The 129,010-nt window shown below is 25.6% G+C and overlaps 3 protein-coding genes and 1 long non-coding RNA gene across 5 annotated transcripts; 2 read left to right on the top strand and 2 right to left on the bottom strand.

Annotated features, from left to right (window-relative positions):
• Positions 1–13,934: 13,934 nt before the first annotated feature.
• LOC145837740 (peptide methionine sulfoxide reductase MsrA 1-like) lies at positions 13,935–22,298 on the bottom strand. Of its 2 annotated transcripts, none has more exons than XM_082945176.1 (6): positions 22,159–22,298; positions 19,042–19,138; positions 18,844–18,913; positions 17,797–17,920; positions 16,945–17,082; positions 13,935–14,401 (listed from the first exon to the last, which is right to left on the bottom strand). In XM_082945176.1, exons 1-6 carry the CDS (start codon positions 22,273–22,275, stop codon positions 14,231–14,233), a joined length of 717 nt encoding a protein of 238 aa, XP_082801302.1. In that variant the 5' UTR covers positions 22,276–22,298; the 3' UTR covers positions 13,935–14,230. The 2 variants fall into 2 exon arrangements, with proteins under 2 accessions (XP_082801302.1, XP_082801303.1); XM_082945177.1 differs by lacking the exon at positions 22,159–22,298 and adding an exon at positions 19,434–19,546.
• Positions 22,299–68,542: 46,244 nt separating this feature from the next.
• Positions 68,543–69,452, top strand: LOC145837714 (uncharacterized). The gene is made up of 3 exons (XR_014370012.1): positions 68,543–68,673; positions 68,847–68,984; positions 69,341–69,452. It is a non-coding gene; the product is annotated as an uncharacterized LOC145837714 (long non-coding RNA).
• A 167-nt stretch (positions 69,453–69,619) lies between these two features.
• Positions 69,620–71,483, top strand: LOC145838668 (fibrinogen-like protein 1). The gene is made up of 5 exons (XM_082946293.1): positions 69,620–69,698; positions 69,852–69,948; positions 70,058–70,154; positions 70,245–70,309; positions 71,096–71,483. Exons 1-5 carry the CDS (start codon positions 69,678–69,680, stop codon positions 71,350–71,352), a joined length of 537 nt encoding a protein of 178 aa, XP_082802419.1. The 5' UTR covers positions 69,620–69,677; the 3' UTR covers positions 71,353–71,483.
• Positions 71,484–77,022: 5,539 nt separating this feature from the next.
• Positions 77,023–104,498, bottom strand: LOC145838269 (double-stranded RNA-specific adenosine deaminase-like). Its single transcript, XM_082945833.1, has 15 exons — positions 104,407–104,498; positions 101,119–101,302; positions 98,046–98,161; positions 97,074–97,336; positions 95,043–95,272; positions 94,627–94,804; positions 94,219–94,330; positions 91,529–91,609; positions 88,291–88,396; positions 88,011–88,073; positions 84,952–85,136; positions 80,113–80,240; positions 79,576–79,740; positions 79,006–79,206; positions 77,023–77,518 (listed from the first exon to the last, which is right to left on the bottom strand). The coding sequence occupies exons 1-15, from the start codon at positions 104,474–104,476 to the stop codon at positions 77,357–77,359; spliced, it is 2,244 nt and encodes a 747-aa protein (XP_082801959.1). The 5' UTR covers positions 104,477–104,498; the 3' UTR covers positions 77,023–77,356.
• Between the last annotated feature and the right edge of the window lie 24,512 nt (positions 104,499–129,010).

The following is a 129,010-nucleotide window of genomic DNA, read 5'->3' as shown; positions in this document are numbered from 1 at the left end:
TTAGTGTTTTAAAAGTTTTTTTAAATGTTTGTCAAATTAAACTTGACTTTTGTGAAAATTGCTAAACAAGTATTAATACGTATTTTATTTCTACTTTATTTGTGTTTTTTATTACAAATAATTAATAACTAAAAAATAAAACTTTATACTCTTAATAAAAAATGATGAGTGGTTATGCTGTTTATAATCTTGGAATAAATTTAAAGTTATATCTGGTTTTAATTAGAATATCAAAACTGTAATTAAACAAATATTTTACTAGTAGTAATTATATACCCAATAATACAAAAAACAGTTACAAACACAAAGTTGCATCAAACAAAAAAACAAACAAATAAAAACATAATAAAATTCAGTTGACTTTCATTTCTTTATCTGTTGCGGTTTTTAAAATTGTTATTTGTTCTTTTTCTTCCAATTATTAATATCCAAAAGGTCACCATTTGTCATCAGCATGCTCCTCCCACTAATCAGTACTAATTCAAACTCTGTAGGTCGCAATTTCAGACGGCTTAAAAGGTAGTATTGGACGACTGCGATTGCTTTTGCCAATGACTTACTTGCTTTGCACTTTAGACTTTCGGATTCGCTTTTCGACCATCGTTGAAACACGACAAAGCCTGCGCTGGCTAAGGTACATGTTGTGGTAAAAATTTGAATTTAGTAAGTGAGTTATAATATATAAACGATGTTAAAATAGTTTTTGTTGGTAATGTTGACCAATTGTTAAAATTGAAATGATAAATAGTGATCTACAGTATTCGGCCTTATTTTAGTACGATCTTTTTAAAACTGATTAAATTAACTTATAAAACAAGTTATTGTTCTACAAGAAAAAGCTCAGCTGGAAAGGAGAATATAAATAATAAAAATGAGACAAAAAACTAAAAGTTTTTTACTTAACATCACTTAATTAAATCAAAAAATTCCAGAATAAAACAGAAAAAGCTTGCAACTGTAGAATAAAACCTTCGTCTTCAGTTAAAGTCCAGTGTCATACACAAAACAGCTGTCGAACATTATGATATATAAATGGATTATGTTAGATCTACTGCAAGAAATTTCGAAACCAGATATAATGAACATTTGCATTGTTTCAGAAACAAAAACGTGAAGAAATCTACGAGTTTAAGCTCTTTTATTCATACTGGTGATTTTAACGAGCATAAGATTAATAATACAATTAAATGGGAAATAGTACATAAAATAAAGTAAAACAGGTAAGATTTGCACCCTCTGTTATATAAAAAGGTTAGAAGTTGTGTTCGCTGTCAATTAATTATCCCAAAAATTAAGAACCGAACTAATAAGTTGATGAAGAATTTTGCTAAAAATTACTTAGAATCATAATATTTACTATGATGTCCATTTTTTATTTCATAACTTATATCCTTTCATTTTAATTTTTTTTTATGTATATAATTTATTGTTTTTGTTGTATTTTAACAGAAATATTTTTATATTTAGAATACTAATCTATTTTTAATGATAATACTTTTACATAATTGTTAGGAACTTATTTTGCATACTTAATCTTGTGATCAAGTTATGTTCATACTATCCTGTTATAACTTTAGTATAATTAATACTTAGAATTAGTTACTGGTAGTATGTATATACTTAAACAAAAGCTATGAATTTAAACTGGCTGTGTTGATAGCGTTGTTTAAAATATTCCATTTATTCTATTACTACGTAATGTCTAATTTGTACTGTACTTACATGTTTGCTTTTATTGATTAAAACACTTGGCTTAAGAAGCGTATAGATGCTGAAACACTAAACCCAAGCAGAACTTATTTTTAGTATCTTAACTTTTATATACATACTTCTACCTCATATAATCCTCAGTAATAAGTACAATTTTTTTCATCTTACTTTATAGAATTTGTTAAATGTGATCATTGCCTAATCGCATGAAACACTGTGTTAGGTAATAAACTGTAAGTTTAAAATTGTCTCTTAATTAACATTTTTTTGATTGCTCCAAGTTTTGAAATAAATTAAATTATTATTTTCGGATGAGTAGGTTACGATTTTGGCTCAGGTTATCCTTAAATAGATAGATCTGGATCCAATTATTTGAAATGAGCAGTAGTCTTTTTAGTTTTACACTAAAAAGTAGAAACTTTTAGTTTTACACTGAGTTTATAATAAAACTTTTAATAAGGCTATTTAAAAAGACTTTGTTCATAACATTTTTTATTCACTTTTGAACAAAAATAATCTTAATCAACAACATTTTTAAACAATAGTTTGCTAGTTTAGAAGATTTTTCAGTTACTAAATATACCAAAGACACAAACTCAAAATAAACTACTAAAACACTTGTCGATGTAATTGTTTCACCTATTTTTAAGCTGTATTTAAAACAGGGTTTCCCAAAGTGGGCCAAGGGGCCCCCTAGGGGGCCATGACAGATACTCAGGGGGCCATGAGCAGCAAAGGGGGAAAAGGGGGGGCCACGAGCAGTAAAGGAGCAACAGGGGGGCCATGAGGCCACAACTTGAAACTTACACTAGATATTCTTGAGTTGCAGATGAAGAGCAAAAAAAAAAAAAAAAAAGGTCTTATGTGTATTTTATCGTATTTTATGAGTAATCTATATGTTAAAGGGGGCCATTACTTTTTCAAACTCTTTAAAGGGGGCCATTAGCAAAAAAGTTTGGGAAACCCTGATTTAAAACAAAGTTATCATTTTAAAGCTTGCTCGTTTTTTCTTTAATAAGGTTATAGTCATACAGTTATTTTTTGAAGTCTTAATTTTAGTTTATTATACTAACTTTATATAAACTTTTAATCAAAATTGAGTTGTTGTTATTTTACTTTTTTTAAGTGTTTATTACTGCTGTTTTTTTAATAAAAATGTTTCCTACTTTTTTTATAAATTTTAATGAAGTATAAAATCGGTCGTTGGTTGTCTTGTATGCAGTTGTAATTAGTGTGATGTGTATAACTATTTTTTTATGTATATACATATGTTAAATATAAGAGTTATCAATAATAGTCATAACTTATGACTTAAAAGTATTTAATACTAAAGTTTGTTTAATTTTAATAAAATAACAAGAAACAAAAACAGCTTCTTCTAAACAAAATAAACTTTAAGGAATGTTTCTATAAATATAAAATCCTAAATTTCTAAGTAATAATATAAATAATACTTACATGTATGATTCATAAAAGTTTTTTGGAATAAAACAGAACAAATTAAATTTAGAACTTGCAAAGTAAGAATTAATAATGTTTTAAGTAGCAGTAGATAAAGTACTTAAAACTTTTATTTAAAATAAGAGCTTGAAATGTTTATGGTTAAATTATTAAATAAAATTAAGTTAAATTTTTCCAACATTCAAATTTGTAGTTTTGTTAAGCTAGTTTTAGTTTAACGGTACAATATAAAGAGCTATATCAAAGAAAAAAAAATTAAGATGTTTCAAATAAATAAAAAAAATTTTATTAAAGAATTAAAAACGTGTAGAGTTGTTAAATATATATTAATAAAAGACTTTAAATTAACTTACTTTATTGACAAATATTAAAAGTCATAACTTCATCTGAAACAATTTATTATTTATTTTACAGTCGTAAATATTTTAGAAATTAGTTATAAAAATAGACGTTTCTCTAGTCATTTTTCTCATAAATCAGTTTCCTTTATGAAATGCACAAAATTTAATCTGACAAAATAAATTAATAAATTATTAAAATAAAAAATTATGGCTTTTTACAAAAGATGCTTTTTTTAATACATACGAAACCTCAAAAAGCACAAAGTACCGTTTCAACGATGAATCAAAGTGTTTAGTTATACAAAATAACTATCACATTAAATTATGGCTATATAAAAAGATTTAGACTTAAAAAAATAGTTTTAATAAAATATTTTTCAACATAACACGTTCTAAAAGTAAAACAAAACTTGTAAATTATTATTGTACATCAAAAAATTGTTGATCATCAAGCAAAAAACTAGATTATCAATGACTAGATAATTTTTTTTTTGTTGTATTTGGCTTGTAAAACAAAGACTTCTGTTCTTTTACAATATTGATTAAGTCTTGTTTAACAACAGGAATTTAATTTTACAAAACACTCAAAAAATTTAGGAGATATTTAGTTTTTGTTAATATAAAATCTGAATAATTTTTGGAAAAAAATAAGTTATAATTGCACATTATTTCAAATACTACAGAATATTCTTTTAGAAAAAATAAAAGCTTTTAATCGTTGTTTATAAAATAAAATCCCACAGTGTTTACTATAGATAATAAATAATTGTATTTAAAAATTTCAAAAATAAAATATATGAAAATAGCTTTTCTAAGTGTTACAAAAAATAAAAAATAAAAAAATTCACTTTAAAAACAAATAACAAACATTGCCTCTTCAAAATAACATAAATGGCAACAGTGGCTCTACTTGCGGACAACTATGGGTGGAGGTGCGGGAATCCCCGGGGGGAGTTTTCTTGACGGTTTTCTTGTCCTTCTCTTCTTCACCTTCCTTCTCGGACGACAGCAGCAGCTGCACAGGATGAAGATCATCGACAAGAAAAATATGAGCGTTGAGACGAAAGTGCACCCAAGCAGGATCAACGTTTCAAGCGATTGTGACGTAATAAGATCGTCCATGTACGTGATCCACGTATGCGGCGGTTGCATGGTGATCGTCTCGCCTTTGATGACGTACACCATGTGTGTCGTGGTTGTTAGGGAGTTTTCAATTGCTGCCACGGGGGTTGTTAATGAGATGTTTGTGTTTGGTTGGGTTGTGTAACTTTGATTTGAAGCAAACATGCCGTCTTCTATATTTATTAAAACTGGCATATTTTAGAGTTTTTAGAAAATTTTTGTTGAATTTAGTTGTTTAACTTGCTGTAAAATCAATTCTTAAGGTCGAAAAACACGATTTTTATCTAATGGCTTCCTTGATTTCTTGTATAAGTATTATTAGCTTTCTGGTAAGCAAAAGCAGTTTTAATGTCTGTATGACTAATTAAGCATTCTAATTTTTTTCTTTGTTCTATTTGTACAAAATACATGTCTTAATTTAAGTAACAATACAAGTCTTACTACTACAAAATGTAAAAAAAAAATTTTGAAAATATAGCTATAAGTAGAATAAGTTTTAAGTGCAAAACTTCAAGACGCCTTTTGTTAATTTTGTAACCATAGCCCAATTTTGTATAACTGTTTTTTTTTTTGATAATAAAGTTATGAATAGATATAAATTAACATTTCATAAATGTTTCAAAATATAAAAAAAGAGCTTACAGTAGGGTGTGAAGTTTTATAGTCGGCGCGCCAGATTTAACAATAAAGTCTTTCGAGGACCGCATAATTTAAGCAGTATATAAGCTATAAAAGTTTTAAAAACTATTAAATGCAAAATTGTATTTAAGTAATCGGTTTGTAAGGTTTACTGTGTACTGAAAATCAAGTTAAGATCATATTTTAAAATAATTGTATTAAAAAGGTTTAAATTTATTTGATAAAAAAAAATTAGGTTAAGAATACGTCGCAGAACTTTTTTGTTGATCTAAGTCCTTTGCCCACCCTTAGCTTACATACTTTTATTTAAAATTTTCAAATATATACGTTTTATTTTCACTAACTAAAAAGTTTTTTTTGCGTAAACAGTTTTATTATCATTGATAATAAACTAAAGTAAGTCTTAATTAGGTAGTAGGTAAATAAAGTGTATCAAATATTATTTAAGACATAAGATATGATAAGTTGGAAATCGTAATTTTAAATGACTAACAAATCTAGAAACAGTTCTAAAATTAGCCTATGCTTAAAAAACACAGTCTTTGTTAGTGTAATTTTTGAATTAAATTGTACTAACCAGTAATATTTTCCAAATGCTTTATATTTAAAGTCAACAACTTTTAGTTGGCTAATCAATGGACTCTTAGCTTCATTTTAGATATTATTATTTTTATAAAAATTAAATTCATTGCTAATTTTATTGACCAAATAGTTTAACTCTCCTAGTTCAGTAAAATTTAACTCAAAAATTACACAAACAATGACTGTGTTTTTAAAGCATTGGCAAATTTTAGAACAGTTTCTAGATTTGTTAGTCATTTAAAGTTACGTTTTCCAACTTATCATATCTTATGTCTTAAATACTTAAAAACGTAATGCTTTGTAATTTTACAAAATAATAATAAATTAATTCTTTACATAAAAATAGTTCAAAACAAAAGCTAGTAGTTTTCGAATAAAAGTAAAGTAAAAATCAGCTTTATTGGTTTTTTAACAAAAACTTTAAAACTTGTAGAAATACTTTTGATTTCAATATCTAAAACATATGCCAATATGAAAAGTAACTTAAGCACTTCTTTAGTTGCATTTAACGAATTAACGATTAACAACTTCTTAAAGCTCGACTATAACTTTGAGCTTTTTTATAGAAAAAAATATAAAGTAATACCATAATGCAATTTTTACAACAAAACAATTTTTTAAATGTTAATCGAACGTGCAAATAGTTTAAAAACACTAGCTAAATTTTTCGAGGGTCCTTGAAACTTTTTTCACAATTAATATTTAACTTTTTAGGAGTTAATTTCTCGCTAAATATTTCCCATTTTTCAAACATACAAAATTGTACTCAATGTGATAAAATTCTGCTTATTGAAACACAATTGTAAATGTACTAATTAAAACTGAAAACTGTTTTTATTTCGAACAAAAAAGATAAACTTTAGCTACTTACAAATAAAAGACGGTTATTAAGAAACGTTACTATTGTTAGGTAAGTGAAAATAGTAATATAAATTTTGCTTAAAGTGTTAAACTTTTCAAGCTTTAACAGTTAATACATGTTATGTTATGCGCTTTAGAGTAATAATATGCTTTATATAGTTTGTGATAGAAGTCTTTATCACCTTCAAAAAAGCTATCCTTTTCTAATAAAAACCATTTAAAATAGTTTTCTTACTTATTATAATCTTAATACAGTTAAAAGAATTACTTTTCAATCTAGACTAAAATAATTATCAAGTCTTCAGAACGTAACATACAATGATTGCATGACTCAAACTGTAAATGAAAATTACTAATTAGCTAAGTATACACTTCAAGTTTGCAAACATATTTATGACTTAACTAGTTAAGAGCTCTTTGCAGGGGAAATAATAATTAAGTGGACAACATTTTACTTCAATATTTAAAAAACAATAAAAAGGAACCACATCAAGTGGCACTCATACTAAGTTGAGCATCAGTCGTACTTCTATTTTTTAATGACTGTTTTATTTAAAAGTTTCCATTTATTTATGTTTCAAGTTGACTTATCTTTTTCTGTTTTATCTTACGAAACATGTCTATTTAGTTTTCAGTAATTTATTCTTTTAAAGTTATACTTGTTATACATATACATAATAAGTAAACACCTCTACAATAAAAGCTAATTACTGATAATCTTGAATCTAAATATTTTTTTCTAGTATTTATTGGTGTTTATTTTAAATTACAAATCTTCTTTATTTCTTTACTGTCTTTTTGTGCAAACTATTTCTTTAACTATCTGTGGTCCAATCGCGTTTTTTCATAATCTAAAAGAAGTGGATTGGTTTTAAATTTATTCAAACTTATTATATTTATGTAATGATTTACTACTAACATTTTATACAAAACGTTTTTTTCTACATATAACTTCCTACTATAAAAAAATAAAAACTAAGTTGAATTAGAGCCATACAAAATTAAAGCTTACTTTGTTTTTTTATATCAATAGCCTTAATTAGCTCTGTTTTTTGACGCTTGCATCATTTATGACGACTGTAACATCTTTGATGCTTGATACATCTTTGACGGTTGTATCACTTTCGACGCTTGCATTATTTTTGACGACTGTAACATCTTTGATGCTTGATATATCTTTGACGATTGTACTATTTTCGACGCTTGAATCATTTTTGACTACTGTAACATCTTTGGCGCCTGAAACATGTGAGACGATTGTATCATTTTCGACGTCTGCATCGTTTTTGACAACTGCATCATTTATGGCGCTTGATACATCTTTGACGATTGTATCATTTTCGACGCTTGCATTATTTATGACGCTTTTATCGTTTATGGTGCTTGTAACATCTTTGGCGCTTGTAACATCGTCGTTTTTGGAAGACTCCTGGCTCCCACTACAGCTTTCACTTGTAGGAATGGATTCAGCTAAAAAAATATTTGTTTTTTGTAAAAAATTGACTACTTTATAAAATAAAACAACTATAAGTTACCTGAAGTAGACTTCACAACGCTTGGAATGCTTGAACTATCTCTTTCATTATTTTCTAAAATTATATTTCGTCAAATTTAATTAAAACAACGCATTATAAAACTACTTTTCTACTCTATTTTCTAGTTAGCTGTATCTTAACTTAGCATACTGACGCCTTTAAAGTTAAATGAAAATGACCTTGTGTGTTATCTTTACACTTTTTACTGAGTAATTGTATCATGCATCTTTTGTTAAGAAACTTTATAAAGCTCTCATCATCACCGACAAAATTATTTTCGCCGAGGTCTTCACCCTCGAAAGGCACTTCAACTTCTATGAAGCAAGAAATATCAAGAGCTTCTTTGTATTCTCGAACCGAAATTGTCAACTTTTTAGTCCGTATAAGTCCCTTCAATGTAAACAAAATGAGTTTATTATAGAAACACTTTTGTATTTAGATTTTTTGAAAGTTATTTTGATTGGCTAAAAGTTTTTTAATGTTTAATGGTTTTAACTTACCAAAAAAGAAAATACTCTTCTCGTAACATTTCTCATTCTAGTACATATGGAGTACAATAATTGTTTTATACATATGAGTATATTAATCACAATTTTCACTGGATACAGACTTCCAATGATCACACCAAAGTAAATTAAACTATAGATGAAACTGCTTGTTACTTGCTTAACTGCTCTTTTAAAGAAACTAAACCTAGATGAAGTAAATTATATTTAGATTTTCTATGAACTTTAGGTACAAAACAAAGCTTATCCTTAATTTTTAACCAATAATAATACAAAAATGTTTTTCATTGTATATATTTGTTCAAAACTTTATTAAAAGTAATATGTACTTAAAGATAAGACTTAAACTAATAATTGTATTTTAGAAACTACTATAGCTTATTTATATAATTTAAACGATTTAAAGTAGTATTATTTTTAACTAAACCAAGAACAAAATAACTTTACAAAAAAGTAATTTATTTTTACTAACACTCGACGAAGAATCACGTATATAGCTATGATAAATCCAATAAAAATCAATAAAGCAACTGCAGCAACGCCTTTATTTTCCACTAAGTAAGCGACCGTTTCAATTATTGTTGTTTCGTACTCTTTTAAAAAATCTACAGTTAGTTCGACTAATTGACACCAAACCTCCCCCAAATAAGGTGCTAGTTCGTCAAAATAATCTTTTAAATGTCGGAGATTTTCACTTAAAAGATCTTGAACTTTTCCGATCTGAAGACCGATGAAAACATTTAAGCAGCATACGTAGTATTTTATATTGAGTAGAACTGATTCAGCATAAACCTTAAAGTCAAATTGTCTTAAAGCTTCTATTTCCAGCATGTACATTTTTTCCATCTCTTTCTTTTTTCTTTTTAATGTGCGCGATTTCTGCTTGAATATTTTCGAAAGCTGGCTTCCAATAGTCTTTGTTTGCTTTCTTTCTTTTACGACTGTTGCCAACGACCACTCGTAAATCTCATTCCAACTCATGTCAACAAACTTGTCCTCTTCTATGAACGTATCCAGAAATTCTACGGTTTTATGCTGGAATTTTTGCATCCATCCTTCGTCCTCTAGCAATGGTTTTGGATCATTTTGGTAATAATCGTCTTTAAGTTTTAAAGTCATCGTCAATAATAACGCTAGAACGATATTTTTCTTCATTTTAGTTGCTTCTGCATCAGAAGAAAGTTATATTAGTACTTTTTTAAAATAATTTCTTCTATATTATACCTATTTATTGTTACGTCATCCACGTATCGTATTTTTTATCTTTATATTTCTTAATGTTCTTCATAGAATATACCTTTTATTTTTCTAAAGTTTAATAATCTAATAAACTTTGAATAAAATTCTTTTGTACCTGTATTTTAATATTTAAACTTTATCGCATATCTATCCTAATATTATCTTGTAAACTCTAAATACTTGTTTTATAAACAGATTTAAGCATTCGTTCTTCTATTTTCTTTTTTGTAATAACTAAAAAGTAATTATTAAACTATTTTGTATAATTAAAAGCAGTTAACTATTTTGTCAATTGTTTCTCAAAGAAACCGGTCACAAATAAAGTATCAAGTTGGTACTTATATTATTTAAAAACACTCTTTTCTCAGTAAATGAAGCAATATTTTACACAAATATTAATTTAATTATAGTAAATATTTATGTTTTAGAAGAAGGATCGACAACCTTTTTTAAGAAGCGCGATATATTTAAAAGAAAAATTTCTTTTGCGGGTCGTCGAGTATTTCATAAGTATACTAAAAGACAAACATCTTATAAGCAAAACTGCAGTGTAGCAAACATGTATTGAAGCCTTATAAGCAAATATGTAGTGAAATAATAATAGAACAGCAGTAAATGTTAACTTATAGTCAAATAAAAAAATATTTAATTTTTATTACAAAAAAAAGTGTTTCTAAAATGTTTTCAGCTCAAAAATTAAGTCGCAGTTCGAAAATGACCAGTAGGCCATAGTTTGTTTACCCGTTACTGAGACACAAAACCAAATAAGTATTTATTAACTTTATTTTAGAAAAGGCTGTATATAGAACTTAATAGATGTAATAATTAAAAAAAAAAGTTATAATTTTGTAGATTAGTGAAATAGTCTTTGAAATTAATTTTGCAAAATAGTTTTGAATACACCGCTTTTTGTCTCTTGACTAAAAAATAACTAAAAAGTTACCTTTGAAACGTTTTAAAAATTCTAATCAGTAATTTGCTTTTTTGTTACGGTTGTTTTATATAACTTTTTTATAAACCATATGTTGTTATAAGTACAACGAATAATAACATAAACTGTCAAGCTAAAGATAACTACAAATAGCTTATAGACATTAGCAATGTAGCTTATTATATTTCGATCTTACATAAATATAATTGAAATAAGAAAAATAAGATTATCATAGAGTATTTAAAAATATACAAAAAGGTTTAATATACTTATTTTTTTTTTAATCATAATAAATTTTTTGTTAACTAAAATAATAAAGCAATTTTATGACAACTTTTTACTTTCCTAAAAACTATCTCTCATTTCTTTATTTTTTATTAAATAGAACTTTTATTAAATGATTAAAGAAAAAAAAGATAGATTGTTAAATCTTAAGAAAACTTAAAACAATGTTTAATAGTAAAAAAGCTATATTTTACCCAAACAAAACATACCCTAAATAATAAAAGCACTTAATGAATTATTAAATTCTAAAATTAAAAGTTAGCTAAAAAAATCACTAACCGTTACTTTCCTCCAGTCTCTAGAAACCTACCCTTTTATGGCTCCTAAAGCTACTTAGTACTTGAACTTCTAGTTCGTTTACCATTAAAAGTATAATAAGAAAAATAATTTTTAAAAGTTCGAGGACTAATTCGAACAGTAATCAATGTCATATTATGTAAAACAGATTATTTTGTATATACGTAAATGAAGAACTTTGTAAAATTTTTTATCTTTTTCTACATATATCTTTGTGATAATAAAAAGACAATAATAATAGATAGTGTTCCATAAAGATTTTTTGCCAACGATTTAGATCAGCAAAACTTTTTTACCTGCAGATATTTAATGGCGTTCCAAAGTTGAAGGCTTTTTTATAAGTTTTATTAATGTAACTAAATCAGCTAAGCATTTCAAATATAATAACTAAACGTCTGACAATTTTCCCAAGGTATCAGCATGCTTAAGAATATCAATCAATTTGTTTTTAACTTTACAGTCATTCCTTTTTAAGACAATACAATTAGTGCATTTTAAGTTAAACTTTATAAAACTTAAAATAAACAAACTTTTCGTTCGTAACTGTTCAAAGCGGCAAAACAATTAAAAGAATCTGTAACAATTTAAGATAAACATATAAGCTGTTCAAAGCAGCAGCACAAAAAACCTAATCGGTTGGTTTAGAGTTCTGTCTTTATTTTGAAGAACGCAAAGAACTTTTACTATTTTTTTTTGTTAGCTTCTAACAGTGTTATATTTCAATACTTTGTTTAAAACTTGCATAAATTTTTTTTTGAAGAGACTGATGTGTTATGTACATTAGGGTACATTTGTTGCCCCGACCTTGGAATTTCGCTGAGTAAAATTTTTTGACGTAGGGAAATCACATGAGAAGAAAGCACAAAAAATATAGATTCCTAGCTTTAAGCCTGTTGGAGCATACTACTTTTGAAAATTTTGCTTTATACCGGTATATTTCAAAAGGGGAAAAAAGACTATTTCACTGAAAATTTATTTTCTTCTACTTTTTTTTAGATAATTACCTGAAACGGTTAGGAAATGTTTCTTGCCATATTTAGAAAACTCTGTATAAACAAAGTTTTTAAAAATAAAAGCTTTTTTTTGTTATTTTAGCATAGAATTTTTTCTTAAATATTGTTTATACAGATTTTTCTAAATATGGCATGGAACATTTCCTAACCGTTTCAGGTAATTATCTCAAAAAACGTAGGAGAAGATAAATTTTTAGAGAAATAGTTTTTTTCACCTTTTTAAATATACCTATATGAAGCAAAAACTTTAAAAGTAAATTTCTTCAGCTGGCCTTAAGCTAGGAAGCTATTTTTTTTGTGCTGTCTTTTATATGTGATTTCCCAACGACAAAAAATTTTACTTAGCGAAATTCCAAAATTTTCATTTTTGAGGGGCAACAGATGCACCCTAAAGTACATCAATATTATGTTCTTACAATTAGTCGAGTAAAGGTTATAGGTGGCCAAAACCAAGAAAGTTCGTGATATTATTTATGACTCGCAATTTAAAAATAATAATAATCTTATGTTGTTGTAAACACTGGTCTACTGACTTAACTTACGTAGTACAAAATTGTTAGTTACAGTTTTTACAATTCTTAGATGTTGAACACCTGAATATGAAATGAAAGTCGAGTTAACTCATGAATTATACTTGTGGAATAGTCGTGTGTATAGGTTTTAAAACTTTTATTAATATTACTCTTAAAATTTATTTAATTTTTATATTTGACCTTTATTCCAATATTTTTTTTATTTAACAGGGATTATTCAATTAACAAGATTAAAATGTTTGAATTCAAAGCTTAATAACCGTTTTGAAATTTCTACCACATAACATTATGACTAGTGAACGGAGGTGTAAAACTTTTATAAAATACTTTTATAAAATAAAAAGTGCAAGTTTTGTTTTAATACTATTTTTGACACAAAAAATGTTTAATTAAAATCTAAATCATCCTTTGTATAGTTTTTCAAATGATATTGTAATAAACTACATAGTTAAATATAAAAATAAGTTCATTTTATCACAATTTTAGATACTGAAGAACATATCAAATGCGCAAAAGCAAAACATATATATGCTTTTTGTATATTTTAAGCTTATTTAAACTTGCAGTTTATTAACTTTTAAGCTTAATTTCATTTAAAGCGTACAAAATTTTTTATCAAACTGAAACTTTTAAAACGAGTATATATACCTTACTACCTTTTATTCATAGACTAAGTAAAATAAATCTGCAGTTTAAGTTATGTAAAAAAGTATTATTTAGAAAAAAAAACTTATAAACTGTTGGACTAACAAGCGGAAGAAGTTATTTTTAGAAAATATTTTTAAAAAGTTTAAGTATAAACCAACAAGTAAAATATAGTTTGTTAAAGCTACTCGTAAAACAACAAAAAAATAGCTGTATATTTTGTAATTTTGAAGATAAAGTTAGGCAAATTTATTATTTAAAAAGCTGTTAATAAAATCATCAACTACTAAATATCATAATTACTATTCATATATTTAAAAGAATCACTTTTATAACTCTCGAATATTTTACGTAAAATTTTAATATGAAAGGAAGTTGACTTGATACAAACTAAAAAAAATTAGTATTAGTTTGTTCGTTTTTTAGTTTTAAGTTTAAATAAAAAATTCTACAACAAAAACTTTTTAAAAACATATAATTGATTGAAATTATTGCATACGTAAACATTTTTGTGAAACTCTTCTCACAAACTACTTCTCAACACCTGTGCCAATGGGACAGGAGACGCCAGTGCCCCCCATGCCGCAATAACCACCCGGGTTCTTGGCGAGGTACTGCTGGTGGTAGTCTTCCGCGTAGTAATACTCACCCGCTGGTCTGATCTCAGTTGTTATCTTCGAGTATCCCTTCTTCACTAGTTTCTATTTAATATAATTTAAAGTTTATTTATATATAAAAATGAATGAATGACCAAACTTTCAGTAATATAAGGCTTTTAGGGGTGAACATTGTTTTTATTGAAAATTCTTTGTGATAAATTTGTTTATTTAGTTTAAAACAACAAAGAGTTACAAAACTCATCAGTATGTATAACCAAGGCATTAATGTTTACTTAATACAAGCAAAAAAAATATTTTGTATTGTTTTTATAACACTTAGATCTTTTTTTTTTCTGACGTACAGATAGTTTTAAAGAACTGATAAAAAGTTTATTAAATGTGGATCAGAAAAGACTTTTATGTAGTGTTTCTTAAAATTGAGCCAATTGTTTTTTAAATGCTTAAATATTAACCATTTACATCCCGTTAATATCCTCAAAGCAGGGTTGCCACTGGTTTTTGAGAAATTTCTTCTAGGTTTTTGAAAGTAGACGTTTTTGGGCCTATTTTTAGTTTAAAGTTAAGTTTAAGGTTAAAAATTGTGTTAAGTAGTATAAAAACATTGAAAAGATACTGTAAAGCTACTTTAAATGTGTTTGAAAAAAATTTTGATGATGACAAATATTTTTATCTACATGTTAGATTTTTTGTTTCAAATCAAAATTTTACTACTTAGCATGTAAAAATTGTTTAAAATTCCAGGTTTTTTAGTGATTTTTGTATAAAGTTCCAGGATTTTCCAAATACTTTGGCTCAAATTGTCGAATTCCAGGTTTTTTCAGAATTCCAGGTTTAGTGGCAACCCTGTCAAAGTAAAGAGCAATCTATTATTAAAATGATTCTACCCACAGAATTCAGAAACTTAAAGATTTAAGTTCTTTTGAATTGACAAAACAACAACATTGTACACTGTACAGTCACCTCTCGCGAATCTACGCACATTGCGTTCACAGCAAAACTGCGTAATTAAACGAGATGTAGGTAGTATACTATATTGGCTGTTTTCTTATAATGTATTTGACTAAATATAGTTTGTAGACTTTCCCACTTTTTTGTTAATAAAAATAGTTTACATTAAGTTATACAGATATGTAAGAAGTTTTTCTAAAAAAATTGCTTATGTGTATACAAAGTAAAATTTTTCTACTATGTTCCTTGCCCACTTAAGACGAAACTTGTATTGCATAGTATTAGAGAAAGTGGGCAAGGAACAAATTAGTTAAAAATAAGAAATATATTGAGTTGGAATAAAACTTTATGCCATAACTATATTGAGTAAATTTAAAACTGTACTTTGTTAGATATAAAGGTATAAAGGGGCTAAGAGACCTAAAATATAAAGTGAAAAGCCATAGAGTTTAATAGGTTCATCATGAAAGGCACAAACTAAAAACGCAAAACCTCAATTTTGTTGAAAATCTATCTCCTTCCTATATTAACATTTAAAATTATATACAAAACGTCAAATATATTACTAGCTTAATAAACACAAAAAAATAACAACACTAAAAAATATTCATTTTTTTTTTGTATTTTTTGAGAATTCTAAAATGCGTAACCAAACGAGTGCGTAAATTTGCGAGAGGTGACTGAAATTTGAAAATTAGAATTTATAGTGGTTCTTACAGCATTTACGACCTTAAAAACTTTCATATCTAGCATAAAATAAAGTTTAATCCTAAATAGTAAAGCTTGAAAAAAGGCATTGTAATATTAACGAACTTGTTAACGTAAAGACAGTAAAACTAGCATAACTAGAAGAAAGGAAGTACTTTTCGTAAGCAAATAAAATTGTTTAAGTAATGATTGCAATGTTCTAATATTTTTATAATATTACTTCCTTATTTTATTTTAGATCTTAAGAATGCAGTTTGGTTAGATTTTAAATCAATATCAATTTAAGTATTAAAAAATTAATAAGTTATTTAGTTTAAACACAAAAAATTGCTGTACTATTATTAACTTCATTTGTCGACAAAATGTTTTAAGTGCTCATTTATCACTAAATAAAAAATAAAAAAAGTAAACTTGTAGACAAACATAAATTTTTAAAATTTTACGCTAAAGTTCATAAGCAAACAAAAGCGATAAATAACTTGAAAATTGCAAAACGTTTATAGAATTTTTTTATAATTTACATGATAGAATAAATAAAAACTTAAATATTTCAGTAAAAGTTAAACACAAAACTAAACAGTATAAAAAAAGTAAACAAAAAAAAAGTACTTTATTAAACTATTTTTGTATAAGACAAAACTTTGGATCAAGTATAAATACATACAAACTTGCATTTTATTATAAAACAATTTAATACTTTATTTGTAATACATTTAAATCAAGTTATATGTTTCTGGTCGAAAAATAAGTTTAAAACCAATTCTCTAGTAGTCATGTAATTACTCAGCAGTGTGTGACAGTCTACTTTATGTTATAACCTTTATAAAATCATAATAGTTCGTGAAAATTGAACACTCATATAATTGTTAAGTTTTAGTTTTTTTTTCTTTTTAATGTACTCCAAACAAATACAAATTAAATATGTAAGCAAAATTAACTACATAAAATTTTTTTTACAAAAAACAAACTTCTTCATAGGCCTCCTTGCTTTTGTTAGCTTCAGTTTTCTGCTGATCATTGAAATAGTAGATGCCGGATCGATATTGAGTTCCTACATCGTTGCCTTGCCTCATTCCCTGTGTTGGGTTGTGGTTCTCCCAAAACACCTGATAAACAAGTACTTAAGTTTGTAAAAAATTTGCAGATTGTTTAGTTCTAAATTGTTTAACTATAGGCTAAAACCTTTTGTATTTGATAAACTAAAATTAGTTTAAGTTACTTTTTATTTGTTCATACCTACAGCTAAATTATAAACTTTTATGTGATCATTGGTAGTTAAGTAAGATATTATGATTTATTGGAAATAAAACTTAGTATTATATTGAACGCAAATGAACCGTTGATCTGCTACCAAAGATGTATTTAATAAGCAATTAATAAACTTACTTGTTATAAACAATATTCTATTTTAACTTTTTTTTTAAACAACTAGGCTATAATATCAACAATAAAATATTTAACAATAAAAGTTATACAGAATAACCAGTTTGGTGCGCTTAAAAAATTCTTTGTACTATATATATTATTCCAGTAAACTTAAAAGTAGTTTTGTTTTTTCGTCTTAAAAATACAGATAAAAGATTATGTTCAAACGTGTCAATATTCCTAGTAAAACAAAATTACTGAACTTAAAGTTAATACTATTTTAGTACTGTAAAACAATCAAATCTTTCCAATTTTTTAGTGATAACTTCTATTAATTATCAAATAAACTCAGACTGACACATATGAACCCTGAATATTTTATAATTAGATATTTTACGAAAAATAACATTACGAAAGTATATTAAAACAAAACTACATACTAAAGCCAGTATTACCTTAAGAACTTGTGAGTATGAAATTTTATCGGGGTGGTAGACAACTTGCACTACTTCATTGTGGTTAGTCTGACCACTGCACACCTCTCTGTATGTTGGGTTCTCTGTGTTTCCACCACTGTATCTGTATAGAGAAAGTAAATAAAATTATTTTTTAATGCTTTATTATTACAGGATTGCCGAAGGTTATTTGTAAATACCTTCCAGGTTTAAAAAATAGTTTGGTTGTCCATTTTTGGTATAAAATCAAAAGTTAAAATAACTGTCTTCAACACTATAACAACATTGAAAAGGTACTGTAAAATTACTTAAAGTGTGTTTTAAAATGAAAATAACTTTAAATAAAGTTTTTATTTTTTTAGGATGGATTTTTCAAATCTAATTAATATTTCATTACTTTAAAAGTAAAAAAAAGTTTAAATATCCAGTGTTTTTTGTGATTTTTCGAAATTCCAGGTTTTTCCAGGTTTTTTAGCAACCCTGTTATTATTAAATTTTAACATATTGAATTGGGAGTTATTACAAAAGTTTTAATTTCACTGAAATCTGACTGCTTTTTATTTTGATATTAGGTGTTTATGAAATACTGGGTGTCTTTTATATGCATAGGAAAGAACAAAGTGAGTAGTTTATTTTTTTACTAGTTTAAAACGATTATTTTATCATCACAAAACTTGAACATTAAGAATCAGTAATTATTAAAAAATAAACAGTACTAATATATATATGATCAGCAAAGTTTTATATAATAGTAGTTTTAGCTTTCTAAAGCTGTTTAAAATGCATATATATAACCAAGTTAAAACATCACTAACCTAGTTCTACTAGTTTCCATAAACTAACAAGTTGTAAATGAAAACTCATTACCTAATGTAGTCATTTAAAATACTTAGTTGGCTTTATTAAAGACAGATATATATGGGTGATTTAATCTTACAAATTTAATAGTACCAAAGAGAAAATTTCTTTAGATTTTATTTATACAAAAAATGACTATAATTTCAAAACTTTTACATTTTACAAACTATACAAAAGCAGTAAACAAACCCAACGCTGGTGGAATAAACTCCATTTGTGTTCCAAAACTTCTTTTCTGCACCCCAGAAGCAACCCATACCTTTGATAGTTTTTTTTTTAATAAATCAATACTTATTTTTTTTAAAAACAAGTTGTTTAAAATTGATACTATTCAGTCAATTTTTCATTTTTACCAGGCAATGGTTATGATATTTTGTGAAAACAAACCAAATATAGCTTTCTCAGTTCCTTCAGGGAAAGGTGGTATCAACTTATTCTTGTTGACGTAATGTTTTGCGTCCTTATTCTTTGTCCAGTCCATAACCTTCAAATTACTTTTTACTTAAAAGCTGTGAAACAAACTGATTGTTTTGAATTTTAAAAGTTATAGATGCAGTAAAACAATAAGCGTAGGTAAACAGAAATTTTTTTTAAATATATGTTAACAAGAAAGTAATATACTATTCAATTCTTATAACAAAAAACACTGTAAACAATTTTAAAATCTAACTTTCATGTACAAAAGTTTACTAAATTACTCATATACTATGCACAATAAAAGTACAATTAAAAATTTTAATTCATAAACTAATGCAATTAAATAATTATTTGTTGCTAACATTTCTACTAATAACAGGATGTAATTGTGGAAACTTTATTAGATCCTTAAATTGTCTTGGAGGTATGAGTAATTTCATAGTGTATGTGTTATGAAACTTAAAAAATCTGTGAAATAACCTAAAATTAAAGTTAACTAAGTTAAATAATAGTACTAAGTAGTATGAATTTATTAAAAACTAGTTCCAAATCTTTAAAAAAAATGTGATCATTAGAAAACTTTTAAGATTTTTTGTACACACTCATTTAAATAACATTAGTTATTATAAATGACTTATATACAGTAATTGAAGGCCATTGGGGGTCGTATTTTACTTAAATAAAAGTTTGTCTTTATGTAAAAGCTAAAACTATATGCCATAACATATTTCCTAAAGAAAAAGAATTAATCAATTTTTGATATATAGTCTTATATATATAATGGTTAATAATACAAACATAAGGAAGAGAAATTTATCATATTCAATTTTCTCAGAACTTTGAAAAGTTTACTATAAATCTATTTCCACCCTCAATTTTTAATCAATTGTACTCAAACTTTTAGAAAATGATCCTTGCATGAATAGAGAAAGTCTGATTGTAAAAATGAAAAAAAATATGACCAAAAAATATTTAATAACATATTTTACTTTTTAATCAAAAAAACTCTACTATAGAAATGTTTATAAGTCAAGATTAAAGCGAGAAAGTTTCAGAACAATTGCTTAAAAATTTAAGGAGATGATACATTTTTAATAAAAGTTTTTTTTTCTTTTTTACTGTTGTCCTACCAAAAAAACCTATTGAACTCTCAAACTTTGTTTCCTCTTATCTAAAAAACCATTTAAAGCTTTTAAAAGGGTAAAAATCAACTGCTAGCTAAGTTAAAGATCTTTTAAATAAGATCAACAGGTAACAAATTCCTCCCTATGGCCTTAATTATCTTTATTACAATTATATAACTAAACTATAACTAAAATTATTTAAAATTGCTTTAAAACTAAAATAAGACAGAACAAGTAACTGTTTTTTGAAACTTACAATTTATCATTAAAACTTAAGTACAGTACACCTGCGTATACACACTGCACACACACATAGCTAAATATTGAGCGTTATTAACACCTGATTAAAAATTTAAAGTTTTAAGTGAAATACATAATTAACTTCCATAACATCAGCAATTAAAAAAAAAAGGTTAAATAGATACAACAAAAAAACAAAAACTAATTAATCTCTAAAGCAACATAACATAAAAGATAAAAATTACAAAACTAAAAATCTCACAACTGTTTTATTTTTTTTTTTAAATACAGTTATAATAAAAAACAAGAAAGCACAATTTAGTAAAGAAATCTAATATATTATAAAAAGTTTTAAGATAAATGGAAATTTATGATTAGTAAGAAATTATAAATTTAAGACTTGGACAGAAAATTATTTTTAAATAACAAAAAAAAATCAAAGTATAAAATAAAATTTTGTTTGTTACAAATAGTATAAAATCAAAGTTATAAATTATAACTACAATACTCTCTGGAAATCCACGACTTGTATCAAATTATAACTTAAAATTTAAGTAAAATACTTGTTAAAACTACTTAAAGTGTAATTAAAGCATTGAAGTATAAACAAAGTGCAGAAGATTAAACAAAAAAAGTTAACAAAAGTTTAATTTGTAATTAGAAGACTTTAGTATAGAAATAAACATTTCAAAACTTTTAGTATTCATAACAAAATGTGTCTGCTGAAAAAGATTGAACTGACAAAAAGTTATGTGCTATGTAGTAAAACAAGGTACATTGAAGTACATAGTGACAATAAAATGAGTATTCAAGTTGTACAATACTACAGTTCACAGATCATTTAGGTGAGAAACTGTAAAATTCAGTCTACTTAGTTTGTTTTCAAAATCACAATTGTGTAAATATAAGTGAAAGTCATACATCAGAGAATATATTAAACAGTTAGAGTACATATGTAATTTGTATAATGGAATAAAGTGTTTTTATCAGGATTGCCACTCTTTGATTTAAAAACCTGAGTGACCTTAAACTGCCCTGTGTCATCCTGAGTTTCTTTTCAAACCCTTGAAAAAATTTTTTGCTTCTGGCCCAAACTACTTACACCTAACGTTCATCTTTCTTCTTAATAATTAAAAGGAAGATTGTATTTGTATGCTCCTACATTAGATGTTAACTAAACTTAGAAATATTGTTTTCAAAGATTTAACGTTAAAATTTTAGATTAGTTGAGGTTAAAAAACTAAAATGTTTGGATAATTTTATGTAACCATATTAGTTAACTTTATATAAATAGATTTTTTTTTTGATGTTTTAGTTGACCAAATTTAATTTTACAACATAAAGCACTCACTTGCATGAATAAACTAATATTCATCAAATCATGATGAATATTAACTTCAGGTTTAAAACAAAAACTACATTGTTATTTTTAAGAAAATAAGAAGAACTAGCAGCACTGCTAAAAAAAACTTTAAGAATTTCAAAATCAACAAAACTATATTCTTAAACAAATTGGTTATATAAAACAACAAAATGTTATAACTAAATCTACTAAATCTCATTATAGATTTTTTAAAAATCTGAGATTTTTATAAGTATTAAAACTACCTTAAGATTTTAAAAAAAAATAAAAATTGTTCTGAGTTTAAAAAAAAAATTCAAAATATTCTGAATTATACTGAGTGTGTGGCAACCCTGTTTTACTAAGCGCAAATATACTTACAGCACTTCTTCCTTTAATAGTTGCTTCAGAATCCAACATTTTTGCAGTATTTGACCCCATTATATAATATAAACAGGCTATTAGTAATACTAAAATAGTAAACTTTGTTAATATCATTTTTTAAATAAAGTATTTTAACAGATTCCTGAAAACAGAACTTGATGATATTTTATGGTGTGTAGAGAATTTTCAAACTTATTTTTATTATATATAAAAGTATTTTATAAAATAAACTGTACACACTTTAAGTATTACTTTATTATTAGTTCAAATTTGATTAGGTAAATCACTTAAAATATTTGAAGGTGGTCTTTTATAATAAAACTTATTTGTGTTATTCTTAGCCTTTAATAATAATCATTTGTTTCTAAAAGTATTTAATTTGCACAATTTTCGAACAATAGTTCCTAAGTAATTTATTTTGTACTTTTTGCTTAAAAGGTTGCAATCAAAGTTCTCGACTTAAAAAGGAGAATGATTCAATGATAAATTTTTAAAGTTTTATTACAATACAATGTTTCACTCGTTTAAAAAAACAAGATCTTCAGTTGTTTAAAATCTTATTCAAATAGAATTAAAATTAGAAAAAAAAAAGATCTTCAGTTGTTTAAAATCTTATTCAAATAGAAATTACAATTCTATTTGAATAAGATTTTAAACAACTGAAGATCTTGTTTTTTTAAACGAGTGAAACATTGTATTGTAATAAAATTTTTAAAATTTATCATTGAAGTAATTTATTTAAGTACTTAGCCAATAGAAAAAAGAAAATTTATCATTTTTCTATGGTAATTAAATTCAATGGACATTTATGACAATTCATAACCCTAAAAATCAAAACTATGAGAAAAAAAATATTATCAATTACTTTACATTTTACAAATATAAACTTTAAAAAAAAATGTATGAAAAACAGACAAATTGTTATGTGACCATTTTTGAAGCTAAAAACATTATTATTTGAGTATTAAAAAGCCTAAAACTATAATTATTTAATTGTATTATGCAAAATAATTTGTTTTGTTTGGGAATAATTTATATAAAATGTTTTTAGTTAGTTGTCTTCACTTTAACTACCAAAAACACTTTGTAACTTTTAATTAGCTGTCATCAAAGATATTTTTGTACACTTTTGCATTAAATAAAGGTTTTTGTTTGTTTATTGTTAAATCAACCAGGTTGTGTTTATCAGATGACAGCAACACAATAGGATTTTTAAATGAACTTGTTTATAGTAAACACATTTAGCTTTTGCTTAAAACAAAAAGCGTATAATTTTTATATTTTTACAATTAATTTCAAATAATTTTTAAATTCAAATAAGCTTTACAAATTTTTAATCGGTTTTAGTTTTAAAAAATTAAAGATTCTTTTAAGTTAGTGTCTATCAATGTATTTACCAGTATTTTTATTATTAACTTAAGATTCATTGTAATATTTTGTTGTATGAAACTAAACTTAAGGTCAAAAACTGTCTTAAACAATTAAAAAAACATTAAAAAGATACTGTAAAGATACTTTAAACATGTTTTTTAATATAAACAAATTATTTTGATACATTTTTTTGTATATGGTAGATTTTATGTACTTAAGCAAAGTCTCATTACTTAAATGTAATATTTTTTTTTAATTCCAGGTTTTTAGTGGTTTTTGTTTAAAATTCTAGGTTTTTTAACTTCTCAAGTTCCAGGTTTTTTTTTTACCTAATGTGTCAAGTTCCAGGATTCCAGGTTTTTTGGTAACCCTGCAAAATTCTTACTTTAGTAATGAAGAGTTATTGTAAACATACTTTTTAACTTTTAACATAACCCAATTCTTAACACTTCAATAACTGAATATCAATTATATCACTGGTATAAATGTAAAATGTTGCTTATAAATGTACTGATAGCCCTTTTATTAAAAAACAAAACAACTTTTTTATTTAGAAACATCAGAATACTGTTTAGACTATATATACTATATATCGAGTCATACACGACATGGATACCTTTTAACATCCTGTCCAGGACTGTAATAGTATAAAAAGCTTTCAAACTAAACCTTAAAAACTATTATGATAAAAATAAGCTGGAAAAAGAAAATTAGTCTCATTACTTAGAAGTTGTTGTTTTTAAACTCACAAAAGGAACTAAAAAAGGAAGTTCCTTTTGTTTCACATTTGTTAGCTTGTGAATTTCCCCATAGTTATGCAACTTCCAATAAATAGTATGGTGATTACCCATAGCTAATAACGTTCACAAAAGTTTTGAAACGTCTAAAAAAATTTTTGCTAGTTAGTTACTGATACATTTTGTTTTAAAATGATAAATTTTTTAATTCGTTCTTTTAAATTAAAAATACTAATTTCAACTAAATAACCATGTACTAATGTTGACTTCCATACCAAACGTTAAAAAACATGACTTGATTTAAAATACCTAATCTTTGGTACTAAAACAAACTTTTCTTAAGACAAAGAATTAAAAAATTCTAAATTTTTAAGTTTTTTAACTAGTCTGGTGTTGCTATCAAATATGTATAATATTTATAATAATTATCTTATATCTTATATCGAACACATTTTCAATATTTTTTGTTAGTTTTTTTTTGAGTAGCCTTTAATATTTTTTTTACATTGTCTTTTTTTAACGTTAACTTTTGGTCATTTTATCTTTATATTTCTATAAAACGGCAATTAGGTTTGAGAAACTCATAAAATTGAGTACATTTTATACAAAGTTAAGTTCATTTATGAAAATTGTAATAAAAAGTAGGTGTTGTATATTAATTATACATTAAAATTTTATTAAATTAGTTTTTCTAGACAAACTATTTTATCACTCGGCAGCTTTTAAAGACTTGAAAATAGTTTATACAACTTAAGGTTATATCTAAACGTTTTGTAAAAACCATTAGACACTTCTAATAAAAAACATTAAGAAGTTTTTATTTTTAATTTTCTAAATTTTGTTTTAAATATTATGTTTAATAAAAATTATTATGCACTTTGTAGGTTTATACATAAGAGACTTAATTTACAAAACAATATTATGTCTTTTGATATTTAAAAAATTGAGTTTATTTTTATTGTTTTCAAATTTTTGATAGTGTGTTTTAATAATCAATTTTTCATATGATATCAATAAATTCATGGTACCTTTAAAAAGTAGTTTCATAAACTTTATATTGAAAAATAACTTAATAAGTTATTGTTAAAATAAGTGCATATTTATATTAGCAAATAAGGAAAATATTTATTTTTGAATATAAAAAATTACGAAATAAAAAACTCGATACGGATGTAAACTATAAAATCACTTTCTACAAATAAACAACAAAAAATATCTAAAACTAGGACGTATTTAGAAACCTTTTTTTAAACATTAAATTAAAACTTTTCTTTGTTTTAACTACAAAATATGTTTTTAAGCTTAATAAGTTCAATGTTGCAAGTTCAATGCATAGTTGTCGTCTAATATACAGAAAAAAACAAATTTAATTTTGCAACTTAAACTTTTAAACAAAAAACTTTACCATTAGTAAAAATTGTTGAAAAAATCTTGTTTTTTGGACTTCATTCAAAAATAAAACAAACATTGTTTAAAACAAGTTTAGGACAAAATAAAAAAAATTACTAAAAAACAAAGTAAGTTTTTCAGTTATGTGTAAATAAAAATTGAACTAAAATACTTTAACAATATAACATATATTTACTAAACCATTTTCAAATTTTAATAACTTTTTTGAAACAATTAAACTTATTTAAACAAAATACAGATTAGATTTAAAAAATTTTAAGCATTTTAATTGTCAAGTATAATGTAAAAATCTACTAGAAAATTTTTAAAAGCTTCTTGAGCATTTCAGCTATTTCTTCTATGTCATCTGTTGGTACCAAGTATTTCTTAGAAGTTTTCACCACTACAGTAACTTTCTGATGAGTATCGAAATATTTATCCGAAAATTTATCACGTGACGAGTCATTTTCTTTAATGAAGTCACAGTATAAACAAATGATATGCTTGTTTTTACGGCAATCACATTTGACGGAATTCATAATTTTGATTAAAGTTTTTATAGAGCTCTGCCTGAATTTAAAAAAATAAAAAAACTACTTGTGAAAGTTAAAACTGTTTTTTTAATGTAAGTTCTATAAAACAATAACATTAATAAAATATTGGATAACATATTTGAACTAAATACCTCTACAAATAACAAAATTTAATATTGTTTATGTAAAAAGAAATTATTTTTTTTAATATGAACCTGAAAAATTTAAAACGTATAAATAAAATAGATATTTTTCTTAATCTACCAACAGCTTAGTTGAATTTTTAAAGTTAATGCTTAAACTCTTAAGAAAACAGTAAGTTTAATGAAACAAAAATAAAATAAATGAAGTTGCTCAGAAATTTTTGGCCTAGAGACCTGGGTGCACGAAAGACCTCTCGGTCACCGGGTCGCAAACATAAAACTAACAGCCTAACATAGCTGTTTTTTTTTGAGGTAAATAAAGATTTGAAAACAAATGAAAACATTTTTTAAGTAACAAAGTATTAAAAAAAAATTAACGCATAATTAAATTTTTAAGCTATAAAAAAATATTCAAACTAGTTATTATTAAATAATAAACTTAACAACACACATTTATAGACTTAAATAGAAGTTAAAAAGTTTTTAAACATATGACTAGGTTTAGTATTATTTAACTAATTACTAAAAAACTCACATATTTACTCTAATTTAACAAATATAAGTCTTAATTATCTAAATTTTGATCAAATTTGACTTGATTTCTACTTAATTTGTGTGTTTATTTGTACAAATTAAGTTATTATGATTTTTTTCAAATTGAAATAATGTAACTTTACTGAAATTAAGTTCTAAAATATACTTACAATTTAATTATTTTTGAGTAAAATAAGTATTAACTTCTTCTAACAATCATAAAAGGAAGGTATCAAAACAAATTTTTATATAACACTTGTTACTAAATATTTAGATAAAAAAGAGAACAAACATTACAATTCATATTAAAAATATACTTAACAAACGGTCAAAGAATAAATAAGTATTCTTATTGTTTGGGAAGTGTTTGTAATGTCCAGCTTTCAACAATCAGATGAAAGCAAGTATGCTGAAAAATAAAAACTTGTATGTTTTACAAACGTAAGTTTAGTAACTATTTTTAATTTAAAAATTTAGCTGTAATTTAAAATAATAAACTAAGACTTTTATTTCAAAAAAAATAATTTACTGAATAATGTACGGTAAGCAGAATAAGTTTCAAAAAACAGCACAATTTTTTTAAATCATAAATACTTAAAGTAGTTGATATACTTTATCATTAAATAGAGTTTTACATATTTGATGCAGAAGTTTTTGTTTAGTAATTAACATATTAATCTATTTTTAGTTTATAATAATAATCTAAGAATTCAAAGTTTTATTATAAAATAGATATGGTAAAATAAGGTTTTACTTTAATTGTATACAAAGCTTAGTTTGTAAAGTCAATATTCATGATTTAAAACAGTTTTGCTGAAAGCTTTTACTTTTAACTCTTATTTTAGTCAAGCTATCAAAAGGTAAAGATAACTATAGATTTTTAAGAAGTGCTGCTATTTAGTACTTGATGTGAAAATAAACTACTAAATAAAGATATTTTACATTGTAATAGTCAGTGAAAACGAAGTAATAATAAAATAAGCTTTCTTTGTTTTAGAAACACAAAAATAAACGGATAAAGAAAATAACAAGCTTGATATTTCATGTATTTGATTAAAGTAGTACAATTGCTTATTAGATTACAATAGTTATTTCTTAAAGTACAATCTTAAAATAGTTATGATCTAAGATATTATTTAACCTTCATCATTGAAAAGACCAATTTCGCTTTTCTTTAATAATTATTAATAATATTGATAACAAAGATATTTACTAACTAGTTGTAAAAATTTATACCAGTTGATTATTGATTGAATTAAAAACAATCTACTTAGTTGGAAAAATCTAAAACTCACCGCAGTAGAATATTTGGATAAAGCGAATTATTATTTCACAATCTATTTCTTTGTTAATGATGGGAGAATTGCATTTAATATGTTTGTTGTTGAATAAGCGTACTTTAATCTGTTTAATCACAAATTGAATTTAATGAAACAAATACTTAGTACAACACAGTATTTTAGCATTGATAACATTACTAGTTAAGATAAAAACAGAGACATTTTATAAAAAATTGCTTAAACTATATGGAAAAAAATAAATGAAATTTATAGTTTTTTTCGTGTAAATTACTTGATCCGAAATTAAAGTGTTAAAAAAATATTTAAATTCTCTTAATAATAAAATTTTTAGACGTAAAACTTTTAGACGCCTTTTATTTATAAGTTTGTATGCCGCAGCCATAAATCTAAATATATATACATATCTATTTGTATCCAAATCATTTTTACTTATCTGTTTTTAATATTTATGTAATACAGAATAGATTTTATACTTTTTTTAAGATTTGAAACAAAAACTTCAAAAATTTTTTTAAGTAAATAAAAACATTTAAGTTATAAACTTAAACTACCTGCTTAATAATAATTTACAAGAATTGCCTTCCTCAGTTCAAAGTAGCAGCAGCTTGGTAAAAAAAAATTAACATCAAAAGCGGAAAACCTTGGTCGTTTTCGTTAAATAGTTTTAAGCTTTTATCTAAATTCTAAAAACCTGTAAAGATTATCAAATATACATAAAGTATTTTGATTAAATTGTAATTGAACTTATACGTAACTGAAAAATATTTATAATAAGAGCTTTTAATAAAAATTTATTGCACTTTAAAAAATGTTACTTAAAAAACTTGTTAAGAAAAAATCGCCACTTAATAAGTATTAAAAGATTTTAACATTAATATAAGGTGCAATTTAGTTTAACTTTGTCTTAAATGAATGTTTTTATATTTTTGAATTATTTTAAAAAAAAGCAAAGCTAAAATCAAAACTATATAAAATTTTCATATCTAACATAAACTTTAAGATATTTGTTGTTTTTATAATAACTATAAGAATAAATAAATATTTAAATTCATCAACTACATGCTGTATTAGATAAACTCGCAGAAGTTTAAATAAAAATCTTATAGGCATAATATCAAAGTGTTTGAAATCACCGAAATAGTTTTTATAACTTAGAACAACTATATATTGCCAAATAAGTTATTATTTTAAAGCAGCATTGACTAGGCAAGTAAAACGGTGGGAAAATTTACAAAATAAGTTAAAAACTTAAGATATATTTAAAAGTTGTTGAGATAGTTTTAAAACTTTTCTTTTATTGTCTTTGCTTTATCATCAAAATCATCATAAAGTTCTTTTGGTTTGCTGAAAACAACAGTATAATCAGCTTCTTCTGCAAACTCCTTTATTTTTTTTTTTGCAGATCTTCTATTTCTTTTCTTGCGGCATCAAAGTTTTCTCTGTTTTTCTCGAACTCTTTCTTCTTCATTACAATATTTTGATCAAAGTTTCTTGCTTCTGCCACCCAAATAGAAACCTCAAATAGTTCTTTTTGAGTTCTGAGGTAGCTATTTGTAGCAGTGCAACTGGAATCTTCTTTTGTTAATACGCAATCCAAAGAGCAGAAAAGAAGTTTCTCTTTGCTACAATTGCATGACGTGGAGTTCATTTTTTCTGTTTAAGCTTTCATGAAAGTCTGTTTAAAGCAGAACTTTTAACAACTACTGATAACTTTCGTATGTTTATAGACGTTTCTATTTTTCAAGTATAAGTAATATTTTTCACGTTTTTAAATTATTTTAACATTATTTTCTTATATACATATAAAGTTTTATTTATGAGCTAGATCAAAGGTCGAAATAAATTGTTTATAAAGTTTATAAACTAGTTTGAGATCCTATATTCTATACAATATATAATTAAACTTTATGTTGTTATAAAATTAAAATAAAAATTTCAAAAAGCAAATAATAGGGAACTTATACAGTATTTTAAGTAACTTCATTAACTTGTTTACACATTAAAAGTATTATATATTTATTTTGAATAAATAATCTTTACACTAATTCTTAGTTTTTAGTTACTAACTTCTATTCTTAAAAATAACACATAAGTGTATGAAATACACTTTAACAAAAACGCATTCTGATAAGTATGGAACATTTTGAAGTACTGATAGTCTTTATAATATGTATTTTAACTTTAGTTTTTGATAAATTTGATTATTAATTATATTTAGATACGACGATATAAGCATGTTCTTCTCTTAAATTAGATGGCGACTTTTTATTTATGAAGTATGACCAAAAATATAAAAGCACTATCAAGTTTGAAATGTTTACTTGACTTTGTAACTTTTTTATACATCATTTTAGAATCTCCAGACTTCTAAAGTTTTTGCAACTTAAGTTTTATAAACAAAAATTACAGTCATTCCGATTTCAGTTGTTGTCCGCATTGAACTTTCTTAGTACAAGACAAGATTTGATTGAAAACACCATTTTATTTGTTACCCATTTAAAAAGAAATTCCAGTACATGCTTTTAGGCTTGTACTTGACCAAAAGATGGCTGTAATCAAGTAATAGGATTCACTATAAATAAAATAAATAGATCTAAAAAATTTGGTGCAATGACCTAGTGTACGACAAAATCTTTCGGTTGTTGATTTGTACACTAATTGGATACAGTTTTATTTATTTTCAAAATTTTTTTTATAAAATAGAGAATTTGTTCGCTAAACACCTTTGAGACTCAATGAAATTATTGTTTATGTTTTGTAGAAATGAGTAAAAATTAAATTCCTATTTTAGTAGTATGAAATAAATGTAAAAATCTCAAACTTTGCTTCCAAGACTAAAATATATATAATGCCAATTTTTCTAACATCATTAAGTTTATTGTTGATAAATGAACCTTAATACAAAGTTTTATTATGAGACAATTTATATAATTAATATTACGTAAATTAAGACTAATTGTATAATAAATATACTTAATAATGTGTTTTTTTATAATTAAATACCTTTTTAAGATTGTTGTTAAGTTCAAGTAAATACAAGTTTATACTGAAATCAATAAATTCTATGTATAGTTTTAACTATTTGCAGTAATAAATAAAACAAATGAAATATTGATATTTTGTAGGTGATAAAATTAGTATTAGTTCCAATAAGAGATAACAAAAGAATCAAGTTATTATTTTCTTTTAAAGAAAAGCGATCAATAAATGGGATGACAACAAAAGATCAAATAAAAAAAAGTCAATAGATATTGATGCTACTAATCAAAAGTTGTAAGCTAGCAACATTCTTGACATCCGTCTACTGCATCATCTATACGGAGAGTTGTCTACAGCAGATATTAAAACTAGTTTTGGTCCAAAAATCCAAACGTGTTGGTAACGGGACACGTTTCAAACCTTGCAAAATCCTCATTCGATTAGATCCGAAAACCGCTTACCGACAAAGAGTAAGGGTTAAAAGTAACCGTGATAAGAAAAAAAAATAAGTAGAAATTGTACAGTGGGAATTGTATGGGTGGGATTTGTGCACGGATGGAAGTAGTGAGTATACCTTTGTTAACCTCAAGAAAACTATTGTCTAATTTTAATAACTTTCAATTTAGTTTGTAAAACTTTCCAACGTCAAAAACCTTTTATTTATTCATCAGTGAGAAACTGATGATAGATTAATGATTTTAAACATTTTATTTTTTATTTTTTTAAAAACAGCTTAGCAGTTATTTAAAGTTGGTTGGTCTTTCAATATTTAAGTGATGGTATAAAAGTTTTTACATCTTTTTGTAAAAAAAGTAGTAATTTTTAGCTAAATGTTTCAATTCTGTCTTAAAGTCTGTACCCAAATAAGGATTTTAAATAAGTTTATGTCATTAAAAAAACAAAATTTCTGTTTATCTGAATTTTTACACAAATATAACGCTTTCCTAATGATTAAATAAAATAGTTTATAGGATTTTAACAAAAACAATTTGACTAATATAAAACTATGACAAATCTATATTACATAAAAGTTTTTTAAGAAAAATTGATTTTGCAATTTACCAATTCTTAAAATTTTAAACAAGTAAAACTCTACATAATAACTACATGATGACTTAATAAGATTAGTACTTTTACTGTTAGCTTTAGTTCACCTGACAAATAATTTAGCTTTTTTTCATAGTAACTTTTTTTCTGTATAAAGAAATTAAATAACAAATATACACTTAGTTTTTTACTGTTTGCACTACATGAACTGAACTTGAATAAATAAATTTTAGCATCTGTGTAACACATTGACAAAAATGTTTTTTTTTTTTTCAAAATTTTTCTAAATCTGAAATCAGCGCTTTGATAAGCTATAACCTCTAAGCTCTAAAGTTGTAATTTAAAATACTTCAGCACTTTTTCAAATGAAAAAAGACGAAAATTCATTGTGTATGCATCTATGAAAGTATAATAAGGATTAATTAAACTGTTTTTTGTAGTTTGTAAGCAGCAGCTATAGAGTTTGTTTCTAAATTGTTTCAATATAAAAATGATAAAAATTACTTTTTTATTGATTTACTATGAGTAAATAATCACATAAAAAAAAGTGTTCTAATATTAGAAAAACAATTTTTTTGAAATACGTAAAAATTAACAAAGTAAAAAGTAATTATTGTTGGTACGACTTTATACTTTGAATGATGTAGCTAATGTTATATATATATGTATATCGATCTCATTATAGTAAAAACAAAAAGTACACGGATAACAAGTAAATGAAAATATTAAAAAAATATATATACTTTACTTTCTTTCTCAATGAAAATCAAACGACTAAAATTTAAATCTTTTTTTTGTAATTTTACTAATGTAACACGAAAAATATAATTATTTTAAAAAGTAGTTTGAAACGAATTAAATCCTAAATATATGCTCATTTCAGACTTAAAAATTGTTTAAAAGAAACGAAAAATATAGTTTTCTTAGTAATAAACCTTATTATATAGAAAAGATCATAAAAATATAATAAACGGAAGAGAAAAACACAAAAAAAAAAGATAGTTGACCGATAATACAAAGTATTTGTGCAAAAGTGAGTTGCAATTTTGAAAAAAACAATTGGTGTTTAATGTTCATTTAGTTTAAAAAACAAACTTGTTATTAACTTATCGTCAAAGTACAAACTTTTTGTTTACAAAACGTTCATGTTTTTTTTTTGTTTTCACAAAATAATGCAAAAATTCTAATAATTTACATTGATTACAACACTAGTTTGCATAAAAATGAAAAAAAAAATACCTGACGAAAAAAAAAAAACCAAAGTTGCACAAAACAGGTTTATATTTTAATCGCAACCAATTGTTACCGAGTAGCTCTCTTTTAATTTTTCTCTATTTCAATTAATACCGCCTTGATTAACTTACCCCTGAAATATTTTTCAAACAATCATTTCCATCGAAGCTGATTCAAGCTTGCTTTAATTTCCACTTAATTCAACTTCAGTCCAATTTTTTTTTGCGACCGGTAAATAAGATTGGTTCTCATTAAAAATTTCGATTGTAAAACTCATACTTTAATTATGTAAAAAGTGTAATAGTTTTTGAAATGTTTTGTAGCAGTGCTAGTAAATCGTTGTAAAATTAACTTAAGTAGGTGACTTTTAATACTATCTCACGATAATTATCGATATACTTTTACTGTGTAACCTTTTTTTTTTGATGTCTTTGCAACTACCTAATTCAAAAGGCGAGGTCTAGGTTATATACGAGGTCTTGGTTTATTAAAGTGTAGCTAAAATAAGTTACGACTGTCTTTCTAAACAATTCCTTCAAGGCTTAAACCAGAATCATTGTGGTTAACTGATGCGTAAGTGGTTGTTACCTTTAAGCTAAGTTATAACAAAATAGACTTAATTATATAATCTAATAAATAAAATTAAGTTTCTTATATAAAAAATACAAAACTTAAAAGAAAGTAAGTTTGATTAAAATTGAAAAAAGGAAAAGTGGAATTGATTTAACTTAATTGAAAGAAAAAACGGTAAAAAGTTTATTTGGAATTCAAAAGATAAGACATAAAGTATTAAAGTTCGAAAAGTTTGATGTAAAGATTTTGGATAACTTCCGAAATGCTAATTTAAATAGGAATTGATCGCAAACAACGCTAGAAAGCTAAAAATTAAAAAAACAATTTACAAAACCAATTCTACTATCAAAAACAAAACCTTCAAAGTATAGATGTCTGAGTTATATTATAAAAAGTTATAACAGTCGAAAACTTTAGGTGTTTAACTAAAATAAGTAAATAAAGTTACTTTATAGTTTAAAAATGTTTTTCATAGTAAGATTTTCTTTTGTAGCAGTAGAAACTTAAAAGTCATGTATTGTTTTTGAGTCGAAGTATGAATAAAAAAACACTAACTGTTTTAGTACTCTAAAAAATTTGGCATTTGCTGCAATTTTATTTACATAAAAAAGACTAGATCTAAATTTTATTGTAGATACTGTAGTTAATTTATTAAAAGATTGCATAGAATTTTGAGAATTAGCTTTGTTTTATACGATTTATTTTTAAACATGTGTTTAAAACCATAGATCTTTTTTCAAACCAATATAAGCTTATTAAAAAAACAACTTTTATATTTAGAGTATGTAAATGTTAATTTCATTTAAATAAAAGAACGAAAAAAAAATCAATACTTAGTCTTATCTTATAAGTTAGTTTTTGGAAATTTTTCTTATTAATGATTTTGCTAAATAAGCTACTTAAATAAAGATACAAATAAAAGTTTTGTATTTGAGTTATGGTTAGTTTCAAAAGTTAAAATATATTTAATAAAGCAGAAAACGACCTTTCTTACAACATTAATTTTTTAAATATTATCTAATTTAAAGGTGGTCACTATTGTATAAGTATGAATTATTTGTAGAAACGGCCAGATTTCTTTTATTTGAATATCGAACAGCTTGACAAACCGAGAGTTAATAAAACCCACTTCAAGTGCTGAACAACTTACACAACACTTTTATTAATAATCTGCTTGTATTCAGCTATTGCAGCAAAGTATATTTGAAATCTTCAGATGTTTTGTTGTTTTAAACCTTAAATTTTAGAACTAGTAGACAAAAATTACTTGTTATATAATTATGGTTAAAAAAGGCACGAGTGCTTGAAATTTCTCGTCAAATAAATTCATTGAAAAATTTTGTATATCTCAAAAAATCATTTAGTTAAAAACGTTTGCTGCAGAATTCTTTTTTAAAAAGATTTTAGAGTTTTTTTAATAATTTTTTATAGTTTTCTATTTTTTAAATATTCTTCTGTAATACTTTAAGTAAATAGAAGAACAACCATTGAATTTAAGAAAAGTAAAATATTTAAGATTTATTAAATTATTTGTGGTCTAGTTTAGTTATTGTACAAACTTAATGTTACAAACGAAATATTTTTTCTTAGTTTTATAGTTTTAAAATCGTATAAGACTATGTATTATTTAAAATGTTTTTGCTTAGTTTACCTTATTATGTATTTCTTGAATTTATATTACACTTTACATATATATTTACTTTCCTTATGACTATTAATAAATGTCGCGAATCTTCCATTTTTGCCAAACATACTTGCTTGTTAAGCATAAAAAAAGGTCTTTTATTACTAAACTTCAACTGCACAATTAGGTATGTTTAAAAGTAGAAGTACGTATAAATATCTTACTTTACTAATTTATAACAGATCCTTCTGCAATTTTTAACACAAAATGATGAAAATCGTCATAATAGTTGGAGCTTTGTTGGCTCACGTGAGCTGCGAAATTAACTTTCAAAACTGCGTGTTGAGACACACCAGAACCAATCAGGACCTTTCAACTGATCACGTGATTTCTTGCGGCTTGTCGCAAAACAACCTGAACAAAAAGACTTCTAATAATCAGAAAGATTACAACAAAGCTTTTACCAGGCTAAACAATAACGAGCAAAACAAACGAAATAAGAGAAATATTGACAGCAAAGAGTTTTCTTACAAAACTGAAAGCTATGAAAACTTGAAGAAAAAGTTGGAATCATGCAGACCGGAGCAAATTATTGAAAGGAGGATAAAATTAAAGAGTTAAAGTTTTAATTTGTTTAATAAAAAGTTTAAAATTTTAAGCTCTTTGCAGCTATATAGAATTTTATAATGTTATTGCTTAATTTATAATAATTTTAAAGTACAATTAGTTTAAAGTTAACAACTTAAAATACACACTGATTTGGTTTTTCTGACCTTTTCATTGCAACAGTAATCAACAAATGCCTCTACAACAACGGCGGATGTGGCCCTGATGCTGTTTGCACAAGTTTCCCACCTGGGGAATTCCCAAATAAGTTCGGTTGTGAATGCAAAACTGGATACAAAGGAAGTCCTCCTTACTGTAAAGGTTTTATCTATTTTATCAAGTTATATGTTTATAACTTTTTTTGTTTCTAAACCATTTCTGCTAGAAACTATTGTCACTTTTATATTAAATTCTATGAACTAATAGTGTAGTTGGTAATCACTAACTAATAATAGATATTAGTAAAAGTTTGTTTTAAAATCAAAATGAAAACAGTTTACCAACTTTTTGCTTAAACCCAAACTACATTAGTTAATCATCAAAAACTTACAAACTAATATTAAATGTCATGTTGTAAGTAGTATTGACCAAAATGTAAACTATAAACACTAAAATAAAAACTGAAAAATGTTCTGTTTAAATACAGAGTAGGTTGAATATCGTAACATGTTATTTCAAAACTTCATAAACAGATGTGAACGAGTGTAAGCTAAATAAAGAAATTTGTGGTAACCATAGCAACTGCATTAACGCACAAGGGAGTTTTGTTTGTGAATGTGAAGAAGGTTATGAGGGAACTTCCCCAGATTGCGAAAGTTAGCTATGTTTGTTTGCTTAAAATTAAAAAGAGTATTTATTAGGAATGCTATTCTACCAACTTTCGTTCTTTTACTTTGGCAATAAGTTGCTTTTTAAAACAGAAAAATTTCTACCTTCTGACTGTTTAGAAATTAAAGAAAATGATGAAAGCTCCAAAGACGGAGTTTATAGTATTTATCTTGACAGCAAAAAAGAAATAAAAGTTTATTGCGCCATGAAACAAGGTGGATGGACGGTTAGTTATTATCAGTACTCTTTTAAATTATACATACACACTTTAGGGTTATGATTAGTATATGTTTTTTATACATCAAGCCAAACAGCCAAAAATCAAAATTTGATTAGAATATCTATTTTTCTGCTGTAAATAAAAGTTTTCAATTTATAGGTAATACAAAGAAGAATAAATGGTTTAGAAAACTTCAATCGCTCTTTTATTGAATACGAAAACGGCTTTGGATCTCTTAATAAAGAGTATTAGCTTGGTTAGTTGATTAAAAAAAAAACGGTCGTTGTGAATAAATGAACTTCGATTAAAATAAAGTTTTATAACTAAACGTAAATGCGCACACATTTCTTACCTTGTAAAACCTGAAGGTTTGTCTGTCATTAGAAATATAACTCAAGAAAAAAGCTCTCAACTTAAAATCGTGCTAGAAGACTTCAACAACGAACAAAGATTAGCTCATTACAGGTAGCCTCACACTTATTTTTTCATTTGGCATTAAAAAATTGTTTAATTTACGTAAAAATTTTCTTTAAATTGTATTTTATGTTCAACAGTTTGTTTTTTGTTGGACCAGAGGTAAAATACGAACTTCATGTAAAAAAATACAGCGGTAATGCAGGTATATAAACTTGTTCTATTCTTTTAAGAGTTATTAAAGTTTTATAAATAGTTTTCCAAAACAAAAACTATTATTTTAGCTGATCTAAAAGAAGTTTTATAAGTCTTTATATAACTTAGAAAGGTATGTTTACGATAAAAACAAAGACTTTAATTAGATCTAAAAGTGCTAGCTTTTTTTTATAACTTTAACTTATTTTACACAATTAATTGTAAACACAGTTTGGGTTGTAAATTTTTTTGTTTTATATTATTTTCAAATTCATTTTCTTTAAAATGTGTCGATTTAATTAAACTTATAACTCATACGGCCTTACGCTTAGTAAATGAAAAATATAGTAATTTTTAATTATTTTTTTTTTAAAGAGCTATTATTTTGATATTTATTATAAAAAATAAGTTTTCCAAATCTGTTATAAAACATTAATATAAACATTAATATCGGTAAACTAAATGTTGCAACAAAGTAAATTATTAAACTTTTAATAACTTAATTGAATATTAAACTGTAAAATATTCCTACCATAAAGTAATTTAATCTTTTTACTTTCAGTTTACAAATTTAATATAACCTAACATATATGTTCAAGGAAATGCACTGCGCATCCACGACAACCGGCCGTTCAGCGCATTCGACCGCGACATGGACACTTTGGCTTCTGACAATTGCGCGCGGGAAAGAGGGGGAGGATGGTGGCATTTCAGCTGCGGCTACTCCAACTTGAACGGGGTTTATTACCAGAACGAGAGCAGGGTTGAGAAGTGGCGGGGTCTGCTGTGGTTTCAGTGGAAAGGAGCCCAGAAGTCGTTACAGAAGACGACTATGATGATTAGAAGAATTGATTGATATTTAAAAACCCTTACTTTTGCTAACAGGTAGAGATTTGTTGTTTAGTTTAAAGTTCTTTTTTAAACAACGTTATTTCTTATAGGCAGCTTTTGATTTAAATTTTAAGTAGTTAAATTTCATACTATTTTATACATTTCTTAAAGTAAATGATTAAGAAAATTTAAATTTAATGAGCTTAAAGATTTTAACACCGTTAATTAAAAACATTCTAAAGTAAGGTTTTTATATTTTTTATGTTGTTTGCATGGTTCTTATATACAATATGTTCATTCATTGTCATGCTTAGTTTTATAAGAGTAGCCTTAATTATTATTTAATATTAGGAAAATATTAGTTAGGTAAATAATCTTATCTATTTTTGATTAATAATATAGGTTTAAGGTATACGATAACCAAACTATTTAGTGAGTAATATAGTCTCCTTTTTATATGGTTACAAGTGGCGTCCTCCAGGTAAAGAATCACTAGTATTTTAGGTAACACTTAAATAAGACAAATTCAGTATTTTACAAAAATAAACTTTACTAGCATATTACCTTTTGTTTTTATGATATTTTTTTTTACATTAAATTACTCAAATTCTTATATTTTGTCAGTTTTATTATTTAGTGCATTTTATTGAACAGTGTATTTAGAGAAATTTTACATAAAGCGTGCATTTAAACTTAAGGAACAGTACTCACATTCACTACCTGATCTTTTAAAAGCTCTTTCACGAAGTCACAAATGAATTGTTCTAATTTTTAGTTTAGTTTAGGGTTAACATTAACCAGAAACACATATGGGCTTGTAAAAATTGTCAGGCAATAAGGGATCATATTCATAAAAATGCCACAGGGAGACTTTAAAGGTAAACCACAAAGGGTATTGACACGACTTAAGTTTTTAAATCACAAAACAAAGGTGACAAAGTTTAAGTCAACTTAGTCAAAAAGGAATTGTCCTAGTTTTAGTCCACAAAGTCACAATAGATCTAACAAACTTAGCCTAACAAAAAGTTAAGATAGAACTGAAAAATTTTAAGTCCATAAATTCAAAGTAGAACTGACAAAATTTAGACGACAAAGTAACAGTAGAACAATAAAAGTATTAGTCTAAATAAGTCACAAAAAGTGCTTACCGATTTTAAATCACCGTTGAGTTATGTTAAATTTCTTGTGTGGCTCTTAATAGCATAAAAAGACAATATTTATTTACAAATAAGATAAAAAAGACCTGTAGAATGATGAATTTTTTTAGTATTTTATACCATAGGGGTTTGTGTACGCATGAAATTTGAGTAATTTCTTTTGATTTTATTATTTATCTGTTTTTAAAATGCTTCAATCTTTATAGTAGGTTGTAATGTTTAATAGCATTCTTAAAATTAAATAGAATCGTGAAAGTTCTAGCAAACGCAATAACAATTTTTTGATTATAAAACTACAAAATTTTCATAATCAAAAGACCTTTTGTCAAAAGTTGTTTAGTTTTTTTTTCTAACTTTGAATAATAATTTTTTTTTTTAAAATAAAAACAATAATAAAATTTAGACCAACTAGTTTTTGAAATGTGTTTTTTTGTTTAAGAAGGAAGGGTAATGTTTGTTTTCCATCAAAAAGGCAGAAGAGGATTAGAGATAAGATTCTCTTTTAAAAGTAAAAGAAGAAAAAGAGTAACACAGGGTTTCCCAATTTTTTTTAAAGAAATTTGAAAAGCTCTGGTCCCCTTGTACGAAAATTACTTAAAAACTACCATAAAAAAACACCTAAGACTCATCACCAACTCCAGAATATCTAGTGTAAGTTTAAAATTATGACCTCATGGTCCCCTGTGGCTCCTTTTACTGATCATGCACCCCCCTTTTAGCCCTTTCGCTCGCTCATGGCCCCCAAGGGGGCCACTTAGCCCACTTTGGGAAACCCTGGTTTAACAGGATATCAAACTACATTTGACAACTGCTTAAATTTAATGGAAAAATTTGAGTTATAGTTCTTGTTCATCCAACCGTTTAAGAGAAAGCTCTCTAAGTCACGTGTTTTACTGATTAAATTTTACAGAGTTTAGATAAAGAGAAAATAAAGAGCACTCACAAGTTAACTGATGCAAGTTTGAATTCCCATTTTACAAACATATATAAACTGTCATCAGTTGGAGCAAAAATTCATTCTAGACCACCTTGCTGCTGCTAACATGTAGGACTATCTATTCTTTGTTGTTTACTGTTAAATTCTATTGTATACAATGTTAGAAGTAATTTTTTGATTTAAATTCTAAAGAGTTAAATGTAATAATATTTCATATATTATTCAGAAAATTTATTCTTGTTAGATTTAATTCTTGTGTGAAAATTTTGACCGCATTTAAAGTATTTTCTTAAATATGGTGTTTTATATGTATTTGATAATATATTTGTTATTGTTTTTTGATATAAAATATATTCATGTCATGCCTAGTTTTATAAAGAGCAGCCCTGTATTATTTAAATTAATTATTAGTTAGGTTAAAATCATTATTTATTTTGATTAATTATTTGGGTCTGTAATCATATTATACCCATAGTGTTTGTTAAATTAAGTAACCCACAATTAGAAGTTGGTCATAAATTATCACTATTACTACCAATCCTTACTTTCGGACGGTTATTTATTTTTTATTGTTTATTTTATTTCTATTAAATGTTTTTTTTAATGTTTTTTTTTAACTATCACTGTTACTCAACTAACCCTTGTCGGTATTTTTTTACACATTTATTTATTCAATTTTTACTATCATTGTAACCCCTTATTATTACCCTAAGTAGTTATTTTAAATTGCATTAGTTTTTATCATATTTTTATTACCATTATATTTTTTGTTATCACTATTACCTCTAAGTTAAGTGGTTACCACACCACAAACTAAGGCTAGCTTGAATTTTTTTAAGTTTTGTGAAAAATTTAGGCTGACTTCGGTCTTCTAATTATTTTTTATAAATCTATGGTTAGTTAGGCTTGTTTTTATCAATATTAAGATAGTGAAAATTGTTAACTTTTGACTTTAAAAAATACGATTTTTTAAAAGTTTTTTTTGTTTTAACAAAGGATCTTAAGATATTTATCCTTGTTTTACTTGTGTATTGTCCTAGTTTTTAAATTTGTCTTATATTATTTTTGAGTTGTTTTATTTAAAAAATTCAGGATTTACTTAAGCTAGTTCACTCTGGCTTGATTTTTTTTTATTCTGACTTAGATTTTTGCTGTAACATGTGGCAACTCTGTTAATATCCAGTTCTAGGTTTTAGTATGGGCAAAGGTTGCTACACACTCAGGATAGTTAAACTTTTCTAAAAAATACAATCTGATTAAGGATGTCTTTTTTTTTGCAAAATTTACTTTTTGATATTTTAGTTTATTATCAAGATGCTTTAATAACTCAGATTTTTTTTGAATTTTATTTTAAATTTTAGATCAAATTTATCTTGTTATAATAATTATTGTCTTAGGTATCCAGGGTTAAATAGCTTTATACTTTTTTAGCTTTTGGATTTATTTATATATTTAAGATGATTCAAGCTAGTTAGGTGTAACTCATGCAGGGTTGCCACTCACTCATGAAAAGTAAGGTTAGTGTGATGGTTAATGTGAGAATGACGCAGTATAACTCAGTCTAATTTGAAAAGTAAATTACTCAGCCTAGTTTGTTTATTCTTTATAAAAAATTTAGCATACTTACAAAATTTTCAAAAATTTCAGTCTAATGCTTTTCTGGATCTTTAATGAGTTTTGTTCATTTTAGTTTCAACATTATGAAACTTTATAGCCATTTTTTCTATCTTTAGCCATATTTTCTTGTATTAAACTATATGTTTAGTTTATTTATTCTTTATTGTAGAAAGAACAGGGTATGAAAAATCAGGCCATTATTTTCTTGGTTGTATTTAAAGAGACTTTTATCAAGATTTTAAAAATTTAATGTTTATTTATGATAACTAAACTATTTGAAAACTTTTTAAAAATTCCTAAATTAACAAAAATAGAATAAAGTTTAGTAAAACTAAGATTTAGTTAAAGTTTTTCAACTAAGAAGTTAAAGATAAATTATATGATCTTGAAACAAACACTTACAACCTTTTATGAAACTTTGTATTATAAATTTAAAAAATTCTCTTATAAAGATTTCTACAAATTTATTTTAATTAAGCTTATTTTTACTTGTAGATATGTTTCATAAAATGCATACATGCAAAATTTAGATCTTCTTTTTATATCCAAATATACAACTAGTTCTTGACAATACATTAAAAGGTATTTGTGGTGTGCCACTCGATAACCGAAAGGTTTTTTCGTGCATTAGGTCTTACGACCGAATATTTTGAGCATTTTTGTTTTGTTGTTTAATAAATTATAGTATGATAATATAAAATTTATAATATTTCAAAGTTTTTTAAATAATTTAAACCAAGATTATAAAATACGTATATATACTTTAAATTTAATATTATTCAAACCTACCTAACCTTACCCTCGGTCAGTAATGTTGTTTTTTTTTCTGTTTTTTTTTACTTTTTTCTTTATTTTTTATCCTCGTGCAAAAATGTAACTCGTGCAAAATTGGCCCTTGGTTAAAAATCGTCTACATGCAATTTTGTGCCCTCGTGCAAATTTGGCTTCGTGCAATTTTGTGCTTTCATTCAATTTTGTTCTCGTGCAACTTAGTCCCTTCGTGCAAATTAGTAAACTTGTGCAATTTTATCTTTCTGCAATTTAGACCCGTTCCCGTATAATAAACAGAGTTTAAAAATTACAGTTAATTTTAAAATTTCAATAAAAAAAAACTTCCAGTTACACGATGCCACAATCAAATAATTACAGCCAATTATTTCTCTCGTTACTTCAAAGTAAAATAATATTAAATAAATTCTAGACAAGCGGTTCTTAACTTTTTTCATGTTTTACCCTCTCTGGAAAGTTATTACCAAATTTACTCTTTTTTAAAACAAATTTACTCCCAATATACAAAATAGTGATAACTTTCAGCTTATTAGTATGAAAAATCGTAAAGTTTAAAGAGTTTATCAAACCTAAAAACATCACAGTTGAAAACTAACTTATAAATTAAAAGTACAATTAATAAATATTTATATACGTATCTGGTAAAAAGAAAGTTTACCCCTTAAACAAGGAAAGTTACCCCTTGGGGTAAACTTACCCCAGATTAAGAATCGCTACTTTAGACCATTTTTAAATCTAATTATATTAAAAAAGTTTTATTTTAAAAAGTATATTGTTTGAAAGTTTTTCAAACCTATAAAAATTTTATTAACGAGCATCTTTTTTTAATCTATTAATTACTAAAATAAAAAATTAAAATCAATTGGTTTTTAGTAAATATATTTATTATTGCATAAACAAGTTTTTAGAAATAAAATATAAAATGGTAAAAGATATATCCAAACACAATCAAGTAGCACAGTCCAGTCCTTCTACTAATAGTGAAGCAAAAACTAAAAAACCTGCAAAAAAGAGTAATGAACAGAAAATTGTACTTGGATCCAAAACTATTTTTGTAAACGTTTGCAAAGAAAACATTGTGCAACAAGTTGAACAAGTGTATAATGCTGGTTAGTACGTTTATATTTTTGATATTTAAGAATAGTATCTTTAAAGCAAATTTTATTGTTTTTAAACTGAAAAAATATCAGTTTTCTTTTAACAAGATTTGTTTAACTAATAGTAAAGTTATTTAATTAGACATTTTGTAAATAAATAGCTTTGCTAGAACGCCTATTTTTTCTTTAATTAGTACTACTTCATATATATTTTCAGAAAAAGTTAGAAATTTCTAAACTACTACGTTGATAAGAATTTAAATAATTTTTTAAGTAACTATTTTGATAAAAAAAATCAATCTTTAATTTAATATTAACATCTCATTAACAGTGTTGTTCTAAACAAAAGTGAATTAAAAATATCTCCTTTTATGAATTGTAAAATATTAACAAGTAAACAACTACTGAATATAGTTTTTACTTAAAACTGAATAAAAAGTGTTATTTTATGTCCTTATAATCTCATTTTATATAAGTCAGAACCACTTTTATTTTGTTTAAAGGTATGAAAAAATATATAAAGAAACAAACTAAACCCTAAAAAGTCTGTAGTACAGTTTAGATTCCAGTTTTTCAAAAGTATCAAAATTTAAAGACAAAGTTTTATAAAATGCAAATATTATTGTAGTAAACTTAATTATCCGTTTATAACAAAACATTTCATAAAGTCAAAGACTAATGTTAAACAATGAATATTTTAATTGCTATAAGTCTTTAAGAAAATAATTATTGTGTTGTACAATTAACCTAAATAAAACATAAATTCTTAATAAAAATGTTTTTCGTAACAACTAACTGTTTTAAAAAGATATAAAAAATGCAAGTCTTTATTTATCAACTAACAAAAATAAATACAATAATTGACAATTCTTATAACATTATAGAAAAAGTTAACATTACCTCTTAAAATCTTTATTTTTTTAAAATATCCACTGAGTAACTAGTTTTTGTTTCAAAGTACTCGTAGAATGGACCAATCGAGATAAGTAGATAGAAAACTGAACTATATATTTTAAGTTAGGTTAAATTAATAATGCAGGTACATATATATAAACGCTTCAGATCTAGTTTTAAGTTTTTATTTTTTTACTTCATAAATCTATTATTAATCTGGTATTGCTCACGAGATATACTTTTGTCACATAAAATTCATCTGGCAGTAGCCAAAGTTTATTCTGAAACTTATACTAGATATTAAAGAGTTTATGACAAATAAATATTAATAACAAAATCATATCTAAAAGATTTTTCATAGTTTACACGAAATATTACGGTAATTTATTTTAAATAGTTGTCAAATTTTCTGTGAGTTTTAAGATTGGGGTGGACAGAGTATTTTATTTTGGTGTAGTATAAACTGCATTCGAGTACCACTGAGCTTATTTATTGCTATATCGAATATAAAAATTTAAGAAATAATACTTTTACTTAATGAATAAAGTAGTGTCTTTTAAATTAAATCTTAATTACTTCGTTTAAGAAAACATAAAATTTGAAGGTGTCAAAATGATGTCTCGAGTAAAAGCAGAAAAACTCTTTTTGGAAGAAGATGAAGAAAATGATATTAATAACTTTATCAGGGAAGCAGTAAACATTAGAAATTCTCTTGCAGTTTATATAAAATCTCTGTTTTTTAAGCCTTCAAGTTTGTACAGACAATCGTTACACTTCATTGAACGTTGGTTCACAACAGTTGCTTATTTTCCACAATTTTTACAGCAAGACTTCAAAATTGTTGCAAAAATACTTTCAAGCAATAATTTAAACGTTCATTCAGAGTTAGAAGTGCTCCAAGTAGCAAAAAAATGGTTAGAACATGACAAAAGTGAACGTGTTAAGTTTACGAAATATCTTTTAAATTGCGTTCGTCTACCACTTTTATCAGTTCCTGCTTTAAAAAGTATTTTAAATGAAAAATCGTGTTTTAGCATGAACAATGAGTGTGCTGCTAAACTTAAAGAAATAGTAGTACTTAAAGAAAACTATAAAAGCCAGTTTAGTTTTTCTAGTAGATACTGCAACCAAAACAACTTCAACATTATTGTTTGTGGAGGTAATTATTATAATTCTCATGAGGGTTATGCCAGAGTTGTTAGTGATACTAAATGTTTTAAATCAAATAATTTAACAAGTTTTAGTGAGCTTTCACAAATGAAGGAAGTACGTATGTCATTCGAGGCAATTTGTATAAAAGATAGTGTTTACGTATTTGGTGGTTACGATGAAAGCTGTTTCACACCCATAATGTCTGTTGAAAGTTACTCAATTGTTAGTAATACTTGGAAGAAAATAAACAATATGTATGATAGTCGTTATGATTTTTGTGCGTGTTCTTTTTTGAACAGTGTTTTTATTATCGGAGGAGAAATAGATTTACACCCGATCAATTCTTGTGTTTCGTTTGATACAACAACTAATCTTTGGAATACAGTTGCAAGCATGAACGAAACAAGAAGTTGTGCATCATGCACAGTGTTTGAAGGAAGAGTTGTAGTTACTGGCGGTTACAAAAAAATAAACTCTGTTGAAGCATATGATCATATAGCAGACAAGTGGACATACATGGCTAACATGGTTGAAAAAAGATGCAAACACAAATCTTTTGCCATAAAAAACAAGTTGTTTGTAGTTGGGGGTACTAAACTGACTTGTGAAGCTTATGATTCAACTTGTGACAGATTTATCTTAATAAAACCGGCAAAAGCTGAACTTCAAAACTATTTATTTTTTGTAACTGAAGCTCTTTCTTTTAAAAATAAATTTTATGTTCTTAGAACAGGGAAAAAAAGTGTTTTAGTTTACGACGTAGAAAAAGATGAATGGTCAGAAGAACTTTGTAGTTTTACACAAAATCTTTTTGATTTTTCTTGTGTTAAAGTTCCCCAGTTTTAAGCAACTGTTAGGGAATAGACAATAAAAACTGACGTGTTTATAAATTTGTTTAATAATGATTTTAGTCTCATAAATTTATTACCATTTATCAAATTAGTTTTTAATACTATTGTTTATTGAACAATAAAAAAAAGCGTTCAAAAAATTTGGTCTATGGACCTGGTGTACAAAGGAACCTTTTGATTATCGATTTGTACACGACATGCTTATAAAGTTTTTTTCGAGCTATTACACATAGTTTTTAATTATCGTTTTATTATTTAAATCTTTAGTAATAAAACAATCAGTTAAACGAAAAGAATAACTAATATCATTCCTATTACTGTTTAAACGCATTCTCTATATTTTTATTTTTACGATATTTACAAAAAATAAATTATGTAGCAATTTGACAAACAACTTTTAATATATGTGTTCTATTTAGTGTCTAAGTACTTAAAAAAAAATTAAATTTAATGTTTATCTCATATTAATTGTTATAAATTTATTTTTTGTTATAAAACAGACATAAAAAAACTAAGTGTTTTTATAATTGGGGTTTTGTTTAAATTTTATATTTAAGCTTGGTTCAAATTTTACATGCGTATAAAATTAATTTATTTTAACAAACGGTAAAAAACTCTAAAAATCGACTGAAAGGATTTTATTTAAAACATTAGATGAAAGAGAAAAAAAATACATATGATTATTTTAGATCGATAAAACATGTGTACTACAATTAGTAATTGCTTAAACAAAAAAATCGTTCACAATTTAGTTGATAACCAGTAAAATCAATTTATTTCAAGAGTTGTCGAATCTATGTTTTTTAAGCTTTAAATTACAAGTTTTTAACACAAAAAATGATAGATTATCTATAAATAATTTTTAAATATTTTGTACTTTTTATTTTCTAACGTCAAAGTTATGTAAATAGCCATGCTCATTAGGTTGCTTATTTTCACGGCTACGTTTGATTTTCTGGCTGGAAAAAGTATAAAGTTTTAGAAATATCATAAAAACAGTCTGCGGTAAAGTTAAGACGATTTGAAGAAACTTTTACCTTGGCTCAAACCGACTTTCTAAAAACCACCTCAATGCAAAATGTATAGGATCCATAAAATACGACTATGGAGTTTTAAGTTGAAATTTATTTTTACATGTTGTTATTAGTCATACCAACACATTGTGAACAACTTAAAACAATTAAACAAAAAGTTTTATTGTGGAACTGTTTGTTTTTAAAAGAAAAAAAAACTGGAAATTCAGGAAAACTTACAAAAAGTGATAAAAATTACATAAAATCAAGAAATTCCAAAATACAACTTTTTTGAATCGTTTTAAATTGTACATTATGTGTTTGTGTGATTAAAAGTCACATGTAAAAATAAATTTAATCTTAAAACTCCAAGGTCGCATTTTTTGTTTGCCGATCACAGAATGCTTAGTTGTTACTTAGCTACGCGAACCTGGATATTAACTGGCTTAACGCGTTATAACAAAATCAGTGACGGTTACTTAAATGTTTAAAATTGAATTAGCTAAGTTATTTAGCTAAGTCGACTTATGAAACGCGAATTAACTTAGACTATCATTTAAGCTTAGCCTAATTGATTAGTAAGATTTTTAGAATGCTTAAACTAATTGTATATAAAGAAATCGAGTCTTAGAAACAAAAAGCTGTATTACAGTGAATAGAAAATGCGATAAAACATACAACAAACTGACAAATAACTACTTTAATTCAAAAGTTCATATACGAACATATATAGATGCGAACACAATACTTTACAAGGAAAAGACGTGGTATCACTAAGACATTAAAAACTAACTCACCAAAACAAGCGCGTTACTGAATTTAAGTGGTTTGAATAGTTTGAGAGAAAAAAAGTAAGAAAATTGCTTTCGACTGAGAAGAACACTGTTAAAGTGTTACAATTGATTCCATACATTTTGCATTAAAGTAGTTTTTAGAAAATCGGTTGGATCCAAGGTAAAAGTTTCTTTAAACCGTCTAAAAATTTGCACAAGGTATTTTTATGATATTTCCGAAACTTATAATTTTTTCAGCCGGAAAATCAAAAGTAGCTGTAAAAGTAAGCACCATAGTGATCATTTTAATTTTTGACATTTAAGATTAAAATATGACTTTTTAGCTGTTATAAGAAACTAATATTTGACTGTTAGTAATAAAAGTTTATGAAAAAAATCTTTAAATTATACAGTTGGTTAAGTCAAAAAAACAGTTTAATAATTAACTATTAATGTACATTTTTCAAAACGAATAGAAAAATATACAATTGGCTAAAATTACGCTTTCAACTTTTTATTTTATTACTTATTTTACCTACGTGTTAAAAAAAAGTACAAGGTTCACTAAAAATAAAACAAATATAGTTAGTTAACTATCCCTGAATTAAAATTTTTATAAGCTTTAACAGTTAAATAAAAACAAGGATGATTCATCGATTAATTATTATGTTTTTATTTTAAGGGCTTTTGCCTTAGTTTATAAAATACTAAATAGATTGTAGTTTAAAACCACTGTTAATTTTTTTTTAGTATATCCCATTCGGATCTTAGTAGGAAGAAAAAAATTGATTTTAACTGAAGAATAACTCCTTGTCAATTTAGTTAAATAATTTATTAACAATGTAAAATCTGAAACGACAACAAGTAAAAACATAAACACTAAAATGAGCTATAGTCTAATTATCCTACATCTCCTCCAGCTCATTAAAGATAATAACAAGTTTAAGGCAATGACATAGCTCGTCAAGAGGGGATTTAAACAAGTAACAAAAATATTTTACTAAGATGAAACTAAATTTTATGCATTAAAAAAAACTCAATTTACTTAAACAAAAAATCTTTAAACAAGGGATTTATTTGAAGAAAAACAAAACTGCAATAAAACGCACTAAATAAATCCTAAACAATTTAAATTCATGTAATTACACGCTGAATCCTTCTGGCTCAGCAATCATCACTATCAGCATCAATTGAACACTCAGCACAAACTTTTGTATAAACAGGAACAAACAGACTTCACTTACGGTGATTTCTACTTTGTAGTACTCCACTCTCAAGCCTCCCTGGCGCATTGAAGTCTTTCAACCAACGCAAAGCAAGCGGCTACTTATTTTTTGGGAACTATAGGAGCAGTAATGTACTCTTCCTCAACCTCTTCATGATCCGCTTCAACCTCACTGGTTTTACCACTATTGGCACTGTTGGAATCCTCTGTAATCTTTACAGAAGAATCAGGACATTCAGGACCAACATTGCACTCATGTGAGCTTGGTAGATTACTGCTCAAACCATGGGAAGTTTTTGCTTCAATGCTTGTTGAGGCTGGGTTGTACATCCTTGAAAACTTTCTGTTCCTCCGAGTAAGTCTCCGTGAATCATCAACTCTGACTACATACTGATCATGTGGAAGCACCTCCATTATCACTCCGTTTCTGTCCCATTTACGTGGATGAGTGCCACTCTGTTTCTGTAGTAGACACCTACTGCCAACATAGAGAGGTCGCAAATCCCTGGCTCTTTGGTTAAGTACTTCAGAATTCTTAACAAATCTTGTACGGAGCGCCTCTTTTTTAAGGTTCCATGCTTTTCTCCACATGGGTTACACATTAGGATTGGAGAATTTGTCAAGTTTGTTCAAGAATGAGAAACTATCTCGCAGCTGACGTCTATATATGATCTCGGCTGGAGACACTTGACAATCGCTATCAGGAGTATTTCTCAGATGGAGCAACGCACTTAAAAACTTGTCATTGTCCAGACTTCCTGAAGCGTCAACATTTGATCTTAGCAACCTTTTTACCTGTTTGACGGCTACTTCCGCTCTGCCGTTTGATCTTGGATAGTAAGCTGAAGATATTCGATGCGTGACATCCCAGGTTTTAAGGAATTCCTTTGTTGCACTGGACGTAAATTCCGGTCCACCATCACTCGATATTTCCTCGGGTACTCCAAACCTGGAAAACAAAACTCGGAGGCACTTAATCAACCCACGCTAACCTGCCTGAGAGGTTCCGCTGGGTGTGGAAAATATTTCCGACCAACCCGACAACCTGTCACAAACTACCAAAAAATTGTTTCCGGCAAACTGGAAAAAATCTGCGAATATTTTTTCAAAAGGGTTTGTAGGAGGATCAGATGCTTCTTGTGGCAATGATGGTTGAGAAGGTGAATTGCGGTTGCAGCTTTGACAATTGGCCCGAATTGCTTCAATGTCTTGTGTAATACCAGGCCAGAAGACAATCTGTTGGGCACGACTATGCATTGATGTGACTCCTTGGTGCGCCGAGTGTAACTTGTTGAGGACCCGATATCGTAAACTGGCGGAAATTACTACTCTGTCCTTGTAAAGTATAGCCCTATCACTTAAGTACAATGCATCATCGTATCTAAAATACGCTGACAAAGATTCATCATGTGTCAAGCTTCGACCTTCCTCAATAAACCTGGATACTCTTGAAAGAACTTTGTCATTTAGTGTCTCTTCTACAACTTCCTCCCAAGTGATTGACATTGAATGGCATACTTCATTACTTATTTAGAAGTGATTCGTCAGTCAAATCATTATCATGTGAATTAACTTCATTAATCGAGCTTGGATAACGCGATGCAGCATCTGCCGCTAAATTAGTTTTACCTGGCATGTAATGCACTTGAAAAAGCCATGGCAAAGTACGTTGTTTGAGCCTAAAAATGCGCGTGTTGTGAGTTTCGTTTAAGGTGCGATCACCAAAAATCTTTACCAGTGGTTTATGATCCGTAACAACCACAAGATCTTTGCAGCCCTTAGTGAAATACTTTGTCTGTTGTAATGATCAAGCAATAGCAAGCGACTCCCCTTATATGGCAGCATAATTCTTTTCTGCCCATTCAGAAACCTTGAACCTGCAAGCGTCACTTTCCAGCCGGTGGTGTAGCAATCTGGTAACCGGCTATTGCATTTGCAGTGTTTCTGCATAAGGAAGTAGCCCAATCCTTGCTTTGACCAGTCTAGTCTAAGACAAGTCAGTTTCTCAAGATCAAAAAATTGAACACCGCTTTTTATTGCGTCAATGATTATCTCTTTTGATTCAGTATATGATTGGTTTAATTTTTCTGTCCACATGAACTTACATTTTGGACTGAGAAAATCTCTAAACAGTGACATGACTTTACAAAATTTGGCATAATTTGCGACTTGATTTATCAGACAAAACCAGCTGTGTATATCTGTGGCAGACTTTGGGGTTGGGAAATTACGAATGAAATCCAGATATTTGAGCAAAGGTTCTATACCTTCATCAGAAATTCAAATTCCAGCAAAATCAACGGACTTTTGACAAAACTGGAACTTGTTGGGATTTAGAATGATGCCTGCATTGCCAACTTTTGACAGAAAATCTATTGTTCGCCACCAGTGACACTCTAATTCTGAATCAAAATATATGGTGTCATCAACACACCTCTCATTTCTTTCAAAATCAGATAAAGTAGCTGCAAATCGTCGATTGTAATCATCACCAGATGATACAAAGCCTTGAGGTGCTCTAGTATATCGGAACCTGCCAAACGGAGTGATAAATGTAGTGAGGTGTTTATCACTTTCTCTCAGTGGAACTCCATGATACCCGTTCCATGCATCTGTTACAGTCTTGAACGTTCCCTTTGGAATTCTGCGCGCTAGTTTAAACGGAGTATCTGTAGCGCACGTCTCCCTCTTGCAATACTTGTTAAGTGGTGAGAGATCTACTGTCCTCCTAGGTGACCCATCCTGTTTCCTGGTGACCACCATGCGGTGACACCAGCTTACAGGTTCACCAAATGGGACACGTTCTAAGACACCCAACCTCACATCTCGAATGAGATCTGCTTCAACCTGTTTCTGCCAATGAATTGGCACGTGAGCTGGTGTATGACAAGCACGTGGTTTAGCATCATTCTCCAAATGTATCTCAAGTGGAGGCCCACTCATTTGCTGGAGTAATTCATGTGGACATACATTAAACGTTGAAGCTGCGTACCTTTGTGAGAGCCAATCACGCATTTTGCTCACGTTTGTATTTGTTGCCTCAAACGGAAGTTTGTTTGGTCGGTCTGGCACTCTACTCCTTGGCGGGCAATCACAGGTCACATCTTTATGCGAGTCCAGTATATTCGGATCATTTTCATTTGAACTTACAGCAACTTCAGAATGCTGATGAGGCAGTTGAGATCCAATGGTGGGAAAATCCTTATTAATAATCAGGAGGTCAACCATGGTTTCATAGGAGAGAAAGAATCCGGTCACTGAATCGCTTACATAAACAATTCCATCGCATCTGATAACCTCCTTCTTTGGAGACATTCAGCTAAAAGTCGCTTTAAAAGCTTCTAGAATGTTAATAGGATTTTTATTGGCAGCCCGAATTGTGATGGATACAGGCATTAAATCCTTCTTACAAAAACCAGCCTCCTGAAAGTTTTTCCACCCCCAAAGGTTCAACTGTGCTCCAGTATCAGCTAAAGCACTTACCCATGCAAACTTGTTTGTGCCATGTCTAGCAATCTTGACTGATGCACGAGGATGATCAGTCGTTGCCTTGGCTTTACGCAAGGACTTCTTGCTGGATATGGTGTTATTCAACATAATTCTTTTACTTGCGTGTAGTGACATTATTTGGGTATCTTGTTGCATAAAATCAGAACGATCAGCTTGGATTTGAACAGCATTAACCCTTTTTGATCGACTACGCCAACAAGATAGACAATATCTGAAAGGCTTTTTATTTTGGTTACCTTTTTCGTTGAAAGGATAGAAAAGCCTTTTACAGTTCTGGCACGGAACATGTTGGGACTTATCTCCTATATTGACACGTCCCTTCTTATGACGTTGAAAGGAAGAGACTGCAGATATGGTCCGCGAATTCTTAGTTGCATGGCGTCCCATTTATTTACTTTCAATAAAGGAAATTATATCAAATGATGACTTGGATAAGATATCTTCAGTACTGAGAACTTCTTTTCTTATGTCATCATCCCCAACGCCAGCGAGCATCACGTCTTTTATTGCTTCTTCTGTGTAGCTCGTCACATTGCTTTTCGCACAGTCACACTCACTGACTGTAGTTAAATTGCAGGTGTCTGCTTTGCTTCGTACACGTGTGGCAAATATTCTAAATGGTTCATCATGGTCCTAATGTAGGTTCATAAGTTCTGCTCTCTTTACACCAATAGCAACTTTTATGACTGCAATCGACTCCATCAGTTTAGCAACGTAACTTTCCGATTTGGCCATCAGTCGAGGATCACTTGCTAACATAAGATCGCCAAGCTAGTCCTGCGCACACTGAAAAAGCTGTATTCTTGCATTTTGGTTGCTTATATTCAAACCAATCTTGAATGCCTCCCACCTCCGAATGAAAGCAAGCCATGTCTCTTGGCTGATCCCCCGGTCAACCCTTGGTCGAATCAATTGAGGTGCATTTGGCATTACTCCATTATTGGATAACTCAGAATTTTGCTGATGCTCCACTTTGTGGAGGTTGAGAAGGCTACTCACAACATCACCGGATAGATCTGGCGTCTTGAAATCGCATCCACGTATTGGGCACTTTACTACAACCATTTTACTTTTCGAATATATTGAATAAGATTTTACATGAAGAATAACTCCTTGTCAATTTAGTTTAATAATTTATTAACAATGTAAAATCTGAAACGACAACAAGTATAAACATAAACACTAAAATGAGCTATAGTCTAATTATCCTACATTAACAAATTTATCAATGTAGATTTTTAAAGAGATCAACATAGAATATTAAATCAATTTATAAAGTTCAGGATTGTTAAAGCAAAGAAACATATATATATATTAATTATATTTTTATAGTTTATTGAACGACCAAAAAAATGCGCTCAAAAAGCTCAGTCCAAGAACCTTGTGCACGAAGAGCCTTTCGGTTATTTCGAGTCCTACACTACGGATATTTATTAATTCTTGTCTAGATAATTGTAATTAAGAATAATTTCAATCTGATTAAGGAACTTGCAATAAAATAAGATTATTGTAGTAAATGCAAAGTTTTTGTCATGAATTGCTTGAACACGCCCTTTAAATTTGGTTTATTAACTAGCACAAAAATTTTAAAATCTGAGTAAACTAATTAAATATAGGCATTACATTAAACTGTTCTGGTGAATGACTCGATAACCGAAAAGTTTTTGTACACCAAGTCCCCAGACCAAACCTTTTGAGCGTATTTTTTTGTCGTTCAATGAACAATAATATAAAGAATAAGTCGTATAAACATGCTATTGTTTCAGGCATTTATGATATCCAGTTTACAAGTTTCAGCTCGCCTCTCCGAAACCGGTTTTTATAGATACAATAAAGTTTGCATACTTGTTTATACAATTTATAGTACAAAACTTGCATTAACTTTGTAAAGCTGTACTTAGTTTTTCTGAAAACTAAAAAAGTAAAGTTAAATCTAATTGTGTTTTTTAATTGTAACACACCTCTGATAGTACTTAAAAAGACGCCTCTTCTAAAATACTTCTTTGTATTGTAATTACTAATAATAAAAGCAAGTGTAAAAATGTTTATAAACGTTTGAAACATATCATAAATTGATGTAATCTTTTTTTAAAGTTTCTTATATACATATTATGAAATAGTCAAAACAACAAAAAAACTTGAAACTAGAGCAAAAAAGATATTAAAAGTTTTCTTTTTAAACTTGTGTAGAATTTTAAATAAACTTATAAACCACCGGTGCGTTCCACTAAAAATTAATTGTTAAAACATTAAATAATTCTTTACTTCATTCTTCTATAGTTAGTTTATTGAACGACAAAAATAAAAGCGCTCAAAACATTTTGTCCTAGGACTTTGTGTACGAAGAACATTTCGATTATCGAGTCGTACACCACGGATACATTTTAACGTCTTGTCCAGGACAATAGTTTCTTATTCTAAGTTTAAAGCCTTTAAAAATATATGAAAAAAATTCAAGAATAAGATTTATTTTTTTCTTTAAGTTTAAATTTCATTCAACGTGATGATTTATCGTCTATATTTTTTTTGTACATACATAAGTTCCTCAACTACAATAAACTTAAATTTTTTAACATTTATATATATATATTAAATTAAAAAAAAATTAAAGAAAGTACTTTAATGTCTTATTAATAATAGTACATATGTATACATGTTTATTAAACAATAAAAAAAGCGCTCAAAAAGTTGGGTCTAAGGACTTGGTGTACAAACGAACCTTTCGTTTATCGAGTCTTACACCACTCGTACAATAACATTATAAAATAAATTTAGTTTTATGATTCGTCCACAATTATGGTTATAAACTAGTTTTTTTGAACTTTTATAAAGAAATAAAGAAATAATTGTATAGTACAAACTGTGAATATAATATAAATATATAGTTTTAAGGGCATAAGGGGGGTCCACCTTGATTTTTACAAGTTGATCTTATTTTATAGAGTTTTATTTGAGCTATGAGAATTTTTTAACCGCTTGAAAAAATTCAAAGTATTTTTTAAGATATGAGTGATCAAAGTCGGTGACATCAATAGGTTCCTAATGGAAGGCGCAAACTAAAAATGCGAAAAACTATCATTTCACTAAAAATCTATCTCCTCCTTCATTTTTTAGCAATCTTGTTCAAATTTTATTAGAAATTATATTATTAAATTTTAAGAAGATTGATAGCAGGATTTTTTTTTTTTTTGAAAAATAAATTTTTCATTAAAAAAACCACTATTTTTTTTTGTTTTTTTTTATCTAAAATTTTTATTTTTTAATATTTTCAAAATTCCAATATTCACAGTCTTTTAAATTACAAAAGGTATATTTCCTAAAAGTTTGAGGTCCCTAGCTCAAAAAATGAAGGAGGAGATCGATTTTTAGTGATTTTTTAAATGTTGAAAAATTTGCGGTCCATACGTTTGTATCGGAAACTTTTTATAAAAATTATAATATCTTGAAAGTTAAATAAAATTTTTCAATTCTATAAAAACTGGTATGTAGATTGTACTTTAAATTTTTATATAAAATACATTGTTATTTTTAGTATAAAAAAATGTCGGACCCCCCTATGCCCTTAATGGGGAAACTTAAAAAAATTTTGCTCCAATCGTATAACTCAGAACCTTCTTATGATTTAAAAATAATGTAACAAAAAATTTTCACTTAAAAAGTTATTATTCAAGTGAATTAAACTATGGCAAAAATATAGTATTTCTAACATAAACCAGTCAAACAAAAGTTTTTTAACTTTAAATTTTTTTTTTCATCAAGTAGCCGTAAATTAATTCATTTAAATATTTTACCTTTTAAATAAGTTTGTTTTGTCTTTTTTTTAAACAGATTCTGAAAACCGTAATCATATTTAGGAAACTCGTAGAAAAATGATGTTTTCAATATTATTTAAAGTTCAGTTAAGAAAATTGTAGTAAAAAAGTAAGTGTTGGATATATTTTCTAAACTGAGTTTTTTACTTTTATATCACTCGGCGGCTTTGAAAGACTGTAAAATTGTCTTGCACTTTGTAATTTTAGACTTAAAAATGTAAAAAACATATCATTTTTTTTTTAAATTGAGTTGTTGTTTATCAAAATTTTGATGTTTTGTTTTTATTGTCATTACTTTAAAACAGGAAATCCGTAAAATTTAGTTTATTAATTAGTGAATGCAAAAAGTACCAAAAAACTCTTGTTAACATAAATCTTTATTTTATGTTGTTATTACTATAAAGAAATTATTTGATAGTTATCTTTGAAATTAACAACAAAATATAAAATTTAAGATTGAAGTAAAACATAAAAATAATATTACTTTCTACAAACAAACTAGAAAAACCATCTAAAAATACGACGTATTAAAAAATATGTTTTCTTAAGACTAAATTAATTTATTCTATATTTAGATAACAAAATAAAGTTTTAGTACGTTTTGAGTTAAAAATTGCAAGATGAAAACATAGTTGTCAAATATACAAAAAAAAAAAAGATTATACTACTTAAGAGTATCAAGAGTTATTTAATAAAATTTTAATTTTTTTACTTCAATCAAAATAAAAGAAATATTATTCAAAACAAGTATAGATTAACATTAACAAATTTACTCAAAAACTAAGAAAGTTATACGTTTGTTTTTAAATAAAAAACTTACTAGAATATTTGAAAAACAAAACATGTATTCACAATGAACTTTTATAAGTTATATAAACTTTATTTAAAATTTTAACTAATATAAACATTTTACTTAAAGTTACGTAATGTTGATCTCCGTTAATCCTTTTAAACATGTGTTTACAATTTAGTCTTCATAGTAAGAATGAATAAGTCTTTAATTTTTGTTTCAAAAGTATAAGATAATTTTTTCTAAATAATAAAAAAAATTAAATTAAATTTCTTAAAAACTATGAATATTGTAATTGTCAAGTGTAATGTAAAAATCTCCTAGAAAAGTTTCAAAAACTTCTTGAGCATTTCAGCTATTTCTTCTATGTCATCAGTTAGTAACAAGTATTTCTTCGAAATTTTCACCACTACAGTAACTTTCTGATGATTATGGAAACAATTACCCGAAAATTTGTCACGTGACGAGTCATTTTCTTTGATGAAGTCACAGTATAAACAAATGATATGCTTGTTTTTACTGCAATCACATTCTACGGAATTCATAATTTTGATTATAGTTTTTATAGAGTTCTGTCTGAATTTAAAAAAATAAAAAAACTACTTGTGAAAGTTAAAACTGCTTTGTATTTTTTAGTGTTAGCTCTATAAAACAGTAACATTAACAAAATTTTGGATAAAATATTTGAACTTAATACCTCTACAAATAACAAAATTTAATATTGTTTATGTAAAAAGAAATTATATTTTCAAATATGAACCTGAAAAATTTAAAACGTATAAATAAAATTGATAGTTTTTTTTAGTATACCAACAGCTTAGTTGAATTTTAAAGGTAATGTTTAAACTATTTAGTAAACAGTAACTCTAAAAACAAAAATTAAGTTGCTCAGAAAACTGTTACCTAAGGAACTGGGTGCACAAAACGACCTCTACGTCATCGGGTCATAACATAAAACTAACAACCTAACATAACTGTGTTTTTTTTCAGGTAAATAAAGATTTAAAAATAAATGGAAACATTTTCAAGTAACAAAGTGTTTTTAAAAATTTAACTTGTAATTAAATTCTAATGCTATAAAAAATATCTAAACGAGTTATTACAAAATAATAAACTTTACAACACACATTTATAGACTTAATTAAAAGTTTTTAAGTTTTTAAACATATGACTAGGTTTAGCATTATTTAAGTAATTACTAAAAAACTCACATGTTTACTCTAATTTAACAAACATAAGTCTTAATTATCTAAATTTTGATCAAATTTGACTTGATTTCTACTTAATTTGTGTGTTTATTTGTACAAATTAATTTATTATAATTTTCAAGTTGAAATCCTGCAAATTTATAGAAAATAAGTTCTAAAATATACTTACAATTTAATTATTTTAAGAAAAGTGTGAATTAGCATCTTTTAACAATCATAGAAGGAAAGGTATCTAAAAATAATTTTTATATAACACTTGTTACTAAATATTTAGATAAAAAAGAGAACAAACATTACAATTCTTATCAAAAATATACTTAACAAACGGTAAAAGAATAAATAAGTATTTTAATTGTTTTGGAAGTGTATGTAATGTTAAGCTATCAACAAACAGATTAAAGCAAGTATGCTGAAAAATTAAAACTTATATGTTTTACAAATGTAAGTTTACTAACGATTGTAATATTTATTAGTTAAGCTGCAATTTAAACTAATAGTCTTAGATTTTTATTTAAAAAAAAAAAATACTGAATAATGCAAGTAAGCAGAATAAGTTTTAAAAATCAGCACAATTTTTTATCATTAATTACTAAAGTGGTTGATATACTTTGTCATTAAATATAGGTTTACAAATCTGATGCAGAAGATTTTCTTTAGTAATTAACACATTAATCTAATTTTAATTCATAATATTAATTTAAAAATCCTAAAGTTTATTATAAAACTAAATAAACCAAATGAGATAAAGTAAGGTTTTTACTTTAACTGTACATAAAGCTTAACCTGTACAGATCAGTATTCATGATTTAAAAAAAATTTGCTCTAAAACTTTCAACTTTTTTTTTTACAAATATTTTTTTTCTCATAAAGTTTGAGGTTGTTTTTTTTTCTAGCTTTCACGTACAAAATATTTAGAAAAATAGATAACTTGTTTTAGGCAAACTATAAAAAAATAAAGGTAACTTTAGCTTTATAAAAAGTACTACTATTTAGTATTTATCGTGAAAATAAATTACCTAATACAAAAATTTTACATTTCAACAGTCATTGAAAACGAAGTAATAATAAATTAAGCTTTTTTTGTTTTACAAACACAAAAATAAACGAATAAAGAAATAAACAAGCTTGATATTTTATGTATTTGACTGAAAAGCGATTAAAGTAGTACAATTGTTTATTACAATGTTAGACTATAACAGTTGTTTCGTAAAGTACATAAAAACTTTAAAAAAGTTATTATTTAAGATTATCTTTATCATTTGGAAAACGAAAATTGCATTTTCTTAAAAATAAATTGCTATAAAGTACTTAACTAATTAGTCGTAAAAACTAAAAACAGTTGATTATAAAATGATTCAATCTATTTAGTCGAAAAAATCTAAAACTCACCGCAATAGAGTATTAAGATGAAGTGTATTATTATTTCACATTCTTTTCCATTGTTGTTGATAGGAGAAAAGCATTTAAAATGTTTGTTGTTGAATAAGCGTGCTTTAATCTGTTTAATCATAAATTGTATTTAATTAAACAAATACTTAGTACAACACAGTATTTTAGTGTTGATAATATTACTAATTAAGTTATAACCAGAGACATATTATAAAACGCTGCTTAAACTAAATGGAAAAAAATAGATGAAATTTTTTGTATTTTTTTGTGTAAGTTACTTGATCCGTAATTAAAATGTTTAAAAAATATTAAAATTGTCTTAACAATAAATTTTTAGACATAAAACTTTTAGACGTCTATTATTTATAAGTTTATATGCTGCAGCCAAAAAGCTAAAATATATATATATACATATCTATTTGTATCCAAATCATTTTTACTTAGCTGTTTGTAATGTTTAAGTAATACAGAATAAATTTTATACTTTTTTGGAACTTAAACAAAAACTTCAAAAAATTTATTAAGTAAAAACATTTAAGTTATAAACTTAAACTACCTGCTTAATAATAATTTACAAGAATTACCTTTCTCAGTTCAAAGTAGCAGCAGCTTGGTAAAGAAAAGTTTTAACATCAAAAGCGGAAAACCCTGGTCGTTTTCGTTAAATTGTTTTAAGCTTTTATATAAATTCTAAAAACCTGTAAAGAAAATCAAAAGTAACACAAAATACTTTGATTAAGTTGTAATATAAATTATACGTAACTGAAAGATATTTATAATGAGAGCATTTAATAAAAATCTATTGCAATTTAAAAATGTTACTTAAAAAACTTGGTAAGAAATAATCGCCACTTAATAAGTACTAGAAGATTTTAATAATAATATAAGGTGCAATTTAGTTTAATTTTGTCTTAAATGTATGTTTTTATATTGTTGGATTATTTAAAAAAAGCAAAGCTAAAATCACAACTATTTAAATTTTTCATATCTAACATAAACTTTAAGAAATTTGTTGTTTTTATAATAACTATAAGAATAAATAATATTTAAATTCAACAACTACATGCTGTATTAGATTAACTTGCAGAAGTTTTTAAAAAAATCTTATAGGCATAATATCAAAGTGTTTTAAACCACCGAAATAGTTTTTATAACTTAGAAAAACTATATATTCCAAATGAGTTATTATTTTGAAAGCAGCATTTACTAGGCTAGTAAAACGGTTAAAAAATTATCAAACTAAATTAAGAACTTAAGATATATTTAAAAGTTGTTGAGAGAGTTTTAGAATTTTTTTTTAATTGTCTTTACTTTATCATCATTATCATCATAAAATTCTATTGGTTTACTCATAACAACAGTATAATCAGCTTTTTCTGCAAACTCAATAATTGTTTTCTGCAAATCTTCTATTTCTTTTCTTGCGGCATCAAAGTTTTCTATGTATTTATCGAACTCTTTCTTTTTCATTACAATATTTCGATCAAAGTTTCTTGCTTCTGCCACCCAAATAGAAACCTGAAATAGTTCTTGTTGAGTTCTGAGGTAGCTATTAGTAGCAGTGCAACTGGAATCTTCTTTTCTTAATACGCAATCTAAGGAGCAGAAAAGAAGTTTCTCTTCGTGGAATTCATTATTTCTATTTGAGTTTTCATGAAAGTTTTTTTGAAACAGAATTTTTAACAACTACTGAATAAATTCATATGTTAATAGACATTTCTATTTTTCAAGTATAAGTAAAATTTTCCACATTTTTTAATTAGTTTAACATTATTTTCTTTTGTACATATAAAGTTTTATTTATGAGCTAGAACAGAGGTCAAAATAAATTTATAAACTAATTTTAGATCCTATATTCCATATGATATCTTAATAAATTGTATGTTGTTAAAAATTTAGAAAAATACTTGCAAAAAGTAAAAAAAAAAGGAACTTATATAGTATTTTAAATAGCTTCATTGTCTTGTTTACACATTAAAGTATTATATATTTATTTCGAATAAATAATCTTCACACAAATTTCTAATTTTTAGGTACTTACTTCTACCCTTAAAAATAACACATAAGTGTATGAAACGTATTTGGAACATTTTAAAGTACTAATAGTCTTTTTTAAATGTATTTTTACTCAAATTTTTGATAAATTCGACAATTAATTATGTTTTGATACGACTAAATTGGGAAGGTTCTTCTCTTGAATTATATGGCAACTTTAAAAAAAAGTATAACCAAAAATATAAAAATGTTATTAAGATTGAAATGTTTACTTGACTTGATAACTTTTTTATATACTATTTTGGAATCTTTAGACTTCTAAAATTTTTACAACTTAAGTTTATTGAATTAAAATTACAGTCATTCTGATTTCAGTTGTTGTCCATCATTAAACTTTCTTAGTACAAGACAAGATTTAATTGAAAATACTATATCCTTTGCTACCCATTTAAAAAGAAAAGCCAGTACATGCTTTTAGGCTTGTACTTGCCTAAAAGATGGCTGTAATCAAGTAATAGGCATCACAGACTTCCTAATTATTTTAAAAATTTATTGAAAAACAAAAAGGTGACCTAAAAAATTTGGTCCAAGGACCTAGTGTACGACAAAACCTTCCGGTTATTGATCCTAACACTAATTTGATGCAATTTTATTTCTTTTAAAGGATTTTTTTTTTTATAAAATAGAGTGTTTGTACGCTAAGCATCTTAGAGACTGAATAAAATCATTGTTTATGTTTTGTTGAAATGACTAAAAATTAAATCCCTGTATGAAATAAATATAAAAATCTCAAACTTTTCTTTAAAGACTAGTTCCAATAAAAGATTACAAAACATGCAATTCTTTTTTTTTTTTGAAGAAAAGCGAACAATAAATGAAATGACAACAAAAGATCACATGAAGAAAAGTCAATAGATATTGATGCTACTAATCAAAAGTTATAAGCTAGCAACATTCTTGACAACCTTCTACTACATCATCTATACTGAAAGTTGTCTACAGCAGATATTAAAACTTGTTTTGGTCCACGTTCCAAACCCCACAAATCCTCACCCGATTACCAACAAATAGTAAGGGTTAAAAGTAACCGTGATAAGAAAAAAAAATGATTAAAAATTGTACAGTGGGAATTGTACGGGTGGGATTTTTGTGCAGATGGGGAGTAGTAAGTATACGTTTGTTAACTTCAGGATAACTTTAATCTAATTTTAATAACTTTCAACTTAGTTTGTATAACTTTCCAATTTGTCATCAGTGAGTAACCGAAAGATTACTGATTTTAAATATTTTAATTTTTTTAACAGCTTAGTAGCTTTTTAAAGTTGGTTGACTTCAAACTATCTCTTGCAATATTTAAGTGATGATATAAGTATTTACATCTTTTTGTAAAATAAGTTGTATTTTTCACCTAAATGTTTCAATACTGTCTTAAAGTCTGTATCCAAATAAGGATTTTTTTAAAATTTATGTCATCATAAAAACAAAGTATGTCTGTTCATCTGAGTTTTTACACAAATACAACGCTTTCCTAATTATTAAATAAAATAGTTTGTAGCTTTTTAACAAAAATAATTTGACTAATATAAAACTATGAAAAAACTATAATACATAAAAGTTCTTTAACAAAAATTACTTTTGTAATTTACCCTTTCTTAAAAATTAAAACTAGTAAAACTATGCATAATAATTATATGATGACTTAATAAGATTGGTACTTTAACTTATTAGCTTAAGTTCCACTGACAAATAATTAAGCTTTATTTCATAGTAACTTTTGTTCTTATATAACAAATATATATTTAGTTTTTTACTGTTTGCACTACATGAACTGAACTTGAATGAATAGATTTTAGCATCTGTGTAACACATTGACGAAAATGTTTTTTTTAGTTCAAAATTTTTCTAAATCTGAAATCAGCGCTTTGATAAGCTATAACCTCTAAGCACTAAAGTTATAATTCAAAATGCTTCATCACTTTTTGAAATAAAAAAAGACGAAAATTTACTGTGTATGCGTCTATAAAAGTACAATAAGGATAAATTAAATTGTTTTTTGTAGTTTGTAAGCAGCAGCTATAAAGTTTGTTTCTGATTTTTTTAATCATTGAAATGATAGTAATTTGTTTTTTATCGATTTACTATGGGTAAATGACAGACATAATTGGATTAAAAAAAAAGTGTATTTATATAAGAAAAAAATATTGAAATACGTAAAAAATGAGTAAAGTATAAATAATTATTATTGGTACGACTTTACACTTCGGATGATGTAGCTTAATGTTATATTTATGTATATCGATCTCGTTGTAGTAAAAAGTATACGGATAACAAGTAACTGACAATATTGAAAAAGTATTTGCTTTACTTCCTTTCTCAATGAAAATCAAACGACTAAAATTTAAATCTTTCTTTTGTAAACTTACTAATGTGACACGAAAAAATTGAATATGTACTTTAAAAAATAGTTCGAAACGAATCAAATCATAAATATTTGCTCATTTCAGACTTAAAAATTGTTTACAAAAAACGAAAAATATAGTTTTCTTAGTAATAAACCTTATTATATAGAAAAGATCATAAAAATATAACAAACGGAAGAACAAAACACAAAAAAAAGTAGTTGACCGATAATACAAAGTGTTTGTGCAAAAGTGAGTTGCAATTTAAAAAAAAATAGTTGGTGTTTAATGTTCATCTAGTTTAAAAAACAAACTTGTTATTAACTTATCGTCAAAGTACAAACTTTTTGTTTACAAAACGTTCATGTTTTTTTTTGCTTTCACAAAATAATGCAAAAGTTCTAATAATTTGCGTTTATTACGACACTAGTTTGCATAAAAATGAAAAAAAAATTACTTGACGAAAAAAAAATTACCAAAGTTGCCAAAAAAAGGTTCATATCTTAATCGCAACCAATTGTTACCGAGTAGCTCTCTTTTAATTTTTTTCTATTTCAATAAATACCGCAATGATTAACTTAAACCTGAAATATTTTTCAACCAATCATTTCCATCGAAGCTGTTTCAAGCTTGCTTTAATTTCCACTTAGTTCAACTTCAGTCCAAGCATTTTTGCGACCGGTAAATAAAATTGGTTCTCATTAAAAATTTCGGTTGGAAAACTTACACTTTAACTATGTAAAAAGTGTAATAGTTTTTAAAAAGTTTTGTAGTAGTGCTAGTAAATCGTCGTAAAATTAACTTAAGTAGGTGACTTTTAATACTATCTCACGATATTATCGATATACTTTTATTGTGTAACCTTTTTTTTTTGATGTCTTTGCAACTACCTAGATCAAAAGTTTTATATATGAGGTCTAGGTTTAATAAAGTGTAGCTAAAATAAATTACGACTGTCTTTCTAAACAATTCCTTCAAGGCTTAAACCAGAATCATTGTGGTCAACTGATGCGTAAGTGGTTTTTACCTTTAAGCTAAGTTATAACAAAATAAACTTAATTATATAATCTAATAAATAAAATCAAGTTTCTTATATAAAAAGTTCAAAACTTAAAAGAAAGTAAGTTTGATTAAAATTGAAAAAAAGAAAAGTGGAATTGGTTTAACCTAATTGAAAAAAAAAGACGGTTAAAAGTTTATTTGGATTCCAAAAGATTAGACATAAGTATTAAAGTTCGAAAAGTTTGATGTAAAAATTTCGGGATAACTTCCGAAATGCTAATTTAGATAGGAATTAATAGCAAACAACGCTAAAAAGCTAAAAGTTAAAAACTATTTATAAAACCAATTCTAATATCAAAAACAAAACCTTTAAAGTATAGATGTCTTCGTTATATCATAAAAAGTTATAACAGTCGAAAACTTTAAGTGTTTAACTAATATAAGTAAATAAAGTTAATTTATAGTTTTCATAATAATATTTTCTTTTGTAGCATTAGAAACTTAAAAGTCATGTATTGTTTTTGTGTCGAAGTATAAATAAAAAAACACTAATTGTTTTAGTACTCTAAAAAACTTGGCATTTGCAGCAATTTTATTTAAATAAAAATGACCAGATTTAAATTTAATTGTAGATACTATACTTAATTTATTAAAATATTGCATAGAATTTTGAGAATTAGTTTTGTTTAATACGATTTATTTTTAAACATTTGTTTAAAACCATCAAGGTCTTTTTTCAAACCAATATAAGCTTATTAAAAAAACAAATTGTATTTTTAGAGTATGTAAATGTTAATTTTATTTAAATAAAAGAACGAAAAAAAAAAAACAATACTTAATCTTATCTTATATATTAGTTTTTGAAAAATTTTCTTATTTATGATTTTGCTAAATAACCTACTTAAATAAAGAGAAAGTAAAGATACAAATAAAAGTTTTATATTTGAGTTATGGTTAGCTTCAAAAGTTAAAATATATTTAATTAAGCAGAAAACGACCTTTTTTACAACATTATTTTTTTAAATATTATCTAATATAAAAAAGTTCACTATTATATAAGTATGAATTATTTGTAGAAACGGCCAGATTTCTTTTATTTGAATATCAAACAGCTTGACAAACCGAGAGTTAATAAAACCCACTTCAAGTAGTGAACAACTTACACAACACTATTATTAATAAGCTGCTTGTATTCAGCTATTGCAGAAAAGTATATTTGAAATCTTCAGATGTTTTGTTGTTTTAAACCTTAAATTTTAGGATTAGTAGACAAAAATTATTTATTATATAACTATGGTTAAAAAAGGCATGAGTGCTTGAAATTTCTCGTCAAATAAATTCATTGAAAAATTTTGAATATCTCAAAAAAATTATTTAGTTATAAAAGCGTTTGCTGCAGAATTCTTTTTTAAAAAGATTTTACAGTTTTTTTAATAATTTTTTATAATTTTTTATTTTTTAAATATTCTTCTGTAACACTTTAAGTAAATAGAAGAACAACCATTGAATTTAAGAAAAGTAAAATAATTAAGATTTATTGTTAATATTTATGGTCTAGTTTAGTTATTATACAAACCTAATATTACAAACAAAGATTTTTTTTTTAATTTTATAGTTTTAATATTGTATAAGACTATGTATTGTTTAAAATATTTTTGCTTAGTTTATCTTATTATGTATTTCTTGAATTTATACTACATATTACATATATATATATATATAGAATTAAGTTATTTAACTTAATAAATTAAATTTTTTACACTGAAAGTTTGTTTATATATATTTATTTATTTTCTTTCCTTAATACTAGCAAAAAATGTTGCAAATCTGCCATTTTTGCTAAACATACTTGCTTCTTAATCATTAAAGAAATAAAAAAAGGTCTTTCATTCCTAAACTTCAACTGCACAATTCGGTATGTTTCAAATTAAAAGTACGTATATATATAATATTTTACTAATTTATTACAGATCCCTCTGCAATTTTTAACATAAAATGATGAAAGTTGTTATAATAGTTGGAGCTTTGTTGGCTCACGTGAGCTGCGAAATTAACTTTCAAAACTGCGTGTTGAGGCACTCCAGAACCAATCAGGACCTTTCAACTGACCACGTGATTTCTTGCGGCTTGTCGCAAAACAACCTGAATAAAAAGACTTCTAATAATCAAAAAGATTACAACAAAGTTTTTACCAGGCTAAACAATAATGAACAAAACAAACGAAACAAGAGAAATCTTGACAGCAAAGAGTTTTGTTACAAAACTGAAAGCTATGAAAATTTAAAGAAAAAGTTAGAATCATGCAGACCGGAGCAAATTATTGAAAGGAGGATAAAGTTAAAAAGTAAAAGTTTTAATTGGTTTAAAAACAAGTTTTAAGTTTTAAGCTCTTTGCAGCTATTTAGAATTTTATAATGTTGTAGCTTAATTTATAATAACTTTAATGTACAATTAGTTTAAAGTGAACAACTTTGAATACACACTGATTTTGTCTTTCTGACCTTTTCATCGCAACAGTAATCAACAAATGCCTCTACAACAACGGCGGATGCGGCCCTGATGCTGTTTGCACAAGTTTCCCACCTGGGGAATTCCCAAATAAATTTGGCTGTGAATGCAAAAGTGGATACAAAGGAAGTCCTCCTTACTGTAAAGGTTTTATTTATTTTATTTAGTTATATGGTTATATAACTTTTGTTTCTTAACCATTTCTGCTAGAAACTATTGTCATTTTTATATTATATTCTATGAACTAATATTGTAGTTGATAATACCTAATAAACTATATATTTTAGTAAAAGTTTATTTTAAAATCAAAATTGAGTATATTTAATAAATTTTAGCCTAAACACAAACTATATTAGCTTACAAATAAATATTAAATATCATGTTGTAAGTAGTATTGACCAATATGTAAACTATAAACACTAAAATAAATACTTGAAAATTTTCTGTTTAAATACAGAGTAGGTTGAATATCGTAACATGTTATTTCAAAACTTCATAAACAGATGTGAACGAGTGTAAGGTAAATAAAGAAATTTGTGGTAACCATAGCAACTGCATTAACACACAAGGGAGTTTCGTTTGTGAATGTAAAGAAGGTTACGAGGGAACTCCCCCAGATTGCGAAAGTTAGCTACGTTTGTTTGCTTAAAATTAAAAAGAGTATTTATTAGGAATGCTATTTTACAAACTTATTTTTACTTTTGCAATAAGTTGCTTTTTAAAACAGAAAAATTTCTACCTTCTGATTGTTTAGAAATTAAAGAAAAAGATGAAAGCTCTAATGACGGAGTTTATAATATTTATCTTGACAGCGAAAAAGAAATAAAAGTTTATTGCTCCATGAAACAAGGCGGGTGGACAGTTAGTTATTATCAATACTCTTTTCAAATATACGTACATACTTTAGGGTTATGATAAGTATACGTTTTTTATACATCAAGCCAAACAGCCAAAAACCAAAATTTGATTAGAATATCTATTTTTCTGCTTTAAATAAAAGTTTTGAATTTATAGGTAATACAAAGAAGAATAAATGGTTTAGAAAATTTCAATCGCTCCTTTATTGAATACGAAAACGGCTTTGGATCTCTTAATAAAGAGTATTGGCTTGGTTAGTTAATCTTAAAAAAACAGTCGTTGTGAATAAATGAACTTTGATTAAAATAAAGTTTTATAACTAAATGTAAATGCACATTTTTTTTACCTTGTAAAACCTTAAGGTTTGTCTGTCATTACAAGTCTAACTCAAGAAAAAAGCTCTCAACTTAAAATCGTGCTAGAAGACTTCAACAACGAACAAAGATTAGCTGATTACAGGTAGCCTCATACTTATTTTTTTCATTTTGCATAAAAAAAATGTTTAATTTACGTAAAAAATTTATTTAAGTTGTATATTATTTTCAACAGTTTGTTTTTTGTTGGACCGGAGCCAAACTACGAACTTCATGTGAAAAACTACAGCGGTAATGCAGGTATATAAACTTGTTCTATCATTTTAAGAGTTATTAAAGTTTTGTAAATAGTTTTCCGAAACAAAAACTATTATTATATTTGATCTAAAAGAAGTTTCATAAGTCTATTTATAACTTAGAAAATGATGTTGTACGATAGAAATAAAGACTTTAATTAGATCTAAAAGTGCAAACATTTATTTTCATTTTTTATAACTTTTACTTATTTTACACAGTTAACTGTAAACACAGTTTGGATTATAATTTTTTTATTCTATATTATTTTCAAAGTCATTTTCTTTAAAATGTTTCGATTCAACTAAACTTATAACTTCTTACACTTAGTAAACGAAAAATATCGTAATTTATAGTTAAGGTTTTTCTAAAAATACTTGGTTTAAAATAAAAATATTATTTTGATTTTTGTAATAAAATTTTTTTTTTCCAAATATATATCGAAAAACGATAAAAACTGCACCAAAACTGTAAATGACTAAATTTTTATTCACTCAAACTAATGTTAAACAGTAAAATATTCCTACCATAAAATCATTATATAGTAATTTATATTTTTTTTTTAAAGAGCTATTATTTTGATATTTATTATAGAAAATAAGTTTTCCAAATCTGTTATAAAACATTAATATAAACATTAATATCGGTAAACTAAATGTTGCAACAAAGTAAATTATTAAACTTTTAATAACTTAATTGAATATTAAACTGTAAAATATTCCTACCATAAAATAATTTAATCTTTTTACTTTCAGTTTACAAATTTAATATCAGCTTCCATATATATTCAAGGAAATGCACTACGCATCCACGACAACCGGCCGTTCAGCGCATTCGACCGCGACATGGACACTTTGGCTTCTGACAATTGCGCGCGGGAAAGAGGGGGAGGGTGGTGGCATTTCAGCTGCGGCTACTCCAACTTGAACGGGGTTTATTACCAGAACGAGAGCAGGGTTGAGAAGTGGCGGGGTCTGCTGTGGTTTCAGTGGAAAGGAGCCCAGAAGTCGTTACGAAAGACGACTATGATGATTAGAAGAATTGATTGACATTTAAAAAACATGTTTAGAAATTTTCTAAGCAAAAAACTTATGAAAGTGATTAACTGTTGGGTTCTCAGGAAAATTAGCAATTTTATTTCTGTATTTAATTGATAGTTAAAATTAGCAATTAGCAATAAGAAAACCCTGATTTATTTTGAAAGTGTTGCCATCTAGTTTTAATAAAATGTTATGACTATTTGTTTTTAATTAAGTTTTCATAAACGTTATAAAGCGCATTTTTATAACATTTTTATATTTCTACTTGAAAATATTTTATTATTGACTAATAGGATATTTTTTAAGTGATTTTTTTTATTGATAAATCTTAAAACTATTGAAGTTAAATTATTCTTCTCATCAATAAGTTGTAATCTTTAGTTGCTATCTACAAAAATAAAAGTTTTACATATTTAGATTAACTTTTTTTAATCCCAATAATTTATTTTTCATTTTTGTCCTCTTTACTTTAGTTTTTTGATTACTTTATCATAACTTACCTACTTTAAGTCTGTGTAGTTAAAAGTAACAATCTGTTACATCTACAACTTATAAAACCTTGATTTTAAAAAAGTGCAGGTTTTAGTTGTAACTTCAACATTTTCAAATAAACTGATTCTTAAAGTTTTTTAAATGTAGAATTTCTTAACCTGTTTTTATTTTGTTTAGTATCTAATATTCAATAAAAATGAACATGAATATTTTTCATTTACATAATTAAATATATTTATACATCCATGAATTTACCTTAAGCTGTATAATATAAAATAGTTTTTTAAGTAAGTAACGTTTTACACTACTTTAAGATACCTTTAAAATAATCTTTTAAATGAAAGTAATGATGTTTACACTATTCCAAACTGTTCTTGTCTTTAGATTTCTTAAGATAAAAAATCACATTTTAGAATAAAACTTCTTTAAAAATTTTAAACTTTTTTCATATTGTGTACTGACCTTTTAAAACTTAACTATATAACTAAAAGATTGAAAAATATACTTACTATATCATTGTTTAAAATACAAGTACCAAACTATAATGAAATCAACAAAAAATATATACAAAATAGTAGTTCTTTGTATGAGTTTACGCAATATTTAGTCTTAGTTAATTTAGCATCAATTATTTTCACTAAGGTTAAACAGTCACATTATCAAAAAAAAATTACGTCTTAAACTTAATAAACATCTTTTTGTAAGTGTTTTTTATTGGAAGTTTTAGATACTATAGGTGTTAATAGCTAAGTTTATCGCACAAAATAATCATTATCTCGAAGTTGTTAACTTAAATAAGATAAATATACAAACAAATATTCCGTTTTTTTTACTTTTTATTTCACAGCAGTTTGAGCAAATCCATACTTTTACTAAAAATTATTTGTACAACATTTATTATGAGTTTCGTATTTTAAATACAGTTATGAACTTTTATACTTAAGTATATCAACTTTATTTCTTACTTAAATTAGCAATATCTAAAGAAGAAATTTCCAGTTTAAGTATTATAAAAATAATTTTTGATAACAAGTATTTTTTTTAATGTAGGTAGAAGTTTAGCATTTGTTTTCTGTAATAATTAGTAATTGAACTTAATACATAAAAAATTATAACAATACTGTTTCCTTTTGAAAAAAGTTTTTTGATTGATCGAACCAAAACTTCAAATATTTCAAAATACAATTTACAGTAACTCTTTAATTTTATTAAGAATTTTGTATACATAATATTTTAGATAAACTTAGCCCACCTTAGTCATAAAAAAATATTCTTGATCTGTTTATCATTATACCATATTTAAAGTTTGGTTATTATTAAATACAACTTTTATCAGGGATTTTTTTTTGTTGAAAAAATAACTATCCTGAGTTTATTTTTCAACTTATATTAAGTTTTTTAGGTCTATAGCGCAATTATTATAAACCAAAGTGCATAGAAAAACTACATTTTAGAACAAAACTGAAGACATAAATATGTCAAAACGTATGCAAAACCAACATGTAAAATTTCTCGTTATTATTAACTAGTTTTGTCATGTTATTAACCTTTAAGATAAAAAACCTTAAAAAGATGCTTTTTAAAGAAAAATAGTTTTATTAGTAATTTACAAAATTTTAAAGATATTAAGAACCCTTGCTTTTAAATTCAATATAATTATACTCTATTTTAAAATTACTGAAGTATGATTGTAAATACATATTTTTACTCTTTATATTCATATAAAGATTTGAAAAACTCAATTTTTTTCGTTCAAGGAGTTAGATACAAGTTTTTATATAAGAAATAAGCTAAAAATTGTAAAAAATAACAAAGTTTCAATAGGACAACATAATTTAATTTTAAAATATCATAATATTTGGAGCTGAATCAACTTTTTCAATAAACTGAAATATGATAAAGTAGTAGCCGGAATCTTTCAAACAGTTCTAAAAAAGTTGTGAACAAATCAAAGATAGTTCAAGTAAGCCTAAGATTTTAAAAATTCCAAATTATAATGGGGTGTAGCAACCTTGTTTAATACATGATTTATTTAAACGAAACAACATTTTACCTAATTTTGTAGATACTGCTTGTTTTGTGCTTTTAATTAAATCATTAGGTTATTTTTCAAAACAAAACTGACTTTTTTACAAAAAGGTTCAACCTAAACAAAGTACTTTAGAATTAATTTTAGGGTGCACACGGTGCTCAAACATTTGAGTTAAGCTTAGTTTAATACTTTAGCTTCGTAAATCATATCAAGCACATCACTAAAAAACTAGCTGTTAGCCGATTTAATTTAATTTAAAAAAATCGTTTTTATCCATATTTTTATAACGTTAAAAGGGCGGAGTCAATTTTATTTTTATACAAATTAGTTTTATTTTGAAGAATCTTATCCTAGACAAAATTACTTTTAACAATTATTTTGGAACAAGTTTATTTTTAACGAAATAAACAATCAAAATTAGAGAGTTTTTTTTTAAAGAAGTTAACTAAAGGAGCAAATAAAGACTATTTAATTTGAAATTAATCCTAAATTATATAGGAGATGTATTTTTATGAAGTAATAAACTGCGAGCTTTTTGTGCGATAGTTGTTTTGTTTAAATGCCGAACCAAACAAAAAAGCTCAATGTAGATGGACCAACGAAAAATGATTAATGAAAAATGAAAAAAAAAAAAGATGAAATTTTAAAGTTATTTAATGCTCGTCATATGTGCTGCAGTACAGTTACTTTTAGTGAATTAAATTTAGTCTCACAAAGAACACATACTAACGTTTGTATGGTATGTATTGCATACTTCCAATTTACTTAAAAGTAAAGCACTGTTATAAACTACTTAGCAAAAAAAAAATTCAATTTAAAAATATGATCAAACTAAATATATACTTGCAAAATTAAAGCTATTAAAATTGTTTAAAAAAATGTTGAAAATTATTATGAAAAGTGTGGTATTGATATGAATAATACTCTAGAGTTTTTTGTGAGTTTGAGCAGGTACTAGAGCCCCACGAATTTTAAGTAAAAACCAAAAAAAATACAAAGGAATAGACTAAAAATGACCATGTCCTTTTGCCCTAGAAATACTTAAATGAAAATGATAAAAATCTTAACAAAACTTTTTTTATGTGAAAAAGAAAAAAATATCAGAACTGACTTACAGTATAATCAAAGCATTACAACTGACAGAGTAGCTATATTATCTGTTTTATTAATTATAATTTATATTGTAGCTTCAGCGGCTCGTAAGCAAATGATTGGATTCAATAGTCACACTTCAGAATAACAAACGTACTGATAAGATGTATGCAGCCTTTTAGTTAACCCCATAAATCGTCATCTCTGAAATCTTGTTCCTCTGAGTTAGTTTGCTAATGATAGTTGTCTATCAGTCAAAATTTAGCTTTCTGATGCTTTTAATCGTTAATTAAATAAGGATCAGTTCTCAATATTTATTTAAAAAATATTTACCTAAGCTTCTTGTGTTACTACTGAAAAGAAAGAACTTGTAAGCTTTGTTTGAAGTGATGCCATGCTTTTTAAAATCCTAAACTGGAGTCATTCTTTTCTTACCAGCCTTCAAAACAGTGCATTAGCAACTAAGATTACTTAGAGGCAAAAGCAATACTTTATGATTGTTGTCAACGACGCTTCCGAATGAGATGTTTAATTGTGCAGCATTTTTTTAAAACTTTTACAAGATATGAAAATATGTCTCAACATAATCTACAAAAGTAATAGAGAGTCATAAACTTAGAAAAAGTAGAGTTAAGGAACCTAGATAATGTAAATAACATTCTTCTTTTGTTTTTAATAAACCTTCAACTCCAAACGAATAGTTGTGGTTAACATTATTTTAAAGAGAGAAAACTCTAAGTAACTGTTTTAAAGTATTTTTAAACGAAAGTAAGAATAAATTCTAATAGCTATTTTAAACGCTAAACTGAAAACAAAGCGAAAAAACGTAATTAATTTCCCTAGCCATTTACCTTTTAAAATACCGATAATACGAAACTTTTTTATATCCCATTAGCTTAGATTTGACATAACACTAGAAACCTATTTTAGTGCTGTCATTTATACAATTTTTTATGCTGAAAAATATTAATTAAGCTATAGTACAAAGTTTTTATTTTTATGGGCGCAGAGTGCACCAAATTTTTCTAACCTAGCTCGTAAAATCATCAAGTTTTTATTTAAAAATATTTATAATACAAAATTCAAGTATTTTTTTGTACCTGATGTAGTCAACAAAACTAGAATCTATTTCGACATTTTTTTTTAATTTAACCACTGACAAGGTCTTTGACCGAAACTTAGTTTGTAAAATAAAGTCTTGAAGGAATAAATTCATATATTTTACTCTAGTAGTAGAGATATCTTTATTTGTTTTCTAAAAATCAAAACATACAAAACTAAATAAATATATTGTTGAAATATCAAAAATTGTTGCTTTTCGGACTTATACCTTTGATTGGTTTGATTTATAACTTATTAGTGTATTCTAAAGTCAATTTTACCTTTGCAAAAAATATATTGAACTTAGTTTTTTCCACTTTTACAAAATCTTCTTTTTTTGTCCTTAAACTTACAAAAAATTTAGTTATTAAAACTAACTGCATATAAAGAAGATAGTAACAAATTTAAACAGTACTCTTGTTAACTTGTTAACACACAGAAACATGTTTTAGTAAAGTTTCATAAAGAAAGAGTACTGTGTAAATTTGTTATTATATATTCCAGTGAACTTGTTACGCTAGGATTTCTAATAGCAAACGATTAACTTTAAATTTTAAATAGTTATAAAAATGGTATTTATATTAAACTTACTAAATTATAAATAAAATTTAGCAGTAAGTCAATCGTTTATATTTAAAACATATTTTAAGTATCATTGCTAATTTTTTTTTAAATTTATTAACGAAAAGGTGACTAAAATAAAATTGACAACGTTAAAATACAAAATTATTATAAAACTTTAAGTTAACTTTGAAAAATTTAGGTGTTTTAATCGTATATCAGTTATTGTATAAAATTTTTTTTTTTGATAAAATATACAAAAATCTTACAATACACTTTTTAAGCTTAACATAAAATATCAATTAAAAAAAAACATTTCAGGAAACATTTTTAAAACCAATTAAAACACATTTACTCCAAAAAAATATTAGTTATCAAATTTCTTAAGTTTTCTTGTAATTATTGAATTATTAACACTTTTTATATAAAAAAATCCCTTGATAAAAATTATCAAAAGTTTTGTTTATCAATAAACAGTTCTTAAAATTATAAAAAAGAACTTATTTTTGTAATTAACTTAAAGCTTACTTATAAACTTAGAGTTATAAAAGCGTGAATCTGCATGATTCAAACAAATAATGAAGTTTTTTGTAAAGAAAAATTAATTAAAAAAAAGTGTTTGGTAAAAACGGATGGAATTTCATATGTATTCTTAAACCAAAATAACTCAACTCAAAAGTACAAACAAGTCAGATATTTTCACCGAAACAAGTAATTCACCTTACACGAACAAATTCAATCAAAACCGGATGTTTCTTCTGGTTTGTGCATCCATTTTCCAAATCCATTTCTGCTGAAATCTTTTATCAGAATGTTTTTGGCAATGAGGTAATCAGTTGCTGACTTTTTTGTGTCGTCATAACATGACTTTATTCGCACATTGAACTTAGGGGCAATCTATTAAATCAATTAAATTTAATGGATGTAAAAAATATATTTTTAAAATCAGGGTTGCCACGCAAAATTTTGAAAATATATTATTTAGCTTGACTTTTCAAGATTTTGACCAAATAAGCCTGACTTTTACCTTTCTGATAGGTACGAGTTTATGTACGCACCTCCAGTTAAATACCCATTCTTAGTACTCATATTTTGATAAGTACGTATTTTGATTACACATATTTTGACAAGTATGCATTAAAGTACGCACATCTTATCCAGTATACATTTTTGAACCAAATAAAAACTTTCTGTCAGGTTTATTTTTTGCAAGTAATTTCTAAGTGCACAAATGTGGAGTAAACTACTGACCAAAAATTTTTAATCAAAATACTCAAACTAAATCATTATTAGTTCAGCAAAACGAATAATGGTATCAAAAACTCAACATCTGCAATTAACTTTGTCATAACTTCAAAAAAACATTATATCATGATGTAGACTAAAAAAGTTAGCCATGATCTTACATAAAATATTTATTAAAACTTACAAAAACAATAGAAAATAAAGAAAACAACACATGTAATGAAATAGCAACTACATTTCATAAAAAGGCGTAATGCTGTTTAAAATCTTTTTAAAAATTTAAACTTTAAACTAATTTATACTATTTATGAAATCATAATGCATAAAAAAAAACTGTAACTAAAAAACATTTTAGAGTGTAAATGTCGTAAAAAACATTTTAAATTGTATAAACTGTAAACTAATTAAGTGTTCTTTCCACAGATCATTGATACTAAAAAGATAACATACAACAACTACTTGTTCAAATCGGTTAGTAGTTCAACATGCTTCTAGGAAAATTTGGCAAATTTAGTCGGACTTTAAAGGATTTTTTGTTAATATTCTATTATTTTTAGGCTTTGAAAATTAACTAATTTTGTAGACTAGAACTGACAAATTCTGACATTTTGACCTAAAAAAACTGAATGTTTGCCATTTTAACCTAAAAAACTGACTTTTGGTCATTTTGGCCCAAATAAAACTGACTTTTACCTTACTTTTTTCAAATTTTCCAAAAAAAACTGACTTAGTCTGACCCATGGCAACCCTTTAAAAGCCTTATTTTATAAGTGGTAGTTTAGTTCATATTTAAAATACAGTTTTAACTTTATTAAATAGTATAATATTTATGTATTGCTTTTAAGTGGAATTTTTATATATATTTCTTCGATTAAAAAGGTATTGTTAAAAATTTAGGAAGATTAAAAAAAATAAAAAAATTGTTAAATCATTATTTCAAGAAACTAATATTTTTTTACACGGGGAATAACAAATAACTTGAATAGTAGTGAATTACTAAGATTAATAGTTAAATTTTGTAAAGATTTTTTCTATAAATAGTTTTTAATAACATATATTTAGTTGTTAATATTAAGAACACTTCACTGTTATTTTCATAAAGCTCTGGATTAATAAGCAGTAAAAAAATAAAAACAGACCTTTTTAAACTGCTGATAAAGCGAATGAGGAGCCACTCTGCTGATGATGACTTGCTCATCACTGCTATCTAGCGGACATCCTTTCGTTCCATCAACGATTTCCAGCTTCTTGTCGTCGTAATACATCCAATTGACGCTGAATTCTCGCGTTTTCGTCTTCCGCGCTTCTCTCGGAGGTTCCCCACTACTGAGGCGTCCCATCTAAGAAATATGTTGATTCAAGAAATAATACTTAAACTTTATATTTAATAAAAAATATCTTGTTGCAGTTGATTTTTATAATTAGTTTTAAAATCCGAAAAAAAGGTTAGAAATATGAGTAACAAAAAACCTTAGGACTAAGATATTTTCAAAATTATTTGTAGCTCTTGTTAAAAATAATCCATCAACAAGCAAATATTTATATAAATTATAATTTCAAAAGGTGTTTTTTTTTTACTTTTTGTCATTGTAAGGAAAATATGTAAGCAAGAACAAGATAGAAAACTTTAAAGCTAAAAAATCTTTACAAGTGTACCTACTATACTTATATATAAAATATATTACAAAAAGTCTAGTTTAAAAACTCACTCTAGGATGATTGATTCTGTATCTAACGGGAAGTTTTTCTTTACTTGTAAGGTACTTTTCCAACCTGCAACAAGTACTTCTTGATAAATGACCGTGGTGATACAACATTCCTAGTACCAAAGATTTCATGTACACTGGTTCTATTATAAGGGATAATAGTGAACCCTGTAGGAAAAAATTGTTTAGTTTCCTCATATAAATCAACATGTAACATTTAGCATTAAAAAATACAACAAAAAATAATTAGCCTGCTAAAAACAAATACAATATTTTTTGTTAATAAGAACACTAGTGAATTCGTAGACACTAAATTTTTAAAAGTAGCATTTTTATAATTTAGTACAATAATTTGAAATTACAATTTTATAATAACCAACGACTTTTATGTACATTTATCATTTCGATCCAACTGAAAGTTTGTTTCAAATAATTTAACAGAATACTCAAAAACATGACAAAAGCTTTTCTGCGATGTTACAGCGCTTAGCAGTGGACCCTGCATAAATACTTGGCAGTGAAAGAAGCTAATATACTTACTTGAAGACCGAGCAAGTTCCACTTCATAACTTTGTCGCTGCAACTCATGGTTCTCAATCTCTCGCCCCTCAGCAATCCGTCCCACGTCGGAATGTTGTCGTCAATTTCAATCGGGGTGCAGCCTTCTCCTGTCAAGTTTGAGAATACCAGAAACAGATTTCGAATTTACTTGTAACGAATGAGCTTATTTTAAATAGACTTCTTAAATTATATATATTTCAACATAGCTAAAATTGTTTTTAAATAAAGTTTTCTGTAAAACTATCAATACTTGCTTTTGCGTTAATCAAAATTTAAAACTGTTTTGCGACTTACCTAACCAAAACATCAATTTATTTGAATATTATTAAAAGTTACTAAAACAAACCTAAATTTTTAGGATTAAATCTTCGTCATCTATGAGCTTTATGTCTTTTTTTTTTCATTTTACAAAGGTTTCAGTTACTCAAAATCTAAATACAAATTATGGTTCAAACTCAGTTGTTAAGTAACACTATGCTTGTGTAATTAAACTTTTGGCTTTTATTACTAAAACTAGTTAATTTCACTTAACTTGCAAAACTTATAACATTATTAACATAGTATTTGAAGTAAAATACGATTCAATTTTTTTTAACATCACGTTTTAAATGGTTTTTTTGAGGTTTCATAAATATGTAAATTAGCTATTTGTAATAGTTTAAGAAATAAAACCCAAAAGTTTTAGCTTATTAAAGCAAAAGTTTTACTAAACAACTAAGTTGTAAATCAGCTTAGGTAACTGTATTGACTACATAAACGTTGAAATATGAAAAACAATGAAAAATATTTAAACACTGTTCAAAAACAAGCTTTAGCTTAACAAACTTAGATTTTACTTTAAAAAAATTTTGGTAAAGTTTTTTATATAATTAGTTATAATTGAAAAAGAAAGAAAGTTAAAGGCGTATCAAAGTAAGTTGGAAGATATTAATTATCAATTTAAATTTGTAAGATACTCTACTGAGCATTATACACGTACAAAAACTTAAACAAACAATTTTAATTCATAAGTAAATTATAAAACTAATTCCAAACAAAAATTAAGAATAGTAAGTAGAAAAAACCTTTGTAAAACTATTAACGACATAAAGCTCTTAAAAATAATACTTAGTACCCAGATTTTTTTTGATTAATAAAATAATCTAAAAAAAAACACAATAAAAGTATGGAAAAATTCTTGCATAGAAGCAGCAAAATAGATTGAGGTATACGTAAAAATGCTGATCCTAAAATAAGCTTGATAGAAATATATTTCAATGAAAAAATTATTAATCTATTGATTACATAAACATATTCAGCGTTGATTTGTTAACTAAAAGTTAGTATAAAATAAGAAGTTTAATTTTTCCTATTTTAGAAGAATTCCCATTATAAAAATCGATTATTACCTAAAAAACATATTAACTTATTGATAATCCTAAAGGTTTATTAATAATATCAATTATCATTAATATTATTATTAATACCAAAATTTATTTATAATCTATACTTTAGTTTAAACAAGTCTTTTTAAACCAAAAAATAATAAATGACGTCCTACACTACCTAGCAAAACATTTATCAAAATTTACTACTTAAAATGCTGTGCAAATTTAAATGTTTACTTTGTTGTGAATAAACTTTAAAAATATTTCATAATACTAATAAAAAGGCAGCTAAACTAATGATCATCAGCAAGCCTCAAACAATTAAATGGTTAGTCGAAATTCGTTTGTACTAATTGGTCTTTTGAACAGTCAATGTTTGTCGTTTAAATTACAACACCCTGTTAATTAATTAACCTTTACTAGGTTTACCATTGTTACGCAGTTAGTTTTGTTACCTTATTCGTCTTTTATGTGAATTAATTCAATTTTGTAAAATAACTGTAACTCATCATTTTATGTATACTTCTTAAGTTTAACTTACAAAGAAGCTGCAAATACGTTTATACCGTTTTAGAAATATTCCAATATATCTAACATAAAATTTAAAAAAAAAATAACAAAATTAATCGTAAAAACTTTTTTTAATATTATTTTTGATCATTATAAAAAAAAAGTGAAATACTTACTGATTTCTTAAAGTCTTTGGTAAAATATAAAAATTAGGATATTCATTTACTTTCTTTAACTTTATTAACACACTTCAAAAACTAATTTAAAGGAAAACGTTTTTTAAACTTAGATTGACCCATTATTAAAAAGTAACTACTAATTAGAATTGATGTGATCTACTAAGCTTTAGAGATTTACTATTACTTATATTATTAACATTGAGGTTAAAATGAGTTGTGAAAATTTTTATCATTTCTAGATCGATATAAAACAATTTCAATTTTCTCGTTTTTTTTTAACAGTTTTTATAAAATACTATATTTACGATAAACATTATATACTTTTAATTAAACATATTTTCTAACGGAAAGTTTTAAATTTGAAATAAAAAAATCAAATAATTATACTGTAATTAGGCCATTAACAATTATTTTTTTAATTTTTCATTAAAATTCACAATAATCAAATAAAAAGAAATTAATCAGTATTATGTTAGTTAGTAAAGACCACACTTTTACAATATTTGTTCTTAGTAATTATGTAGTCCTTAAGTAATGAACTATCTGCATCTTACTTTCTCAATAATACAATCCTTATGAAAAATATTAAATACATTCTTTCACATTTACCTTTATTAGTTTTTTTTTATAGTTAACTAAATCTTATAATATACATTTAATAATAATCACTATGTGCAAAACTAATTCTTAGACTAAATTTTAAATTTAAACTAGTTTTTCATTAACCCTTTAAACTACAAAATATTTTCATAATTATTAATTATTAAAAATAAAATATTACCTTATGCCATGATAGCTTAAAAAGAATTAGTAAAATTTACAGTATACTGCAATAAAGATAAGAATTTACAGCACTTGCGGCAATTGTACAAGGCTAACGTAATCTAAACTCGAGCTCAACAAACTTGGAGTACTACCAAATGTAATTTTAAAATTATTGTAATTGTAGTTTTATTTCTAAATTTATAAAGTACGGAATATAATACTTGAAGGAGGTAAAATTTTATTCTATTAATAGCAGTTAAACATAACTGAAAACATAAAACTTTATTTTGATATTTATGTGTTTAGAAAAATTATAAAAGTAATAATATTTTAGTTAAGATTTTAGTGACACGAATTTTTCTTTATAAGTGCATCAGTACAAACTTGTCAGTATAAAAATTAACTAAAGAATGAAATTATGACTTAATTCAAAATGATAATACAGCACCTTAGGTATAATGTTTTTTTTTACTAACAAGACCTATTTATTTTAATACTAAACTTTGTTTTCGCGTATCAAAACAAAACATAAATTTATACTAAACACTAGATCACTAACTATTTAAGCATTACATAATAAATATTTTAACTATTGGTAAAAGTAGATAATGTTAATTGCAACTTTGAACTAGAATTATGTTGATTAATTAACAATAGTTCGATCAATTAACCTTTATTGTTTCTTATGTTTTGATCTCACTTTTATAGCTCGCTTTAGTAAAACTGACTTAATGTTTCAAACTACTTTTTTTAAAGTTCGTTGTCAAGTTTTAAAACTATTTATGAAACAAACTCTTAAATTACTCACTTTTAATTTAATTTTTAAGCACTACTTTTTGCAAAAAAATACTTATTTTTAGAATCAGTAGTTTAAAAAAGTTATTTGAGCCCGAAATTTAAACACTAGTAGTTGACAATTAATAATTTTAAGCTAGTGAATTATTTCAAAAATAATTGAGCATAAATTTGTGAATGTAAACTTGGTAACAAAAATTAGATTAGAGGAAATTTTATGTTTATGCTTAAACTAACTTTTTACATCATTAAATGAATAGGATTTTGTTAAATATAAAAAAGATTTAAATTACTTTGAACACAATTTTAATTATTTTCTATGTTTCATGCAACTTACTAAAGAAAAACTTTAAGTTAATTACCTTTTTTTCGGATTCTTATCCTAAGTAGTAAATAAAAAGTAGGAGTTTTAATAACATGCTAAATAGCAGATAAAAAATAATTCTTTATTATTCTGTTTAAAAAATAAAAAAAGTATTTTTTTTAAACTAAACGAAGATGAAACATAACTTGAGTTAATTAAAATTATTCAACGAAAACATCGGCGAAAGTCTACAGAGCCAAGGCTTGGACTTTCTTATGCCGTGAGACAAGCTTAAGTAAACATAAAGGTTTGATTATACTTATTCGAACATTAGACAACAAGCCTTCGGTAGACTGAGAAAAACTACTTCGTCCTGATTAGGACTCATCAGTCAGTCACAACCGAAAGACTTGCAGTCATCAATCTACAAACGTTTTATCATGTAAACTTAATTTACTAATATAACTATCATAAAATTCTTAACGCCATATTTTTTAGAAAGTTATCATATCATAAAATCATATGAATCCGCTATATACATTTGATAATGTTTGTTTGAAAAATAAGAGCTTGTGTAAAAGTTTGTCTTTTAGACAATGTTTTTGAGCTTTAAGACATTTTTGAACTTACAGCAAAAGTCTATGCCTGGCCGGGATCAATAAATTTTGGTTTTGTTTAAGAAACTAGTAACAAACGGTTTATCACTATAAAAATTCTAAACACAACTTGTGATGAAATATGTAAATGTAATTTTTTTTTTTGTAAATAAATATATTTTGTTAAATACTTTTCAACACACAAAGTTATAGAAGAGTAATTAAATTCTTATACCAAAAATATCTGACACTTTTTAATATTTCTACCTATTAACAACTTCACCACTCTTTTTAAAACAAACCGTTTTCGACTTTAGTCCTGAGCTGTCCCTGCTTCTTGCTAACCATGATCGGTTGGTGCAAACCGTCAAAAGCCACTTTGTCCGCATTTGGCTTGCGCAGTTCAGCATGACTGAACAGCGCACCGTCACCGCATGGGGCGGTAGAGATAAACAGGTGGAAGTTGGTTCCGGGTTTCAAACGGATCCTGTCGTTGTTAGGGTAATGTTGCTATATAATTATTTTAGCAGAAGTTGAGTATGTATATTATATTGAAAAAACTAAATTGTTATTATTCAAAAATTTAAAATCAATAGAGTTATACTAAAGATTAAAACCTAAAGAGAAAATTATATCATTATGTATGTGGATGTTTTTACTACTATTAACATTCTTTGTTCATTAATTGTTTAGTGTTATAGATAATTTTTAAGCTGACCACCAAGTAATAAAAATATTTAAATGTTTTTTTACTATTATTCTTATACTATTAAAACTTCCTACCACTCTGACAAATTATATTTTCACTTACATTTTTAAGTTAAGTTAACATCTTTGAAAATTTAGAACGGTTTTCATAAACTTAACTAACTACTCAATAAAATTTACTATTACTTTACTAAGAGTCTATATAAATCCATGTAAATTTTAATTTGCTTTTACTTAAGTATTTTATAGTTTATTAAGTATTTAATCCAAAGTAATATAGTATCATACATTAATAACTATTTAGAAAATCAAAATATTACATAAATGTTGCTACTATAATTTAAATGCTAACGTTTTATAGTCAAGTATTAAGATAAAGTTTATCTCACATGTGTAACTTTATATACTGCTAAAATTATAAATCTACATAAAAGTTCTTTAGCTCGTTTTAAATATTAATTTCTTGATGAGTAAACGAAGCCTTAAAAAAAAATTACAATAGCCCTGCTCAAATTTAATGTATAAAAGCTCAATTTTAATACAATGACTATTATTAAGTGAATTGATTATTAACAATCGTTTGTGTTTTCACAATTTGAGCTTGTAGCAAAAACAAATCATAAAATATTGTATTTTTTAACGCGAAAAGAACGTAGATTGCATACAGGTTTAATAACTCTCTTCTTACTCATCATAAGATAACATTTGACGTAAAATAACTTATGTCTTATATCATAATTTCTCCATGCAATAAAACTAAAAAACTAAGATTTTCGAAATTTACCAACTTTGGTTTTTAACGATTTTATTTAAATACTCACAACTCTGGAAACATACTTCAATTTTGGTTTGAACTTTAAAGCTATAAACAAAATAAGCAGTCAAGAGTTATTCCTATGAATACAGTTTTCAATGAAAAATTATCAACTTCATTTGAAGAAAATAAATCATTTATCTAGACAACCCGCACTTAGCCTACTGAAATATATTGCACGTCATAAAAACTTGCTGCTCTAAATTTAATGATTTATAGTATAGAAAACTGTTCAGTTTATAAACTTTGTAATATTAAGAATACATAAAATTCATACCTCGTAAATTTTTTCAACTATTAAACTTTAATTGTTAACTTTACTTTCACAACTATATACTCATTTAACTATTATTACAAACTATATTTTTCTACTATTACTACAATTGGTATTATTATTATATTGTTGTTATAAAAGTAATTATTAAGCTTCAAACTAATTCGAAAATTAAAAAAAACTTATTTTAAGTTTGTTAATTTAATTTTTGTTACCAAGGTTTAGCGAATTATATACTATTAACTTTAATGAAGAAGTGTTAAACAAAAACAATATTTTAGTTTTGTAATTATTTTGTACAGCAACACCATGTAACCAAATAAAAAATAGATACTGTATAAGCTAAAGAAAAAAATAAATATATATTAAGAATTATTAACTAGAAAGTACTGTATTACTTCAAGTTCTAATTAGCCAAATTTAATTTTTGTACCGTAAATTCTATACTAATAAAACTACCTACAATATTTATTTTAACATTTGAAACTTTAACAAAAATTGTATTAATATAATATTCAATTAATGTCGTTAGCTTTTCAATTGTAAATCAATCATCACACTTTTAATGGGTATCACAAAGCAGTTAAGTAATATTATCAGTTATCACCACAAGTTAATTCTAAAACATATGCTTTATGTAACTGTCGCCTCAGTCGGCATTATAAAAATAGCTTGCATTTTGTGTTGTTCCGTAATCTTATTTTTATACTTAACCAAAATATTTAAAATTTTAATATAAGTTAAGGTTTTAAAGTTAACTAAAAAAATAAAAGATTGTTTAACAATTAACAGGTGTAACTATAGTTTTTTTTTTTTAAACCTAATTATATTGAAAATTGTGACGTGAAAAACTTTTTACAATCGAAGGCCATAACCAATATACAAACAAAAGAATTTCGTTTCTTTAAAACGTATTATAGTTTTAGCTTTAACCATCTACATTTTAACGACCATAATAATTTTGAATACTTAGTAAAATATTCATATTTAAGTACAAACTATCTAATAGATTATCAATTGACCGTCTTCATTAGCTTACTTTTTTCAATGAACCTGTTTCTTATTTACTTACTTTAAAATAATTATAAACTATAGCAGTAACTTATTATTATAGCTGTCTAAAAAGTTCAAGAAAAGAAGGTAAATTATAAAAAATACGTACTTATTTAACAATATTAGATTTAATTACAGTAAAATTTATTTATTGAACGTTGCTCATACTTTTTTTAAATTGTTTCAAATATAAAACTAAAACTAAATGCCATAAAATATTTTGGAAAAACTTATAGACTAAACTTAATTAAACTTTTACTAATTTAAATATTTATAATATAATTGTTTAATAACTTTGTTTAACTTAAGCTTTAAAAAATTATGTTATTTATGAGAAAAAAAATTCTACCGTTTACTATCAAAAACACTTAAATCTTTTCTACAGATTTTTAAAATGTTACTAAATTTATAACTACATTGGACGTTTGAGATAATTTTAAATATGGACTGTTTTAAACTAATTAAATACAATCATACATAACAATATATAAAAAAAAACAGTGAATTCTAACCGTTGTTCAACGTTGTGAAAAACCGATTCTTCAAATTTTCCAGCACAATATAGCTCTAAGTTGCTGTAAAACAATGTTCCTTTTAGCTATTTCTGCACTATATTATTACATAAACAACTAATAAATGACAATAATTTGATACATGTTTTATTCAAGCAAGTAAATATAGTAACTCTTTTATAAAACATTTCCGTACATGTAAACTTGGTAATTCAGTTTGAATTATATTTAATAGACATATTACAACAGATGTATTTACAAAATTTCTTGTACAACTTACTGATAAAAGAATCTCATAAGACCTCTTCTAGCAACAACTTCAGCATGACTATCAAACACAACTGAGCCGTCCATAATTAACCTGTCGCCAGTTATGCATCTGTTGCCTGTATTGTAATTAATACATGTTCCCGTATTTATGTAACATGTTGGTCAGTAATAAATAAATAAAATATCATTTATATTGCATAAGAAATCTGTCAGGAAACACAAGGAGTTTTTCTTTAAGTATAGCAAATAAACCAGAAGAGGAACGGAATTGATCGAGTATGAGTTTTCTGTTACATCACTGCGTGTATTTTTTTTTCTTATAAATCTTTAAGCCTGTTATACAGGGTCGTCAAATATTTTTTGTAAATCTCTTCGAGGTTTTATGAATTTCTTACAGGTTTTGGAAAAACAATTTTTTGGTCCATTTATAGTATAAAATAAAACTTAAGTCATAAATAGTATAAAAATATTAAAAAGATACTGTAAGGCTACTTAAATGTGTTTGTTTTAATGCAACAAAAAACAAAAAGTTTTTTTTTATCTTTAAAATATTTTTTTGTATCTAATCGTAATTCCTTACTTTATTTAAACAAGAGTTTAGAATTCCAAGTTTTTCTAGTATTCCATGTATTTTTGCAACCTTTTATTATACTTATCTTCAAGTATGTACAGGGTTGTCAAAAATTTTTAAGAATTTTTTCCAGGTTTTCGAACGTACAAGGTTTCAAGTCTATTTTAGAATAAAATTAGGTACAGGGTAAAACCTGTTTTAACTAGTACTTAAAAATTAAAAATAAATTGCATAGCTACTTTAAATGTATTTTTATTAAAAAATAAATAGAAGTAATAATAATCTTTTATCTATGTAACAGAATTTTTGTGCTAAGTCGAAGTATTATTACTTTACATGTAAAAATTATTTAAATTCCATGTTTTTTTAAGTTTTTTTAGTTATTTTTGGTCAAAACTCCTGTTTTTTATTTTTTTTAAATTTATGAAATTACAGGTTTTTTAGCCTAGATTGTCAAATTCCAAATTTTTTTACAACCCTGTATGTAATCTAAAATATCTGTACTAAACTTTTTTTAACAAACAAACAACTGTTTTCAGTGCGTTAAGTATTTTATTAACCTAAGGAGATTTCTCACTTTTTGACAAAAACTTGATTTATAAATTATGTAAAACAGATAATTTTTAACGGATAGAGTCCTTAGTTTAAAAAAGTATTTTATGTGCCGAATACGATTGCTTTTGCATTGCCACGGGTCTTGCTAGTCTTGATTTTAAGATTTTGTAATTAAATTAGTAAAGTCATTCATCATAAATAAATTAGGATTATCAATTTAATAAAAAAAAATATATTATCGTACTTTTAGTTGAGTTTTTTTATGTTAATACACAGAATAAATGATATGTTCTGTAGCCAAAAGAGCAAAACTCTAGTAAGTTGGTAATTAAATTTCAATTAATGGACTTTTAAACAACAAAGAAATCAAAACGTTCTTGTATCCATATAAAACACAAGTCTTGGCACAAATGAATTTTGGCAAATATAATAGTGCAGTTGTAAATCTGCATATTGATTTAATTTATAATGAGTTAAAAATATGGAGTGTTCTGCTATCCATATTAAGCACAGAGCTTGTGCCAAGTTAATTGTGGCAATTGATAGGTGAGAAATGATTTATTGACCAGGTGGAATGATTTGAAACAAACTTTAGTTCCTACAAAAATATAATTTAGCTACTAATATATTGCAATTAAACAACATAAACACTATCTGTTTTCAAAGAACTGAAAATACAAAACACCTAACAGCAACAAGTTAAGGTAACACTTATTAATAATGCAATCAATCATGGAAATTTAATTTATAGACATTTTAAGGACATTGGGAGGAAGTGCATTGTATTTTGCAAAAAATAACATTGGGTTTCATATGAAAGCTTAAAGTATAAACTAAAGTTCGTCTTTATTGAATAAAAAAAGTCTTTAATATAGTTACTTATGTAAAATATTTCCGATAGAAAAATATGGACCGCATTATTTAATCATTATTTTCTTAAATATTTTAAAAATTATCTTTTGTTTTAACAAAATCTCAAACTTAAAGGAAACTTTTTTAAACAGTTTATACTGTTTATAGTTAATAAACTTCTCTAAATATTTAAAATTAAAAAAATTAGAAAAAAGCGTAAAAAAAGACTGATTTTATTTAAAAAAGAAACTTATTTTAAAAAATAATAAAAACCTCTTCACTTGAAACACGGAAATATTACTATAAAATTTTCTGTAAAAATTTAAAGAAAATAGTTTTAAAATGAAGAATATAGTTTTTTATTGAAATAATATATTTTCTCTTTTTTAGCTTACGTCTTCTATATGTACCTTATTGAACCAATTATATGTACTTATTAAGTCTATAATAACTCAAAAATTATTTTTAATTTTGTTGAGCGGTAAAAAGCGTTTGATAGCTAATGTAAAACTTCACATGATAACACTTTTTTTTGAGCAAGTCTTAAACCAACGTCTTTAACATAATACTTAAACACCCATAAAATATTTAAAAAGGCATAACATTTACTTAATATTTAGTAATTTAAACATTTAACTTTATTTTATAATTTTAATGAACAAATGAACACTCAATTTTTTTTCTTTCCAATATATTTCGTCAAATTCTCTTCAGGGAAATTAAAATTGAAACCATACAATAAAACACAACAAGTGTATATACAAAAATTTTACAAATTAATTAACCAATCGATTAAGTAAACGTAACTGTAATCAACAAAAATGTAATCAACAAAAACTTTTAAAATCAACACAAAATGGTCTTAACTAAATAAGGCTAAGATGTAGTCAAATTCTTTTTTTTTATATAAATTTGGTTTATTTGAATGTATTAAAACCAATTAAATTAAATTTAATTAAATTGGTTAAATTTACATTTACTTAATAGATTAGTTAATTAATTTGTAAAATTTTTGTATATATACTTGTTGTGTTTTATTGTATTGCTTCAATTTTAATTTCCCTGAAGAGAATTTACGAAATATATTGGAAATAAAAAAAATTTGAGTGTTCATTTACTCATTAAAAATTATAACATTTACTTCTATTAAAGATTTTGACTACAGACTTTAATAAGTTTGATATTATTATCTAGAACACTTTATATATTCTTACCATATTGATTGATTATATTTTCGTATTTATAAAACAATTTTGTATAAATTACTAACCAGACCCAATACTGACAACTTTATACTTTGTTTCACCTTTTACTTGATAAGACATAACAAACCCAGCAAATACTTTCTTACCTGTTATAATTTACAAAATTACTAGTATAAAAACTATGAAGTTTTCTTTGAAAAATCAACTTAATTTTCAAATTTAAAAAATAAAACCAGTAATATTTGTTAATAACTACTATATAAAATTTTTTGTCTGTTCTTATCAAATTAGTTTTAATATTAACTATTAATATTTGCAACATTTTCTTACGAGTATTATTTGATGGAATACAAACAAAATAGTTTATTTGAAAGTTATAAACTTTTACATAGACATAACACATTATAAAAGAAAATTTAAACTTAAATTTATGCTTATAAAGATATAAAGTTGTGGCTGAATGACTAACGAATAACACTTAAAGCTGCCCAGTTTATACTTAACACAGTCTTACAAGAGATTATTGCATTAGATTAAGCTATTCTCATCTATGTAAAAATAGCTCACCTATTGTAAACTAACTTAGTTTTATACATAAAAAAATATTTTTATAATTAAAAACGGTGCTAAAAATTAAAAAAAAAAATTTAAGTTATTATCATAATTACTTCAGGAACGTTGTGTAAAACCATATTAACAATATCTGTTAAAAATATAAATAATAAAATTTCTAAAGAAGCTAGAATAAAATTACTGGTAAGTTTTTATTTTTAATTTTATAAATAAACAATATTATAAAGCAAATGTACCATAATCTAAATCCATTTGCAACTTAAACTACTACATTTTTAATTTTTTATAAATTTATTCAATTTAAAAACTTTGCAATTAAAATTTGAATACAATAAATACCTTTTGACAACAGAAAAAACAAAAATAAAATATAACTTTGCTTACCAATTTACTAACATATGGTGTACTGTACATGGAGTAAAGAAATTTTAGTGGGTAATAAGGTTGTCTCATAATCTCATAACAAATTATTTTGTAATATGTATTTTAAAACTAGAATTAATAAAGTTAAATTAATAAAGAAAAGCAGATGATATTATTAGTATTTCTTGCATAACATGCATACAAAAATATTTCTAGTATTATTTAGTCTTTATTTATAATTTAGAATTCTACTTTGAATATTTGTTTCTTTTAAAAATTCAAAAATGTACAAGACATGTATTATATGTTACTTTGCAATTAGATATGTTGTTTATATGCAGTATGACCAATGTGTTGTCTTGTAAGAGTCATTTATTAAAAGATTATGCTAATTAGTCGGACTTGGCATTTGTACAAGTATTTAAGTGATCAGTTAGTAATTTATTAAGCAACTTGATTATTGGTACACTAATCTTATTATAAAGTGTGATTCGTGTAGGGTCAATATAATATCCTTTTTATAATCTCTTTTTATTCACTTAATAAATACATAAAAGTTATTTAATTGATATTTTCTTACCTTATCTGTTCGTTACTTTAAGTCTGTTGTTTTCAACAAATTCATTATACTTAATCTATTACATTATTACAAGAAACTTTTCTGAAATAATTAATTTTAAACTTTTATGACTAAACTATAACAGTTACTTTAAGATTTTACATTTAAAACCTAGTTTTAATTCTCACATTATTTATTTTTAATGAATTACTCAATTTTTTTAGAAGACATTAAGTTTTAATTTACTTATTTAATGTATCTAAAATTTATTAAAATTTATAAGTGAAAATACCTTAAATGACCATTTTTAATACTTCGAATTACCATTACAAATAATTCTAAAAAAACTTTCAAAGCCATAAGAGATTCAATGAATGTTTTTGCAAAGATTAATACCAGCCCTCAATTGAAAGCTTAAAGTTAAATACAGGATGGCCACTGATTTTTTAGAAAGTTGTTCCACGTTTATTTATTTTAATTCAAGTTTTTTTTATAGCTTAAGTTTTCTTTTTATTTTTAGTAGAAAATTAAATTCAAAGTAAATAATAATGTTCAACAGTATATATTACTAAAAAACTTTCAGTGCTACTTTAATGATCTTTATTATAAATAAATCTCTGAAAAATGTTAAAAAACTTTTGTAAAATTTAGTTATTACTTGACTTTTTTAAATTTCATTATCTTACTTATAAAACTTTATTTAAATTATAGTTTTTTATAACTATTATTTTGCATAAATTTCCAAATTTAATTTCTATCTCTAGGTAAAATGGCCACCTTGTATATGCTGTAAAATATTTTCTATGAAAAATGAAATCTTTTTAATACTATTACAAATTTCTTTTTTTGGTAATTAGTAATCAACACATATCTAAAAGTATTTTAAACTTAAATGCTGTATTTAAACAGTTAAATACCTTCATTAGTGTCAAGTATAGCTGATTTTTTTACAACTTTTTAAGATTTGTTAGTTTGATTGAAATAAATACTAAGTTTCTTAATTAATATTACATACACTAAATATCAATTTTTTATAAAAATTGTACTTATGCTGGGTTAAACTTAAAATATAAATTTGCACCTTATATAAACACATATTGTTTATAAATGAAGTTCTATAAAATTTCAATATTAAATTTCTTTTATCAACAAATCAATAAAAAAAATAACTACATATAAACAATAAAGCATAATAACCAAAACTGAAAAACCATAGCAGTAATTTTTTTTTTAGGTTAATATCGCTATTTTCTCACTGACCAGTAACAATATTTCCACATTCTTGTATCATTTCATCGAACTTATCAATAACCATCTTGCCTATTTTATCGCACTCAGAGTTGCTGAGCTTTGAACTACTTAGTTGCGAGTTCTGTTTTAAACAGGGTAAGTTTAAAAAATTAATTAACTATTTTAAGTTCAAATTTTTACAATTTTTACTGTTAAGATGCAAAATGTGTAAATAACTAAGATTTACTTTTTTTTCTATGATCTAAAAACTTTAAATAATAGAAATACGAAACAATTACTTTGCTTAACACCCTAAACTAAATTCTAATGAATAAAACATATAAATTCTTAAAAAAAGAGTAAAACATGTCTTAAAAAATGGTTGTGATAATTTTTTATATTTGTTTTCACATTAAATGATTAAAAACGAAATCTAACCACAACAGTTTGCGCGGGACTGCTCACATTGCTGTTTGGTCTGTTCAACTTAATAAACGGCATCTTGTTGTTGATATTAACCAACGCCAAACCAGCCGATTTGGTTTTTGCCTGCTTCTTGCTCGAAGCGTGCGCCGATGCCGCCATTTTGCCATTGACAAACCACGTGCATATAAATCTGCAAGCATTGATATATAACTATAAAATAAAGGTAATAATTTCATATATCCTTGTATCTTGATAGTTTTGTTGTTTCAGTTATTATTTTGTTTAACTTGATACGCTGGTTCAAATAGAGTTGTATCAATATATAGCCTACTTGTATAAAATCTTACTTGTAAATGAAAACAATTTTACAACTAAGCTACAAATTATTCATAAGGACTTTTAACAACATTTTTTTATTAACAAATAACATTTTTTGTTGATTTTCTCCCATGGTTTCAAACTTGCACTCGATTTTCAAATTTTTGTTAGCCTGTTCCAATTCCATCAACTGCGAAATGGGGTTTTTGTCAGAGGGCGAAAACGGTATGTTGCAAGGGGATTGGGTAAAGGGTTTTGGGGATGGGGTGCTTCTTGGGGTGAATTGTTTGTTGTTAGGGGTTGTTTTCGTAGAGGTGTTTTGAAAAGCAGGACTGGTTTCCTGTTGATAGAAGATTATCAGCAAGTTTAATTTCAACTTGTTAGCTAATCTTAAACTACTAACACCAACGCATTTCATTTTTAATATATGTTAAAATTATCTGTTACTTCATACATATTATTGTATTGAAAGTTTTTGTAATTATACTTTGTTTAATTAATCAATGTGTTGATTAAATTTTGTTTTAGCATAGCTCACAGCCATCTTTTAAAAGATTGAGTTCTAGCAACTTTCAAAATTCAAGCATTTAATTGTTGGAACTTATATGTATATGGTTTTTAATTTTCTTTAGTGATCTAAATATTCAATCAAAACCTATTTTAATAAAATATAAATTTAAAATACTACTAAAAGTTAATTTACAAAATCTAAATGATAACAACTAGATACAGAAATACTTCTGGATAGAATTTGGTTTTAAGGATCGACTATTAGTAATAAACTATTTTAAAAAGTTTGGTTTTGGTAATGGTTTTTATTTAAAAGTCTATACATAAATCACTGAAGTTTCAAGTAAAATTTATACAGTCTTAAATGTTTTTATTCCAACAATTTAGTCTTAAAAATAACATCAAAGCAGTTAAGTATAACTTGGTTCTAATTTAAATTTCTACACATATTTTTCTCTTTATGATGTAACTATTTTTAGCTAGATATATAAAAAATCATTATACATAACTAATATTTATACCATATATTTATCAGTTTTTAGCAACCTTATTCTGACGATGCGCTAAGTGATACTAATCAATAAGCTTCCGAACTTTTTTAAAATGAATAATTTATGTATAAACTTTTTAGAAATCAAATAGGTCAAACTATAAAAAAATACACTGTTTTAGTATTGTTTTAGATTTTATGTTAAACAACCAAAACAATGAAAAGTTTGATGCAATGCAAAAATTTTTACAAAATTATAGTGTTATGATGAAGTAATCAAATTAAAAGTTAAATTTTGTTAGCTAGTTAAACAAGTAAATTCGAGTACGATTATTAAATCTTTATTTCATGTTTTTATTATATACTAATAGTTTTTTGTTTTCAATATCAACTAAAACAAATAAATTAATAGGTATACATTAACCATAATCAAGCCGCAAACACGAACATTATTTATTACTTAAACTGTTTTGCTAGTTTTTATTGTTTTTGTATCAACTAATCACTTATTTACTATAATCGCTCCCTGGCAATCACCACTTTAAAATTTTCATACTTATATTTTTCAGCACAAACAGAAAACGGCAGGCAATATTTCTAGAATTTAAATAAACCTAATAATATTACAGAAGTATAACAAAATTACAATTTAACTAAATTTATTTGCAGTTTATTTAGTTTTTAATTTACTTTGTTTTAATTCAGTGCAGTATATTTAGAACTTCTCTAAATTACACTTATTGTATATTACTATCACTAAAAGACCTATTTTTAAATGCTAAAAAAATAACATTAAAGTAATAAAATTTATAAATCTCATTTTAACAACGTTTTTGATTTTTTTGTTATAAAAGTTTTCTTATAAGTTATACTTATCCGATCTAACTTCTGTTTAATATACCTTTTTTAGGTGACTTTCAACATTTTCAATTTAAGCTTTTTTTAAACGTTATACTCGCTCAAAATTAAACTACGTAAAGCTAACTGCTTCCATTTTTATTTAATTTTAATCTCTGTCATCTACTTTATTAAACTGATATAAATTAGTGATTTTTATTTTTTTTTAACAAAACTCTTTTATTTAATTACTGCATTATTCAATAAGTACTGTTTATTTTATATACTTACAACAACAACTAACTAGTTCCATCAGACTGGGAATTTTTTTAACTTGAGGTGTTTTCTTTGCTGTCAAGTCAACAACTTCCACCGGCACAGGCGGGGTCAGGTCCACATAGCTGGGGTGTTGAGCGGTTTTGTACGGTTTCGGGAGGGACTGAGCCAGCTTCTCCAAGGTTCTTATCGCCTGAGCTTCGTCTGATTTGGCCTTTTTGTACCTGTTGGTCAGAATTGTAGGGTCTTGGAAGTCAGTTCTTTCATCTTGTATCCTTTGTTTCATATGTTCTGTAAATAATAATCATTCGAGATTACTTTTTATCACTTTTTTTACTTTATAAAAATTCTGTTTTTCTGAAGGTTTCAGATAAACTCTGAGTTCTTTTTTTTTTTTAAGTGAAAAATTTGTAGATAAAGAAGTACAGAGTCTTTTTAATTGCAATTTTCTTCATTTTACCTTTTATTATTCTATTTTACTATTAAGCTAATAATTATTATTTTATTAACACAAAATTATATAATTTACATTATAATATTTTTTAGACTTATTAATGAAGTTTTAGTTAAAATCTTCAGCAAAGTATATACTACTTAGTTTAACAAACTGTTTCAGTAACTTAACGCTTGTCAAAATTTAAATAAATTTATCAGATAGTTTTTTAATTTTTTTTTTAAGTTTTTTACAGTTGTGCCACTCTTTGAGGCAAAAAAGCCAGTCTGATTGACCGAAAAGTTTAAAATGACTGAGTTTAAAGAAACTAAAAAAAATAGTTAAAAACTGAAAAAAATAGCTGCTAATGCCTAAAAATACCAAAGGATTAACAAAAGGACATAATTAAAAAGATAAACTTTAAGATAAGAATATTTTTGCAAAAAAAGTTAACTAATAACCTACTTAACTCTTATGACTTATTTAAACAAAAAAGTTGCTAAACATGAAAAAAAAACAAGATTTAAAGACATATTGTCTGATTATGTGTACTTTAATTAAACAAACCTAACAAAATACTGCAGGCTTTCTTTGCAACTAGAGTTTTTGCAAGTTTCTTTGAGGTAGACCCTTCCTTGCAAAACTTCGTACCTTTTATATAAATGAGGCATTCGAAAGGAGCTCTGTAATAAACAAACCACTTTTAATAAGTTTTTCGATTCAATCATATTCTTAAGGATAATGGCAGTATCTCGAAACTAAATTATTTTTATAAACATTGTGAACTGTCTATGAATAAAAAAAAATAAACAGATGCTATACTATTTTAAAGTTTAGTTATGTGTCATTATAAAGAAATGGTTTATGTCGATTAGTTTGAGACAAATTTATCTAAAATCTATTGAATTAAAAAACTTTCAATTTAAGTTCATTTATTTTATTAAATTAAAACTTAGTCCGGTATAAACTACAGTTTTAAAACATGGATTTAAAAAATCTTATTTTTGCAAAGATGTTTGATATTTATCATTTATAACCAAAAATATTGTATTGATATTTTGTAGTCAAATATATTAAAGGAAGCTTATTTTTTGGTACATAATCGATTTTCAATAACTTTAATCTTAATATTTATCTACTTATATTTACCATATATATTCAAACTTATATAACAAAAACTTACTAGTCTTCAAATATATAGTTTCAATTGTAATTGGTATTGTTTGTTGATAAATAAAATATTAATTTAAAGTTTTATATAGGTGTATACACAAACCAAGTATTTTTAATTCTATAGTTAGCTGCTTTTCAATGTATTATTAAATTTATATGAATAATATCTGACTAATTGTTTCACAACGACATAAAATTCATAAAATTAAATTAAATAAAAACACTATGTTTTAATTTCGGTATAGTATAACAACTTTTTTTATAGACAAGCTATAAAATTTTATTTTTCAAATTGAATTCTTAAAATAAACTTATTTTTAGTTCAAAGCATAATCAAAAAAACTTTCATGTAAAAAATAAAATAAATTGCTTGTTTTATTTGAATCTGTGTTTTAAACAGACAAAAAGGCAAACTTTATTTAGTTTGTTATTTTTAAAGTTCATTTAAGATTTTAAATATTATAATAACTTTATTACAACAAACTCATAAAATAATCTGGTCAAGCATAGGTTAAATATATTTTATAACTTACTACAGACTTGTTTGTAAAAATCTTTATTAGTAAAAAAATTTATTAAAATAAACTAATTTTTTAATCACAGAGTTTGTAAGAATAAAAACTATAATTCTCTAGAGTCTTAAATTTGTTGCTGAATTCTAAAAGAAACTACTTTGTTGTGTTTAACGTAATATTAATTGACAAATAATGAACTTTTCTATTAGTCTGTTAACCTTAAACAAGATTATTAGAACAATTCATTAAATCCTTATTAATGCTTCATTAACCTTTGAAAAGTTCAAACTACTTTAATATGAGATCAAGGTATTTTCATTACTTGTTCATATTATAATTTTAGTTTTAATTTAAATAGAATAACATCATTGTCATTTAATTTCATAAAACTATGCTTATTTTAATACTTTTGAACTTTTAAAAAGTTTGTAGTTGAATTACTAACAAAAACTGTTAAGTTCTTTTAATCTTTAACATTCGTTCATTAACATATCGTTAAGCAAAGCTTGTCATTTCAATTACGTAACTAATTATGTTAAATTTGAATACTAAAGATTATTTTCTAGACTGCAGTTCTAGCGTTCAACATAAAATTTTAACTTCTATGAAAAAGTTTTAAACTTTTTAAAAACTATTATAACAACAATATAAAAAATTTAAAAGTAAATGAAAGAATTATAAGATATAAAAATAAAATAAAAGTGGTTTAATTTACCCTTGAATATTTTTACAATGATAAACTAACTTATAAACTTGTACTACATAAAAAAACTATTTGTTTCTAATTATATACAGTTAAAAAATCAAAACACAAAAAGCTTTAGGACAACAGGTAAGGTATAGCTAATTTATATTTATTTGTTAGTAAGATTTTAGTTTTAAATCTAAACATCTCAGTTACATAAGCTTCCTTTAAGCACTTTAGTAAAGCAAAAAAATATTGCTTACTTGGATTCATAAAACATGAAGACATATATATAAACCTATAAAAACAATGTTGAAAGTTTAAGTAAAAAATTTACTTTATAAGTAATTCACAATCTGCAAAAATCTTGTATAAAAGAGTAAGAAGAAATTAAAAACATATTTTTAAAACAACAAAACTTTTATAGAACTGAAGTTCATTACTGAATGGAGTTATGACAGTTTTTATAGAATACAAAAACAACAAACACTTCTATAAAGTTTCCTATACAAATGTATAAACCACAACTTTTTCATTTTCAGTTTTATCAGAACTCTTTAAATTTACTAAAAATAAATCGACCCCTTCATTTTTTGAGCAAGAGTGTTTAATTTTTTTTTAAATATTCCTTATATAGTTAAAAAGACTTAAAATATTGAAATTTCTAAAATGTTTAAAATAAAATTATTATATTTTAAAAACTAGTGGTTTTTAAATCAGATTTTTATTTTTCAAAAAAAAAGTTGTGTATCGAAAAATACAAATACTAATTACAGATATTGTGAAAAAACTTTAAGAAGAATGGTTTAAAAATAATGGAGAAGCTAGGTTTTTATAAAATAGTCTGATTTTGATCGCTTAGATCTCAAAAGTTACTTTGAATTTTGTTAAGTGGTTTAAATGTCTTGTAAGTAAGATAAAACTTTACATATTAAGATCAAATTGTAAAAAAAATGGTGGACCTCCCATTTCCTTAAACTTTAAATCTAACAAAATTTCTTTATAACAAATTAATAACATAGTTCAAAGTAGTTTTAAAATATATAAATTTGTGTTTAAAGCACAAAAAATTGATTTTTTTAAATTTAAATGAAGTTATAATCTCTAATAACTATGTAGAAAATACTTGGGACATTAATTTGAATTAAAATAATATTTATCTAATATATACTTATGTCAAGAGTATAGATAACTTATTTTAACTGAAGTTTTAATGACTTAAAAAAATCAAAATTTATGACAAATAAAAAAAAAGAAAATGACTTACATTGCATCAGTTTCAGGTATGACTTGTTCAAATCTGATTTTGATATCATAAATTTGTGAGTACTCGTTCAGTGCAGATATGGCAGAAGGGCAGGTATGGCATTTTTCTTCTAAAATATGAAGATTTGGTAGTTTTTCTAGTAAACTGGAATGGTGCTTGATAAAGTCGTCATTGGTAGTCAAGTCTGTACACAAAATTTAAATTAATTAATAAAAGGTTGTAGTATTTTTGTTTGAAAGAGAACTGACATAAATGATGTAGTTAGGACATTAGTATATGGTATTACAACTCTGATTATTCAGATTGAATAACCCTAAACGTTTATTCAGCATAACTAACTTGACTGTTAACTATTAACGCTCAAATAAATATACAAAAACTAATGTTTAAATAAATTATTTATACTTATTCGAAGCATGGGATTTTTTTTCCTTTTCTTACTAATTCTATCTGAACTAGACTAAAATAAACATTTAAAATATATTTCAATTTTTTTTTTGCCAGATTTATTATAAGATTCTTTGAAAATAAAAATCTTTGTACTGCTAAATATATATATTTTCAACATAAAAATATTGAACATTAAAAAGGTTGACGAAAAGCACAATATACTATTAGCAAAGTTATTTTATTAAATGCAAAATAAAACTTAAATTTTCATCTGTTTTAAAACTGCAAACAAACTTTTACTTTTTAAAAGTTTTCTAGCATTTGATGAATGTCTATTATTTCTGATTACCAAACCTGAAAATAATATTTATTATAAAAATAGATTAAAGTATAAACTTCTGAATAGAAACTAACTTTAAAATTTTACAACTAATTATTATTTCAGCAATGTTTAGAATAATTTTCTATCCAAGGTGTGGGTTAAATAAAACTCTTAAAGATATAAGGCTAATTTTACTTAACTACTTTTAAATAATTAAAACTTAAGTTAAAAACAAAACAGTTTTAGTTGTTAATAAGCATACAAGTTAGTTCTACTGAACAATTTTCTCTTGCAGGTACAAATGGACTTATATAGTCTAACTTTAATTTTTTTAAAGTGTAAAAAAAAAATGAGATAATAAAATTTAATTATTTTACTAAGATTCTTTTTTTTAATCAAATCACTGTCATCTGCAGTAATAAATTTACTACTTTCAAAATCTAAAATCATTTGCCATTAATGTTTACATTATTAAAATAAGGCTTATATAACATACTCATACTGAAAAATACTGAAAAAAAGGCAATAATATATAAAATATATTTCTAGTACCTCTAAATATATACATAAATTTTATTTTCAGGTATTTTCATTACTTGTTCATATTATATCCTTAGTTTTTAATAGAATAAGACCATTGTCATTTAATTCCATAAAAATATGCTTATTTCAATAGTTTTGAACTTTTAAAAAGTTTGTAGTTGAATAACTAAAATTTAGTGTTAAGTTCTTTAATCTTTAACATTAGTTAATAAAGGGCATAGAAGGGATTAAATCACCTTTTGCACAATTAAGTCTTATTTTATTTAATTTTAACTTAGCTACAATTTTAAAGATTTTAAAAACTCAAAATATTTTTTGTGATATAGCCGGTGAAAGTGGGAGACTATAAAAGGTTTTCTATGGGAAGCGTAAAATAAAACAGCAAATAACTAGAAGTCACTAAAATCTATCTTCTCCTACGTTTTTTGAGAAAAAGACCTTAAACTTTCAGGAAATGTTCTTTGTAATAGTTAGAAAATTCTGTCCTAACAAAATTTAAAAAACTCTTTCAAACAGAATTTTCTAAATATTGCAAACAATATTTCCTGATAGTTTGAGGTTTTTATCACAAAATATTTATAAGGAGATATATTTTTTAGAGAAATGGCCTTTTTTGCCATTTTAGTTTGCAACTCCCATATAGAATCTATTGTTGCTGTGGACTTTGACCTGTTATATATCAAAAATTATATTGAATTTTTTAAATATATAAAAAGCATCTTGTAGTTTAGTTAAAACTAAATAAGATAAGATCAAACTGTGAAAAAAGTGATTTACACCCCTATGCCCTTAACATATTGTTAAGCAAAGCTTGTCATTTTAATTACGTAACAAATTATGTTAAATTTGAAATATTATATTTAGTGAAATTATATTTAGTGTATAATAATAAATTATCAGTCTTAAGAACAGTAAAGCTTACTCTAAAAAAATAATAGGAAATGTACTTATGTTTTAGACTTTAAAATACCCTTTTTTCCTAATTTTTGGACATTTATATACTTTTATTAGTAAGGTGTCTCAACACAAAGTTTTTTTTAACCCAAACCTTTAAAAACATTTAAACTTGTATTGCTCTCAGTAAACTTATCTGTACACAATTATGCAGATTTTCACATTTTGCAATAGGTTAAGGGCATAGGGAAAATAAATCAGCTTTTTTACAATTTGATCTTATTTTATTGAACTTTTACTAACCTACAAGTAGCTTTCTTAGATTATAAAACTCAAAAGTTTTGAGATATACCTGGTCAAAGTTGGAGACTACAATGCGCAAACTAAAACAACAAATAACTAGAAGTCTTTTATAATCTATCTCATTCTTAGTTATTTGAGATAACTACCTCAAAATTTCAGGAAATGTTCCTTGTAGTATTTAGGAAATTCTGTTTGAACAAAATTTAAAAAATAAAAATTAAAAGCTTTTGATAAAAAACAAAAGAAAAAAGGTTTTTGTTTTTAAAGTTTTTATAAAACTCTTATTTTATTTTTCAATTCTTTTTGACAGATTTTTTTAATATTACAAGGAAAATTTCCTGGAAATCAGAGGTCTTTAACTAAAAAAAACAAAGAAGAAGATAGACTTTTAGTGAAATAGTCTTTTTTTGCCATAAGTTTGCTGCACCTCCCTTAAGGAACCTATTTTAGTCTCCGACTTTGACCTGCTATATATCAAAAAGTATTTTGAATTTTTTGAAATCTATATAAAGCAACTTGTAGCTTAGTTAAAACTCAATAAAATAAGATCAAAATTAAAATATTAAAGCTATATTTTTTCAATATTGTGTTTTATTTAATATATTAGTCTTAACCGCTGAATAGCTTTAAAAACTTTATATATTTTAAATGGTACAGTGCTTGATTACAGGAATAACTTTCCACACAATTTAATTAAAACGCAATCCTTTCTTGCTCTCTGCCTTTCAAAAATGTTAGTGTTTAAGTCCCAGTTTACACATAAATCATTTGATCTAAAACAAGTCATAAAAAAAATTAAGTTTAAATTCAATCTATTAATAGGTACATAATATTACCTTCATAATTAAGTTTCAATTTCTTCACAATGCCTTCTAACTTACTCCCACTGTTATGCCTCTTGGTCATGGTGTAAATTAAAATGAGTAAGCTTTGTGAAACCACTAAGTTGCAATAAGTTTTACTAAAACCAGCTTGATTTTTAAAGTAAACACGTATAGCGCTCTAGAGTAAGTTGTTTAAATATACATAGATATTTATGTTTATTTAAAGTTTCAGTTTTCTATTGAGAATATTTCCTACATTTCTATTTACTAATTTAGTTATTTCTCTTTAATTAAAAATTTCACTGTTTTTTTTTTTTTTTTAAACTGAGAAAAACGTTTAAAACAGATAGCACATAAATTATTTCATTTTTTAAGTAAGCAGAACTTTACTGAGTAAAATGAAAAACAGCAAGACTTGCAAAGTTTTTAAAGAAAAAAAAACATTCCAAAATTTAACAACATTCTATGAGATAACTGACCTATTTAATTTGCGGAGTCTTTCTCGAAAGTCTTTGTGTTGCACAGAACATTGTTTTACTGTAGTTACTGAAACTTAGAAACTTTTTACAATTAAGTTTTTAACTTGTTTTAAAAATACTGTCAAGTTCTTCACTGCATATTACTTCTGAGCTTAAACTTTTTATTACAGGTTATTGTTGGTTAAGCGAGAACAATGAAAATAAAAAAATACTTGCTAAAAAACTTTTATTAAAAATGCGTCTTTTTTTGTTATCAGACAATAGTTTGAAGTGCTTGTTTCGTGATAGTTTGGCTATAACAAAAGATGAAAAGTGTGTTACAATAATACAAAATACTTTGATAGATGAAAGCAAATACAATCAAAATAACCTTAAAACTCGTTACAGATGCTGTGATCAAGATATGTTTAACATTCTTGTTTTTAGAGTTCGTTCTAAGGGTTTTTATCAAAAGCGTGTACATGAGATTGATGATTAGAATTTAAAAATTTAGCAACTTCACAACTATTTTTTCACAAATCGAGTCAATTTTGAAGTAGTTTATTTGAGAAGGGAAATTTACATCTTCTACGGTCTAAGTTTCATCAGACATGATACGTCTGTTGACAAATATTATTTTTTTACGAAAACTTGGGAAAGCGTAGAGGATGAGATGAGAGTGTATATTACGAAAATGCTTGTGTTTTGAATTTTGATTGACAAAATTAACATTTGCGGATATAGAAGGAGAATTTCTAGCAATAAATCGCTTAAAGATACAGACACAATGTTTGATACAAAAAAGTACACTTGGAATCAAACTGCAAAAATGAAGTACAGTAACCTCTCGGATCTTTACGCACTCGTGACGTTACGCACTCTCGTTTAGTTACGCATTTTAGAATTCTAAAAAATTCAAAAAATAGAAAATTGTAATTCTTTTTAATATTGCACAAAATAGGTTTATTGTATATTTCTAATTTAAAATATGCTTTTAAATGCTAATTCACCTCTTTATATCTTTAGACTTTGTAAACTTATGTTCCTTTACTTATTGATAAACATTTAGTTTAATATAAGATAATAGATAATATTTTAACACAATGTAAGAGAAGTTTATCTTTATGTGGGCAAAGGTCTAATTAAAAACTTTTAGTAACATAAACAATTTTTATTAAATATTTTTCTTATACTTTATAAGATGTAACGTTATAAGGCGTTAAATCCTGGAGATCCTGATAAGCTAAGCTTATCGGAATGTATATCACAGATGTTCTTGTGCTAAAACTTTATTTCAACTAACGGCGTTTCACTGCTCTCAAATAAATTTAAGAACAGATCTACGGAGTCTCAATAAGCTCTAAGAATAGAGCTTATTAAGACTCCGTAGATCTGTTCTTAAATTTATTTGAGAGCAGTGAAACGCCGTTAGTTTCTTATACTTTATATATATTTGTTTAAAAGAAGAAATCTATTACAGCACTAAAAGCGAAAAATTTTTAAAGACTATAGAAACAAATTTTGTTATAGACACCACACCATTTCTTAATTGTAAAAAAATACTTAATTATAAACTGAATTCGCGAAGTAGAATAGAATATAAATGTTAGGTATCAAATAAGTCACATACAAACAAATATAAAGCAAAAATATATTTGTTGTTTAAATTAGTAATTTTTTTCTACAAGTATAATTATTTTACATAAATTTAAAACTTTTTTTAAATATGTATAGTTTTATCTTTTGTTTTCAAATTTATAAATAAAGTAAACAAATTATTAAAAGTGGGAAAGTTCCCAGTCTGCTTATAACTAGAATCAATATAAAAACAGCCATTATAGTAAATATATTTGGTACCTCTCGTTTCTTTACGATCTCTCACATCTTTACGCACTTTTTCTGTGGACACAATGTGCGTAAATAAGCGAGAGGTTACTGTACAGTCGCCTCTCGCGAATCTACGCACTCGTTTTGTTACGCACTCTCGTTTATTTATGCATGTTGTTATTCTTTAAAAGTTAAAAATGATTAAATTTTTTAAATATTGTAAATTTAGTAAATAAACAACATGTTTGACATCTTTTTAAAACACTTTATTTTAAACACGTTTAACCGAGGTTCTTTTTTTGATTTTTAAATTCCAAGTTTCACCAATTTGCTACCTCTAGTTTAGTTACGTTCTCTCGTTTAGTTATGAATTTTTGCCGTTGACACAATTTGCGTAGATTCGCGATAGGTAATTGTATTGCAAACGTCGGGCAGCTTGCTCAGCTTATCAAGGAAAAATGGTAGTAACAGGTGGATTTTGTCATCACGAAGCTCAAAATGTAGTTGGAGCATACAACCACACAGTAGATTAGATGAATGAGTAGAAATGCCTAGCATGATAAACGCTAGATATTGTCACAGACAAGTTACTGTGTTTATTATCGGATTATTTAGTGAAAGTTGTGAAGTTTTTGATTCTGAATGCAAACAGTTTTTGTTTATAGAAATTACGCTTTTAGACGTTTTTAAGATGTATTTATTGGTAACAAGATAGTTGCGTATGACTATGAAGTGAAATATTATTCTTACTATGGCGTAGAAAAATATAAATAGTTTATAGAAGAATTTGAGTTAACAAAAAATCTCGTTCATTTCTAATACTTAAGTTCGGTGATGATTAAAAATTTTAGTAAGCCTATGTAATTTAAAATGGCTCGAAGCAAAAAGGTCTTAGAAAACTTAATTTCATTACCTGTTGTTCTCTTAGCTTCAAAATAGCTAAAAATATTAGCGCTTTTTGATTAAAATTTTGGATTTGTTTTGTATAATTTTTCAGATAAAGACAAAACTTTTGTTTGTTGATCACCAGTAATAAAGTGTAACTTTTGTATAGTTTTATAATTTTTAATTGTTAACTTATTATTAATGTTTAAATAATAATCAAAGCCGAGATGTTTCAACCATAGCTAGCTCTAGAGCAGGGTTTCCCAAACTCATTTACTAAATCGCCCCCTTTTCAGTAATTTGAAAAAAAATCGCCCCCCCTCCCTGATTTTACAAAGAAGTTTTTCTTTTTTAGTACAAACTTTTGAGCTAAAAAAATTGTGTTCGAATTGTAATTTAGTCTGGTACTTCTTATGCACGCACTTTTGTGTTCAAAGTAGTTTACAGGGCTTGAGAAAATAATTTATAGTTATTTTCTTAGAAGCCCAGTAAAGTGTTTTAAAATATATCTGTAATCAATAAGCCTTGTGTTATTTGTAATCAATCCTGTTTAAATATGAACTGTTTTGAAACTAATGATACTTTTAGGTCAGTGGTGGACAATTTTTGTAGTCAGCTATTCAAATTTACTAAAAAAAAATTCTAGTTTCAACTCGTTAAAAAAATGTAGTTGCGGGCTGCATGATTTTAGAAAAATAACAAATAAGAAAATTAAAAAACTCGAGCAAAATTGTAATAAACTCATGTACTATTATTGTGATCTAGGAAATATTATTGTGAACTGAAAACGAAATGAAAGCGTATTTCAAAATATTAAGTATCAAAAAACTAAATTTTATTTATTATGCACAAGTAGTTTTCAATTTACTTAGCGGGTCGAAATTTGACTGGATCTGAGACTGTATCTGTGCCTTACGTTACCTATCTGAAACCTTAACTGAAACCTGAAATTATAATAATATCTCGTATAACAAATTTCGGACATTTAGAAGTTAATACTAAGTAACTTATTTAAGCCGCACAAAATACTTAAATTATTCTATAAATAGGCATGTTCTAAAATAACTATACCAGAGATTAAAAAACTAAAAAAATGAACAGTTTATCATACACATAATAAAATTAAAATAAAATTAATTTCTGATCTAGTTTGAGGAAGTTTGATCGACTGGTTGATTTTCTCACATGAAAAGTGGTTTCATCAACAGCTTCAGTTAATGCAGTAAATTTATTAATTTCAATACTAAGATGTATTGTAAGCAAGTTAGTTGTAAAAATTAAAAATTTAATTTTAAACTTTTTAAACTATTTGTTTCGTAGTAGAATACCATGAAGTAGTACTTGACTTGGAATAATCTTTAGGGAACTAAACCTTAATTCTAACAATTTTTTTTCTTTATTTAAATTGAAAAAAAATCCAATGTTTTACACTTAATTCTGTGAACAGAAAGTAATCAATTAAAAAAAAACTTTTAACTAGGATAAAATTTAGTTTTGTAACTGTAGCAGTCTTTTTGATGGCTTATTTAATTCTGTTTAAATTTTTTTTTCTAGCTGTTAGCCCATAATAATTTAACAGAGGAAAATGGTGAAAAACTAAAAGCTAGTGTTGAAGTATTAAAATAAAAAAAGTATACTCTAATTGCTAATATTATTGAATTAAGAAAAAAACAAAAACAGTTGTATTAATAGTCTAAAACTCCTTATATAATAATAATTTTTCAACAATAATAAATCAAGTTAGAAAATAAAATTGAGTTTAAGAAACTTTTAATGAAAGAGTAGAAGTCATTTAAAATAGAGACCTCAAATTTATACTCTTTTAAAACCAAAAATTTCATATTAGAATTTAAAACTTTAATATTTATCAAAATTTTACAATCAGATAACAGGTATATAGTTATATAAGTTATATACAGATTAAACAAGTAATAACAAAAACCTGTCAAATAAAGGTCTTTCAAACAAATATTTTAATTTTATCACTATGCTATAAAAACTTTTAGAATGAAATGTAAAACGACGAATATAAATTACAAAATTAACCAGGTCAAAATAAAACTGTTAACAACTTTAAAACATAAACCATTCAATAAACATAGTAGACTTCCGCTTAAGTTCGCACTTTGAAAAAAACTAAAAAGTGCAAACTAAAGGAATTATTACCATTTTTTTTTTACAAAATGACAAATTTCAATATGTTATATGCAATAATGTTATGAATAAACATGAAATCCACTAAAACATAATACAAACTTTCATTAAAATAAAACAGATCTATATAAGCTAACAAATACTATATATATTTTGTTTTGTTTATATTTGGTTAGTAAAAGACTTAACTTTAGTTATATATAAGAAAATAAAAATTTGCTTTTTTATTTGGGTAAAAAGTGCGAACTCAAGAGGAAGTCCACCGTAAGTAATATTTATTAGGCATTATGCAAAGCTGTTGTAGAATAAATAGCTTAATAAAGTTGTTATTATAAAAAAAAACTACTTAAATACAATACAAACCAGGTTAAATAAGAAGTTTTCAAAAGATCAAATAGTCTAATATAATGTTAAGGATGAGGTTCATGACTGCTTGGAAGTTTTTCTAATCTGATTCTTAATCAGTAAAATAGAGCCTTAAGTCACCTCCTTTATAAATATCTAGATTAGATCTTTTGCTCAAGATGTTGATAACTGAACTGAAAGCTTTCTCAACAACATAGCTAGAAGGAAAAGCTATAAACAACAATCTAAATTCCTTTTAAATGATTGGATACTTTTGCCTTAGTTTTTGTTGAGTCCAAAAACTTTCATATCGTTGTTTGGAAGAACTACTTGAAGTTTAAGGTCAGTTTGTAAGTCTGAGAAGGTTTCCTGTATGTCGTTTATTTCAAAAGTATCTGCCTCGAAGGGATCCGTATTTTTATCTATATGATAGCTTTTTTTGTGTCAGATCTAAATTTACTACTTAATATGTTAAAATCGTTAAAAATTCCAGATTTTTTCCAGGTTTTTTTTTGCCGAACTTGTCAAGTTCCAGGTTTTTCAAGGCTTCTAGGTAAACTGGCAACCCTGTATAGTTTTATTTCTTAGTCTAACTTGGTGACTTTTCAAAAAACAACTGGAAATATCATAAGGTGATAGTTAATAAAAGATAACATAGATTTTTACAAACCATTTATGATCCCAACTAACATATATCTCAGGTTATAAAATAGTTAGAGGGATTTCTATCATCTATGATATATGTAATTGTTAAACAAGGAAATATATGAATGAAAATATAGTATTTACTTGAAAGTAGGAGTCATAAACACTTGAGTTTTTCTACTTTTTACATTAATAAAATAAACATTTTTGTTTAAATTTTACCTCAGGTCATACAATTTAGAGCAAGCTAAAATTAGTAAAATAACAAGAAAAAAGAAAAAATCTCATGACAGCCCAAAATTTTAAAATCGCCCCCTTTTCGCCCCCTTACTAGTTATCGCCCACCCTTTCGCCCCCTTACTAATTATCGCCCCCCAAATTACTAAAATCGCCCCCAGGGGGGCGATATCGCCCACTTTGGGAAACCCTGCTCTAGAGTCTAGACTGCACTGCACGATCCCCAACACCATACAACGTGACATTCTGCGACCTGATTGGACTTAATTCAGGAAGAAGCAAATTCACAGATTGTCTCAGGGATGGTCATTCAATAATTGATTGCTAGTTTTTAACTTATAATGTTAAATATAATAAAACAAAATAAGAGTAAAATATTTCTTTTAAAAGATATTTTCAAATTGTAAATGAGAGTAAAACTCTTGAACTTTTTTATACACATTTAGTAACAAGTATAGTTTCCTTTAAAAATTTTTTTATTTTATATGATTTTGAAAAATTTAGTATGTTAGAGTTTTATAAATACTCACAGAAACACATTTAAAACTTAATAACTCTTCTTAAAACTAAACTACTTCAAAGCATGTGTAAAACAATTTCATTATAGAAAGTTTAGTTCTTATATTTAATAATAATGCTAAGCAAATTTTGTTAAAACAACATTTAAAGGCAAAACACATGTTTTCGTTTTATATATGGGTTGCTTTTTTACCTTAAAAAATTGTACTACCAAGTTTTAAAAAACTTAAACTTTGTTTTGGTTTTGATAAACTTATGCTTACTCGTTTAATAAAACTGATTACAAATTTAAAAGTTTTTTTTTTCAATTGCTTGTAAAACTTTTCTATTTTCATAAAGACAGCTTTACTCGCATATATGTATGAAAATAAAGTTAAAAGTTCAGATAAGGTTTAGACTTTAGGATCAATTTAAAGTTCTTCACATCATAGTTACCATTGTAGAGATCAACTCGTTTCCTAAAATCACTCGATTCCAAATTTAAATCAAACGAACGTTTATTAAATACCCCAGAGTTATTTATTTTACAACCCTGCTGCGCACTAGACTATAACATTTTTAACCAGGGGCATAGCTTAGAATCGGAGTAGATGATCCACCTGAATAAGTTGAAATGAGCTCGGTGCCGAAAGCTACTTAAACATTAAGTTATGTTTGTTAATTTTTATTATGTTTATTTCTGCTATCAGCTGTCTACAGGATTCCTTTTGTAATTTACTTTGTACCACTAGTAAAAATAAACTAAAACCACAACTTTATACAAATATTTTGGTAATCATAAAGAAGGCATTAACAATATTTCTTTTTTAGATGCATCAGACTCTGTATTTACTCTTAACTTTTATTTTATTTTATATAATTCAGTATTCAACTAAATGTATAAGCCAGTGAAACTGGTGTTCCATCACAGTTTTGTAATAAAATACCTACCATTGTTGTTTGCGTTTAAAAGTCTTTAATTTAAATTTAATTTAAATTTTTAGAATCTTACTTAAGTCTAGACTAGGTTCATACAAACTTTGTTAAAAACAAGTCATATCTACTAAAAAAGTTACTCGCGGGCCAAAGTATTTTTGATATGTTTTACTCAAAAAAGTGTATAAACATAACAACATATGAGAAATAAAATAAAGACAAGGTAGTCAGCTAATTTGTAACTTATTTTATAAAAAAGATCTTCATTGATTCTTTTATTTCATAGGTAATATGCACGTCGAAGGCCAAAAAATTTCGCTTTGCGGGCAATATTTGATATTACCTGATCTAGATTACACTTTTAATGATTGTTCAAAAGCTCTAGCTAAGTAGATTGTGTAAAGCAATTTAGAAAACATTTTATCAATCCTTTTATTAAAATATAATTTAATTAAAATGAATGTTGATATTTTAAATGTATCAAAAAAATAAATTCTGAAAAAATATTATATTATAGTCTATACCAGTAGTCAATCTCAATACCCTCTAATATACAATGTGCGTATATCAAAAAAGTTTGTTTGGGCAGCATTTAAAAGTATTTTGCGGACAAATTTACTTTCAAAATTTTATAACTAAAACAAAAAAGTATTATAAAGCAAACTTAAAATGAAGTTTTCATAAAATAGGTAACAAGTTGCTCACAAGCAAAATAAGAGAATAGTTGTAAATTTTGTAATATAAAAGTATAAACGTGTTACTACTGCATTAGTTGTTTTATGAGTTGAAACAAAAAAAAAAGCGATTTAAAAATTTTTAGCCCACGAGTAGCAGTATCCCGACTCCTGGTCAAGACTAACATTTTATTGATAATTCGAATGCGTTAGTTAATAAAATTGTAAAAAGCAGCTCAAATATAGTAATTGTTTTCACGTTGCTTTATAAAATATGTTATGACTATAAAACAAACTTTATAAAAATTTTTTTGTTTGGCCTATGTTTCCCATAAGTAAAACTTTTTATGGTATCTTTTTTTTTCAGAAATAAGACTTTTTTTAATTTAATTGTTTTTAAAAATAAATAACAAAAGACGTACTACATTCATATAAAATTGAAACTTAAAATTTCTTCACCTTAAACAACAGAAATTATTTTTATAGGCAAAGTTAGAAAAAAACTATTAATAAGAATGAGTAAAGCAAAATTTAAAAACAAACCGACTTTGTTTATATAGACATGATTTAGAAAAAGAAGTTTATTTTTTGAATTTTTAGTATAAATAAAAACGAAGGTTTGACTTCTAACTTAAAACTTATCTAGCAATTAAACATTTGCGTACCAGTTGTACCAGTAATAAAACGTACCAGTTGTTTTAATTTCAAAAAAGCTCAAATAGATTTAAAATTTTATACCCAATTATTGCCAAAAAACATAAACTTTAAAATAGATTCCAAAGCTCAACTAAGGCAACTTAAGGTGATAAAACGATTTAAAAAACAACTTTATTATATTTATTTGGGATAAAACTTGTTTTTTATGATAAAACTTATCATCATTAAGTTTTGATAATTATACAAAAAATATATGAAAAAAGTTTATTTTTGTTTAATTAAAAAAAGTTTAAATTGTCTTAAACTCATTGATCTTAAGTTGAGATCAAGTAGTAAAAATATTTAAGGAATGACAGTTCTAAACCGTACCCATACAACTTAGCGTATTTTTCAACTTCTTAACTTTCATCAATAAAACTTAAACTGCACTTTTTTCTATTTAAGCTTTGTAATGAAGCTTAAAAACAGGAAATTTCATCGTTTCTTCTGTTCCCAAAAAGTTTGTAAGGTATTTGATATCAGAATCTTCTGTTGGATACTTTTGATAATCGTACTTATAACGCAAGGCATTATAAGTTTCATCAAATAATTCAGCTGAAGTATCATCATCCTCATTTTCCTTTTCAACGCAGTATCTTTTGCCGTGATATAAATACAAAGGAGTTATGTTTATTAAGTACGAAAGTTGTTTTTGTTTTTTACTTTGTCTCTGTTGCTCACAAGAACTGTTTTGTTCTTCTGACCATTCAATTACAGAGTCGTTAGCTCTTGGTCCGTGTAATGCTGTGTACAAAGGATCGGAAAACGTTGGTTTCTCAATAGCGTTTGAAATATTGTTGATAATGTAAGCAGGGTTTTTCGAGTCAATCATTTTTTCACCTGTAAAAGTGTATTCTTTATAAGCTTTCAATATAATTCGATAAAGTCCAAACTTTAAGAGTTACGCACTTAATCTTATAAATAATTTGGATGAAAAAATGGACTTCACCAATTTTTTTCACAACATTTTCTTAATGAATAAAGTTTAATAAACAAAGTATGACCTTAATATCATTAATCAAATATTATACAACAATTTTATTTGAAAAAGAATAGTAATTCTATATAACAGACCGTATTTTAATTGATATAAGTTTAAATTGTCAACTATTTATTGAAAAAAGGGTAAAATATCTCAAAATTGTAATATCAGTATTTTACCTTAGTTACTGACTAATACCTTAGTTCAAAGTGAGTAGCTTTTCGATGATCCTTCTGTACTTAAAAAGTAAGAAATAAAAATAACTAACTTTCCTTTAATCTACAGTAACTTTCAAGAACATTTAAGTCTGTTTTTGGATGCTTAAGTCGAGTACTACTGTAATGCATAGAAATATATTTTCCCCACTTAATAGTTGCTAAGTTGATCATATAACCAGAATTTTCTTTAATTGCAGTAAGCATGAGTTCAAAATCAAGTTTTTGTTTAACTTTGTCCAGTGTAAATTTGTTTGAATTTAGTAACATTTTTGAAGCAGGAATATCTTGAAACTAAATTAAATCATGTATAAATAGAAAGTTTAAACATTATGAAATTTGACTATTTACCTGGGAATTAAAACTTTATTTTCCACAAAATAGTATATTAAATTCTTTTATGACTCATAAGCTTTATTTTTCAGTTTTAAAAAAAAAATTAACTGAAAAACATGCTGAATCTATTTGGTAAAATAAATGAAGAATTGTAGTAGAATTAGTATTTATAAATACAACAATTTAAATAGACTAACTACAACATGTACTATTGAATATTTGTTAGTTTGACCTTCTATTGTAACAATTGATTTTGGATGATTCCACGGAAATATTTTTTCTGCAGAATCGTCACAATACTTGTTTCATTTTTCAAAGCTAATGAGATTAGTGAAATTTCTGAAAATTTTCAAAGTAGTTTAAGATTGTAATGTAATATGATAAATAGTTAAATACTTTTTTCATTTGTTCAATATCTAAACTGTTTTTTAACGTAAAAGTTAGTTTAATCAAATAAAATTATTTAAAAAAAATTAAGTTAAAATTAGTCATGAGTAAAAAAAATTTAAACTTAAATAAATGTTGACAACAAATGAGCAAAATCTTTTAAAATTTAGTTTAAAAAAATATTAATCGTTTTCTAATTAACTAACGTCAAACATCGGTCGCAATCATCTTTCATTTCATTTTTCTGGTCAAATTTTCTCAATGCTTGAATCCACCCGACAGTCCATACTTCACCCTTGCTAGTTGGTGGAAAAGTGACGGTTGCTTTTGCAACGAACGAAGGGTAAGCGTATCCAATGTGAGTTTTTGTTTCCTGCACAAACACGAACTTATCCTTTATGCTGTGATTAACGATTATGCTTGCATATATTTTCCCTTTAAGAAGACTTTTTGTAAAATCTTTTACGCTCAGAGGTTCATCTTTGCTGAGCCACAGACTGCATAAGGACAAATCACATTTTTCTGGCTTATTATCAGAGCTTTTTAGAATCCTTTCTTCTGTAGTTTTCAATAGCTTTTTAAGTGTAGGCGACTTAACAGGTAAGCCAAGTTTTAGTGTTTAAGAGCTTCTTCATCTAAATAAGTGTTTAGAACTTGCTCCGTTTTGGTTAGATCATCATGCTCAAAGGCTTTTTGGACATCACAGGAGTTTGTAAACCTCTTAAATGTATAATTTGGTATTCTTCCTCGAACATATTTCATGAGTAGTGGATTTAGGTTTATAAATCGTTTGACAAACTTAGAGTCGTTTAGTTTTTGAATGTTTTCTTTCGTTGCAAAATCATTTTGATTCGAATGTTTACACTGCTTTGTGCATTCTATTGACACTGTTTAAAAAATATTAAGCTTGACAAATTTCGCTGAAAGATCATTAAAACAAAATATTCAATAAAACTTCTTTTTTCTGTTGTTATACTTTTATAACAAAAAATATAACAGTTTCTTTAAAGTAAACCGTAAGACCTTTTTTAGTTTAAACGTATGTTTCTTGTTTAAACGGATTTAGTTGGTATTGACATCTTTTAGTTTTGTTTTGTTCATTTAAATAGAATTTTAAATAGTCACTTGCAATCATCAAGATTATCTTGTCTAAAAGTAGTTTTAGAATGTTTAGTTTTAAAGTAATAATGCAGACTACTAAAATTAAAACATAGTTAAGTACTTTATGTTGCAAAATAATGCAAATTTCAACTAACTTATTAAAAATAAACTACTCATGAGTTTTTTAGGTATGTATTAGTATTAATGCCAAAAAATTTCTAGTTACTTTAACTTTTTAACTTAGAAAGAATTAAATTAGCGTGTTTACATATACCTGAAAAAGAAAAATGTGTAGTATATTGGCTACTAATAAAAAGAAAATTTACTTAAAGTATTTGGATCTACTTCAGTGTTGGAAGTCGTTTTAATTATTTCTTCAATTTTTGACCGTTTTTTAGGGTCAACAACAAGTGCCTTATTTATGATTTTCGAATGAGATAAGCTAGACGAAAATTTACCAGATTTTTCCATAATCGATAATTTTCGTCTCTGTCATCTGCAATGCTCCAGGGGAATTCCAAGTTGTTAATGTAATATATGCAGATTCCAGTGGCCCAAACGTCGCCTGCTTTGCTTTTTATATTAAGATTAGTCAATTCAGGTGCTTTGAATCTTATATCAGTCGGCAACTTACTTACATTTTCTAAAACATTAACAATAACCAAATTATTTTCCTTGTCAACTTTCAGATTATAGAGACAAATATTACAGTGAGAGCTTTCAAGTACATTGTGAACTATGTGTAGTTTGTACAACAACTGATTGCACCATTTGCTTCTAAGTTGCGGGGTAGAACATCTCAAAACTTCTGTTTGAGCAATTAAGCTTCCATTCTTTCTTGATCTATATTGCTTACTTGAGTTATTGCTTTTTATATCCATTGCTTTCCTTAAAAATAATAACTTTATAAGATTTTTCTTTGCACAAAAATACATTTGAATTATTGATAACAACAACTATGTATATATTTACCAATGCACGTGTTTTCTACTTTCACAAATTGTGACTACAATCTCATTAAAAATAAAAATATTTAAATTTACATTGAGAACGACATAACGTGTTGGTTTTATATAATTAAAACGATTAAAAAAGACTAAATTTTAAAGCTTAATATACATAACACGTTTTTTCATGTCATAAACTATAAATTGAAGAAATGTTTGGTAGTATGTGTATTTTTTGAACAGTTACAAATAAAAATAACTAAAAGGCAGTGATAAAGGCACACTTAAGTGTTAATAAAACTTAAAATAATCGATTCTATTCAAACAAATTAATTAAATTTTTTTAGATTTTAGCGCAATATTTGAAACGTTTTGCGTAATAACGTTTTTTAAATGTTTTTATTATTTTTACTTAAGATGTCTACCTTAGTGTGAATGTACACTTAAGTATTTTACAGTTTATATATATTTTTTTTAAATCAATACTGTATCTTAATTTAACTTTAAAAATTAAGGGACTACTTCGTAATAATTATAACTAAAAGCTTTAAGTTGACAATGTTTTTGCAATTTATGCTATCACTGTTGTCTGTTTTACTAAACTTTTTTCGGATTATATGCTTAAAAAATTATGACAAAGAATTAATATGTTTTAAAAAACAAACATTCTCGAAAAAGTCTTTTTACACAAAAATACTAACCTTTGACTAAGTAAGAAAAAATAAACCCTTCCTATTGTTTTATATTTTATTAATATGTAGCGATTTTTATCGTGTTTTTTATTAATTACTATCATAGGAGATCGTTCATTATTTAAAAGTTTAAAAGCTAAAAAAAGTTTAATAAGTAGTCAGTTTTATTGAAGGCTGTTTTATCGTTTTGAAATAAACGAATATATTTACATTAAAATGAAGGAAGGCGAAAGATTGAAGAGCCTATTGAACTTTATGTTCAACATGAAAATACAGCCCTTCTCAGTTTAGTTGCACATTGTTTTCCTCAGGCTTGTGGTCTCGAATACGAACACCTAGTGACATACTTAAACTTTTTAGTCTGACAGATTATGTTGTATACATGCAAATAAGGTTAAAGGCTTGAACACCAGATGTGTATTGTCATTGAAACCAAAAACCATGGTTCGTAACGATTCATTAAAACTTGACCACTTGTTCTTGCAGGTGTCAAAAACGTTCTTCCACAATTTATTTGCCTAAGGGTTGACCGGGGAATTGACCAGCAGTCTTTTTATATAGTTTATCAAAAATATAGGAAGCTTTAAGTAAGAAACAAGTGTAAGCAAAGCATTGAACATGCTTTGCTTATTCTGTTTGAACTGTCCTGGAAACGACGTTAAACTGTTCTGGTGAGCGACTCGATAACCGAAAGGTTTTTTCGTGCACCAGGTCCTTGGACCAAAGTTTTGAGCGTATTTTATTATCGTTCAATAAACAATCTATGCAGGAATTCAGCTATTCAAAATGTCCGAGAAAACTAGGTGATCTAATGCTTACTAATGATCCACGAGTAATTTCAAAATCTATAAAACGTGTAGCTAAATTAATTTTGTCAGTGGCTGAATCAATGATTAATGTGGGAGGTCCAATGCTCAAGTTTTTCCATTAAAGTTTAAAATAAGCATCGACATTTTTCAATTTGTGATAATAAAAAAATAATGTAATATTATCTATTGCACATTTGTTGCTAGTACTAAACGAGCAGTTAAAAAAAACATTGTATAACTTTTAAATTTCCTACACAAATTTTAAAAGGACGGTTTACGTGTTTACTACTAAAATATTAGACATTATGACTCTGAAAACAACATGTTTGGCAGTTAGTTTAATTTACGATCTACAAAAACGAGATATAGTTTATTTCACATGAAAACGTTAAACTCCTTCATGTTCATCTACTGGTGATCTTCGGGATTGGATCCTCCGGTCTGCATGGTGAAGACGTCAATTGTGTCATCGTCCTCCATTTCCAACTGAATTTCAAATCAATTAGTAGGTGTAAAAGTATTTTGTCAGAAAATATCAATTCGGGCTAAATTTTTAAAAGTTTAAAAATGCGGCTTTTAACCAGCTCTTGAAACATTTTTCTTGCTGTAGTTTGTTTCTCTAAAGTTTAGTTTGTTGTGTCATTTTAAGTTTATAAACTTGTTTATAATTAATGACTAAACGTTTAACTAATTTTATAAAAAAATGTTAACTTTGAAAATTCATCCAAAACTTGCATTATCTATCTTTATAAAATCGCACTTTTTTACTGCTAACAAAACATGTACATAAATTTAAAAAAGTATCCAATACAAAGTAAACATAATGAAAACAAAGTAACCATATTTGGAGTATCAAGTTCAGAAATGGCTTGTCCATCAAATCTAAACCTGACCATGTCTGGTTGCTGACCCTAAAATAAATACAAATATTTACATAGTTTGAAGTACATAAAAAGAAATAAAATATTATAAAATGCAGATGATTATATCTATTAAAAAAAAACTAAATACTCTAAACTATATTATAGTTTAGTGAACGACTAAAAAGATGCTCAAAATATTTTATTCTAGGACGTGGTGCACAAAGAACATTTTGGTTATATAGTCGCATACCACGGATACCTTTTAACGTCTTGTCCAAAACAAAAGTAAACTAGTTTTAAGTATAGCTTCAAATCACGAGCGTGAACTTAGCTTGAGAGCGTTTTTTGGAATTTTATAAAAATTTCCAAACTTAAGACTCAACTATTTTCCTTACCTTAATAGCCTTCTTTTTTTTATTCTAGAGAACGGTCCTTTGTTTTTAATTTAAAAAAAATCCATTGAATTGGGGTTTGACTTTTTTAGTGGGGCCAATTTAAAAACTTTATATATTTTTCTATTTTCTTATTTATACAACCTTTTCTCCAAAAATAACAATGTTTTTTCAAAACTTTTTTTTAAACATACTTATTAAAATGAGTTTAATGATGTTGTAAATTTTTCTTTTCAATTTTTTTTTTATACCATAAGCCTGAATAAACTTTTCAGAAAAAATCCAATTTTGAACGATTTTCGTTTTTATGATATATAAACTTTTATGCAAAAATATTTTTTTTTTAATTATTTTTATTTTTAACAGATTTGTATAGTTATGTTTTATGATAATGTGATTTTTTTCCCAGTTTATTATTTCTTTTGAAATATATGACCCATACAAGTTTTTCCTAAATTCTTAGCAATGCTATTGAGGGATTTCTTGCTCAAGTGCTAATAATTAAGGTAAAACTTGTATGGGTCATATATTTTAAAAGCAATAATAAACTGAGAAAAAATATCACTACATCATAAAACATAACTATACAAATATGTTAAAAATAAAATCTATTAAAAAAATATTTTATATTTGCATAAAAGTTTGAATATATTTATATATATAAGTATATAAAGTTTGTATATATTTAAAAGTTTGTATATATTTAAAAGTTTGTATAAAAACAAAAATCGTGCAAAATTGGATTTTTTCTTAAAAGTTTATTCAGGCTTATGGTATAAAAAAAAATTAAAAAAAAATTACAACATCATTAAACTTACTTTAATAAGTATGTTTAAAAAAAGTTTTCAAAAGAAGTTATTAATTTTGGAGAAAAGGTTGTATAAATAAGAAAATAGAAAAAAATATAAAATTTTTAAATTGGCCCCACTAAAAAAGTCAAACCCCAATTCAATGGATTTTTTTTAATTAAAGACAAAGGACCATTATCTAGAATAAAAAAAAAATAATTAGCTATTAAGATAAGGAAAATAATTGGGTCTTAAGTTTGGGAATTTTTATAAAATTCCTAAAAACGCTCTCAAGCTAAGTTCACGCTTGTCTTCAAATCATTTTGAGTTGACTCGGTCCATTTTGTTGTATTTTTAAACAAACCAGAGACAAATAAATTATGAGTAAATTTAATCAATATTTTAATCAAATAAAATGGAATTAAGTAATTAGATTGACAAAACTGAAAACTAAACAATTGAAAAAAAAAAGCCTATGATTTAGTCAGACCTTTATGTTGAGTAAACTTTTCTATAACATAAAAAAAAAACAGTTTTAGTTTTGACAGTTAAAGTAGTAAACATTTGAAATAACTTTTACCTGTTTATCACAATATGCCAGCATAAGCTTTTTGAGCGGTGTCCCGCGTTTTATTTTGAATGTCACTACGGTGCCATCCTAAAAAAAAGTTTAGTATTTTTTAATCTTTTTATTGCATTTTTTGCTATCTACACTTTACTAAATGTTCAGGTACTTTGAGCCTAAGATTCAGATATGTATATATTTATAAGTCCTTGAAATTTATTAGTTAAAAAAACATTGGCAGAGTATGTACTTTTTAGTTTTAGATATTCAGTATGTGTTTTATGCATAACGTACCCTTAAATAACACCTTATAGTGTAACAAACCGAAGATTTGAAAGGATAAACTAAATCGTGTTACAAAATTGTGTTACAACCAATAAAACGTTGAAACAAAGCAGTAAGTACTGACGCCAAAGCTCCCACACAAACTAAACGTGTATTGTTATTATAAAAAAACAAAAAGAGGAAGAGAAAAGCATGCCTACTAGCGGAAAATTTAAAATTAACTAAACTATTGGAAGCTAATATGTCAGAGCTTAGAAAAGCCTGATCTTATTACATTATAACTTTTTTTCATTAACTAGTTTTAGTTAAAACAGTTTTTGTTAACGTTAAAACTCAAGGTTTAAAATCTGCAAAATCAAATTAATTAAAATACGAGTTTAACTTGCCTTATTTTTAAATTTAAAACAATTTTAATTTCAAAAATAAATTCAGATTAAAAACATTTAGTAGATACAACCTTAGCATAAGTTAAACTTAAAAAGTAGTAATGATTTTTAAATGTCAACTTTATAATAAATTCCATCCTTTTTATATCTACTTAAACAAGATTTGAGCCAACTATGCAATAACAAAAAACTAGCAGTTTAGAACCTAGTTACCACAAGACTTCTTTTTATCGCTTTAAGAAACTTTTTTTATTGCTAAAAACTACAGGCAGTCCACAGATTAACGACACGTGTCATGATAGAATGATAATTATATTTCTTTAGATTAGTCTAGTATTAATTAAAGCATACAGTGTGAACATGAATTTTTCACATAAAATTCTATTTGAACTATGATTTTTTTGGAATTCAGTTAGTGTAGTTCTAATCCTAGAAACTTATATTTATTAATTTCAGAGTTAACGTAACAAGAATAATTTAATCCTAATGATCCAAACAAAAAAAAGCTCAATGGGAAGACAAAGCAACTGTTTTTGTAAACTTTAATTTATTGATTTAAGGCGTTTGCTGCTCATAAAATATGAATAGCACTACGGAATCGGTAAATGATTAGAATACAATTAAAAAGCATGCAAAATTATATTTTATGTTTCTAAAAATGTTTAAAACAAGACTATAAAATTTATACTTAATGTTTTAATATGAACAAAAACATAGTAAAAACTACTTGTTGTTGATAACATGTAAGTTTAAGTATTTCAACCTAGTAGTTCTTGTTTTTTTTTCCTTTCGATTATATGTTTATCGTAAAATTGTAAAGTAATTAATATAAGTAATTTAAACTCATAAATATATTAGTTTGCATACCGTTTAACTGTATGTTTATCTTTTGCATACTCCGTAATGCTTTTCATATCTTATATTAACATTTAATATAGTAAACTAAGTATAGCATAGAAAAACAGTGATTTTTAATTAATGTCTATTACTAAATACTAATATACAATAAATTTGTAATTTTTTAGAAAAATAAATATGTACCAAGGATTCTATTGTGCACAGGGTTAGTTTTCGTAATCTACTGTGAAAATCTTTTCAAAATTCTAAATACCACTAGTTTTGACACAAATATGAACTAAAAATAAGATACAAAAAGTATAAGAACTTACTTGACCATTGACTTTCAAGTTGATGTGTGATAGATCAACTTTAGCATCTTCCTGTAAAATTTGTATTCAAGTTATTTTATGCTTAGAAAATTAATTAAAAATTGTTTTTACGAGTGTAAATAAACCTAACTTTAGAACTAATTAAAAGTTTGCGCATAAGATGAAAAAATAAAACAATGAGTAAAACTAACCTTGTTTGCTCCATTGTTTATGTCAGACATTGTATATTATTTATTTACTTAGGATCTGTTAAAATTTAGGTGTTATGCTATAGTACATAAAATCGTTCAAGATTGTTTAAGATAAATACAGTAAACTCTCGCTTATTTACGCACATTGTGTCCACAAAAAAAGTGCGTAAAGATACTAGAGGCCGTAATGATACAAGAGGTACAAAACCTACTTACTATAATGGCTGTTTTTTCATATTGCTTCTAGTTAAAAGCAGAGTGCAAACTTTCCCACTTTAAATATTTGTTTACTTTATTTATGAATATGAAAACAAAAGATAAAACTATACATATATTAAAAAAAAGCATTTTAATTTAAATAAAATAATAAAACTTTTAGAAAATTTTTACTAACTTTAAAAATAAGCAGATTTTATATTTATCTTTATTTATATGTGATTTATTTGATACTTAACATTTATAGTCTATTCTACTTAGCAAATTCATTATATAATTAATCATTTGTTCACAATTAAGAAATGGTGTGCTATCTATATAAAATTTGTTTCTAAAGCCTTTTACAAAAATATGCATTTGGTGCTGTAATAGATTTCTTCTTTTAAACAAAAATATATTAAGTATATGAAAAATGTTTAATAAAAACAGTTTATGTTACTACAACTTTTTTTTATTTGACCTTTTCTCACATAAGGATAAATTTGTCTTGCATTGTATTAAACAGCAAGAAGGTAAAAAGAAGCCTAGCATGAAGGTATGATGTAACTGAGGGATAAATAAGATATATTTCGAGCAATAGAAAGATCATTAAAGACAGTGCCTTTCAGATGTCGGATACCACGATAAATAGTATTTCAAGGACATTAAATTTTTATTTTTTAAATTTTTTAGAATTCTAAAATGCGTAACTAAGTGACAGTGTATAACGTCACGAGTGCGTAAAGATGCGAGATGTTACTGTAATTAACTACTAACGGTTTTAATATATACAATAACTTCTCGCGAATCTGCCCTTTTTTTTGGTTACGTACATTTGTTTAGTTACGCTTATTCGAATTCTTAGGAACTACAGAAAAATTAATTTTATAAATTCTTAACATTGTACAAACAAACCTTATTGTATGTATAGAATTAGCATTATATTTAATTTGTTGTACGAAAATCTCTCTTTTAATTAGATCTTTTTATTTAATTACGCTATTTTGCTGTGGAAGTAATTTGCGGAAAGTCGCGATAGATTGCTGTAACAAATAAAACTCTATTTCTTTGCGTTGATAAAAAATTAAGAGTATTTTAAAAATGTCTTTGTAATAAACTTGAGAAAAAATAAGATATTACAAACAACAAAATATGTTTGTAAAACATTATCATGTTAGTAATAATTATAATAATACGTATAAGAAAAGCTGCTTTTAATTGTAACTAAATAACATTCACATGCGGCATTAGAAGTCTTTGATGCCGATAATTTTGTTCATGTTGAGCAGAATTGTTGTTAATTAATTATACTCAATAAGTATGCTGTCTGTAACTAGTTGCTCACATTAATTTGGTAAAAATCAGGTGGCACGACGCTAATAGAAAATTTTATGGTAAATTTTGGTTACATAACAATTCAGGTATGTAAATTAAAATTCTTAAATAACTATTTTAAAAAGTTTCAACTCAAAATGTAGTATATATTTGAAAAAAAAAATCGTGGGTTAATCAGACCTACATAAAATTTTTTGTTTTGAATATATATTGCTTTTTGAGCAGTTGTCTTTAAAAAATAAAAATTTGAATTGTCTGAATTTGAACAGTTGTGCACCCGAAAACTTTTAATTAGTTAGTTATTGTCCTGGAAAAGACGTTAAAAGGTATCCGTGGTGTGCGACTCAATAACCGAAAGGTTTTTTCGTGCACCAGGTCCTAGGACCAGATACTTTAAACTTTTTTTTATGTTGTTCAGTAAACTACTACTAAATATAAATGAAGCTTCAGGAAAAATTAAACAATAAGTTTTAAACTTACTGGAAATAGTATTACTTAGTAATATTTTTTTTATGTTTTAATAAATGCTTTTTCAGATGTTTTAATACCACTATAATTTTATTATTAAAACATACATAAACATGTTTTTTCAAGTTTTTACTACTTTTTGAGATGTAGCTTACTAAATCTTTTTTTTATAAGTTCTGTTTAATAAGTTTGAGTTGTCGGATTTTGAATTGCCATGTAACAATGCAAAGCAACATTAAGAAACATAATACTTATAAATTTTTTGAATATGATTTAGCCTGAATAATCTCAAAAGTAACCTTCCTGCTATGAATTTAGTGTAAATCATAAACAGATATCAAAATTAATGTTAAAAAAGAACACAAAGTTGAAGGACAGGAAAGAGTCAATTTTTTTTAAGTTCTTTAAAAATATTTCTTTAAGGTTGTCAAAATAAAATAAAACTTCAACAAGTCACTTCTACATTATTTACTTGCAGATCTAGGGTTACAATCTAAACTCCGACAATTCAAATACTCAAAAAAATGTTCGGGCCACAACTCAGAATTTAGTAAGTAGTTAAACAGATTCTTTTAGGTCTAAATAACTAAGTTATAATGGTTAAATGTTTACAAAAACAGTAAATTAAGATTAACTCAGGATTGCCAAATTTTTTCGGCAAGTTTTCTCCAGGTTTAAAAGTCTTCTTCCAGGCTTTCAAAATCACACGTTTTAGGATCTATTTTTAGTTAATAATTGGGTTTTTGGTAAAAAACGGTATTAAATATTATAAAAAATTTAAAAAAATATTTTAAAGCTTCTTTAAATGTATGTGTTTTTGTTTTTTTATGAAAAAACTTGTTGATAGTGACAATTTTTTTTAATCTGTAGGATACATTTTTGTTTTAAATCGAAGTTTTGCTACTTAACATAAAAAAACTTTTTAATTTAAGGTTTTTCAAAGTTTTTTAAGGATTTTTGTTCAAAATTATAGTTTTTTTAGTGATTTGTATTCAAAATTCCAGCTTTTTTCAAATTCTCAAATTCTAAATTTTTCCAGATTTGTTAGCATAAATTGTCAAATTTTTCCAGGATTCAAGGTTTTTTGACAATATTTTTTGTAAGTTTTCAATCTTATTTTAGCCATATCACAAAAAATAGTTAACATTTAGTTCGTTCTTTTGAGATGTATAAAATGAGATAAATAACAAACAAAAAACTCAGAATTTTAAAGTTTGAGTTGCTGGAATATGAGTTTTCAGAATTTTTACAGTCGTGCATCTACAACTATCATCAACATAAACCAAATAATACAACATATAAATTTTCACACCTAAAATTTTACACAAATCTAGACAGACTTAAACTTATAGTGTTCTGCAATAAAATTAAAACAAAACTGCGGCTGGAAATTATATTTTACATTAATATACTATAAATATTCAAAAGTTATGCCTTATTGACAAATAAAGTTAAACAGTATAGGTGTCACAAAAATAAATACCTGCTAACACATATATACCTTTCAAAACTTAAACACTGCTTATCAACATTAGGGTCTCCCAATACGTTCAATTCATCCCTTTGGTCATTTTTGGCTCTAAGGGGCAACAATAAGTGAGAATTCACAAAATTAAATGGGTAACTAAACAATAAAATGGCAATTACAAAAAGGAGTTTGGGAAACCCTGATTTACATACTATAGTCTTTCTATTAGACATTTTATAAATGATATGCAGGTACTTTACTTTTGTATAGAATTTTTTTTCTTATAGGTGTCTACCTTCTTTTTTTTTTAACAATTATCAAAGTTGGTAGTAGTTGAAGTTTAGTTAAACCTAGCGGTTCTAACAAGTTTATTTTTACGTTTCATTTAGACAGATGTCATTTTGCACTGCATTATAGGTTTTTTATATTAATGATTAAGATTTTTAGAACACTGTTATTAACCTTAAGTAAAATTATAAGTTAATTTTTAGCAGTTAATAACATTTTGCTCTCTAAGTTGAAAAAGTATTATGTTACAAAGCTTTAGTGTTCAGTTTTCTGTTGTAAAATTACACCAAAGTTGCCTGAAAAAAGAATTCTCACCATTGAATAGTTGTTAACCGAGCATTTTTTCAACTTAAAATATAATACTTGAGTAATTTTAATTATAAAGTGGATTAACAATGGCGGTTCTTTCTAACACGGTTGAAGTTATTTAAGTTTGTTGATTTTTTTTAGTTTATTTTGAGGGTAACATTTTTTTTTGTTTTTTGAAAACTAACGAAGTTATAAAACTATATTATTATTATACATTTTAATATAATACATTAAATACTGACAAGGCAGCCATGAAAAAATGATTTTTATTTAAAACTCTTATACTTAATCAAACCCTATACTTACATTCTACAAAAAGTTACATTTTGTATAAAAATGACATCAGTGCAGAAGTGACTTACATGTTTACCCGTATTTTTATTTTTGCTTATGATATTTGTTAAATTTATCATTTAACATATATATTTGTTTTTTTTTCTTTGCTTAAAAAACGAATTTTCAATTTAAATATTTAAAAAATTTATTTTGTAGCAAATAGTACTTTCAAAGCATGCACAAAACAAAACTTTTTTATATACTGTAAACATAACTTTAAAGTGTTTCTTTAAAAATGTAGTTTCTAACTTTTATTTATTAATAAAGATATTAAAACATTTAAGTCTAATGTACCTTGAAGAACTTATGTGTTTAACTTTATAAAATATTTATACAAAAAAAAAAGTAAATAAATAATAGTTTTAAATCACAGATTAAGTTACAAATGAAAATTACTTTACATTTAAAATTTTTTCTTTTTTTTAAACTTTAAGCTAAAAATAATTTAAGGAGAACTTCATTTTTGTTAAAAAAAAAAATTAAGGTAGTATGTAAAAATATTGTTATAAACTGTATTAGATTTACAATCAAGATGTTTAAATTGTTTTAGTACATTGTAAACTGAAACTTATGTAATTTAACACTATAGTAAGTTTATAACAACAAAAGTAATAAAAACTAACTTATTAAATTTTATCCAATGTAAAATATGAGAGAAAAAAATTAGCCATATCTTGTTACTTTAGCCTTCTAGTTACTATAGCGATAAAACAGCTGTAATTAGTGGTTTTCAAATTCTACCATGCTTGGTACT

Source organism: Thalia democratica, chromosome 6 (genome assembly GCF_965202585.1).
Source record: "Thalia democratica chromosome 6, ktThaDemo2.hap1.1, whole genome shotgun sequence".
NCBI lineage: Eukaryota > Metazoa > Chordata > Thaliacea > Salpida > Salpidae > Thalia > Thalia democratica.
Note: the sequence above shows the minus strand (reverse complement) of the source record. Positions and strands in the feature narration are given on the sequence as shown.

Excerpts from the sequence above, each read along its gene's own strand:
- LOC145838269 (XM_082945833.1), bottom strand. The coding sequence starts at position 104,476 with ATGACCAAGAGGCATAACAGTGGGAGTAAGTTAGAAGGCATTGTGAAG. Across the intron at positions 101,303-104,406 it reads ATTGAAACTTAATTATGAAG|ACTTGACTACCAATGACGAC; the intron begins GTAATATTATGT and ends TTTTGTGTACAG. Across the intron at positions 79,207-79,575 it reads ACAGAATCAATCATCCTAGA|ATGGGACGCCTCAGTAGTGG; the intron begins GTGAGTTTTTAA and ends CATATTTCTTAG.
- LOC145838668 (XM_082946293.1), top strand. The coding sequence starts at position 69,678 with ATGAAACAAGGCGGGTGGACA. Across the intron at positions 69,699-69,851 it reads TGAAACAAGGCGGGTGGACA|GTAATACAAAGAAGAATAAA; the intron begins GTTAGTTATTAT and ends TTGAATTTATAG. Across the intron at positions 70,310-71,095 it reads AAACTACAGCGGTAATGCAG|GAAATGCACTACGCATCCAC; the intron begins GTATATAAACTT and ends TATATATTCAAG.
- LOC145837740 (XM_082945176.1), bottom strand. The coding sequence starts at position 22,275 with ATGATATTAACAAAGTTTACTATTTTAGTATTACTAATAGCCTGTTTA. Across the intron at positions 19,139-22,158 it reads CTATTAAAGGAAGAAGTGCT|GTTATGGACTGGACAAAGAA; the intron begins GTAAGTATATTT and ends AGTAATTTGAAG. Across the intron at positions 14,402-16,944 it reads GCAAGGAGGCCTATGAAGAA|AAACTAGTGAAGAAGGGATA; the intron begins GTTTGTTTTTTG and ends TATATTAAATAG.